The 144,179-nt window shown below is 36.8% G+C and overlaps 1 protein-coding gene across 2 annotated transcripts; it reads right to left on the bottom strand.

The window, feature by feature from the left end:
- Positions 1 to 61,815: 61,815 nt before the first annotated feature.
- Positions 61,816 to 119,498, bottom strand: LOC102682847 (solute carrier family 23 member 2). Of its 2 annotated transcripts, XM_015352758.2 has the most exons (13): positions 119,395 to 119,498; positions 117,382 to 117,454; positions 106,302 to 106,454; positions 105,208 to 105,365; positions 104,630 to 104,792; positions 99,913 to 100,094; positions 98,721 to 98,838; positions 97,392 to 97,548; positions 93,925 to 94,178; positions 84,709 to 84,873; positions 78,575 to 78,683; positions 67,275 to 67,370; positions 61,816 to 62,230 (listed from the first exon to the last, which is right to left on the bottom strand). In XM_015352758.2, the coding sequence occupies exons 2-13, from the start codon at positions 117,451 to 117,453 to the stop codon at positions 62,043 to 62,045; spliced, it is 1,815 nt and encodes a 604-aa protein (XP_015208244.1). In that variant the 5' UTR covers position 117,454; positions 119,395 to 119,498; the 3' UTR covers positions 61,816 to 62,042. The 2 variants fall into 2 exon arrangements, with proteins under 2 accessions (XP_015208244.1, XP_015208243.1); XM_015352757.2 differs by lacking the exon at positions 119,395 to 119,498 and having other exon boundaries at positions 117,382 to 117,565.
- Between the last annotated feature and the right edge of the window lie 24,681 nt (positions 119,499 to 144,179).

Raw genomic sequence — 144,179 nt, 5'->3', positions numbered from 1 at the left:
CCCGATTGGCAAAGACCAGGTCAGTTGAGGAAAATAATTGTGGTTGATAACAGAAGAACTATCAGAGCTGTGAAGACAAACTCTAAAACTGTTTCTGAAATCACCAACAACTTCCACAGTGCAGCAGTAAAGGTATCACAATCTACTGCTTGCTGGAATTATAAAGGCTACACCACAAGATGCAAACCTCTGATCAGCACCAAAAATAGAAAGACCAGATTACAATTTGCTAAAAAGTACAGAGATGAGCCATTAGAGTTCTGGAACAAAGTGTTATGAACAGGTGAGACAAAGATCAACCTCTGCCAAAGTGATGGCAAAGTGAAAGTGTAGAGAAAGGAACAAACTGCAGGTGATCCAGAGCACCACTGCATCTGTATAACATGGTGGGGGTAGTTTTATGGGCTGGGCATGCATGCCTTCCTCTCGAATGGCTCACTCATCTTTGTTGATGATGTATCTAATGTCTGTAGGAGCACAAAAAGTGTCCAGAAACATCATGTCTGCCTGCATACAAGAAAATGTCTGCAGACTCATCAGCTGGCACTTCCTCATGTTGCAATACAGTGACCCAAAACACACTGCCAAGCAGTTCATCAGAGGAAAAACGTGTAAGGTCTTAGACTGATTTAAATCCAATAGAGCATACATTTCCATTGCTGAAAAGGAGACTGAAGTCAGAACCCCCCCAACCCCCCCCCCCCCCCCCGAAAAACAACTGAAAATAGCTACAGCAAAGCATCTCAAAAGTACAAGAAGTCTGGTGATGTCAATGTGTCTCAGGCTTGATACAATTATTGCATGGAAAGTTTTGGCAACCAAATATTATGTTTTATACTACTTTAATTTACTTTAAGTTAATTTGTCCAAATGCTTATGCTCATGTAAAATGGAGGGTTTGAATACACAATGTGGTATTTTTTAAAACATGAAAGCATATACACACAGGAAACTCAAAAATAGAAGGTGACATTCTTTACATTTGCCTTATGTCACAATGGCCTAAAGCTGAAGGCCAAAGCAGGTCCATTTTATAAAAGAATGGCTCTGCCATAAAGCACTCACGTGAAATAAGCACAGTTTATTTACAGTGCTCCCAGTCCCACACACAGGAACCACCCCCCCACCAAGGAATAAACATAGTCCTTCAAATAAAGACAAATCCTCCTTCTCCTCTGATTTTAGTCACAACTACCTGACTCAACAACTAACTGATTATTTGGCCAAAGAGCCAGCTTATATAGTATGTAGGTTCCTCCCCAGCTTGGAACAAACCATTTCTCCTTTACATAATCATAATTTCACAAATTATACATCCATAATTCATTCTATTTCTTACATAAGATCATCATCAAATATATCTTAATAACACACAGTTCACATTTTCCTTCAATAAACATCAACATAAACAATAAAATGTTCCCCTCTTCACAAGCATGTGGTTTTAACCATCTCCATAAATACACCTTTAGAAGAGGGGTTAGGCTTAGCCTCCTGAGGCCACCATAGGCTGACCCATCCTGGAAGTCATGAATACCAAACAAACATTGAGCATCATTCACTTCAAGCGTGCTCTCCTTTCATGTCACAATACTTACTCATACCCATATGTAAGTATGTTTTATGTATGTGAATGTATTTGAAATGAAGAATTAGCAGTTACTAGTCAAGCCCAGAGTGTACACCCTCAGGATCTTATTTAGCAACTGCTCAACAGAGGGTGTATGAATAGTGGATTTCTTGTGCTACCTGTACCTCATGATGGGCTCTTCTGTCACACCTTATATTCATCTTTTTATCTCAAATCTTAATTGCTTGACCATAGTGCAGAAGTACCAAATTTGACTTCACTGTCCCAATATTTATGGAGGGCACTGTATCAAAATATATTCCTGTTCATGATCTGTAATTATGTTAGTCCATAATTTATTGTAGTTCAGCATTCTCCCCCACCTCCACCCCCCCCGATTTCGATACTATTTTCTTTACTGTTTCCCCCTTTCCACACATACTCACATTATTACCCCTTCTAGTCATTAAAAAGGGGAAGGTACACATTTTAGTTTACCACATGGGATGTTAGAAGCTATTTCTCCCTCTCAGTGACTAGCACACACCTATTAATGATTAAATGTACTTATCCCAGTGAGTATGCAGTCTGGATGATTGGTTTTACTTTGAGCAGAAATTGTATCATATGTTTCTGAGGTGTTGAAAATTAATAGAATCTGAAAACAAAGTTCCCCCTTGATATTTTCTCTCATCTAATATATACTGAAGAATAAACTGAAACACAAGAGAATTAATGGCTGAAAACTGAAAATATGCTTATCCTATTATTCAATAAGGGCATTAAAGGGAACCCATTTTTCTAATTGGTGCCCAAGAAAACAGGTGAAGAATGATAATTTGTATTCCAGTTAATGAAGATTTCCACTGCAGGTCTTTCCCTAATTTCCCTATGTTAAACTATGTACTATTGCAAAAATAACAGAACTGTTCTAGGACTTTCAGATTAACATAACCTACTTTTGTAATGTCTATAAATTGTAATTGACAAAAGGTTCAAACAAAATGATTGTCATGTTGGGCACCAGTTGTAAATATTCACAGTGACCAATTTACTATCCATAGTGAGAGCTAGAATGAAAAACCAAGTTTCCACATTACAAAACACCTGGCTTCCCTGTAATCACTTAAATACAGTATCTCAGATGTTTTTTTCATTTTTGGTATTAAATGGGTTTTCTTTCAGGGGAATTGTCTGCTAAATTCCCCAGTAAGTGATTAACTTACACTTGAGGAAATTCCCTTAGTTCCTTTTGTACCAATGCCAAAATCTGACAAGAGGCATGACCCATTTCACTAGGTGCTTGTAACATTCTATCTGGCAGGTGTGACCTATTTCAATAGGTGCTTCTAACTTTTTATTGTCATAAAAAGTTATTACAGTTGTTGTAACAGAAAGAATAAGGTTCTGGATCCCAAGATGAAGTAAAACAGATGAGTTTATTGCATGCAAGGAACAATAAAGCCGAAGTCTTGGTTCCCGCAAGAAACAACAAAACCGAAGTATTGTCCGATGTGCCAGTACAAACTTTTAGGTTATATAGTCCTTCCTTGCTGCTTTCGACATCATTCGGTGTTATGGTAAGGGGGGGGGGAGGGGTCATGGTATTTGGCCAGTTAAGAGCCCCTGGCCAAATGGTCAGTTTAAGATTATGCCCCCAGGGGGTTCCTTGTTTGCATCTGGAATCCTTATCAGTTAACCAACTTTCCTGCCATAAACCCCTGTTGCTTAGAAGTCTAATTTTCAGGCAGAACTGACTCAAGTTATTAACCCTTTTTACATCTTGTCTCTTACTTCACAGTTATGTATGTACTAAAAGTACAATTTAGTTAATCCCTAAAAAAGCAGAATAAATTCCTAATTGAGATGTTTAACCACAGTAAAAAAATATTGGTTAACCAAGCATTTACTGTTATGACTGTTGTCCTGCGGTGTTCCTCATTGCATTCTCACGAGGGCTTGTGCTTTTCCAGGGCTTGCTTGCTTTGGCAGTATCTCCTTCTGGTGTTCCATCTTAAGTAGTAATTAATGGGATGCCAGACCCATGAGTCCTTCTGTTCCTGGGGGCTTGGTAGTGGGAATCTTCTCAACATGGTCATGTGAGTGACACCCCAAGAGCTGAAGCTTCCCAATCCCAGATGATGGGCTGTGCATCCTGGGTTCTGTTCTTCCAGGCTGTATACAATCAACCCTCCTCCTCCATTGAATCAGCCTGTGCTTCTAAAGCTTACTATGCCTGTGCTTCACTTTCAGCTTCAAGTCTTTGCTTCACCCTGTGCAGCAGCTTCAGTTTCAAATCCTTGCTTGCCCTGTGCCACAGCATCAGGTTCAACTCTTCACTCTACCCTGTGCCATAGCTTCAGCTTCTACTGTTTATTCGCCCTGTGCCACAGTTTCAGCCTCAAGTTTCAGTTCCTGTTCCAGTCTGCACTTTGCCTCGTCCTGCACTGCAGTTCCAGTTCCAGAGTGCACCCTGCTATGCATTCCAGTCTGCATGGTGGGTCCTGGCCTCCGCCCTGGAACCCTGAACTCTTTTCCACCGGCATCCTTTTCCCCTGCGTTTCCAACTTGCTTCTGGAGGCATATTTCGCTGTCCAGGACCCAAGCAGCAATCCTTCCCTCAGCCTAGAAGCCCTGTTCATGTTCTGTAGAGTCCCTGCACTTTAGTCTTTTCTCTGACTGCCCTTATTCCTTCTACCTTCCTGGCTTCTCTTCGAGTTTTCTCCAGACCTTTAGGACTCTTTTTAGCCTGAGCTCCCTGAGGATTCATGTGTTCCTGGGCTCTGACTAGGACTGTTCCATGCTGCTGTGCTTAACCAGTGCTCCTGAAATTGAGTGTTATAAAGACAGATTTCTTTGTCATCTGTGTCTTGCAGATGTCTCCCCTGATTGATCCAAAGGGTGTCTGGCTCAAATTGCTCCTCTTGATGTGAGAATCCAGGGAGACTGAACAGTGCACAATAGTGCATGCCTGGCCTGGACTCAGAGGTGACCCCCCATTAGGGAGTGCACCTTAAATCACCAGGCCTGGGCCCACTGACTGGACCACCAACTGGGGGTTTCCTGCTTCACCACTATTTGGTGAAACCTCTCCTCTCAGATATGAGGCCTTTGGGGAGAAGTACAGTCGTGATCTCTGGAGTCTCTTTTTCTGTTCAGTGCTTCAGACTTCAAGTTTGCTGACCTTTATCCCTGGTTTATCAAGAGGGCTGCCCTCCAAGACCCATACGGTAACCTTTTTTGGGAAGCTCGCCAGTCAGGTCCATCCCTAAGCTGAGACTCCTACTAAAGCTCACCTGGTACCCAATACTGTTAACACCTGGTGTTTCCGTCGGAGTGAGAATCTTAGGATACCAAGCTGACGGCGCACACCTGGCCTGGTCCCAGAGGAGTCCTCCCCACCATGCACCTTGAACCACTGGTCTGGGCCTTCTGACTGGATCACTGCTTTCCTGTCACACGTCTACATAATAAGACTTCTCCTCTTGGAGAAGTTCTTGGGGAGAAGCACAGCTGTGATCGCTAGTGTCTCTTCCTTTGTCCATTGCATTGACCTCTGAGCTTACCGACCTGCATCCCTGGCTACTCACACTGTGCCAGGCCAGCCTTTCCCTGCTTTTGACATGTCCCATCCTGTTTTCTTTCCTTGTTGACTGGACTCGCTGTTCCTCTGGCCAGTTTTTGTATTTTGTTGTTCTCCTTTTTCCTGTTTTCTTGTTTTGTTTTTTCCTGTTTTTTAATTTTCTCTTTTCCATTACTGACTGGCCTGGGCAAATTAAGCCCTGCCACCCAGTAATCAAACAATCTATTATCACATCCCTTCACTTCACTTATTCTAAAAATACATCTCCAAACTAGTGTTTGATGGTTCCAAAGTACAGAAATAAAATAAGACATCAAGGTGTCTATAATAATGTTAAGATTACTTAGCCAGAATCTTGTTTTCATTACTGATCAGATCAAGATTCTCTTACATGGATGAAGCTTTGAGGAAGAGGTTGATGGATAATGTCCTTCTTATCTTTCTCCTTCTTTGTGTCTTCAGTTTTCTGAGCTCTCTATTATTGAAGTATATTCTTCAGTTTAGTGGTCCTAATGATTCAGAATGAAGTCAATTAACCTGAATAAATTATCACAAAGATTTTTGAATATCTGATCCCTTGTTTCCTAAGCGATATTCTGCTTGGCAAACAACTTCAAACAATGTTTTTTTTAAACTTTCTGAATATTTTGGGTCTTCTTTGGAAAACAAATGTAGCTCAACTTTGCTACCACCCTGGTTATAACAATTATATTCAAAGGAAAAGATCTACACAATAACTAAAAGTAGTTTGATAGTTTCTGAATCCCTCTTAAAAGTACTCATTCCATTCCTCTGTAGTGTATGACGGTATGAAGGGTGCTCATTAAGTGAAGCATTAGATTGGGTTTGCATCAGATGTAACAATTTACACTTAGATTTAAATGTTTCATTTTTTTCTTGTCAAACCACAAATCCTTTTGCCACCTTTGCAGTGTCATTAAGCTGCTTTGTTGCAAACACCAATGCGTGATTTTAATTTTTTTTCAATTCCATAGAAGCCTGCTTTGTGGAGCGATCCGGATAATATTGACTATGGACATTTTATCCCACTTCGTCCCCTCAATACCAAATACAGTAACTCGTTCAAAGTTGCCTTTAGTCTCATGATAGCATCCTTACCCAGTTTCCTCCCTAATCGACTGCTTTAGAGTGGCAGTCTGATCCATGTAGTGCCTGGATGCCTTCTATTTCTTAATCATCTTTACCACGAACAAAAATATATTAAGAGTCTTTAAAATATTTTTTTTTACTCTTCACTTAAACTGTGATTTTATGCAACTTTATCCAAGAAAGGTCAGTGTTCTTCATGGTTAAATCTTTTTTGAAACACATTACTTGCCTGACGGACATTACAGAAAGAAGTGTACTTATTCTGAAGTCAGATAGACTACTGTTATTGCACAGCAACAAAGGCCACTAAAGCATTTATATTGTGGCTCCTAATGGTAAATCCTTGAACCCCAAATTTTTGAATTTTCATATCAAAAGGGATTATGCAGTCAGCACTTTTCCTTTTTTCATATTATCTATTTCTTTTTGTTACTTTTTGTTTTGAACATGTGGAGTAGGTTGTGTACAGTATATTAATTATTAGGTGTCATGACTATGGGATATAAAATGTGTAGAAACTGAAAGGATCTGATTTATTTTGTAAGACACTGTATATGATATACAATTTGTTTAGTTTTTTTCTCCTAACATTTAGTGAGTTGTTTGTATGTGTTTTTTTTTCATTATTCAAGAGGATTTGCATGAAGAAGCTCAGAATGAAAACAGACATTCCAGGCCTCCCATAGGAACCTAATCCAACTGAGAAGAAAGGCAAAAAGAAAAGAATATCTCAGATTATGCCTAAATACAGTACATCTGTATTGGGGTGAAGTGCATTTTATTTGGTCATCTAGCAATTTTCTTAAGTAATTTTCCATTCGACAAATATCGTATACCAGTAGCATGGAAGTGGGAACTTTATTACACCGATTATAAATATTTACATGCATATAACATTTAATGTTGCATTGTTTGCGAAACAAGGTGTCTTTGAAACCTTAAGATCCAGAAAACCCAGACTGCTAAACCCGTAATCTGAAATTCTATGTTATGCCTAAACAGGCCAATAAAGTTAGTCCAGTATTCTGTTATGATCACTGCCAGCCCCTGGGGCAACACTGCAGATGTTACAGACCCAAGAGCACGGGCACAACAGTCTAGGAGGAATGGGTCACTCACAGTACTTTGGTCATAGAAGGGGGGCTGGGACAGCATTGCTCCAGCCTGAGTGTGAGCTGACCAGGAACGGGGAGCAGGGGCCACCAGGGTGTTACTCTTCTATCTCTATCCAGGAGTGAATTCCTCCAGCCAGTATCCCAGAAAAAAAGTGGCTGCCTGCACCCTGGGCAACCCCAGCATCCTGATAGACAAGATGACTGCAGTGCGGGGAATGCTGGGGCGGGAGGCAATGAGCCCCCTAGGGTCCAGAGCTGTGCTGAGTCTAAAGCTCCACAGAGCAGAAGAAGGAAGAATCTGATCTTCCAAGGCAGGGCAGGAAACTCCAAACCAGGGTAGTCGTCGGAGCGCTCCAGGTGACAAGCTGATACATGGTGCACACCCTTAAGGTGGGGTCTCCTCCAAAGACCAGGTCACAAGTGTGCTGTCAGCAAGGTCTCCCAGCACACAGTACTCCAAGGACGTGCATAGAAGTAGATGGGACCTATATCACAAGTGCCATCTGCACAGGGCCAGCAGAGTCTTTTGCTTAGTTTCTGTGTTCCTGAATATAATTTGACCTCCGGTCCCCTCTGAGCCACTGGAATCTCTGGGCAGTACAGCCAAGGATAAAAGCTGCCAGATGGAGTCCAAGGAAACTGGAAACCAGGAACAGGAAGGGCTTCCCTGTGAAGCTGGCATAGTGACTCAATGTAAAGAGTAACATCAATGCTGGATTGCCGAAGAGAGACTGAAAAGGGTTTAAATAGCCTCGGAGCACCTGCTGCAATGAAAGCCCTCACTAAAGTCAGGTGCTCTGCATTACCGTCTCCACGGTGATCAAGGCAGAATAAAGGCGTAGCCACCAGCCACTGAGCTGCGACACATCCCAATGGAGAATGGCAAGGGTGTGTATAGGCACACCCTGCTGTAGAACTGTAGGGTGAGTGTAATAATACCATTATACAGTACAAAAAACACTGAGGAGGATCCTGGGTCTGGGTAGTACAGTCAGTGAAAACACCCAGAGTCCTGAATAAATGATTGAGCTTGCTCTGTTGAAGCAGGTGAACCTACTGTTTCACAGAACAATGTGAAAAATAGTTAAGCTTAGCTATCTATTATCAGAAAGCTATTGAATCCATGTAAAAGTCATGACGATCCAGAGCCTATCTTTGAAGAACAGGGTACAAGATGGTACTGCATCCTGGATAGTACAGTAGTCCATTGCAGGACACGCAAGCATACAGAAACAATTTAGACTCTGATTAAACCAGACAGCTTCTTTGCTGATTGAGAAGTAGCACCAAGGAAACACAACACAAATTTAACTACATAATATAAATAGTTTGCTGTAAACATGTCATGAAGGTAAGTGACACAGAATGGATTGACGATTTTTTTCTCACTTAGGTATCACTTTTCGAATAGAGGAACCAGAATCAGAGGAACCAGAATCTCTGAACTCTTTTAACAGTTCTCATTCCTTCACTGTTAGTTCAATGCTTGAGTCTGTAGTCATATTTTCAAGGTTAACACATTTCACCATAATATATAAATGTATTCCTTTTGGTGTTATTAGATAATTGTATATGCTGAAGCAGGCGTATAGGGTCACTGTAAGTACTGTTGTTTTTAAACTGACTCCTTCAACTCAGTCAACAACAAAAAAATAAAGTAAATGTAAATGTGGTTGGTAGAACAAAGACACAAGCAAAAACTTTAAAGAGATGATGAGCTATATACATCATTTGAAACTCACAATATAAAATCATAAAACATAAAAATAAATATCTACAAAAAAACAATATGGCATTTCATGTTTAACTGCCCCTCAGCAAATGACATTGAAATGTACAATATCATATTATTTGGAAGTTGGTTCTGTATTTCAAGTTTAACTGATATGGATTGCAGTGGAAGAGCAGAGGAAATAGAATTTGGCAAACATTGTTATTTACTTAACTTTACTGTGTTGATCCCAGAGTGGTATGCAGAATCAGTACATTGCAGGAAGGAAGCTCTACCCTTAGTGGTATTGATGCTAAAACTGATAATCTAAGAATCTGAAAGAAACAATTATAACAGTGTCCTGAGGCATGCAGCCAGGATGGATATGTCTTCCACAAACAAGCTCACAATATAGAGACTAATCTAAAGGATACAGACAGATAACCTAAATCACACCTTTCATTAAAGAACACAATAGCCCTGAAAACCTACAGTCTAAATTGCTAACTATTGAGCATCAATAGAAACTTTTCACGATATGTATGCATTCTTAAAAAAAAAAATATAATCATTATTGATGTTTTTGTGTCACTTTATTTATTCTTTCAATACTGGCCATGATAGTTTGACTGTTGCATGACCCCTAAATCACCTCATTAGTGAGAAAGATGATCATGCAGAGGTGATGTACAGTAACATGTGGAATGTCATGCTTTATGAAAAATAAGAAAAAAACACAGAAAAGAACCAATATGCCATGTCTATGAAGAGTAGAAAAATGTCATGCTATTAACATCCTGGAGAATTAACTAAAACATCTATGGTGGACAAACCAGCAGTGAAGTCAAATCATTTTTAGCAATGAATCAAGATTAATTTTACAGACAGTGAGTGTGAAACAAGTTTGAACCCTGAAAAGAGAACAATGCACCACGTCTTCTGGACATCATCCCAATTGATGGGGAGAGTCAAGTCTGACAGTCTGGCCAGGAGTGTATAGTTGCCAGAGATCACCATTTCTAGTTATTGGTAGGAACCTGAGTGGGACTACATTCATCAAGTTTCACTAACAACCTTTACTTATTTACATAACAGCCTACTAATTCATTCTGATATTAACACAATCCAGCATGGCAACAAACATTCTCAAGCTGTTCATGTAACAACGGCTTTATTGAGAGATGAAAACATGACAATTATATTTGTACATTTTGTGCCTTTTTCTCCAGAGTTGATCCCCACTGAACCTTTTGGGAATGAACCAGTGTCACATGTGGCAACTTTTTACAGGCTCTACAACAGCAATATACTGGAATTCAACAAGACAGAAGCTGTAATCTGGCACAGAGCATGTCTCTCAGATGCACAGAATTGTTTCTATTAGTGGTCACTCACTATGACATTTACAGCAGAATGGTGTTGATTAACCGTGTTGATGATAAATGATGATTGTTACCACTTTGTTTACTTAGCAAGTGATTTATAGGAGGTTTTTTTTTCTCATGAAGTAAAGTGAAGGTTTTGAAGGTTTGTTAGGTGAATCCAGAGTTCAAATATATCATGATGTAGTCATGAATGACCTTCTTTTTTTTCCATTTGGACAGCACTTCATTAACTTTGTGGAACAAGGACAGGCAGGGTAGTATGGATCCTGTGCAGGACTCAGGAGAGAGAGAAAATACCAATCCAAATCGCTAGGCAAAATGTAATCTGGGAAACAAGCAGGTCAGATAACAAAAGAGGCTCCAGGAAAGCAACAATTTGAAAAGCAAGGCTGTATTGTAAACGAGGGGAGAGCTAGAAGGTCAGATACTGAATATAAACTAGAAGTAAATAATGTGCACTTGGGAGCTCGAAGGGAATCCACAATAGGGAGCGGGGAAGTGAGGAAAGAGGGGAACTGAAATAGTGACAGGAGTGAACGGTGATAGGTACATTACTTGCGGTGTATTTGTTAAACACAGTGCACGGGGAATGTGAGATGGGTCAGAGACACGTGTGGAATACATAACACTTTGGATGTGTGTGTACAGTATCCTGCAATTTTGTAACAGAGTTGATGGTATCTGTTATGTAAGAAGGTCAGAAACTGTTCTCACTAGTGGCATCACTATGTGGTACAGGAATACTACCATGCATGACAGAGATGCACTACAAAGGGTTGTGACAATGGCACAGAAGACTATAGGTTGTGATTTACCATCAATTGGTGAGATCCCAACCAGCCTGGTCACAAACTGTTCTCCCCTCCTTCCCTCTGGCAACCGGTACCGCACAGTTAAAACAAGGACCACTAGACTCAAGAACAGCTTCTATTCCACTGCAGTATGCATCCAACAGCTTACTGGAGTGCCTTAATACACATCAGCACTACGCACTTTTTACATAGTCTACCATTTTTTCCTTTCGACTCACTACTATATATTAATTTTTCCACAACATAATTATTGTTTTTGTTGTCTGTATTGTGTGGTGTTGCCTTTTGCACTGTGTACTGTATGTCCCGAGAAATCAGTGTGATTAAGAATTCCAATATATATGTGTGCATATGGCAATAAACTGCTCTATAACTCTCTCTGCTCTACTAACTGATGCATGCAGCTCTTTGTACAAGTCTAATATTTTAAAAATAGATAAAAAATAATATTAGATGTGAATATAATTAGTGATCAAAGAATCATGTTTTCAATATGAAATATGAAATGTGATACACTGTCAAAATGATTGACATGTGTTGACAAATTAGCATGATGTGCATCCGTAAAGACAGCTGTTCTGCCACTCTTCTTGAACAGCTGCTGTCAGAAAAAGCTGGAAGTAGCAAAACCTCAATCTTATTTTACTTAATTCATGCAATTATAGGCAGCAGTGTGAAGCAGTACTTAGGGGTGTGAACTCGTAATAGGAAGTTCACTCTGAACATGCTGAGCTGTTTTACCCTTAAACAAGATACTTTATTCAGGATTTTTTTATAAAAGAGTACTTATTTAAGTAGCTTGAAATAAAAGAATCAGATAAATAAATTATTATATATTCTTACATAAAGCTAGTACAAATGAAGTGAAAAAGAAAGCACTAATGGAAACTTGCTTGCAAACTGGTTGAGTCCTAACAGATTTAATAGGCCTGGCTTGCAGGTTGTGATGATAGAGATTACTTTAGCACTGTGTAGTTTAACAAGAAATAAATCAATCATGGACTCCAGAACTATGTCAATGTATAACCGAGTAGTGAAGTTGCTCAAGCAGCAACAAATAGGATTTTTTAAAGGTGATTCCTCTTCACTTTATCACTCTACTGACCCACCTCAACTTTGGTAAAACATTCACCACGTTGTCTTCTGTCAACAAAATAAAAAAAGACCAAATGAAACTCATTGGTGAATAAAACACTATACCACTGTAACAAAGAGGCCCCACAGCACTTGGTGAGTCTGTTATGGGCCCATCTGTACAGAATTTTCTATTCACCCTATTCACATAGTCACCTCTACAAATGTCCTTCTCTGGTTTTGCCTTGAAGATACATCAGATGCCATGTGTTGCCAGCAAACCAGGCTCCAGTTAGGCAGCCCCTGCCACTATCCTTATACATGGTGGGGGTCCTTCCATTTGTACTTTGCGGCCTCTGGTTTTTAAGAACAGCACACTGGCAAAGCCAGAAGCTAAATAATCATGCCCCCCACCATTCCTACAGTAGATCAAGACTAGAGTATAGTCGTGTTTCTTGCTGTCTTGTTACACGTCTATGGGCGGCCCTTCTAGCTTATTAACCTCCATTCAGACATCCATTAACTCACTCTTATTTCTCACACTCTTTTTTTATTCTTCACTCATTCTTCGGTATGACCAGGCAGGACCCACAACAGTCCGGCTGACCACTAAGGAACTCACTCTACACTTGACCTACAGTCGACTGGACCCCATTATAGTATCCCATTACCGTGGTCTTGCCAGTAGCAGGTTTCTCTCAGAATGACTCCTAACTCTCACATATTACATGGTCTTCTCCACCTGCTGTCTTCCTGGACACTACTCACTTTTACATAAACATATCTAGAGCATGCCTCTTCTCTGGTCACACCCAGGCTTCTGCAGCCCACAGCAAGTCTGCTGTTTAGCATCACTGGCAGCCTCCTAGCCTCTAATGCTCATGAGGCTGCTTTTTCACCTCTAAAAGCCTCATCAGATGGCATGGAATTCATTCCAGCCACATTGCACACTCCTCCTTGGCTTTTCCAGCTGACATCCACATTGCCTCCACTGCAGAACTGAATTCTCCACGGAGAATTCCACTTCTTTAAGAACAGCAGTTTTTTTTCTCTCTCTGTGGTTAGGTAGGCTATATAAATCAGACTGCTCGCTGCTAGCACTCTTTTTTGCCACCTACAATGTTCTCTGGCCCACATAACACAGCAACTTCATCTATTAATTGTTAGCATAACCTCTGAGTGCCTCTGAGCATTTTCATGCAGCCAGTAAGCTTGTCATTCTGCTGATACACAGCATCTTATTAGCATTTATTGTATTATAGCCACTGCACTTTGAATACAGTATCATGAAAGACTCAATGGCTTCCAGCATATGGCCTGCCTCACAGATTTCCATGCTTTCTCTGGGCTAGTCTGCTGTTTATTAAAGTATAGCATCTCATTTTCTTTTTGTTTTTCATTTTCTGGGCAACGACTCCCACAGACAAACTGCTTTTTATCACATGTCTTAATAACTATTTAATTAAATAATTTGGCAATTTTAATACTCAAATACCAAACACTGAGCACCTGGGATTTTTTTAAATCAAATTACATAAATTCAGCCTTGTGTTTCAATATTCCAAAGAACTGTATCAAACAATTAACAATCTTCTGTTCACTCTTTAAAATGTAATAAACATTAGGTAATGAAATATTAAACTGTAGAGTTTTTAGTAAATAAATGTTTAGTCATATCAACAGGGATTCTTACAGATGCAAAATCTGTTTGAACTGTGAAGACTGAAGCAAATTCTTGCTCACGAAGTCCATCATATACAATGATTTTTGCTAATCAAATTACATTCAAGAAATATCCATGCTCTGGTTTGGCTTTGATCCCAGGTTCATAAATCTCTGTGATTAAAAAATGAAACATTGTATTTTACAATGCTAATGAAACAAATGAAACATTGTATTTCACCTTCTTGGTCTTTACATTTCTTCTTAAATACGTTTCAATTAAAAATATTTTTGTTTATTATTTGTTAATACACCATGCCTAAAGTTGCATAAGTTGATAAGATAAAGTTATCTTGAAGCTAAAACTAATGCTGAAGTACTTCAGTACCACTATACTGCATCTCTTTTAATGAACTTCAGTTTTTGGCAGTTAATTTTTCATATACCAAAATGTTTTACATTTGTTGCAGATAATGATATTTAGAGTTATAGTGTAGATTTTGTCATAGAATTTTTTACACCTGAATCTGTCTGTTGAGAATTTGCACTTCACTTTTTAATCTAAACATTTTCCAAAAACACAATGAAGGGTAGAGAACAAAACACCCAAAAGAGGCTGACAGATTACAGACTCTAATAGAGTATAACCCCACATTCCTTCCTTAGTTTTTTTGAAGATGTAAGCTACAGTATGTCTACTCCTTGTGACACATTATATTGCCAAAGAAAGTTCAGTATAATTGCTTGAGGGAACTGTTTTCAGAACCTTTAACTTTAGTGTCAGAACTGACACTTTGAAATGTGATTTTGCATTTCAGATACTCATTACCTTTTCATAATAGTTTTAAAATTATGAGGTATGTTTCTAAACCTATTATTTGCTCTTATTGGAACACTTACATTCCTTGAGTGAAAATGTTTTCATTCTCTTTCAAAGAAGTGCTACTCTAACTGGTTGTCGATAAGCATTCGGCTCAAATCCCTCTGAAAGGTAGCTTTGCTGGAAACTGAAAGTTCATTTTTGGTGAAAAAGTAATATACTTGGAAAACTGATCCATTTACTTAGAAATAATTTAAGGATCTACTAAGATTGATTTTCATTGGGTTAGACACCCTGTTGGCAAAATAAGATATAATCATCAATCTGATTTCTAATATTAATGGTCACAATATGAAAAATGGCCAAATCAAAACTTTTAAGAAAATAAATCTGTTACACTTTATTTCTATATGTACTTTAAGTGGATTTTAAAGATTTGTAACATTTTGGATAATTTGTACTTTGATTTAAAATCACCATTCCCTACAAAATTAAGCTGTCAATAGTCATTCCACATTAGCAGAATTCTAACCCCATGTCTAAATTTTGCTTATGTTAATAGCACTGCACCAACAACTAAATACAGTAGTTTTAATAAGTGTAGTTTAATGTTAATTAAACAAACAAACATGACCCTTTATTGTCAGAACATTGAAAAAGCAGCTATGGAAAATATTTCTTTTAATTTCTTTTATGTGGCTCCTTAATGAAAAACTAGAAAATGAGAAATGAGTTATAGTAGTGTCCAGAAAATGTATATTCATGTATTAAATGTATGATTATGTATATTTAAACCTCAGATGTATGAATGCAAATTCATTATTTCTGTACTAAAAAACAGTTTATATTTATATTTTTAAATAGAATAATTTAAATTACTGACTGAAATTAAACAAATGTATACTCCAATAACATCCAAGTACACAGTAAAGGAAAGCACAGCAATTTCCTATTTATCTCCTATTTATTTATCTATAAATGTTATTCTGTGTTTCCTGTATAGTATTGGCAAACAAAACTTAAAACTCACTAGGTCTTGCTATGGAGAAGAGATCTCACATAAGTAACTTCAGAAGAGCCACGTTGTTTGTATATTGTAACTGTCTCTGGTGTATCACTGATGGAAAAACAATGAATGTTGAATATGACATTTTACACAGTCTCAAAGGTTTCTAGACATATAATGTTATTAAAACAAACACAATCCGCAAGTACAATCCACCCACAAGAACTTGGCATTTTATTTTGAATGTCTCTTTCTGAAATTAATAGACATTATACTGTCAAATCAGTAAACTGTCATCAAGCATTGGATTTGAGATTTTTATGCAATGTATGGGCTATGTTTTTGTTCTTGAATCATTTGATATAATGTCATGTTTTTATTTTTGCTAATGTTCAGCTTTATTGAAAAATGTAATCCTCACTATATTTATATTTGATAGTTTGGTTTATCCTAATTAAGGATAAATTAAGTTTCAGATTACTATTATTAGTAGTATTAGTATAATCTGTGGCATTTTATCATTGCAATGTAATGCGAAATGGTCATGCTTTAGGATAAACCACAAAATCTTTAATCACTCAAGGGTATTCAAGCTACAACAAGTGCAAGCTCATTCCTTTGTTATCATTTTTATTTTTTACAAGCTTCATACAAATATGACAAAATTTGCAATGAAATTAAACACTGACCATGTCCATAGAATAATAGATTCACATTAATAGTACACAATGCCCCTAAATGTTAATTTGTAAGACAAAAAAACAGGAGATTTACTAAATATTTAACTAATTTGTATTTTAAAGATTAAAAAAAACATTTTAATCTCTTTACAGTTTGTTTACATTCTCAGCAACATGACTGGTCACCTACAGAACATAAATCTTTTTTTCGTACAATCAACGATTCTGTTTATGAGTTTTTTTTTAAACTTTAAAAAACTACCATTTAAAGATTTCACCACAAATAACCATGAAAAATGACACTGTAAAGGTCATGATCGGTCACACGTAAAAGCCTATATCATGAGGATTTATTGCACGGTCTCATGAGACAAATACCAGTTTTGCAGTTTTTTTTTCTTGAAAAGCAGTGAACCCATTATAAATGTATTCCACATCTATGTTGAATTACTCAATAATCTTTATCTTTTATTCACTAAGCAAAAAGAACACTAACACTCACCCCAGGAAAAGGAGATAAGAATCTCATAGATGTAAAACTTCACCTGAAGGTTTGTCAAAGAATCAAAGAAACTACGATGTAATTATGACTGCACTCAGTGGCTTTTTTCTGAATGTAAACTTATTTCTTACGCAATATTTGGTTATTCTTCTGGTGTGGACATAAATTTAACACAGCAGCTTATCAGGTTGCAAAAATGAAGCAACATTGATTAGAAAAGCGATAAAAATGAAATAAAAAAATCTATTTAATTTCAGTTCCATGAGTTTCAAATGATATTTCAAATCTGATTAACCATAAACCTGATTAAATTATAACCATAATATTTAAGTAAACACCAGAAAAATAAAAACCTTGTCTGTTTAACATTATTTTGCCACAATTATCTTCCAACCTCAATTTTTGTTTCATTTTACAGAGTTCCTTTAACCTAATCTTCATTACATAATCAGGGTTAATGCATGAATCCAGGTTCATCAGGACAGTTGAAGTCTAGTTTCCTTAACCTACATTCCAAAGCTTACAGGAAATGATTGTCTGTCTCATCTATTTAAGCAAGACAGGATTACATGTAGCAGAATAAAGCTCCTTGTGAATGTCTGGCAGTGAAAGGAGATTCACCCTTGTTACAGTATATGTTTTTTATCACTTTTTATCTCAGTGATAGAATTCCATGTCTTGACCGTTGGTGAAGATTCTCACTTTTGTGCACTCAACTTAGAGATATTATTACCAGATAATAATATCTAACCAGAACTCTTAGCAACTAAAATATATATATATATCTATTTTTTTTCAATTTATAGTATGACAGAAATAGGAAAGCACACTGTAGTATGACTGAAAACCTATTTTTTTCCATTGACAGTAGAGTAAATGGAAAATATCTGGCTTTGAAAAATCTTATTGCACCTGTGAAACCACAAAAACCAACAATGTATTTATGAAATTAGATTCCACCCCTTTATCAAACAAAAAATCATTCTAGTCTCTATACACTATATACCACCCTATACTTGACATTTCAAAGTTTCTTTGACTTCATCCCTTCTTCTTCAGCAGGTCTCATCATGCCAAAAAGCTTCAAATATGACTTGCCTTCCCCACTTGCTTTATTATTCAGCGTTTTGTTATCCTAGCACTGTTTAAAGCTGCTGACAGAGAAACCTTATGCTAGCCAAACCCTCCTTCACCTGTCCATGCATTTCTGTCTTTCCTGGTGCCAAGGTGCCAGGTGATTTCAAGCATTCCACCTTGATACTGTGGTAGTGCTAACAAAATAGTACACCATTATTTGGGTCTGACAGAACAAAGGCCTCTTAATTATTAACGATTATTACAATTTTGTTCGAGACAGAAAAAAGTTCCATCCATCCATTTTCTAACCATTTCATCCAATACAAAGTCACAGGGGGGCCAGGGCCTATCCCAGCAGAAACGGGTGCAAAGCAGTATACACCCTGGACAGGATACTAGTCCATTGCATGGCATACACTTACACAAACATGTACACACTCACACCAGGACTAATTTTCCCAGAAGCCAATTAAACTAATTAAACTACCAGTGTCTTTGGACTATGGGAGGAAACCAGAGCACCTAGTGGAAACCCAAACACAGGGAGAACATATTAACACATCATACAGTACATCATACAGTCAGTTATTTGTTTAAATGCATACATATAAAATATTATCAATATATATAACAAAGATGACATGTCCTTTTATTTTCAGATTTTGTGTGGTGCACTAAATTGTCTGAGATCTTTTTGATGCATAAATAATTTGTCCTGTTTCTTCAGAAAACAGGTAAGCAAAACTATAGAAATAAATTGATGTACTGTATGCATGGCAGAAAGTAAGCAAGCTTCAATTGAGCATATTTCTCATTACCATGAGAATTGATACCGGCAAAAAACCCAGTATCCCATTATTTGAAACCAGTCAATTGCAAACAGGAAGCAATTAACTAGGCTTTTGATTTCCTATGACTACTTCAGCTTTGGCTAGCATTTATATATATGTTTCTTTACTCTGTCCTTCTTTGTCCTATTTAGACTTGATACTCTATGACAGCAAGAGTGGACTTGGACAGTATTTGTAGACATCAGAGCCTGATATCTGAAAAATTGTGTCACATTTAGCTCTCTCTTTGCATAAATACTTTGTAATTTCAAGTTTAAGATATGTCCCCTCGTCACTCTTCACATTTTTCTCTGTCAATTGGTTTTTAGACATGCTTGACATCTTCCTTTCACCTCTTATTGCCTTTCCTATACCATTAGTCTTTTATCTGATTTTTGTTGTGCCGCAGTCACCTGCAGTGCACTGCTGCAGTAGGTTTGACAGGCTGAAATCCAAGCGCAATGCTTCAGGCTTCTCTGCGGAATTCCAAGAAGAGCCGTGAGACAGGGTATGCAGGTGAACCCTGATGCAGGGCTGCAAGCAGATGACCTCCTGGAGCAGTGCTGCCCAGAAAGCAATCAGACAGACGACATGAATGGGACTGCATTGGATGCAGACAGACAGATCACAGGAATGTGGCTGCCCAGGAAGCAGGCAGACAAGCTGGCAGGAACAGGGCTGCCCGGGCTGCAGGCAGACAGGATGAGCTATCTGAGGCAGACTTTACATCACAGGTTATACATACTGTGTAAATGGGGGACAATATAGAGACACCAGTAAAGCTTGAGAAAATGTCTCTGGACAATAAGAGAGAACCTGAGTGCTCAGAAAATAAACATGCAGACCAGAAAAAATAAATTTCTGGGAGTCCAAGGCCAAACACCTGCTTATTTTTAATCAGACAGAAAAATTGGGTTGTAAGGTGAGAGCTGTACTTGTTTTATGTGACATGGAAAAACTTCTGCTCACAAGCAGCACTGCTTAATGCCATCATAAGGGAAAACAGGAGTAATAGTGGTTGGAATAAGCTTTGGAATATGTGTTTTCATTGAGTGTGGTATGTTATTTGTTCTCTTTTGTGTCTGCTTCCCTCTACACTTAAGGTCTTCCTGTCGCCATAGCACAAACAATAAAGTGTTTTTTGTGGAAGTGTGTTGAGTTTGACTACATTCTTGTCAAATATTACACAGTCAGAGGAGACATGTTAGGTGGGTGGAGGTGTTGAGACAGTGGGTACAGGGTCTGAAACAGAGGGACTGAGAAGAAGTAAAGGAGAGTGGTCCACAAGTAGTCCCCAGGTTGTTTACATCTGTATTCCCCTGTGATCACAGGCTAGAAAGTGTATGTAAAAACCCCCAGCCAGTGGATTTCTAGTGTTTGTGCTCACCCCTATCCTGTTTCTTGTTGCAGACAGCAAGGGTAAGGAAGGTCTACTACTGTATTATTTGGGACTGTCGGGATGGAGGAGGATGCTTGTGAGACAACCAAAGTTCTCCACAGAGTTTATTTTTCTTTCTTTGCTGAGACAGATGGAAATGTGCCTGGATAGCTGCACTGATCTCATTTAATGCTTGTGGAGGATTTTTTTGTTTTTGTTTTGCAATGGGTAGATGCTGCATGTAGGACTAATCCTTTGGAGATTTTTCTTCTTCTTTTTCCTCTGATTTCCTGGGGCAAGGCTGTTAATTGTTTATTTCTGAATGCGTACAGTGATAGCTTGTTCTGGTTGCAAAACCAATTAGACTAGAAACTGGAATTTTGTACCTCACTTGTGCTGGACTGTCTGTGCACTAGTGGTTATGGAGGATCTGACAGGTTATGCAGCAGCTGTTAAACTGCTAGATGGTGTAGTTGTCTACAGTAGTTACGGCAAATACTGTGATCATTTCGTCTCAAACTATTATGTAGAAAACCAGGATTCACAAACGTGTTGGGTATATCTTAAGATACAAAATCTTACCAACAAGTGAAGTAAAAAAAAAACATCTTTAAAGTTATGCATTTGTGTATTTTTGAAACCTTCGGAGTATGCGTTAAAACTGCATACCTGTAATGTGAATCTTTACACTGTATTGTTTTCTCTATGTACTGTATACAGTGCCTTGCGAAAGTATTCGGCCCCCTTGAACTTTTCAACCTTTTGCCACATTTCAGGCTTCAAACATAAAGATATAAATTTTTTATTTTATGTGAAGAATCACCAACAAGTGGGACACAATTGTGAAGTGGAACGAAATCTATTGGATTTTTGAAACTTTTTTAACTAATAAAAAAATGAAAAGTGGGGCGTGCAAAATTATTCGGCCCCCTTGCGTTAATACTTTGTAGAGCCACCTTTTGCTGCGATTACAGCTGCAAGTCGCTTGGGGTATGTCTCTATCAGTTTTGCACATCGAGAGACTGAAATTCTTGCCCATTCTTCCTTGCAAAACAGCTCAAGCTCAGTGAGGTTGGATGGAGAGCGTTTGTGAACAGCAGTTTTCAGCTCTTTCCACAGATTCTCGATTGGATTCAGGTCTGGACTTTGACTTGGCCATTCAAACACCTGGATACGTTTATTTGTGAACCATTCCTTTGTAGATTTTGCTGTATGTTTGGGATCATTGTCTTGTTGGAAGATAAATCTCCGTCCCAGTTTCAGGTCTTTTGCAGACTCCAACAGGTTTTCATCCAGAATGGTCCTGTATTTGGCTGCATCCATCTTCCCCTCAATTTTAACCATCTTCCCTGTCCCTGCTGAAGAAAAGCAGGCCCAAACCATGATGCTGCCACCACCATGTTTGACAGTGGGGATGGTGTGTTGAGGGTGATGAGCTGTGTTGCTTTTACGCCAAACATATTGTTTTGCATTGTGGCCAAAAAGTTCGATTTTGGTTTCATCTGACCAGAGCACCTTCTTTCACATGTTTGGGGTGTCTCCCAGGTGGCTTGTGGCAAACTTTAGACGAGACTTTTTATGGATATCTTTGAGAAATGGCTTTCTTCTTGCCACTCTTCCATAAAGGCCAGATTTGTGCAGTGTAAGACTGATTGTTGTCCTATGGACAGACTCTCCCACCTCAGCTGTAGTTCTCTGCAGTTCATCCAGAGTGATCATGGGCCTCTTGGCTGCATCTCTGATCAGTCTTCTCCTTGTCTGAGCTGAAAGTTTAGAGGGACGGCCAGGTCTTGGTAGATTTGCAGTGGTCTGATACTCCTTCCATTTCAAGATGATCGCTTGCACAGTGCTCCTTGGGATGTTTGAAGCTTGGGAAATCTTTTTGTATCCAAATCCGGCTTTAAACTTCTCCACAACAGTATTACGGACCTGCCTGGTGTGTTCCTTGGTCTTCATGATGCTCTCTGCGCTTTCAACAGAACCTTGAGACTATCACAGAGCAGGTGCATTTATACAGAGACTTGATTACACACAGGTGGATTCTATTTATCACCATCAGTCATTTAGGACAACATTGGATCATTCAGAGATCCTCGCTGAACTTCTGGAGTGAGTTTGCTGCACTGAAAGTAAAGGGGCCGAATAATTTTGCACACCCCACTTTTCATTTTTTTATTAGTTAAAAAAGTTTCAAAAATCCAATAGATTTCGTTCCACTTCACAATTGTGTCCCACTTGTTGGTGATTCTTCACATAAAATAAAAAAATTATATCTTTATGTTTGAAGCCTGAAATGTGGCAAAAGGTTGAAAAGTTCAAGGGGGCCGAATACTTTTGCAAGGCACTGTACATCCTGTGGTGTAACATTGTGAATGCCACCTGTGATTGCTCACATGCTACATGCTGTGCTGCTCACCATAGAGCTAAACTAGGGGCCCCAGATGTTAAAAGTCATTCTAGTTAATCAAAATTGTGCATCCAATTTTTGAGACTTCTAGTCTTGCCAAGTTTTGTGCTCTAGCCATTTTTTACATTTCCGTAAAATTAAAAGCGATTTCTTAACTCAAAAACTACCAAACAGATTTTCAAGAAGCTGTGAGAAAAAAAAAACTCATTTACAAGTAGACAGAGAATTCTGAATACTATCCAGGTCCATTCTCAAAAAGCTAAGATTTTAAGTAGATTATTTATCCCATCTACAAGGCATCCATCATTGCCCAATTAAAACTTTCACATACCCCTTTAGTTTAATCACCCACTGAAAATCTGGTTTAGCTCTTAATTACTACTGTACCACCTGATTTATTAAACTCTTGCAGTTGTCTTTTTTTATACCAATTTGCCGCATTACACATGGACATAAATACACACTTAGTGCAGAAACAGAAGGCTGGGGAGGGAAATAACAGCAATAAAATACATGTTTTTGTTTTAGGTTTTGTTGCTAAAAAGAACTATTCCGTTGATGTAACACAAAGAGGAATAAAAAAATATTTAAATAAATCCTTTACTATAAATATTACAAATGTATAATAATAAATGTAAAAAACATGGCAAATAAATCAAAGCACCTCTATATTACAGTATGCTAGTATTTTTTTCTCAAATTAAAATGTTTTACAATAAACATCTTCAAAACAGAGAATGAGTATTTTATAAGGGTATCATGGTGGTACGTTGATGAGCATCTCTGCCTCGCAGTACTGAGGTCCTGGGTTCTGGACCTGGGGTGCTACCTATGTAGAGTTTTAATGTTCTCTCCATGTTCGTGAGGGTTTCCTCCAGGTGCTCCGATTTCCTCCAACAGTCCAAAGATATACTGGTTTGTTGATAGGCTTCTGGGAAAATTGACTCTGGTGTGTGCTTGTTTGTGTCTATGTCTGTGCGTCTGCTCTGTGATGGACTGGCATCCTGTCCAGGGGGTATTCTGCTTTCCACCTGCTGCTTTCCAGGATACCTCCCACACAAACCATAATTAGATAAAACAGAAAAGGGATGGATGGATTTCTTTAGGAAACAACTGGGAGAACAAAGAAAATATAGCAGATATTAAGTTGATCGATTGTATGCAATGGTTTGAGTTTCAAAATACATTCAGAAATATAAGGGTTTATCTGAGAGCCTGTAGCAATGTGGTGAAATGTGTGATCCTGGATACAGAGTTACAGCAATGTTACTCCACCCACTCTACCTACAGTACTGTACCTTGATTCCAAAAACATTGCTATTTTCAACCTTTTAATTATTGTTTCTATCTCATACTAAGGTGTCAGTAGATCATTATTATCTAAACAATCACAACACCACAGCCATCAGCATTCAAAATAAAGGGCATAACAAACAAGAAGGAATCTGATACACACTAAACAGTGACTTGTTCAGTAATGTACATTGTGTGAAATAGTTCTAGATAAAACAAAATTCTACTAGTTTTTGTTAAGATGTTTGTAACTTTGCTTTGAAAACATAACGTAACTCATGTTATGTCACAATTTTGCACCAACTGCAAATATATGTCTACTTTTTTTTTGCATTTGTAAAGACTTTAAGAGTTCTCGTAATACCAAATATTCTTACTTTATTTCCTCTGGTTATCACAGAAAAGACAAAAGGAATCAAACAGTCACCAGTGCTCAGTGAGAAAATGTCATAATTGCTCATAGTTAAATCATGCATGACAAAACAAATTCTCCTAAACCCATATCAATATCCATTTTCATTTTTCTAAAGACATTTGGGATAAGTATATTTTGTTCTGTTGCACCTGTCTGTCTATCAAACCTAAGACTAAAAGACTTGACTTGAGCCTTGATTTTTATTTTTACTGTACAATTACAAATGCCAGCTTAAGATCTGCCAGAGGTCAAATTAAACAACAGTTTTCTGCAGTGAATTTGAACTGTCATGTGCAAAACAAGCTTTATCAGTACATAGATAAATAAGAAAAATGTTTCATAATTAGGATACCAAGGAACTTTACAATATTTGAAAAGCTGGGTGAATGCTTGTTCAATGTGGAGGAGACTTCTTAGGTGGGAACAATTTTCATACTAGCATTTCCTCACCATCATCCTCAGAACAAAAGCTTGAAAGAAGATGACAATCTGGTGCGAGGGGGCTCAGGAAGTCAAACTTAGATGTATTGTGTATATTCTCCAAAAGGAACAATATATTGTGACTTTTTTTAGATTCTGTTTGTTAACATCCTGTATTACCCTGTATGTCTTTCAAGAACTACTGATGATTATACAGTACGTTGATTTTCTGTGAGTTTGACAAAATATCAACACTAAAATATATCTGCCTCTTGAACTAATAAAGTAGTTTGCTACTGAATCACTTATTCTGTGTAATATAAGAGAACAAGTGTTATGAAGACAAAAATTAATGGTTTACTGGAAAGCTATGATTGCATGGTCCATTTTCAAATTACCTTTTACACTTGACAAAAATATGCTGTCAATCCACTCATAGGTTTACTTGTTAACCTGAATCTTATCCTAGAACTAACTTGCCACTGTTCAAATATATATTTTAAAGTAAATACCAAGAGAGCAGCCTTAACAGCATGTGAAATTAAAAAAAAAGATATACTGCAGGAAAAAAAGTACATTGAAGTAAAAGGGTGGCTAAAAAAAAGAAATTAGAATGGCTAAGAGGTAGAAAAGAGTAAAAGGGGTACAAAGATCATGCACAATATTTATTTTTCTAGTTTTATATTAGCAAAAAATACATCTTAAAGAGACACACAATAAAAAATGCCATATGTTTGAGTTCGCTAAATAAAATTCACTATATAAAAATAAAAATATACTGAACAACAGAAGTTTATTAAAGTTGTAGGAGGAGTAAGATTGCTAGTGGCCCCAATATTAATTAAATCATACTCAGGAGAAGCAGTCAGATGTTTCTCTCATTTTAAATGCATCCATTCCGTCCAAGCAGAATCTCTTTCAACCGACAAAGTGACTTCATATTTCTGAAATAAGTCAGTGAGAATCGGCTTGCCAAAATGTGGATGTGTTTGTTTCCTCTGGCAATGTTGAAGGATCACAAATCAGAAAAAGACTATGAATCCAGAGACTCAAATCTGAATACTTAAGTATCACCTTTAGTGCTGTAGTGCTGTCAGCATGTCCAGGAATCTACTGATCCTCTGCTCTGTACCTGATATCTTTGCCGCTTGTCACATTTAAGCAAAGATGTAAACAATTCAACCACTCCCAGAAGCTCCTCTTTATGTTCTCAAATATTGCATTTTTGATTCTGTAGTATTAGAGTTCTGTGCTGTTCAAAGTTACAAAACTTGTCCGTTTTGGTTGCTAATAGCTAATCAATCTAAGGATCTCATACAGACATCAGTGTCTACAATATGGTAGGGTACCCTCAAACCCTTGTCACTGACACCAAAAAATAAAGGGTGCTTTTCAAAATAACCAGATTTTTCAAACAACAGGGTAATTTTCAGTACTAATCACTGGTAATGTAAAAAAACATATTCTGGCTATCTTAAAAAGAGATAGAAACCTGCATTTTTAAGTTGATATTTTCTCATCAGAGCTATAGCTTTTTGGATTAAGAATTATATTTTGTGTGAAACAAAATTTTATTTTTCTTTTAGCAGCAAAATAACATTTATACCTTGAATATACAATGAATGGCAGTGACAAACAAATTACTGAATGAATTATTAGAAATTTGCTATGAACTACCAAACAAGCTAGATTCTCCAAATGGCTGCCTCTCACTTGTAACCTTCTGATGTGCTCTGTTCAATGTACAGATTTAAGATAAAGTTAAAGTCAAGGAGTGGTATTTGCAAGTAAACAGGATTTTAAAGTATATTACAGATAGAATGCATAAAGTGGTACCTGGTGAATGTAAATTGTTTAAAGGAAGAAATATGCAGAATGCTCTTTAAAGTAGGTGCGTTTCACCACTGATAAGTAATGTCTTGTGATGCTTCCTCATCCCCTGTGGCTAGATGTGTCAACACTGTAAGATATACTTTCACTATGTGGAACTCACCCTTTGGGAATAGTAGAGAAGATACAGATTTTTGGAACAAAATATGTTGTTGAGCTGTATACACTACATTTCTCTAGGTTGCAGTTTATTTTGTTTGTATTGTGTTGTGAATGGCTTTGATAATTTTTTTTTCCCCAACAAGGTATTTTTAAGAAGTATTAATGTGACTCACCCAAGTGACTCACCAAGTAAAGGCACTAGCTCCAAGCACAGGTTGGGCTCTATGATTCAGACACTGCAAGTTTGAGCCTGGGTCATGTCACTAGTAGTTGACTCCCACCAGGATTTCCCCAGGCGACAACACATAACTGCCTGAGAGGTAGGGTTGGGATTAGCTAGCCAGGGTTTTCTCAGCTTCTGTCAAAGCAATGACCTCTGAGATTTCCACAGAATGCACAATAGAACAGGCACAATCCAAAAGACATAATCCAGGGGCTTGGTCAATTAGGGAGGCAATGAGTCTGGTAACTAGGGAAATCCAAAAGACAATCCAAAGACAAAATCTAAAAGGCATGGTCAAAAGGCAGGAACAAAGATTTGGTACCAGGAGATCAATCAAAAGGCTTAGAGAAACACACACAAAAAAAATTCTACTGGAGACTTCTCAATAGTGAGCATGGGTTGTTGTGTGAGGGAACTTTTAATACTGAAGGAAAAGGTATGTGGTTGGATAATTGGTCTGGGAGTGAGAATTTGAGGAATCTGGTGCATGTGGGAATGTGATGGGTTCAATTAGGAATGAGATTATGAAACAGTGGGAACGCAAGGGCATTTGTGAGGGCATGACACCAAGCACTTGTAGGCTTGCAGCTACCCTAGTGAATGATACACCATTCCTTCATTCAGAGCTGAACCTCTTGTGAGTCATTGGTTGCATGCAACTGTATATCACTGTATATCATGATAACACAATTATTATTGAATGAAATAGATTAGTATTTAATCCAAGATAACATGAGAGAGATATGGATGATGTAACGGTCACTGTTCTCTGAAAATATTGCGACAACAAATTCAAAGGTGTTATTTTTGCTTTACTGTCATGCAATTTATATCTGGGATCAAGAGATTAATATGAATAAGCACAGTATAATGCTCTTTTTATTCTAGCGTAATTCCATGCATTTGATCATATTAAAATAAAAACATGCTTTGTGTTCAACCCAAGTGGCCATAAGAAGTGGGACATATTCACTAAGTAAATCGTAGAATGTAAAATTCAGTATTTGGCATTTTGGTTGACATATAGTAGGAGTTTTTGTCATATACTTATCCATTACGGGGCAAGATAGCATAGTTTGTAAATCTCTGGACTCATGACAGATAGATTGTTGGTTCAGATACCTGTTGCAGACATTGCTGTTGTAACTTGAACAAGGTACCTTACCATGATTGCTCCAGTCCATCCAGCTATATAAAATGGGACCTCTCTTTGCTGGGGGTACAGTAGGTTCTGTGATGAACAGGCACCCCATCCAGTTTGGGAGTGTTGTGTTTTCTGTTCTCTTGCCCCCTTCTCTCTCCAAACCAGCATTCTGTCTCTTCACAGTGATCTGTTCTGAGACCAGGCTTTCTAACCACCTCCTATTCCTTTAATCCTGGAGAATTAACATGCATCTGGCAATTAAAGTCTTAATAAACTCATAATTAGAAAATTACCACTTATAAACACATGTTTAAGGAAAGAAATTGTATCAATCAGCTGCAGGTTAACCTCAGCACATTGAAGCAGGATGACTAAGTGTATGAGCTATGGCTTTGTTTTAGGCTTGAACAGCATTGCTTTGATGGACAACAACCTGTTAATATGGACAAGGTTCAGTAATCATGATTCTGAGAAATGGTGCTTGAGTTGTTTTGTAATACCTGGGAACCATAAGACCATTTTAGAGCTACACAGGTCAACTTAGTGACCCATATAACAGCAATACTGACTTTGATAATAAGGTGTATTCTATTTCCAATAAAAACACTGAGATAAGATGCAAAAATGTTTACGCACAACCAAAATAATGCAGACAAGGCATCAGACAAGGAGGCACATACAGTATGACTCAGTTTGCTAGCCACTTATCTTTGCAATACGCTGCACTCTATCAATAAGAGTATAAAGATGCTGTCTAAAAGACTAACACACAGTGAAATTTCTTGTGAAATTGTCACGGCCACACATAATCAAACAAGCCTCATTTAATTCCCGAAGGTTAGGAGCTCCAGTGGGATACCCAATACTGAACACCGAGGTGATGGGAAAGTGCCCTTAAGTACTCTGGTGTGGTGGTGATTAACTAATGAGTCTGCATTTGCAGGAATTAGAGGAGGCTTGGGTCTGATTATGCATGGCTGTGATAGAAATAGAGATTTAACATCATTATGACATAAAGCAAAGGTAAACCATATACTGTATGAATTAGGCATAAAGCCAAATATTGGACCACACTGCCAGAATTAAGAAAGACAAATGTCCATAGTGTCCTTATGTGTTTGAGTTTATGCATGAATTTAAGCCAAAACAATGTTAGCACAACATAAAAAGAAACCTTACATTAGCATGAAAAATCAGAGTATTTATAACATTTGCTGAACCACCATAATACAAAACTTCATTACTTCATCCCTGCAACATTGTAAAGTATGTTTAGTTAATCCTCAAGTGTAAATATTTAATAAAGTGATTACATTTTATAAAATGATAAGCACCACTTTCTCAACTTATTAATTAGTTATTAGTAATTCTTTGAAACGATAAACAAAACCCTCAGAGCTAATCTGAATTTCTGTTTTTTTCTGGCTTTTCTAAAAGCTACTTCTACTGTTCCTAAGACAATCACATGGAAAAATAAAATTTCCTGCACCACCAAAATCTCCAACAGATGTCCAGAATTAGGACATAAGAAAGATTACAAGCTATAAGAGGCCAATTAATCTATCTTGCTTATCTGGTTGCTAGTAGTTAATTGTGATCTCACCAAGCCATTTTATATAAAAACACAAGTCATGCCATGGTAAGACTGTAAGACTTTGTCAATCATTTTTCAAGATTTATTTTTTGTTCAAGTTTAAAAAGATTTAGTTATTTTAGCAATGTTTTTGTGGTACATTTCTTTGAACCCAGTAATTGCACAGTTATAGATGGATTCTAAAATAGCAATTCTTTTTGTATTGAGGTGGCCATAACCAAACCCAATATTATAAATGAGGTTTTACTAGTGTAGTGTATAACTTTAATGTAACAGATTTAATTAATGTAAATTCTGAGCTACATATTTCAGTATTCCATTTGCCCTTTACTGATATTTTATTAAATAGTTTTCATAGAAATTGTAATTTCAGTGTTTTCCCACTTTAATTTTTCATATTCTCTAACCATATCTATCCATTTCCTTATTACTGTGTGAAAGTGGTGTGTGGCTGATAAGACCCTGGCTCTGTAGAGGAAGAGTGGCAGAGGGTCTCTAGCTGATTGCTGTCTCGTATTGTGTGAAGATTTGAGAATAGGAGTAGAGTAGCGGCTAGAGGGACCTGGCTCCATATGTGAAGTCCAGAGTGGTAGAGGGACTATCTAGCTGCTGGACTCGGTTAGTGATCTACTGTAAGTGTGATGTGTGTGAGATAATCTGTTTGTGTTCTGATGCTCTACTTTTGTGAGTAAAGGGCTAGGGATGTGTCAGGGGCAAGACAAGTGGAGGAGGGGAGCAACAGACCTCAGTCATGACTTCAGTGTCAAGGGTGACGTTAAGAGTACTGTACCTGGTTGGACCCTATGTGGTGCTGGGACTGTAGGCAGCTACTGTTTGGTGTCCAATCCCAAGGGCGAAAGGCATAGTCAAGGTAGGAAAGCTAGGTCAGGTATCACAAGAGTCAGGTTGAGAGTATCCAAATCCAAAACGCGTGACAAGACAAAATCGAAGCCGGAGAAAAAACAAGGTTGGGTAGCCAGAAATCAGGTTGATAATAGTAAAAGCGCACAAGAGAAAGCCAAAGGTAATTCTCAATAGTGAGCTGGAACTGAGTGGAGTGAGAGTGTATAAATAGGGAAGAGTGTGAGAAATGACAATTGATTAATTAGTGCATGCAGGAATGCGGTTCGTGACATTCAGAGGATGTCATAGACATTAGGAAGAAAACATGTGGAAGGAATACACAATGGGTTACAGTATGTCCTGCTGTCCTGCTGCTGAGAGCTGTGTAACTTGGTGTACAGGTCTCTGAACCTGAGACACCATGAACAAAATACTCAGATGCTCAGATGGAGCAAAAGAGAAGGTAATACGGAGGCTTCCCTAGTAGTATACCGGTCGCCTTTAATCCTATAGTTGTCCAGATGAGGGGGAGATGGAACGACACCATTACTCTCGGAGAAGAGTACATAGTACCGAAAGTAAGTGCAGAAACTTAAACTGTCAGGCTGTGGTGGCTCTGTGGCTAAGGATCTGTGCCTCTGGCTGGAAGGTTGCTGGTTCTTATCCCACTGCCAACTCTTATCCTACTCTGCTGGGCCCCTGAGAAAGGCCCTTAACTCCAACTGCTCCAGGGGCACCATATAAATGGCTGAGCCTGTGCTATGACCCCAAGCTTCTCTCCCTGTCTGTGTGTTTTTAATGGAGAGAAAGTTGGGGTATGTGAAAAAAGACAAATTCCTAATACAAGAAATTGGATATGGCCAATAAAGTGATCTGATCTTTATAAAAAAAAAGCATGTCTGTTGACATAGGCCTGCTTGGATATGTGCCCCTACTGTGTATCACCTTGTGTAGAATCACAATCTGAAAGTGACATGTAGTTATACTGAACACAATTTATTACAATATCACATTGCTTAAAGAAGAAGAAATACACTTGGTATTCATTATGTTTACAGATTCATTTTCCTGAAATCCATCATGGAGACCCTTATTTGTACAGGTACTGTGCTTTAAAGACATACTGTACCTAAAAAAAATCCTCCTACAGAAAAGTGTATGCAGCTGTTAGCAATAGTTGAATTATACAGAACCAACATTAGTAATTTTGATGCTGACATGTTGTTCACAAAAGACCTCAAAGATGTCAGGAGTCTATTCCAGTAGTCTACAATGTGATTAATTAAATAGGAATGAGGAAAAAGCAGACTTCTGAAAACATCTACTGTAAGTGAAATGTAATCCCCTTTTTTGTTACTTTCAAAAGAAATCCTGAGAAACTTCCTGGTATTTGATGAAATCTGAATACAGATATTTACATTTACATTTTTGAACCTATGTCATCAAAGAATATGTTTGGTCATGAGACATGGGAAACAGGAAACTAATTTGAATGATTACACGTCTAATGATTTATGTAGTTTCATTTTATTTGCATAATAAGTGCTGAAAAGGCCAGAGAAAAAAACAACTATTTTTTAACATCTTAAAATGTTCTCTCCCAGTTAGTGCAAGCATTTTCAGAGTAGGAAGAGAGTCTCTTTCATTTCAGTACTTCCAGATTTAAAGAAAGTGAGATTAACTCTAGAATATTACGTAGTATTTAGAAAGCAGGTTTATCTCTTGTTGGCTTATGTAGCCATTATGTAGGACTTTGAATACTTGGAAGCAGGCTGTGTTTTTTTCTGGTTGGTCAAGGTGTAACTTGTATGTTTTATGTTGTATGTCGTGTTGTTTAGTTTGGGTTATTTTGATAAAAAGTGTTGTTTCACTATTTAGTGAATTTGTTTACTGATTCAATACTTCTGAATAAAATATTTTGTAGCCTAGATTATATTGTGTTTTTTTGAGTAAATGTCTATTTTCAAAGCCTGCTACCCTTGCCCATTATGTAAAGTTTTCCTGAACGCCTAAAATATGGTTAATAATCAATTATAACTGAATTGATATGAAATGTGAAATAACCCCTCTTATTAATGTTAATTGTTTTAAAACAGTTATGTCCGTTATTAATGATTTTTTTTCCAATGTGCTCTCTAGGACTGATATCCTAATGATATCCCATTAGTGCTTTCCTGAGCTAATTATACTGTATGCATATTGTACTAACAAGAATGTCTTTAAAAACAATGATAATATTGTGGAGACATGATGTTGTCACCACATGACAATTCCAAATGAGATACTTTATGTCACAATACTGTATAACAATAATATAATTATTTTTTTAATAATATACTGTACAGTATACAGAATTATTAGCAATTATGGATAAAAGGTAATTAGAAAACAACTAATTTTGTTTTCGATTTTGATTATAACATATTGTACATATTATATTAAAAACAAAAAAAAAAAGAGAACAGATTAATAAAGTTTTGAGTAGTGATTTGAATGACTTTGTTGCATAGCTGTATTGGAGCTGATACAAATCTGCACTATATAAGATCAATATATTTAAATTGTTAATATTGCAATTTGCCCTTGAGGTACAGTAGACACCACTAAAAACCTATTAATATAATTTTAATGATCATTTGCAAAACAGTGATGTAATTAATGGAATCTAGATGAAGGTGGTCTCCAAAAAATGGAGTAATCAGTAATCAGTAATCAGTACTATACTGTAGTTGATGTGCTGTAAGTTACTGAATGGATATCTGTGATTCTTTAACATACTGTATATGGCTGTCAGGAAATGTAGTTTTTTATCCATGTATTTGTCAGGATACATTTGCAAAGCGGCTGGTTAGGACCCTACTGTATACGAAGCTGTGGTAGATTAATCCCGGAAAAGTTCCATAAAGTTCCAAAAGTAATCAAATCTTAAAAAAGTAAAGCAATGCTGTAGTTAAGGGATTGAGCAAGGGTTTCGAGAGCCAAAATATGATTAGGTTTAAAGTGTTCTTTCCCTAAAAGGTAAAGCAAGGGTTGAGCTCGGAAGAGGGAACCTCAATAGTCAGCGGAGACTGAGTGCAGTAAGAGGGTATAAATAAGGAAGAGCATGTGGAATGATAATTGTTTAATTAGTTTGTGGATGTTTATGGTGAGAGGTGCTCGTGGGTATGCGGTGATGTTTAAGTGCTTGTGTGCAGTTCGTGACAGTATTTGGCTCATGTTGTAGAACTAAAAACTATACTGTATGCTGTGAAGGAGACACTTCCTGTTCTGTTTTCAATAAACTTATACCATGTCAAATAATTAATGACATTCTATTCCCAACACTTATTTCCAAGGAGGAATAAATATGGGTGTGGGTAAGTGTTTATTTAGACTGTAAGTACATCCTTGCAAAAATGTTTGTTTGCCATGTTACATTTTTATAACAAAGCTTGGCTATGTATTTTATGTTATACTTTCAAGAAATATGATTATTGAACTAAGAAACAGATGGAATGAAACTACAGAAGCATCTTACACAACCTAATTGCTACCTATAGGACTTCTTTGAGCAGTGAAGGGTTGAATTCAGCATGCTGAACAGAACCGTAGTATACTGCAGTGTACTTTCTTTCGGCATGAAGTCTGATGCACATTCTAGATGGCTGCATCTACTGTATAATTACTGGTTCTTAAGATACTACTATTTTATAAACATTTAATACTGTGCCAATTTGTCTGACAACCACAAGCAACTGCGGAAATTTAAGGATTCACTGCACCGTCTAGCAGTTTTACAAAGTAGTGCATTAGATTATTTAAAAAAAATAACACCAAGATGCGCTGCTATCTGGGATACCATGGCACCTACAGCACATTCTAGATGGCTGCATCTGAAAATTTAGATTCAAGGCAATCAAGCTATAATCCATTATTTAATTATATTGAAATAGTTTGATCTGTGGCCATGAATTTGTATTCAAACAAAATGTCCTTCATTCCAGGAAAGATTGTAATTGTCAAAGTTCATCATATAGGAGTAACAACAAGCACATTATTTATGTTCTTTATCCATTTCCAATAAGATCAGTATTTGAGTATGTGAAGATTTATTCAAACCTCTTGGCAATTCATGTTAAACTATTACTTGAAACTGTTCCAACCCCCATCAAGGATGCGATTTCAGCAGCAAAGAAAATGTAAATGAAAACAAGACAGACAACCATGAAAAACACCAGTGACAGATTTAAGGAAATGGGTGAAAAGGAGTGTCTACTTTGTTCTGGTTCATTTCAGTTCAGAGAATTCCAGAAAACATTTTGATTTGGGTGGATAAGACATCTACAAAGCTTTGTGTCCCGGTCCTTATGATGTGGAGATACTTTTTGCAGGTATTTTAATGAGCCTTTTTATTCTTGAGGTATCTCAGTTATTATAAAGGTGTGTTGTTTCTTTATACTGTATGTGACTTTGGTGTGATTAACTTTTACAATCACATATTAGGTCTTGCATGCAGGCATCTCAGCTTCTAATCAGTTAATCAGAATTAAGTTACATTGCTCCACATAGCAATGTTAAGCTTTACAGCAGCAGTTTGTAGCTTAAATATTGCCTTAATTAGTTAAAAGGTGCAATAAATCTCCCCAGGTACATTCCTCCAATATCCGTATTCGAACTCTCTTAGTTTAATTTTTTTCCCAGGCAGAAAACATTTGTGTAACAAGCAGTGGGTAATTTTTATAGCCTGCACATATTGAGAGTAGAAGTAACCATTTTTTTTCAGACAAAAAGATTTTCTGTAACAAACTGAGTAATGGTTACATCCTACTTAAAGTGAGAATAAAAGGTTTAATTAATGAATATAGAGGTAGACTACAATAGAGGTGCATATTATTATATGGTGATAATACGCATATCACATTATCACCAGAAAAGTTAGATATAATATAATATTTAAAAAATGAAGTAAATTATAAAAGAGACAAAAAGTAAAGTATAATAATAATAATAATAATAATAATAATAATAATAATAATAATAATAATAATAATAATAATAATAATAATAATAATAATAATAGGAAATTTAGCCAGGATCCCGGGGTAACACCCTTGTTCTTTTCTTTGTATTATTATTATTAGTAGTAGTAGTAGTTGAATCATCAATGTTCTTCATAATTTCCTCTTTATATTCCAGGAGTACCTTAAACTTTTCAAAGCTCACATTTCACTGTTTTTTGTCATAGAACCTTTGGCTGTCTTAATTTCTGTGGAAGCTAAACAAACTATTCTAGATGACAGACCAAAAAAAACGGATAGCAAGTCAAGTTCTGCACCAAAAAAATGATTGTTTGACTAGGGAAGGTGCTGACTAACATATTTGAAAGTAATCCCCCATTCTTATTCACCTATAAAAAACTATTGAGTAACTCACACAACAAACATAAATCATATAATCTCTAAATGATTGTCATCACATATCACATACAGTACGTATTGCTCAAATCAAACATCACCTTTTGTTTCTGATGGAAAACAGTTTTGAAGGTAAATTAGGAATCTGGAAATCAGGGAAATGTTTTGTTCTTGTGACATACAATGTTTTTAAAGAGAGTATAAGCAAACCTTGTTCATATTTTACTTTTGAGCAAGAAAAATAAATCATGTTTTCTAAGTATAATCTTAAAACAAACAAGCATAGAATTTACTCCCTTTCAATATTGCTTTCTTTAATATTACCTTTCTTCAAGGTGATATCATTACCTTAGGAACCTTAGTGACAGTAACAGTGAATATAATCCAGTGATATATTATGAACTATGAGAACCAAACACACCTCATTTGTGACCGGCAATTCACCATTGCCATCCCACAAACAAACACCAGGCTGACAGATTTTTTTTTTAGTATTGATGGCATTGTTTTATAGTGAACTGTATATAAATATATCACATATTTTATGTTTTAAAATGAATGGAATATTCATGGTTCATGGAATTCATGGAATATTCATGGTGAAAAACATGGTTTTATAATGTAAAAGTACCACATTAGAAAATATCCAAAAATACTTAAAAAATGATGTGAAACTTGAGAATAATGTGAAAATAATGTGAAATTTAGTCCCCAGTTCTTGGAGACTTAATTTGTAACATAAACATGCCACAATACATTTGGTGCCAACCAGTGAGTATGCAGCAGTTTTACAGAGAGGTAAAAATTGACTACAAAAGTTCAAAAATGTTATCTAGAAAAAAATATACACATACACACTTTCATGACAACTGTGTTGAGTAAGCAAAGATTTTAGATAAAACACATTGGTTTACATACAAATTATTTTTGTAGGACCCAACTTTCTAATTTAATATGAGACTGTCTTATTCCAAATTATGTTTTATAAAAGTTTGCTTTTTGTTTTTATACTACAACATAAAAGTAATCACTGAACCACATGTTATACAAAGACCACTAGCAATTCATTAAAGGTTAATCTAATTGTTAACCTTAGTAAGATTTGGTCAACTTTGATGATTTTGCGATACGCTCCTCGATTCAGAAAATTAGCAAAGCTGTATTATCAACATAATTTATAATCTACAAACTATTTAAAAAACAGTGCATGTGTGTTCTGTAGCACCATGTTTCATCTTCTTGCACTCACAAAATATATATATATAAATATGTATATAAATATAAATATGTATATATATATATCTATGCTGTTCCCTAATAATCACTCTTGTTCCTCTCTGCCTTACATTTAACTATACAGTATTCAACTGCTGTACACAGTAAAATACAGTATGAACTGTACATGGAACAGGTTTAAGCTAATCCTTAATGTGTTCAAAGACTATTGTATTAATATAATATGAATACCAAGCTATATAAAAACACGCTTTTATATACAGTACAGTGTATTGCTTTAGTATTCACTTTCTTCCCATGATATCTCATTTTGTTGAATTATACTTTATACATTTTTTTATTTGTACTGAACAAATTAAATACATTCATACATTCATATTCATTCGTATAAGAATGTTTTAGTATGCTAATTGTTGCTAATCCGAACATAATGAATTTGTACCTTGTAATTCGTTATAATAAGGAGATTTCACTTATCCGAACTTTGAATTTCAAAAGTGACTGACAGGCGCAATGCATTGTGGTTAAGGAAGCTATGAGGCAGCAGTCTTTTGTTTAGGATCACAGCGAAAGCTTGTGTTCTCATTTTCAAAGTGCTTTTTTGGTGGTTTGTTTGGTGGTTGCTGTTTATTATGGGATCTTAAGGAAGGGAAAAAGATTCTTTAGCGTAATAGTCAACAATAGTATGCACTTCGTTCTAGCTGATTACTTTCAGCCGATGATACCATTGTTTTACAGCTATGGTTAGCTATTAGAGTAGAACTAAGTTGTTCACTATACTTGCTATAATGGTCTGTATGGTATTTTATGTTCAGGGTGATATTTGAGTGAACTTGTCTTTGGTTCGGAACAGGGTGGAATTTTCCCCATAAGAAATAATGGAATTTTTATTTCCGATTTAAGATCTCTGGCCTTGCAAACAGATTTTCAGGAACGAATTAGGTTCAAATACCAGAGTATGAGTGTATTCTTGTATAAATTGAAATTTGAATGCTTAATAACAGAGATGGCAATGGTGATCTCTGTAAGGTCAATGGCAACATTGAATGATCTACAGCATTCAATGTATGTGATAGAAGAAAAGTAATTTTGTGAAACTAGGAATTTAGATTTGCCATATCAAATTGTTAAATATTTATGCAAAAGACATATTTTATATTTTATTGTCATTTGACTTCTTTCATCCATACAAGTGTTCAATTTGAGGATTCAAGATTTGATTTAAAACATACATTTTAAAAACGATTATTTGATTCTTCCTGCATTCTGTTTGTTATGCACGTCACAGGAGATGGTGGCATCCTGTGACAAAAAGGTAAATGACTAAACCAAAGCTGACATTTAATGGAGCTTAAAAACAAAACTTCAACAGAAGGCCAATCCCAAATCTCACCCATGTCTGCTATATATAAGTATAAGAGTTCTAATCAAGGTTTTCTATAGATCAAGGGTTTCTGTACAGTCTTTCTAATTTTTGCACATTGCACATTCATTTGCAATCCATTTACTCATCAATAATTACTACCCTTCTTTGTCCCATGTTACTCCTCATCTTTTATTGCATTCAGTTCTGCTACTTCCCCCCTACTCATCCACCAATTTGTCTAACATTCAGTCTCATTTGTGTTTCTTTGTGTTTCTGAAACCAGCCATGAATGTACAACCAGATATCTTCCTTCAATTCCCCAGCCAGTCAGCTCAGCCAAGACATCACCCCAGCATACTGTAGATCCACTGTCATGATTCCCCAGCCTTCTTCTAGCTCTTCTCAGACCAACCGCATGAGTGAATGAATATGGCTCATATTGTAAGTGTTCTCCCCTTATTTGTCATGTCACATTTTCTCCTCTCATAGCTGCTGACATTGCCACTATATAGCAGCCATCATTGTTTGGGTACCTTCTACTTGATCCTGATGATCTGCTCACAGGTTCAGTAGTTGCCTGCCCCATCTCTTGGCTAGCAGCACACCCTACAGCCAGACATACAGTACCAGTTCGCTCACAAATCCAACAAGCAGCCACCCAAGCATAGAGACCATGTCTCTGCTATTAGCCACCTGTGTCATAGATGTGCCAAATCTCAAGCTCAGCCACCAGGGTCACATTTCACAAACAATTCTCCTACTACATCCCACCAGATGCAATGTCTTTAGTGTTTTTGTCCCTTTCCCTACCATACATTATTAATTAAACTCTAAATACATGATTATTTCTACATCAGATTAAAATAATTTAAACAAAATTCTGCTTTGGCATTATGTGGTCTTTTCTGCTTCTTGGTCCTGATACCATTGTCTTTATAATCAACCCAAGAAGGTAATCCAATAAACCAATCTATATGTTCTCAAACCTAAATCTTATAACAGAAGTGGTTCAATAATTCATTGCTAACCTTTCAAGTCCTTTACGACATTTATTATATCTATTATATCACATTTAACATAATTTAAATATAAAACACTACATTTTACAGGTGCGCTATTGAGAGTGTGCTCACATGTGGGGTTACAGTGTGGTTTGGCAGCAGCTCGTTGTCTGACTGAAAGGCATTACAGGGGTTAATCAGGTTGGCCCAGTCAATTATTGGAATACAACTTCCCTCTATTGTGGACTTGTTATCTCAGGAAGGCTGGAGGTATTGCTAAGGATAACAATCATTCTGATTTTTCACTTTTCTCCCCCCTTCTCTATGGTAAGCATTAAAGGAGCAAACATAAAGGCACAAACCTGCAGATTCAGAGACCACACTAATTATTCCCACAAGCTGTCATATTACTGAATTGTTGCTGCTGCTGTTCTTTGTCTATGTTTTAGTGTTTCATTAATGTCTTTGTATTGGAATATACATGCAAATAAGCACTGCATTGCACTTGTGCATATGACACATAAACTGAACTGAACTGATAATTCACATTATTTAAAAAATGTCAGTAATAACCTATTTTGCATTGTATGTGAAACAAAAAACTAATCCATCCAACTGCAGATAACATACTTAAAAGGAAGTAATCCAGCTTGCACAGGTTTGCAGCTTGGATGTTTTTTCTTATGTTATTAAATTTAATCTTTTTGCTCACAGAATATTTCTAAACTAAATTAATAATTGTGTCATCTGTCTTTTTATGTTGTGTATTGTGCTGTTTGAAATGTAGTTATGTATGTTTTTAATTTGGAATAAAATAACAACGTTTGAGCCCATTTCAGAGGCAGAAACATAGAAATGCTCATTTGATAGACCTAACAGTAGGGGGATTTGATATTTGACTTGGTTCCATCTCCACAGTGCCTGAATCAACAGTGTCTTGCTGATAGTCTGACAAACCTGTGCTCAGCAAGCTGGATAATTATGGATTACTGGACAACTAAATCCACCCCCCACCCCACCCCCCATCAGTGCTCAGTAATGTCCTTTTAACATATTACTGCTGTCCGCTGATAAAGAAAGTTCAGTTAGCTCAGTGTAAAGCTGCCGTAAAATTGATTCTTGCCAAGAAGCTTAAGTGGTTTCAATTGCTCTACTTTTGAATAGTTTGTTTAATCAACAGACACTAGCCCAATGTCAGTCTTTGACATCCAACTCAAATGCATTTTAAGGTTTGATGAACTGAAAGAATTCCTTCTGTTCACTACCTCAAAAAATCAAATCAAATCTAAGTTTATTTATCAAATGCACAACAATGCAGCGTGCAGCAGTAGTTGCTGGCAATGAAATGTCTTTTCTGCGAGCTCACAAAAATCACAAGAATCACAGAAATCACAAAAATCGCCAAAACACAAAAATCACAAAATTGAAGTTATGAAAATAAGGTTACATACTGTAATAATAGATGTAATAGAAACGGAATAAAACTCAATATGAGTAGAGCTGCTATGTGTCCATGGTGTATGCAATATATACACGTAGTGCGGTTATGCTGAATACAGTGAAAACTGTGTTTCCATGTAGCAATTACAGGTGATTTGCTAAAGGAGCTGCAGGTTGGCTATTTAGCAGTCTTATTGCCTGGAGGTAGAAGCTGTTCCATAGTCTGTTGGACTTGGACCGAATCCTTTGATACTGTTTACAGGACGGTAGGAGGGAAAACAGTTTGTGACTGGGATGACTGGGGTCCTTGAGAATGGACCTGGCCTTCTTCAGACATCTAGCTGAGTAGATCTCCTGGATGTTTGGTAGCTCATAGCCGGTAATAAGCTGCGCTGACTTCACCACCCTCTGCAGTACTTTGCGATCCCGGGCGGAGCAGTTCCCATACCAGGCAGTGATGCAACCAGTCAGGATGCTCTCAATAATAATAATAATAATAATAATAATAATAATTGCTTACACTTATATAGCGCTTTTTCTGGACACTCCACTCAAAGCGCTTTACAGGTAATGGGGACTCCCCTCCACCACCAATGTGCAGCATCCACCTGGATGATGCGACGGCAGCCATAGTGCACCAGAACGCTCACCACACATCAGCTATCAGTGGGGAGGAGAGCAGAGTAATGAAGCCAATTCACAGAGGGGGATTGTTAGGAGGCCATGATTGATAACAGCCGATGGGGAAATTTGGCCAGGATGCCGGGGTTACACCCCTACTCTTTTCGATAAACACCCTGGGATTTTTAATGACCACAGAGAGTCAGGACCTCGGTTTTACATCTCATCCGAAGGACGGCGCCTGTTTACAGTATAGTGTCCCCGTCACTACACTGGGGCATTAGGACCCACATGAGCCGCAGGGTGAGCGCCCCCTGCTGGCCCCACTAACGCCTCTTCCAGCAGCAACCTTAGTTTTTCCCAGGAGGTCTCCCATCCAGGTACTGACCAGGCTCACACCTGCTTAGCTTCTGTGGGTTGCCAGTTGTGAGTTGCAGGGTGATATGGCTGCTGAATAGAGCACCTTTAGATGTTGGCCTGGATATGTGATGGCATGCCAAACCTCTTTAGCCTACAGAGAAAAGAATAGGCGCTGCCGTGCTGTTTTGACCACGGTGTTGGTGTGGTGGGTCCAGGTTAAGTCCTCTGAGATGATAACTCCCAGGAACTTAAAACTGCTGTCCCTCTCCACTGCAGTCCCACTGATGTAGATAGGTGTGTGATCTCCTCCCTGGTGTTTTCTATAGTTTTCTATTCTACCTGCATTTCAATCAGTTCTTTATACATTAATTTGTTTATTCAGTTAGTTCTAGAAGCTGCATACAGTACATGCAAACGTGTTCTGTCCCATCAAAGAGCAACAATATTGAAAGTTTTTGGTCACTCATAGTACATTTCTTGTTAATATTTAATAATAAATTAATTTTAAACAGTGGTTTTTGTGTGTTATTGACGCAATTAAAAAATCTAAATTTATGCATCAGATCCTAGAATGGCCATAACTGCCCTACAGTGTAAGTGTTATTTAAAGAATTGTTGGTTAGTTAATCTTTATATCATTTTCACTGAGGCATGTTCTGGAGCTTTTTGGCTAAAACCCATTTTAACTGATCTTTGATCTTTTCCAAGTCCATAATTGTAACTCTATCAGTTTGCTTTGATATGAGATCTTGTTCCATTTATGTCCAGTGTCTAAAGCTCAAGCTAATTAGATATTATAATTCAAAAACTCTACAAATGTGACATACCTAAGTATTTTATGTAATTCAGAGTTAAGACTGAAGGTTAGAAATCAAATTACTATTGTTTGGGTCCTACTTTTAATGATATTGTCAGGCTAAAAATACTTTAAAACAACTTAGTGACTTAACCTTAGTTCCAGTGATATATTTAACTAAGGTTTCAATAAGATTAATGTATTAGAATCTGTTAAGTCCTGTCTTAATAGTCTTCCTCTGAATCTACTTTATACTTCACCTATGGCTTTAAATAACTACTCACTAAGGTTACAAAAAGTAGACTAAACTATAAGAGAAGGTCTTAATGTAAACCATTCTGTTGTATATTTGATTTCATTTTAAGATATATTTTGAGACTCAATTCTGAGTCTTATTCTGCCTTCATAGACAAAATCATATGACATAATTGTTGTTAATGTTGGCTAAACTGCAGCTTTGTATGTAGATATTTTTATTTAATATGATATTAATATGGGAATATTAATATATATATAGTTAAAAGTAATGCGTACTGTGTATACATTAGCAGTACACTTTAGTATACTCAAGTCACAACTAGATACTTTAATATGTAATATAGACTAACAAAAATAAGAAGCCAAAAAAGTAAAATATTGTTTTTTTCTCTTTCTTCCTTGTTGAAGAAACAGAATGTACTGTACAGACCTACAGCCAATAAGGGTGTAAAACCAACAAGGGGATATCGTATATTCAGAATTATCTGAACAAGAGAATGAGTTAAAGAAAAATGAAGTCTGTGATTGTTTAGTATGTTAATACAGAAGCACCCAGAGTATACATAGTACCTACCTAAATACACTGTGTGAGTGTCCTGTGACACAGCACCTCTGATTGTGACAAATGTGCTTCTTCTCAACGATGACTCCCACGTTCTTATCAGTCTTTGATAATGAATGATAATGCATGATTAACTGTAGCTAAGAAAATCTTTTCTTCAGGATGGATGCACAGAAATAGTTCTAGCGTGTGATAATTTCATTAATTTGCAGAAATTGTTCCATAAACAAGTTATATTTTTTAGTGCAAAATGAATGTATGAAAATACATTTCTTGTATTTTGTGGGTTTTTTTTTTCAAAATTTCAAAAAGCCTCTGGAGGCCAGCTTAAGGATAATTTAAAAAGAAAATAAATGCAGGTTGGTGACATGGAGACACTGGAATCCCGATGAGAGGCTGAAAGAAACAGACAGACCACATCAATTCTAAAAAACCTATGTCAGTATGCTTACAGTGTTGGATTTAGAATAGTGCGTGTCAGTGGATGTCACATAATTTCTGTTTACTTAACTAATTAGACATAAAAGCATTAGCAACAACGATGAGTCACTATACAAAGATGAGGTGGAGCAACTAGTGGACTGGTGTACAAATAACAACTTGTCTCTTAACGTAGATAAACCAAAAGAGATGAATATTGACATCAGGAGGGCCTGCGCTGATCATTGTACTGTACATCAATGGCTCCCCTGTGGAGACAGATAGAAGCACCAAGTTTTTTGGTGTACGTATTACAAATGACTTCACTTGGTCCCTCAATACCACCTCCCTAGTCAAGAAAGCACAGCAGTGTCTCCATTTTCTTCGGCAACTGAGGAGGGCAAACATTCTCTCCCCCATTCTTACCACTTTCTACAGAGGTATCATTGAGAGTATTTTGACCAGCTGTATCACTGTTTGGTTTGGGAATTGCAACACCTTAGACCAAGACCCTGCAATAAATTGTGAAAACAGCTGAAAACATTATTGGAGCATCCCCCCTTCAATTCACGTCATCTATCACAAACGCTGTATGCACAAGGCCTCCGGCATAGAAGATGACCCCTTCCATAAATTCTTTGCCTTCCTACCATCTGGAACTGGAAAAGATATCGCAGTGTACGGGCCAGCTCCACCACAATCTGTAACAGCTTTTTCCTACACGCTGTCAGGCTTCTCAACACCCTGGCACCTTTTTGCACGCACTCTAATTCCAGAAACAGGGTTTAAATTCCCCCAGTGTTAGTGTATATCGTATGATGTATTTTTTCTACTATTCTGTAAATTTGTATCCTACAATGTCTATGTCAGTGTCTTGACTGTAATTCCACCGTGGACCAGGAAGAACGATATTTCGTTCCAATGTATACTTATATATGGCTGGAATGACAAATAAACTTGAATTTGAACTTGAAAAAAATGCTGCATGAGAGAATTGGTGTCACAAAGAAATGCCAAAGGGTAAATAGAAGGGTGCTGATTCATAGCACTCCCAACTGTCACCATGAGATTTAGGAATAAAGACAGAGCATATTTGTTGTGACTATGAAGATAATTTATTCTGCTTTTTAAAGAAACAAGATATTGTAAGTTGGGGGAAATTAAAAATCTGTTTCTGTTTAAAATACAAAGGATTTTGAAATCTTATCTGCATTTAGCACTCTATACTGTACATTGCTGCAATTTACAAACAAGGTTTTCCAAGTATTGTACCAACAGGAAGGGTGGTATCATGATAACGAAAGGCCAAAATCAAAAAGTTTTCAATAATTAATATGACAGTATTCACAGTAACTTGGAAGTCATCTGTAATCAGAAATGGGTCATGTGTTGTCCATACCATAAATACATTTCAGGGAAGAGTAGGGGCACAACAGTTGGTTGAGACCCACCATGGTGCAACCCAGGGGTGGTACATCAAGAGGGGCTAGCAGTACCTCAGGACAATTTGGCTACAGCTTGATCCAGCTAGGTATGGTATGAGTAGTGAGTTGATCTCATTAATCACTGGAATAAATGTGCTATTAGGGTGGTAGCTGCACAAAGTTTGGAAATGGCTGGCACTCTTGACCCAACTGTTCAAACCCCATAAATCTCACCTTTCTGCACCAGGAAGGAATTATTGTCCAAAGTGCACCACAGCCCCCTGCACCAGGAGAGGATATAGAATTGCCAAAAGTACCCAGGCCAGGGAAGAGGAGAAAGAAGGGTCATAAAAACAATGCAGGGAAGTGACTGTCTCCACATGGCCCAAACGTGGTGCTGAAAGACCCCAGAAATAGGGAATGATAACATACAGTATGTCTTGTGAATCTTTGGTAGTGATCTTCCCTTGTCACAGGGGCCGAAGGCAAAAGATGTAGTACTCTGGCCTGAACCTCCAGAGATGGAGGAAGACAGCCTATTGTTGCCACCCTGTCCAAAACCCCAGAAGTAGAGACAGATAAAAGGTTTCAGGATCAGACCTCACATCCCCAGACATAATAAGGAGGGTTTGCGAAATCTTTGGTGTCTATTCTAACATCCTCAGCACAAATGGTTGGAGAGGAAGGCTATTAGTTGTGCAAATAATAATAATAATAATAATAATAATAATAATAATAATAATAATAATAATAATAATGTTTCTTTATTAGCCCTATACAATTTCTTGCATTAGGAATTCATCTTTTCGCATACCCCAGCTTTTCTCCATGGAGACACAGACAGGGAGTAGCTTGGGGTCAGAGCACAGGGTCTGCCATTGTACGGTGCCTCTGGAGCAGTTAGGGTTAAGGGCCTTGCTCGGGGGCCCAAAAGAGTAGGATTCCTCTGCCGGCCACAGGATTTGAACCGGCAACCTTCCAGTCAGAGGTGCATATCCTTAGCCATGAGGCTCATGATTTTATGAGGCTTTTTAAGATGTAATGTATAATAATACATTAGACAAATTTATTTGGAAATATATTTCTTATATGGAAAAGAAGCATAATGAAATATTAGGTGCCTATAAACCTAAAAATAGTTTCCCCAACTGAAAAACCTAGGAGTATGGCTTAAAATGCTTTTACCTCAAGCCTTTCATCAAATAACTCACCTTTGCCTGAGGATGTTTTTTTAAGATAGTTTTTTTGCAAGAATTCTGTTCACTAAGAAACTGTTGCCTCTCTTTTTATAAGCAGGTTCTGCTAGTTTTGCAAAGTAGTTTATTTAAGAGTCTAGAAACTATCACTGCACACAATGTGGATAATTTTGAAGGTACACATTTTTGGTAATCTTTCTTCTACACTTATTATTATTCCCTTATTACATGTTTAATTTTTTTTATTTACGATACTTACATAATTTTATTGGATATTTACTGTATTTTTAAATGTTTACCTTTTCCTGAAAGGAAAGGGCAGATTTAAATTGCTGTGATACAATGATAAAAAAATGCCGTTGTAGTTAGTCTAAATAAAACGTGACATTTTATTTTAAAGTGTAAATATTTTTTCTTATCTACACAACTACAGAAAATGTTTTCATAAGAAATGCATTTAGCCACAAAACACTTTAAAATTCTTGAAGCTAAAAAATGTACTGATATGCAGTAAATAGTAAGACATAAAATGTTTTAAATAGTTTTAAAAGGTATTCATATGGTAGTAGAAGGGTGCATTGAGAGAAAGTCAGCTGTTAATGGAGAAGAAAGGTAGAATAAAGTAATTAGCACTCAGAGGGTGTAATTCACGTGAGCTCTCAGGATAAGCTCTATGTAGCTACTCCACTGGGATAATTAAGGGGCTAATAAGAACAGCCACAGAGTTCTCTTTAGTAATGGCTTGGCTTAACTTCTAGACCTGTAGGACTCAGTGAAATGCTTAAGAAAATGCAGTCACATGTGCTAGACAGATAAGATGCATTGTTACTAGAAAGGGGATTGTTGTTAACTACCTAAAACATTAATAAAGGTGAGGGAAGTAGGCTGTCCTGCCTATTGTCCAAGGGTTGGTGGTTCAGTTGCTATCCTGAAATTACAACCACATAATTCTGTTAGTATTAGTTCTATGCCAGTTATACAGTATTTCTCAGGTACACTACTACATTTACACAAACCACAAAATCAAACTAGTCAAATTAAATTTTTTTTTAGTTTCTGCATATGTAGTGTCATATAAAATGACAGAGTCCTGATGTTGGTGAAAGAATAGTCGTTAATTACGCTTGCAAGCAGGAGAGTAGCTTACCAAAGCCAGTCTCCCCGAACGGTTATAAAGTTAGTCTTTTTATACAGTGTAACAAACAAAGTATTAGCACATACATCATATGACTTGCTAACTGTCGACTCAGTCCTTTCCGTTCTTATGCTGGTCTAACAGAAAAGACCTCCTTATATGGCAATTTGCCAGAACTCAGCATTCACAAAACAGGATGTTACAAGTTCCACATAGACGTTATGTGAAGTCAAGAAGGGATTGCAGCTGGAAAGCGTTTCCTGCTGACAGGCAAAGCATTTGCAGCTTGACATTTCGGAGATAAATTGTAAAAAGGATTTATTCTAGATTCTTCACTCCCTCCTTAGAACATATTGTATCGACACCAATAATGTTCTAAACAATGAGATTCTTGTTCTCGTCATGATTATATTGATAATATAACAATAAGTTAGTTACTTTGGTACACACAGCTTTAAGACAGTGAATACATGAAATAAAAATGATTAATAGTATTAGGGCATGAAGATATATTGTACCAGTGATCCTTCCCAGGCTCCGAATACAGACTGCTGTGGAAGCCCAACAGACACAGAAACTGTAACAACATAATTATTTCTGTTCACTGAGTCTCTGGTGTAGTGGCTCGGTGACAATGAGACGCGTAGATCCAGCGATCTTATCCTGTCACTCGGATGGCAGAGTTGATATGGTCCCTCCTCAGCGGGGTTGCAACATCTTCTGGGAAGGGTGGGCAGGGTATCTTCTTTACCCACACCAACTTGCCAGATACCAGGTCGTGTCTTCCCTCTGCTGGAGGTCCCCAAGTGTCTAACACCTATTCACCAGCCCCAATTAACAACCTACAATACTACAATAGAGAATTAGATAGCAAATTCAACTGTCCATAAGCCAAATTTGGCCCTCAAGGAAGTTTTGTTGGTTGGCCTTGATGATATTAAACAGGCTAACAGTTCTGTTTGATCCAGGCTACACAGGACCGCAGGCAGAGCATCTACCCACGGTGTTCCTTCAGTCTGATGTTTGGTTGATCATTCAGAGTTCTGTTCCTTCGTTCCACTGTTCCTGTAGACTGAGGGTAATGGGGCAATGAAGGTCCCATCTCACCCCGAACAACACAGTCACAGCCCGATGCACCTTCCCTGTGAAATGTGTCCCTTTTTCATAATACAAGCAGCAGGGCAGTCCCCACTGCACCCCCCACACAAGTGTTTGGCAATCACAGAGGTAGTGGCCTGAACCCACTGGAAAAAAAGATCCACCATCATTATAAGAGCCCAGGTTTCCCTTTACATAACAGCAAGCTACAATAGCCAATTTGCCAGTACACACAAGGTCCCTCAGGAGCAGGCCTTTTGAGCTGTAGCACCTGTACCTTTGACAAGCATCACATCGAGATACCACATTGGTGGCTACTGCTCAAACCAGGTCCCCACCCCCACCGTTTTGGGAAAACCAGCACACCATTTGACTCACACCTGGGACTCCGACAGAATGCATTTGTCAGGCTACAAAGGGCATTAGGCTGTGAGGGCATGCAGGGCATCTGGTGTGCTGGCAGCATCACACGCCATCATCATGCAGCAGCTCCACTTTCTTTTCTAACCAAGTCCATTTATCTGTTTTAGAGGTCTCAGCCTGAATGTCCTGTAGCTGCCCCCTTTTCAACAACAGAGGTTTCACAGGCGTCTCAGACTCCTGTTCTCCCAGGGCTGCTCTCCTGGCAGTTGCATTTGCAAAGATTTTCCCCCGAGTTCCTGGAAACATTTCTTTATTATGTCACTTACACTTTACCACAGCTACTTCAGTCGGCAGCTGCAAAGCTTCTAACAATTCAGAGATACAATACAGATGATCCGTCTGAGGGAATCCAGCCCAGGGCCAGTGTCTGCAAGAAAAGCTTGGTTCAAATAATTAAAAATGGTTTCTGCTTCAGGGGTCAAGGCAATTTTGTCTTTAGACTGTACTACCCTTCTTAAGCCAGTTCATCACCAGGTGAACTTGTTCTGAAAAGGAATTCACCCGGGCTTTATTATGTTGTTGGTTATATACCTTTTTTCCATCAGAAGATCTAATATTTGGAGTAGCCCAGCCTTATGGATTCACTCACCAGGTAAAACAATTACAATACCCCAGAGCTTTATTGAAGGAGTTCACATAAATGCTATCCCATACAGTAATTCCTTATAAATGCTGCAGGCCATCCCAGCCCAATAGGTCTGGTGTGTCCCCCACCCACATCTGTAATTGACACTGTACATCTTTTCCCAAGCTTATTGTGACAGCTTGTATCTCCATTAAACACAACCCTTGCCCCCCTACTCCTGTAGTCTCCTGCCACCTCTTAAAAAACTTTATATCACATCTTTTTGCTGTTTTAGTCAATAAACATGACAACTGTGCTCCTGTGTTCCCCAATAGGGGAACCTGGACACCATTCACTGTACACTGTAAGATTATTATTTTTTTATTTAAATCCTGAGATAAATTTAGGGAGCCAACAAAGGGGTTTCTTATCTTTTAAATCCATTATTTCACACAAGGCTCTTGTTTCAGCTTCTGATATGTTCTTTAACTGTGAAATCAATTCTATTTCTTACTTTTTTCCAAAAATGCCCTATTTATTTTACAGTAACTGCACACCACCTTATTAGTAGTTTTATCTTGGGGTTTTGTCCCCTTTTTCCCAAAGAGCTAGTTAACATACCTCCCATCTGGATATACCCAATCAGGATATTGATCCCAGTCCTCATTATTTCTTTGAAGGGGTCTTATATCTGGGTATAATTTTGATGTCGCACTATAATTGCGACAAACTGACGGCTCCTTTTTCTCCTCCTTGAGAGTCTTTTTACCTCACATTTGCAGCACTCGCACTTTTGCATACATGCTTCACAAGTTATTAAATAAAATCTGTCTCCACTCTCCGTATTATCAGGAAAGCAAAGTTGTACATTCTTGGAAACATCAGGTTTTAACCCACTCTGGTAAATTTGTTTTATTACTGTGGAAGTGTCTTCATTCACTTCCTTTTCATTGGCTAACCCCGAGTATACTATCCATAAAGTTATAACCCTTTCTGTAAAATCTCATCCTCAGTTTCCTTCTGCTGACATGCTGTTACTTTTCTCCAATCTGTTTTTGGTAGGTAATGCTCTTTCAAAAATCTTTGCTTTTTGCTTTTTCTGCATATTTAACTTTGTTTCATTTCAGTTAGTTATTTGTTAAACTTCTGCCTTTGCACCTGATTCTATTTGACTGTTTCATCCTGGTTCTATCCATGTTCCATTAGACAGACCATATTTCATTTTCAGCTTTTCTTCGACATCTTTTAACTTTCTTTTCTCTGATACCCAGTCTGAAACCTCCGTTAACTTATCTCTACACCAACTCATCTTAGACCTTTATTAAGATGACTATCGCATAACAGAGCCACTCTGGCTCTTAGTTTACCACACGAAACAGGCAGAACGCTATCCCAGACAATTCCTCAACCCCGAGTCGCAAACAACTATGCAAACCACTGAAGTCATGGCTTTACTGTGCAGCCCCATACTGCACGGGCAGAACACTATCCCAGCAATTCCTCTATCTCAACCCGATAGGCAAAACTCACTCAAACCATTGAGTATTTACCGCGTGTCCCTAGTGCACTCTACTAAACGACTCTTTTCTCACAACCCCAGACCTTTTGTTCTTTACTGTCCATCCCAAATGTCTTCCCTGCTGCTTTAGAGACCTCGCACCATATCCATATATCTATTTCTGTAACACAACATGGTGTTTGTACTCCATGATTATGTGGTGAATTATAGCTGACATCATATACTTTGCATGCAAAAGCCAAGTTGCACCGCATGTCTCAGTGCTTTAGCATGTCTGGGCATGTTTTATCCCTAAACTGATACTTGGCATTATCATGGACAGATGGCATACTTGAGGGGTTCATGATAAATCATGATAAATCAGAACAGTGTGATTTGTTTTGCATTTGAATAGTCTTGTTATCTTTTTTTATTAAAACACCCTTTTTTTACTAAGAGACCCTTGTTGGCATATATTTTTTTAGTGAACAAGCATTCACATGTGTAGACATTTAACAGTTTATTTTGGTAAAGGGTTAGTTTGAATCAAGATAAAAAAAAACATAAAATGGGCTCATTGGTTTAAAAAGTATGGTATTATCTGAGAATTTAGCTTGTATAATGGAAAATCATTCTAGGCAAAAATAATATTTTAACATCTCTTGAAATGACTGTTTCTGGATTTTCTTATTGTTTCTTTGCATTTGTTGGATGTAAGCAGTGTTAAAACTTAATAAATAAATCATATTTATATATTTTGAAGTCTTTTGGACTAGCCTTCGAATGGAATGTTTAAGTGGGTAAGTAATTAGAGCAAGACTTGGCTTTAATCTGCTTGTCTATAGAAACAGCCTTGCCATGATGGTGAAGCTTTTGCAAATCCCCATTAGGTGGGCACAGTGGAGAGAGGAGGAAAGGTTTTTGTAAGATGTTCACTGCATACTTTTATACTTTGTCAGTCATAGTCAAGGTTTAGTTATTGCTCTTGAATTTTAATATATAAACTCCATTTAAAACAAATGTTTACAAAAAAGAATTTAGCAAAACTAGTAGGAAAAGGCACAAATTACCATTGTAAGATTTTTGTAAATATTTATTAGAAAAGACACATTTACAATTTAAGAAAAACAGATTATTGTGTGGTACATATAATGTAGCACTAAATTGTTGTACTGTCCAATTATACACCCGTGATTATTTCCCAATTATAATTGTGTATTTTACTGTGGGCTACAGTATTATTTCCCACTGTTTTATTAGTATTTACTGTGGTTTTATAATTGTATGCACAGCTGTACCCAGGATCTTTATACGCTTTGCATTAGGATATTGATGCATCTCCTTTAAGGTTCTGACTTCGGCCAAGTGCAATCTTACTGGAAGCTGCACATTATTGCTTAGTATTTGTGCCAACTACTGTAGTTAATCTCATGTTATTTCTTATGTCTTATCTTGCCACTTTCTTCGGCTGGCACATAATGCTATTTTCATTTAATATTACAGTAAACAGTCTAAAGCAATCAGTTATCTTGTTTTCATCACTATTTTAATTAAAATTGTTAAACTATAACCAGGCGGATGCACTCTACCAGTTACAGAAGTAACATAGTCGCCCTCTGAAATCTAGGCAGTACAAAACTCTGCCACAGCACATCTTGTGTTGCAGTGGAATTCTCTGCTGAATGTGCGTGGCACCGTGTAGCTTTGGGATAGCTACAGTAGCTACCATGATTGAATACTGGCAGGGTTCTGCTGTATATAACTGCTGTCATGTAGAATTATTCTGTGGTGGAGAAACTGGTCTTTTGGCATGGCAGTTTTCTACTGTTTAGCAAGGGGTGCCGTGTATTTTAGAATTCAACCCTGGCAGGGGCAGGAAGAGCTGCACATATTACATGACTGTATTTTGATATTGACCTCCTTACCTTAACTGCCTACAGGTATTTAAGAAAGAAGTACAGAACTTTCTTTCCTTACACTGATTAATTGAGACACTTTCTCTTACTATTACTCTCATTTTACTATTACTCTCATTTTACTATTACTCACCATCTTACTATTACTGTCTAAGCCATATAGTATGTCTAAGTGTCATGAGGCTATGTCTGTTTTTAATCCACACACATGGACCCCTTTCTGAAGATCTAGATACACTGTTAAAAGCTATACTTGTGACAAAACAAAATTCTTCAGAAATAAAACAATTTTTATTTTCATGCTAACCAGTCTCCTTATTTCTTTTTTATATATACTTATATGATCAAGTTTCCAAACTGAAAAACATTCTGCTAATGGCTTATAATGTTACATTATGATGCTACAATTCAAGGACCTACAATTAACTTAATTTTAAAGTATTTTCACAGGATGCATGTGTCAGGCTGGGAGATTCAGAGTAGAGCAGAGAGGCTGCAACAGGAGAAAAAATACAGTGCTCACAAGATAGTAAAGAAATGAAAATATGTGATGTTGCTAGTAAGGTTACCAGCACAAATAGAAAAGGAAATTAATGTTTTATTTCAGGATGGGATATGTTGCAATCCCCTGGGAATTCTGGGACTATTCCATGATCCTGAGAACAGCTTTGGCAAAAACAAAGAGGTGCTGTTGGGTTTGAGCTGATATAAGGGTAAAAACATAAAGTATATCAGGTGCCAAACATGTACTGTACATGGTTAGACACCAGTACAATTAAATAGAACTATACACATAGGATGTACAGTACAGTGGCCAGAACCTGTTTACCACAATCAAAGGTTTTTCAAATGATTGGGATTTGGAAAAGAAGGTCAAATTTAAGTGGCTTGTTCAGGAGAATTTATTATTCTCTGGTCTAACAACAAATAATTCTTTAGAAGTATTTTTTGTCAGGTCAATGCGTTGCTTTCTTCATAATTTGCTGCAAACGTTTTGCACCATGGGAAATCAGGATAACTACAAATCCCCCCCCCCCACTCTTCCTTTTTTACTAAATTGTATAGCAGCAAATGATACTTAAACTTTAAGATAAAACACACAAGGCAGATCCAATTAATATAATGAAGTAGTTCAAGTAGGTAGCTGCGTCTGCATGTGTAGGCTGCAAAGTAACAAGTAAAGGTTTATTCCATGCTGAAAAGAGAAGAAAAGAAACAGAAAACTTTTTGGCTGTGGAGCCTTCTACCGGTGTGACTTCTTTGAACTTCATCCACAGCCAAACCATTGTATTCCTTTTCTTCTGTTATCAGCATAGAATAAACCTTTACTTGTTCCAATTAATATAATGTTTTCAATGAATTACAATTTCAGTTGTCATTTTTTCTTTAAATTTAAAAGGAAAGTATGCTCAACAGAAAATACATTGCACTTGAACTAGGGAATAACTATTAATGTGCTTAATATTCTAAAATATTTGTGTATTTTAATTAATATTAATATTTTCTATATTAATCAATATTATCGGATTAATATTTTTAAAGTGTAGATTCAGTGTGCAAACATTTAAGTTATAGGAACTTTAAATTACATCTGTGGGTATCACAGTCATGAGTAATGTTTTTATGTAAGGGTATAGAAGCTTTTTTACCATGAAATTAAAATTAAATTATTTTCCATTCAGAGGCAAGTACTGTATAAGAGAGTGATGCTTATTAAATTTACAGCTGCAATGCAAAGTGTTTGTCTTCAGAAAAACAAAATTGAGTTTGAGTCTCTCCTGAGGGTAGACAGCTGCAGACAGAGAGATTTATACAGCAAGCAGTATTGAGAGGACTGCCAGAAGAGAGGACATATACAGTACCTGTGTCTATATTTAACAGATGTTTTATAGAATCAGAAACGTAATATTGTGCTTTAAACTCAAAGGATATGGATATGGGGCAGCATGTCACATTCCTGAGAATCTTTTTGAAAGTATATGGTCTTTCAAATGTGTTTTTACCAATTTTCACTACATAATGTTACACCAGGGCAGGCGGCGGCTTGCAGCCTTTGTTTGCACTGGGAGACAACATCATTCTCACAAGGGATCACCAGCTCTCCTGTGGAGCTGAGGACTTGAGCTGGGCGCCTCTCGGTCTGGCCCTCCCCCAACCAAGCAGGTACTGTACCCAATTGCCCAATCATCAATCTACTATTCATTCCCAAGAAGCCACTCTTGAAGTGCTCCGAGATTGAATCCTATTAGAAGATCAGCTCCCTGCGCATCAGTTTGACCACAGACAGTGTTCCTGACACTTCACCTACGAGTGCCTGCTTCTCCTCCAGTACCTGATGAGGGCGCCTGTACCTTGAAGCACTACCAGACATTCCAAGTGGCTTTTTATAGCCTGCCTTTTAAGAAGTTTTCTTCCTTTTGCAGGACTCAGCCTTTGCTCCCCTTTGCCAATTTGTATTTTAGTTGATTATGTGCACCTGCCCTCTGTTTGTCCCTCATTATTAAAGCCTAGCGCTCTCAATATTCCTGGCTCAGCATTGGAAGATGGATGCCTGGAAGCCAGCTTTATCACGGCGTCCTGACTATCTGAGTCTGGGGCTCGGAGCATCTGGCCTCGTTATCCTGTTTTTATCTTCCTGGTTCCTTGTTCCCATTCCGGATCCCGTTCTGGATTTTAACCTTGTCTGTCTTGGATGGATCACATGGTTCCTGGATTTTGGACTGCACCCCAGATTTCCCGTTTTGAACTTCCCTGGACTTGTTGCTTTCGCCACGCCCCCCGAGCACCGGATCACCTTAGTCACGCCTCCCTATCTCTCAACCCGTCGTATCCTGTTGATCCTTTCCCTGATGCTCTTCTCCACTTACTTCTGGATTACATCGTATGCATAGGGTCCTGAACTACACTTTGTGGGAGCCTGGACTGGCTCCTGTTACAAGCCTCCCCTTTAATTCACCAAAAACACCTGAAGACCCATGAGGTCAAGCACTTTGGGTCTAGCCACTAACCCCCCACATCTGCCTGCATCTGCCATGAGACTTGCCATGTTGTAACACAACAAGTGTATAAATAGCAAATGGGAAACGCAGGTATAATTGCTTTTCCAATCATGAGAACACTATTTTCCCACTAATAATATCATTATGCATGCGAGAAGTGTTTGAGTGTTTGATTATATTTTTCACCACTATATAAGAAAATATAAGAAGGCTAAGAACAAAAATATGAATCCTGATTATGGGGAGGAGAATATGGTTTAATCTTTTGAGTATTAATGGATGAAGACATTCATAGAGGTACAGACCAATGTTAGTGTTAGATCCCAGTGTGTGTTCTGTGTGTGTTTTTTTCTGCTGACCCTTGATTGTTCTCCCTTCCCCATTGGCTCACCATTACACCACACTTTCAGTATGACGTCATCATCAATTAGCTCTCAGCCAATTATATCTTATTCAGCATATAACATGGAGGTTTTCATTAAGGAGAGGCCTTTCGTTTGACTTCGGTCCCATTTGGTTTTGATTATCGCATCGCATCGCATCGCATCGCATCGCATCGCATCGCATCGCATCGCATCGCATCGCATCGCATCGCATCGCATCGCATCGCTTCTGGTTATTGCTTCGTTGGTTTGTTTTGTTTTGCTTTGTGTGTGTGTGTGTGTATATTTTTGTATAGCTTCGGCTTTGTTGTTTTGTTGGTTTTCTGTTAGTTTCTTTGTACTTTCGTTTGTTTGTGTGTTTATCCTGGTTTTGCCATAACCATGCCCTAACATGTAATATGTTCAACCTTTGTGTTCTTTTTTACCCAGTTCCTGTTGATTACTCTTGTTCTCCCTTATTTATATTCCTGGTTCACTTGTGTTTTTGTGTGAACTTCTGTGTATAAGGTTAGTTTAGGTTGTTGGGTACACTTTACACACTTAGTTGATTTTGTATTAGTACATTAGTTTAGTATGGGTGAGTGCCATTTGTCTAAGGTGTTGAAGATGCCAAAGACTGTGTGTTTCTGGTTTTCTTTTGTAGCCAGGTTAGCTTTCCTTCACCTTCCTAGCCAGCTCCATTTTGTTTATTTTCTCTTCTTTGGCACCACTCTAGTTCCTTACCCTTATCACGCTTCCTAGTCCCTCACCAAAACCCACCTGCTTCCAAAATAATTATCTTAAATGTTACATCCCTTTACCCTTAAACACTTGGGGTCATAACAGTTAGTGATTATTTAGGATCTATGAAATCTAGAACTGCACTGAAAGCCCTTAAGATTGAATACACATTTTTGTGTTAGGGTACTCACCCACTAGGTAATAATACAAACTGTACTATTATGAGAAGAAAGCTTCAGTTTATGTAGTTTCTGATACAGGAATGCTGAATGTTCAGTTAAAATGTGACGGATTCAAAATCTATACAAATCTGGTGCAATGTTGAGGGTGATACTTTTCATACTATTTTTATAATACACTTATAATTATAGTTATGAAGCAGAAGTAATTTTATGTTCAATTAGTCCTGTAAGCACAAGCGAGGCTTTACTTTGCTAATGCTGAATATTTATAACTGTTTCAAGGGACAAATATAGTATGATATGCAAAACTAAGTGATTACTCATGATCAGTTCATTATATAATAGTGCTGACTACTGACTTATTTTGTGTAGAATGCAGGTAGACTAGTGCCCCCACATGTACTGGATACTGGGAAGTTTGTTTCTAGATGACTGGGAATACCCTGATCTTTGGATTGAGATTGAATGTAAACACTGTAGATGAAAGTATGTGCAGCATCCATTTCTTTTAAGACTGTATTCTGAGGCTTTGCTGTTGTGGGTTTGTGACTGTGTTCCTCAGTCTAGCTGCCCTTTTGCGCTGTGTGTTTGGTATCCCTGGAAGGAACCCTCTTCTGAAAGCATGTGGGGCTGTGTGGATGCATGTGGCATTTGTCTCTGAATGGTGCCAGTTCATGGTTTGAGAATGCTGAAGTCTTTGCCCCTTCAATAAAGGGAAATTGAATCTATTATGTTGGTCAGCTATTTGATCGATCCCACAATTCCTTGAAAGGATTAAAACTGAAACACAACATTAAAATTGATATATACTGTATATTCTAATATATAGTCTGAAATAGACAAATGCTGCATATCATCTGCTGAAACAGTAGCAGTGACAAGCCAGATCATTCAAAAAGACTTTTGTGGTTGTATTAAATGTACTGTAAAACCTACTTTTGTGCTCTTTCCCTTAATACTACAGCTTCTCACCAAAACTGTCATTCCAAACAGCCTAGAGATACAGTAACAGCATTCCAAAAAGCTTGCATCTAAAATGTTTGCTGCCCCACATCACATATGTAAAAATTGCATTATATTTAAATCTATATTTATTCCGCAGCTGTTTTTCTGTAACTCAGTATTGCATTTAGGAAACTATAATTATGAACATTTGTTTCAGTTTATAGAAAAACAAATACAGTAAAAAAATATTTTAGCCAGGAATCATAATCTTTACCGGCATAATTACAAGGGAGATGCAAACATCATGAACTTTTTTTTATGTTCTGTCTACGCTAAACACTAAGTACTAAGTAGATCAATTTAGTCTGTAAGTTAATTAAATAAATTTGTAAAAGAAAGGATATGTTCATGGTAGGAGTCTCATTGACGTAAACTTTAAAATCTGTGCAAATCTATTACAAAATGCGATTGTCAACTGAAATTACAAACACGTAAAAAAACCTTGATGTAGCCAGATGTGATGCAATTTGAGTTTTTAGCTGTCTGGAATTTAAAAAAATCACTAATTTCAGTAACAAGTATTTGGTAATTAATTCAAATTTGGTAATTAATTTCTCCTGTAATTCATTCCCAATTCCCAAAATGTGATTACATAACTGCCTATAACATCTGTGGAAATGTCTTTTTATTTATTTTATCTGGTTAGCACAACCATAACAAATACACCACAAGGAAGAAAAAAATCAAAAGAACGGTACACAAAAAAACAAGGGAAATTGATTAGGTTCACAAGAAATCAAGTGTTGATCAAGCTTCAAATAGCAGTTAAAGTTATTGTCACATTTTCTTTGCCCTAAAAACACAAAAAAAGTGTTCAATTGCAAGATTAAATGGAGGTTAAAAAATTACCAGTTCAGTTACATATTCCGTTTTTACTCATGTGTAATGAACACATTATGAGCTCCAGGGTCATGTTTTATGTGTCACATGTGGCCTTTGGCATAACTGATGGCAGTGTCAGATAAACTGTTTCAGATGTTCTTCTTTCCCACAACAGTAGTCTTGAAACTCTTCAAAAGGATTTCTAAAATACCAATAGCTGCATATTAAGACACTCAGACACTTTTTTTAGATGCTATCATATACATTAATGAAGGTTCTATTATAATGTATATCCAGAAAAATGTACTTGAAAGTTATTTATACAATCTTTAAAAAGTACTGAGCTTTTTATTTGCTCCCTTACTTGTCCAATTTTAATTTGTTGTGTGTCTGCATGCTTAAAATAATGGGAATAAATTGAAAAGTGCCTTAAAAAGGATATACTTAACAATAATTAGTACACTTAAGAACTACATAAACTGTATGTCTGGAAAGCATACTGAAATATTTAAATTAATATTTGTTTGGCTTAAATAAACGTTTGTAAATTGGAAGGAAAATGTAACCGCGTATATTTACAAGCTAATTTAATTAATAAAGCTAAATGATTCTTAATTTAATTATTATTTAATTAGTTGATTGATGCAACTTAAAAAGTCATATTTTTTCAAGATCTAAACAATATAGATAGTTTTTCAAGGTGTTAACTGAAATTAATACAGTACAGTTGATAAACTAATGAAGTTCAGACAGACAAAATACACATTTGAACCAAAACCCTTAAGCAACTGGTTTCTTATAGCTCAATACTACCAGCATTGGAATAAAGGCTGTTTTAAAAGGAAAAGACCTAGCAAACAATTACAACATGATAAAAGAGTCCAAAACTTGATATACAAAGAATGAAGAGGATGATTTTAAAAGTACAGGGTACAAAATGTTCAGGAGACATCATGATTTTGTACAATTGGGTCCTTTGACTTGACTATATAACACTTGAAATACCTGATTCATACCGAGGTCAGTCAGGGATCTATAATAATATTGTCACGGCAGAGAAATAGACTGGAGAAGCATTAAGAAAGAAATATTTTTTTAGCTGAAAAACTAGGACATCTCTTTTGTCTGTTTATGTGTTACGTTTAATGAGAGAACCTGCAGGCCATGTCTTGTTAATATCTCTAGTGCAGAGCAGGGTATACTGCTTCATGCTAGTACCACACTACTAAGCCCTGGACTTCACTACAGCGCTACTCTACAACATGAAATAATGAGGGAATGAGACAAAGACTAGAGAAAATTTGCTGTTGGACCAGCAGAGAATGCAGAATCACACTTCAAAAATATACTATTAGAGTTGGGATGGTAAACAGAATAGACATAAACATTATCCCTATTGTAATGCTTCTGTTTGCAGTCTTGAAGAAATTCATACAAATTGTTCCATGAATGCACAAATCTGACAAACTCCTGGTTTTGATTTCCATTCACTTACCTGCTTAAATAAAGGTTTAAAAAACATGAATATTTTGTATGTGTGATGAACAGAGTATGTGAAAATATACACTGAGTGGCCACTTTATTAGGTACCCCTGCTTATTAGTGAGTTGATCCCACTTTTGCCTTCAGAGCAACTTGAAATTATTGGGGGCATGGACTCAACAAGGTGTTGAAAGTGCAACACAGGGATACTGACCCATGTTGACTCCAGTGTGCCCCACAGTTTTTGCAAATTAGCTGGTGGTGGATCTCTACTCCAAATAGCCTGTTTTGTTTCATCCCACAGATGCTGAATGGGATTAAGATCTGGTGACAGGGGAGACCACTCCATTAAGCTAACTTCATACATAGTCAAGTTCCTGGAACCATTCCAGGACTTTTCCAGCCTTGTGGCATGGAGTACTATCCTGGTGAAAAAGTCAATTTGCTGATGAGTACACTGCTGCCATGAAGACATGCATCTGATCAGCAGTGTACCTAATAAATTGGCCGCTCAGTGTATTTAACGAACATTAAAACTGGATACACCACTTTTTGGATTTTGTTATATTTCTTTTATGATACATGTTTTATATTAGTTTATTTAATTATTCTATATTATATTGATATTTTGTATTAATTCTTTCTTCTTTGCTCGCTCTTTATGGATATTATTTGTAAACTTCCAGCAGATGTTTTAAATGTTCACACCCAAAACCTTCAAAAAACCTAGAAAAAACTGAGTTCAATTTCACACACTTTCTGGACTGCATTGTTCTTAAAACAAAGTTCCCTTCTCTGAAAAGTGAGTCTAGTTAAAAACATTTGTTTTTTTAAGTTAAAAAATATAAAAGTGGACTGCATTTATGAATGGTTTCTTTATTGTTGTTTAATAATTTGATGCAGTTTAGACAACAATTTGGTACTGCATATACTGTACAAATATAATTGCAATCCCCACAAATACATTTTCTTTGAAGCTGAATGTTCCTCATCTTTTTTATATAATTAGTAGAACACAGACTTTGCTAAGTTGAAGCATCAAGTTACAGTTGTGACAGACACTAATGAATAGACTGATATAAAGTGAAAGGTATTCTAATTTCTTGTCCTTTGTTCAGCAGTCCTATATGTTTGAAGGAAGGGGATATGCAGGGCACACTTTAGCTTGTGGAGGCATTCATTGCAGAATGGAATGTCATAGCAAGATAGGTCTTTTCTACCTCCTCCACTGTTCTGGTATATTTGTTCACGCCAAGCTTTAATCCCTCTTTCCTTTTCTGTGCCTGAAATACATTTTAAATGAAAAACAGATGATGAGGCATTATCCAATTTACAGATGAAGCTTCAATACCATGTTTAAATACATAATGGTTTAATTAAATGTAATTATATCACCTAAGAGCTTTATTTTTGTTCACAAGTATTAATATCAAAGGTAGCTTCCAGTGCGGATTCAGTATTTCATGTGCTTCAAAATTCAATCCAAATAACATGTAGCATCTCTCTCCTTCAGCAAGTGGAATGAAGGTTCCAAAGGTCTTTTCCCCTATTCTGTGTAATACTTTTAACCAGGGCCTGAAAATCCATCTTTAAGTGCACAATCACAGGCTTAGAAATGCAGATGAACATCTGTCTGTGAGGGACAGTTCTTTTTTACTCATTGGATCCTGAAGTTGATGAAGCTCTTGAAGTTAAAAATCATTATTGAACAGTTTTATTATGTACAGATTTGTGTATCCTAGTAACAGTTACTTTGACATAATTCCAGAGAGACGGGAAAAGTGGAGCTATAGAACTACAGTATATATATAAAAAAAATATTTGGTTTAAGGAAAAAATATCTTTATTTATACAGGTCTGTTTTATTAAGAATTGTTTTAAAGGTATGTTTGGAGTATGCTGTAGATTACCAATTGCATATATTGATTGTATTTCAACTATGAATAAGAATTAATGTGTGAAAGGAGCAAAAGTTGATATGGGACATTTCAACTTTCCCAAAAAAGACACGAAAGACCTACAGGAATATCAGAAGCAGAAAGTAAAATGGCAAACATTGTTAATGATAACTTTCTTGGCTAGATTATCAGAGCACCTAAAATAGGAAATTGTCTTGTCTTTTCAATCAAGAAAGAGTAAAACAAACAGTAATGAGAAGATCAACAGGAAGCTATGTTCAGATTTAGTGCAAATCAAATGATTACAATTTTCAGAAAAAAGACTTTGAAGAAATGAGACATAGTTTAAAAGAACTAAAATGAGAAGCATAGACATGAAATCTGTAGAAAATGGATGGCAGCAATTTAACAAATTCTGTGTATAGAACAAAATGTAGAACAGAGAGTTAATTAATGCTAAAAACAGTCAAAAAGGAAAAACATAAGTTAAAATGAAAAAAAAACTTTCTAAGATATTTAAAAAAACATCAGGTTTAAGTTTAAGAAAAAGAGTATAAGGAACTGCAAGCATAGGTAGAAAGAATAAAACTTGAACTTAGGAATATTACACTAGGAGCTAAAATAAATTACTTATTGCAGTCCAACAACAGTCATCCCATGAAGAATGAAGTACGTTATTCAAGACAAAAATGGGAAAGAAAAAAGAAATGCCTTATGTACAAAATTGATATTTCACTCAGGTGTTCTCTAAGGAAAGAGTCAATAATATGCAAACAGGCAAAAGAAGAAATTGTTGTACACTTGTTTTTTTCCCAAATGGAGTTGAAGTGTCATCATTTGGTCATTGAGGCCCTTTGGAAACTTAGCGAGTTTTGGAACAATGTGGGAATGCAAAAGTATTAGTCTAGAAAAGGCAGAAGTTGTTAAGATTCAAGAAGAACTAAAGATTAATAAATTCCTAGATTTGGTCATTTACAAATTACACTCAAGGAAATAAAAAATTCTGAAGCCACTGACAAAACATTGTCATCAGTGTCTTAAATCATCAGTGATACTTAGGAACTGGAGACTTTTTAAAGTAATATATACATAAAAAGTGTGAGAAAACTTACTCAAGTACTCAAAGAACAATATGTCTGACTTCTATTGGTCATACATTTATGGACAAAAATTTAACTAAACTTGAGGTTCTATATATGGAAATAATATCCTAGGAAATATTCAACATGGATTCAGGAAAAGTAGGCCTTACCTGACTTACTTGTTAGAGTTCTTTGAACAAGCAACAACAGTAATGGACACACACGAAACATATGATGTAATATTTATAGATTTTTTGTACAGATCGTACATGGTAAGCATTCATGGAAATGTTTTTGAGAATTGTTTTTTTAAACAGAAAACAATGCATACAGGTAATTGAGGAGTACTCAAATTGGGGTACAGATTGGAGCCACAAAAATCTGTACTATAGTAGGACTGCTAATGTATTTAATTTATATCAGTGATCTACTGTATATTCTGGTATAGGGTAGTTAAAATTAGTAAAGTTTTTGGATGATACCAAATTAGAGGGATTATAAAACATTGCAGAAGTGTAGACAGAAAATGAACTTCAAAAGATTTTGAAACAATTCAGATTGAACAAACACCTGGGAGGTGACATTTAACGCAGACAGGGTTTAATGAGGGCTTAGTTTTGCATGTTTTTGCATGGTTTTGCATGTAGGCAGCAAAAACAAACAATAAATACAAAATGGGGAACACTGAGATCTTAAAAGAAAATATCTTGTATATATATTCTAAAGATTATAAAGGGACATTATAGAATATTCAAAATCCTCCAAGGCACTGAAATAGTCAACCCAGCAGACTTTTCATAGAATGAAACAGGGGACAACAAAACTGAAACTATCCAGAAGATTATTTAAATCCAATTAAAAGAAGAACTTCTTTAGCCAAAAGTGTTTGGGAGTATGGAACAATCTACACAGCCATGTTAGTATCCTGGCCTCTGTAAAAAAAAAAAACAGATGATGAACAGATGGACAATATTATCATATTATATTATATATTATACTGCTACCAACCAAAGGGGCCAAGGAACCAACAGCTTTCTCTCATTTGTGGCCTTTCTTGTCTTCTTATACATATGTTATCTTCCATTTTCTGTTTTTTTACAAATGGTTCTGGTGACTTTGCTTAATCTTCTCCTTTTTCCTTTGTGATGGAATGCCAAAATAAATCTGATTATAAAGCATTTTTAAAACTGGCACACACAACAAGTCAAGTTCATGGGTGACAGTAGCGTTTTCCCTTTATTTTACTTCCTTCCTTTATTCATAGAACTGAGACAAAAGGCAATTCCCAGCAGCTACGTTTCTTGGAACTCGTTTACCAAAAGTTGTAAACATTTTATCAAATATTAACATGCATTTTGTTTTATACTTCCTGGACAAAAAAAGAGTCATTACAAAAAAGTCTATTGCAAAAATTGGAAAGAAACTGAAAATAAATTTCTGGAGCTTGTTTTACACAGATGATATACTGTAATTCTTTAGTATCTTAATTGTTTAGTACGAATTTTAGAGCTTTGATGTTATTCTATAAATATTTTTCAAGTGCAGAAGTAATATCATTCATTAAAATTTATGAAATACCGGTAATACTTAACATGCGCTAATCACTATGTTTATAGGCTTGCAAAATGGAAAAGAGGCAGTATGTTATTCAAGTCTAAATCCTTATTATAATATAATTAATATAAAGAGCATTTTTTAAATATAATAATTAGGAATAATTGAATTTATAAAATCTTTTTATCACAAAAAGTTTTACATATACGAGAGGGCTCACTTCAACCACTGAAATGCAGTGAATAAAAAGGGTGATGTGTAGCACCCATTATGTGCCAGCAGGCACACTGCAGAGAATATCAGACAAGAAGGGAATTGCTTCACCAGTTGTGCTACTGGAGATACACAATAAGACCAAATTGTATTTATTGCTAAACTCCTATGTTATATTATCACTGGTCACCATACTTGGGTGTTAATTTGGAAATTCTGGACCGGGGAACAGTGTCACCTACTGGTCCACCAATATCATTTACAGCAGCAAACGTGACAAGATCAAGCTAGAAGGTGGTGTCTGTAGTATGTGTTGAATATCACTTGCAGTCATGAAGAAAAAATATAAAACAGTGCAAAAAGACTGGGGGTCTTATTTTGTTATTTTTGTGTTTCCCTTACTGTATATAAAAGAGCAGCATTTATCTTAGACCATGCTTCAAAAGATCCCTCACATGTCACCCTGCCCATGGGTGTGCCACACTTGACTATAGCATTACGAAGACGTTCTATCCTTAGCTTCCCTAAACACATTTTGCCAGAACTCACTTAAACTACTAGGTATATTACAATAAATTAAAAAACCCTTCAGTTCATAGCCTGAATTAAAAATAATTTAATTTATATTTTCATTTATTAAATTAGATATTTTAATATACTGTAGGCTGTGAAAGGGGCATAATTTTTTAATTGAATGGACTGTGGGTTTTGGTATTATTGCAAAAAAAATGTTTTTCTTTTTGCTGTATATATCTTTGCTAATATCTATTTTTTACATTACTTCTGCTGATCTCTGTGCATGTGCTCTTTGAGTTGTACCTTGCTTACTTCTCTCTGTTTGTCTTGGCAAAACCCAGAGACACATAAAATACAGGTGATTGTAGGGTTATTACACAACCATAATTTACTGTAATTGAACCCAGGTGATGAAGTAGAAGGATTCTTTGCAGACAAGAGAGAGAATAGAGGAAGAAACAACACAGGTGTCCAAACCGAATCGACAGGCGGGTTCATGGTCAAGAGCAAAGGTAAGTTCCAAAAGCCGAATGTGGTCGTACAAAAGAGGTTCTCAAAAAGGAGCAAGGTAGGAGCTTTCTAGGAGAGAAATCAATACCGAGCAGCGAGTAGCGAGTTTCAAGGGTTTAAATAGAGCTGAGTGCAGAATGGTACAGCAGGTGGTGATAGCTTAACATGTACTGTACAGTACATTGGCGTTTGTTGTCATTATTCCATTGCTGGAACTGGTTAGCTTGTTTGTGGGTTGATCTCTGATGACTGGCGGTCGTGATGTTTACTGTGATTCACACAACAAACAAACTTTTGTACAACATTATTTTATATCTTACTTTACATTAAATTTGATTAATTATTTTATACCTAAGTTCATAAAACTAACTAATATATATAACAATTACAGTATACGGTATAATGAACACAATGTATACACATACATGTCATTTGTTGTTATTGGTTAAATATGAAAAATGTATTGTTAAATATTTTAATTACAAAGGTTTACCTCAGGCCACATCTAAATTATTCAAGCCCAAACTTTTAAATGAAAAAATATTGAACTTTACCTGGTATGGTATTATCCAAAATAAATCCAAAGAATCCACCAATAAACATATGTGTTGTGAAGAGAACCATTATAACTTGGTCAAGTTCTTCAATTCCTGAAAAAGAAAGTAGAAACAACTTAATATTGTTCACAGGAATCCTGGGTTTCAGTCAAAACTATTTATGAGTGATCTTCAAATTCAAAGAAAAAAGTAAAAAGAAGTGAATAGATAATGTGAAAGAATGGAACAGTTGCAATTGCTTAATCATTTAAACCCTTTGCTGTAGCAAATGTTAACACAACATACTGTAGGTGCACAAAATTACCTTAATGGTCCACACCTTCAGATGAGTGTGCATGAATAGTAGTTTTTAGGGTTTATATGATAAAGATTCAACAATGAAGTCCTAGGAGCTTTCAAAACATCTCTCGCTGAAAAGCACAGATCAAGAAAAGAGAATAACACATTTCAAAGAAGCAAAATAACTTTTTGAATGTGGTGAAGTTGATCATTAAGAAGTGAAAGGCACCCACACAGTCACTAAATCCTCCAAAATGAGCAGCCAAACAAGGAGGAAACTGAGAAAAGTGGCCAGTGGCAACTTTGAAACAGTTACAGAGTTCAGTGGAAGAGGCAGGAGAAAATGTTCATGGGTCAACAATATCTCAAAAAAGGGACGGAACAGAAAAATAAACATCTCAAATCCTGCATGGGGTTTGAACAAAACACCTAAATAATATTGCCGCAAAAGGCTTTGTGGTCTGACAAAACAAAATAGTTTTTTTTTGTCTAAATGCTATCTTAGTGTTACATCTGATGCAAACCCATCATAGTACATTATTCAGTCGACACCATTTCTACTCTAAAAAAGAGTTGAAGCCTAATGAGAATACTTGAACATTACTGTCCATGAGCAAACACCAAGCAAACTAAGAGCCTGAAAAAATTGTGTCAATAAGAATGAGCATACAATGCACCAAGCCTGCTAGAGGTGTTTTAATCAAATATTGAGTTCTCAGGTGTCAATATTTATGCAATCAACATATTACATTTTTTCTCTTTAGTTTAAATATAACTTATTTTACCAATAGAAGACTTCAGTTTGAGCATTTAGGGTTTTCATTAAATATTATTATATTATTATTGTATATACTGTATACAGAGGCAATGTTTGAAGACAATATTTTTGAAAAACTGCATAACCTACCATGATTAAAATTCATTTAAACATTTACATTTATAGTATCTTCATTTGAAAGCATTCATAAATAGAAAAATATGCTTAATGAAATCAGTGAAACCAACTGTAATTAATTTAATTAAAAAAAATCAAATGTCAAGTTTATTGTAAATTGTAAACAGAATCATATGAAAATCAAGAAATGGGTTTAATTTCTGAAGGAGCTATGACATTCTGTTTATTTTACACAAGATATTTAAACAAGTGAATGATTAAATTTGAGACAAAGGGTAATATGTGTGAACTCAACAAACAAAGAAGCAAGAGATGCACAAGAAAACATTTTATATATGTTAACAGGAGATTACTACTACCACACGATTAGAAAGGAGATTATGGTTTAAGTAATCTCAACCTCAGGAAACCAGACAATTCCCATCAATGGCGGATAAGCTTTACAGGGCAGAAGCAAGATGACCTCAGACTTACTAAGGATAAGCTGTTTTCAATGCATAATCCCAATGCATTTCTTTTAATTTGTTTTTCCAAATTGGAAGATATGAACAACTGTTTACACTGTGTTTACATCACAGTAAAATATATATATATACTGTATATTTTTTATACAGGTACATTCTGTATAGCAATGTGTGACTTTGTACAGATTTATGACTATCCATTTGTAAATCTTGAAATATGATTTTATTGTGTACTGATGGCATTACATTGGCTAATATGCTAATTAAACACCATTTTTGTTTAAGACATTAAAATAACATTCATTACAACCTAAAATTGATTATAAACAAGAAGCCGTTTGGCCTGTTTAGCTCATTTAATAGTATGTAGCTTATTGATCCAAGGATCTTGTGAAGCATTTTTTCTTTTATAAACCCAATATGCATCAACAGCTGGCCATACTCCCACAACCCTTTGTGTTGAGAAATGCCTCCTGTTCTTATATTAAAGTACATTTTCTAGTAGTTTCCTATTGTGTCCATTGCTATATTTTCCATTCTTTATTCAGAAGAAATTCACTGTTCTAAAACATAAATTATTATTACCATATAAATAATAATATAGGAACAAGTAATAGGTTTATTCCATGCTGAAAAAAAGAAGAAAGAGAACACAACGTTTCGGCCGTGGAGCCTTCTTCACGTGAAGAAGGCTCCACGGCCGAAACGTTGTGTTCTCTTTCTTCTTTTTTTCAGCATGGAATAAACCTATTACTTGTTCCTTTGCTGCCTACGCATGCTGACGCAGCTACCCACCTAAATAATAATATTACAACACTTTCTTTGCAAAACTATTTTAAATCCTTGGAAACAAGCCTTAGAACAAACCATATTTGGTGATATTTATTAGGGAACTGGCTGCACAAAGCAACTAAGCAACTGCAAAAAGAAATAGAGCAAAAATGCATTGCTGAAGACATGGTGTGTCACAGAAGGATTCAGCTTTCTCAGACACTCTCAGCACCCTTTTAACAGCAATGGCTTTCTGTACTGGAGCAATGGATTACACCTGAATGAGAAGGGTAAAAATCAGTTTAGGGGTAGAATCAAGAGAATTTTGAAGAAATTGGTAATCTGGACTGGAAAGGTATGATAATCTGAAGAGAAAAACACAAGGAAGGTAAATATGGAGTAGGTGCCAAGTGTATGTGCAATACTTATATAATAATAAACTATAGTAGACTCACATTTCCTGCCAAATATTGTTATGCAAATGTATGTATTTGGAGATAAAAAAAAAGAAAAATGAAACAAAGCAGAAATGGCCATTTCAATCTTGCACAGCACACACCTGAGCTACACTTTGGGAAATAGTTACAGGGAACTAGTCCTATAGCACACCGGTGCTTTCTTTATTAGTTCTTTCTTTTTGGAGTAGCTTCACCCTCAATGTGGCTCGTAAACCAAAAACTAGTTTGGAGGGAAAAGAAACAAGAATGAAGTTGACAACTCTCAAACCATCTGGTTAGATAGAATAGAGATGAGCACGCTTATCATAATTGTCTTTATTATACTAATCTGCACACTCCTTTCATATTCATCATCACTAGGAGATTATAATGAGTGTTCCCTACATTTTATTATTATTCGTTCTTAAGCTATTTTATATACTGTACAGTACTGTATTTCATAATACTTCTAACTACACACATACATATATTACACTAACGATTGAGTTTACTTGTTTAAGGGAGGGGAATAGGAGGGTCTAAAGGGGCGTTCTTTCAATTGTAGATGTGATTTTGAGAACATACGTGCTACAGTATGTCAGGAATCCAACCACCGAGTAAAACACAAGTCTACTAAACATAATGTTTTAAAACACCTTTGAAAGCAACCATCCTAGAGAGTTTTAAAACATCTTATATGCATGTATGACTGTAAAAAAAATAAAAATGACAAATGTGAAAAGCCCAAAATCCAGAAGTTTAAACAATCACAAAAACAAAAGATTTAGTCTTTTCTAGCATAAACAGCATCAACTAAAGGCCCTGCCACTCAGTGTAGAGAGAAAGTAGGAAAACATAGTCAAACAAAATTAACTAAGTGAGGTTCACATGGAGGGGAATAAATACATAGCATAACAGCTTTATATTAAACATCAGTGCCATGTAAGATCATTAATAGTAAGCAGAGATACAAATCCAAGTCTTAAGACACAAAAATAGTTTCAACTGAAAAGGGTAAAAAAATTGAATCAGTTGCAACTCAGAGCTTACATAATGAAAAAAGACAGAGGATCATCAGGGATTTTATGTTGAAATACATTACTCTGGTTAATCATAATAAAGAATATACATACAACACACAGAAATAAAGCATAAGACGAGATAGTAGACCGAAAGAGAGACCAGAAAGGTGGGACACAGAGAACAGACAGGGAAATAGGGAACAGAATTATGCTAGCTGAGAGGACCTTTATCTGATCAGTCTTGGAGACCAGTTTCTGATTAAGTTAATGTTTTTAGCACAAAGGGTTAGATACCATTTTACTTTTATAGAACAATTGTAGGAAGAGAGATTTAGCACATATTCTTTTAAATTAGGATGCATGGTATTTCTCTTGCTGGTCTGTTTGGGCATTAAAAGGGATGTCAAGTTACAAGGTTAGCATTTTGAACTTTCTGGTCTTAAGAACATACAGATGCAACCAATCAAAATGCTCATCAAAACCTGTTGCTTTAGTAAGATAGGTGCACTATGGCCTGTTATGATTCAGAATGCTGAATCATATTGCCCAATGAATATTTGCTGCTCTAAGAAGATTGATAGGTGGCACCTGTGGTGTGTTAGATACAAATGGTTTAAATATAAGATATTAATTGTAAGATTATGGTAGTTACTCAGAATATTATTGCTCTGAATACTGGCATGCGAAAGGGGCATGTAAAAAAATTAAGCTGATTCACTGCAAACTACACACCTTTGCCAACATTTCATTTGTATTAACATTTTCTCACATTTTAGTTAAGAAGTTTATCATACTTGTGTAAAAAATCATTACTCTCTATTAAATCTGTAATATTTGAACACCATAACTAGAGTGAATGAAAAACAGAAGACATAATTAACCAGTAATATTATAAAACAAAAAATACTTAATCACAAAAAAAAATTAAGTTAAATAAAACAAAGCAGACGAGAGTACATTTCTTGGCAACTTTGTAATAATATGGATATAGTAATAATATTACTTAAGAATATTTGTTAAGTAATAATATGGATAGAAATCCTAAAAAATCTTTCCTCTTATAACACAAACATACAAAATAGGTATACAAAATTTTATAACACAAAATAGGTGTTGAAGTGAAGTAAAAATCTAAAAAATGAGCAGTGAGATTTCTATACTTCTGTTGTTAGGATAATGGAACAGGTGAATGGAGTTTGTACACATTGGAGTTTTGTTAGTAGTACAGATTAAAATGAATGAAATTTTATTTGTGTAGCAAATATATCTACTTTTATCACGGTTGGCTGCTGAGACTACTTCAGAATTATGGCCCTTTCCCCTTTTGTTTATTCTTTTTTTTTTTTGTTATAAAAGAAAAGAGAAAAACATAATGCTAGTAAGTGTTCTGACTTGTTCTGGCCGCACCAGTACCATGAGAAACCACCTCAAGGAAAGTGGCGGTTTAAAATGTGTATTCTGTAAAACAATGAAGTTGAGGTTTGTACATGACTTGTTTACAACCTATAAAAGTTCATTTAATTTCATTGCTCCTTGTGTGTCTTTTGTATTTGATCAATATGATCCTGATCTTTTTATGCTCATTTTATTAATGATTCAGACATAAAAATAGAATTAAGCAACTTTTCACATGTAACAAAATACAAAAAGATTAAATATTGACATTGCAAACTCCTTATACAGTGCATATGTTATATACTGTATAAAGAACTCCTGTATTTGTATTTCTTTTCCATTTTAAACACCTTTTCTCAACAATGTCTAATTAATATTCAAAGTCTTTAGGTACTGTAATTGTCTCTGTGAGGTACCTTTCGTATTTTGAGACCTTTCATATTTGAACACTTGGGCTTAATGGCTTTTGCCTGTTTGCAGTTTGTTCCAGCACTGCAATTGTGACAGAAATAAATAAACACATTTGTTTTTGATGATAGTTCCAGTGTGTTTACCCCAAAACCAAAGTCTTCATAAAACAAATGGCTGTTGTGATTTCACTAGATATTGTGTTTATCTAACTCTATCTATTTCTTCAACTCCTTATATGTTTTCCCTCTATATCTGGTTTAGCTCCCTCCCATAATGTTAGAGGTATGTTGGAGCAGCTGAATCTCAAGAGTGTCCTCTAGAGCCACTAGAGGGCATCTTAGGGATGCTCAAGAGCAGGGGTTTCAACATGCAGCCATCTGTTCAGCCCACAAGGCAATTGCAGTCAGAGCCGTGAGGAAGGATTCAATTTATGTTTTGTCTGAGCCTGCATAACTCGCACACGATGCGGGTGCCCTTGGCAATGTTACCGTAACAGTTTTGCATACACAGCACTCCCTGTGGTTCACAATGTCTATCGCAGTGCCCTTATAATGTCAAGGATGTATTTAAACAGTCTATGCATGATATGTCTATGCATGATAACAGTGGAAAAAATGACAAGTTGAGACCTGTGTACTTTCTCTGAAACTTTACTTTTTTTTTACTTTACTTTAGATTTTTAACCATAATAATAATGGCCTATAATTATGTGATTCAATCAAAGAAAAGTAATATGTGGTTAAGGAGAAGTTTCTTTGTAGAAATGAATGGAAAGTCATTGTGCTTGGCTTGTACAAGTAAGACTAACGAGCAATAGCAATAATTGTAGAATTGCAACAATTTTGCTATTGTTATATTGCTGATATCTAGGAAATGAAAAGTACCTCACGTTTTCAATGTTACTTTATGTCATGTAATGTCCCTTGAACTTTGCCTTTTGCCAATCCTGTTTTGCACATAAAAACACAAGCTCTGCTATTTATGAAATAAGGCATGCTTCTTCACACTTACAGTATCAGCACATGCAATGTTGGCCTTATCAGTCTCTTAAACAGAGTTTACAGGTGATAACTAACACTAATCACTCATCTCAGAGCCTGTACAACTTGCTTTTCAGACCTTCAGCAACTGATATACAGTTTATCAGCACATTCCCCCAGTTGACAAAGGTAATGGGTTTCTAAATTAGCTGTCAAAGGTATTAACATGTAATATAAGGGAAAATGAAATCCCATTACTTCATAAATATAAGCTCAAACCCCTTTTGCAAAGTATAGAAAATTGCTCAGTATTACTTATTGTCATCTTAACAGTAATGATCTTTCAAAATAAGAACACTATTGCATGTTTATGATAAAGAACCCGTTATTTTTCGTACAGTGGTCAACAAGACAAAATATATAAAATTTGTGTTTAGTATGTTTAGCACACCAAGGTTGAAGGTAAATTAAATGTCTTTCAACCACTCACTTTTTGAAGTTCCATATCTTTCTATGTTTTTACTATCATGGGACATGCTTTCTTACTTTCTTTGCTTTTAACACACCTGGAAAGTACTGGAAGTACTTCCCAATAGGTGCTGAATACAGTAAGCACATTAATCTCATGCTCTTTCACACTTTTCATTTTTCACTGTTAAAACCCATAAGTATTTTAATTTTTTTATTTTCATAATTATTGATATTATAGTATTAAAGGCTATGTCAAAACTTAAAAGTCACCCCAACTGTGTGGTCTCCATTTACTTAGGAAAATCCAGGATTGTCCTCTGTCTCCCCTCCTTTTTGCATTTGCATTTGAGCCTTTGGCACTATTGTTACACAATATGCAATAGATTCATGTTATGGATCATGGGGACATGGAGTAGAAGGTATCTTTATATACAGATGACCTCTTGTTGTAGGTATCAAGACCATCTGTTTTCATCCCTAATATTTTATTTTCAAATAGTTTGTTTCAGGGTATAAACTGAATCTGCACAAAACTGAGCTACAACCTATTAATAATAATAATAATAATAATCATAATAATCATAATAATAATAATAATAATAATAATAATAATAATAATAATAATAATTGCTTACACTTATATAGCACTCTTCTGGACACTCCACTCAAAGCGCTTTACAGGTAATAGGGACTCCCCTCCCCCACCACCAATGTGCAGCCCCACCTAGATGATGCGATGGCAGCCATAGTTCACTTGAACGCTAACCACACACCAGGTATTAGTGGGGAGGAGAGCAGAGTAATGAAGCTAATTCATAGATTAATTAGATTAATTAATTAATGCAGCTGCTGATGAGTTACATCGCTCAATGTTCCCATTCAAGGCTGTAAGAGTGGGGAATACTTGCCTAGGTATAGGTAGGTGTGTATATATACAGTACAATTATTCAAGAATCTTTTCTTCATAAAACTTTTTTTAGTAGATCAGATAAAAAAGCCACCTAGTCAAATCTTCTCCTTTCAGGTTAATATAAAGATTAATATACAGTACCTCCCAGATTTTTTATGTTTTTCTGGGTATTCCCATCTTCCTAAACGTGTTTTGACAACTGTTGATTCACATACTGTATATCCTCGTTCATATGGAATAACAAGACTGTAAATGCAAATCTTTTCTAGAGAGACTTAAACTGATAGGGGCGTGGTATTGTCCAATTTTCAGTTCTTTTATTGAGCTGCATAACCGCTGTATTAAGTACTGGTTAATACCATTTACAACATTCAAGGTAAAAGTGGTACAATATTGAGGCAAGCGCATGTACAGTAATCATCCTTTACTGCTGACACTGATCTGCACACCCCTTCCTCTCGCAGTCACTCAGTACATCTTTAACCCTGTAGGTTGCTGCTACTACTACTAATACTTGGACCCAGTTTAGAAGAATTTTGGTTTCTGATCATTTTCCATCACTTCCCTTAATTTCAATGGATCACACTTTTCTACCATCCTTGTTAGATTTTGCCTTCCACACTTGGCATACTGTATCAGGGGTCTGAGATGCCTGAAGGACCTGTTTGTTGACACATGTTTCCGTTCATTGAATCAGCTCTCTTTCAAATTCAATATCCTTTACGGGTACAGATCCACCCGCATTGCTTACAGTCTTGTTTGGCATCCTCCTGACTGGCACTTCATGGCAAAACATCATTCTGAAATGCTGGCTAGCACTTCTCTGTTGGCTCAATGTCTCATTTTAAGGAGCTGGAAAAGGACTACTCCCCTCTTGCATGCACACTGGATCAGAGACATACTGTAATACACTTTATTAAGCTGGAAAAAAGTAGACTTGCATTGAAGGGTTCCACCAAGAGTTTTTACCGTTTGGAGATATTTTCTTATTTACAGTACATGAATGAGCTAGCTCTTTCAGATTCTGAAGATGTATCCTAAGTATCACAACTGTAAGCAGCTGAGTGTTTTGTTTCTTTCATATTTGTGATTATGATTTTCTTATGCTTATTTAATTTTTAGTGTGTTTTTTCGTTGATTATTTATATTAATTACTGCTTCATATTTGTTTTTGGTTTTAATTTTTTAGTTTGATTGCCCACATATTTACTACTGTGCCTTTCTCCATATTTTCATAGGGTGTAGAGGGGAGGGAGTTCTAGAGTAAGTAATTTAGGGGAATGATAACTTAGACATTTTGTTAAGCTGATTGTATTATTACTCTTGCAAAACGTAGTAAAAACACGTTTTATAGTAGTATAAAGACTAGGTATATCATTTATTATATATTTATTATTATATTACATTTATTTCATTTATTTACTGTATTTTATTTTATAAAGTTGTGTACTGCAATCACAACTTTTACATTTTGAAATAATCCAGGCTAATACTATAAAAAAAACATACTCAAAAAGTAATAACTACATTTTATTAAAATATCAAAAACAAAAATCAGTACAGATAAATAATACTATATAATGACTGTGCCTATTTATTGTATTATTGTATTGCATTGTGTTATGGCCTCCTTGAAGTACATTAATATCAAATCTGGCATTTCATGGCAAATGTTTTAGATACCCCTGCTCTAGAGAGAGGATAACTGTAAACATTCCTACAAGGTTTTAAGAGAGTAAAGTGAAGAAGCTGGTTCACATTACATTTTTCAATATGCATTATACAGTAAGTACAGAAAGTTTAGTCTTTTGATGAGATCAGACCAGTCTTATCTCATGGTGAGACCAGTCTTGCAGACTTGCATTAATAAACTTTCCCCAATTTTGAGTTGACATCTTATTTGCTATAATTACACTCTTTAAGGGTGGTTCCTTAGTTCCTATAAACCAGGGGTGGGGAACGTCCGGAAATCATTTGGTCTGGCCCTGCCAAGGCAACCGCAAGCGTAGAGCCTGGCAATAATTCAATAACGATAATTATCGCAATATAATTTTCCTCGATATAATTTTAACAAAAGTTTGATAAATGTTCATGCTTTACACATGATAAGCGTAAATTGTGAATAAAACTTTCCATTGCTCTTTATCTGTTGTTGACTCTGAGGAATTCTTGTATGATTTTCATTTCCCACTATTAATGTATTTCTGTAGCTGGGGTCCGCTGATTTGCTCTATCATAAATGTTTCAGCATACTAGCTGCACGCAGTGTAGATATACAGTACCTAGGCAATGAAATACAACTTCTAGCATTGCATTGTTTGACACAAAAGGTGATGTGAGTGCAGATATGATGTAGATGTGATTGGAGTTCTTAAAATAAGGATTTAAAAGGTGATTACATTTATGAATTAAATTCTCAATCAACGTGTTAGTGTTGGTAAGATACTGAACTTTCAGTGCATTCGACTCAACTAACGCTCAATTACTATTTGCAAGATCAAAATTCCTTTCTTTTAAAACAAATATAAACTCCATTTGAACTAGATTTGCTCATTTACCATCCAGGATAATTAACAGAAGTAATATAATGGCAGCAATATATTGGTGTCATTATGGGTGGTCTGATGGCAAGTAATGAAAACTAACATTTAAAGTAAGGGAAAACTCCATAGGACTTTCTCTCTCTCTTGCCTATTCAAAATTATTTTCTGTTAAATTCTGCATACTTTAAATTATAGTTTTGATTGCATTTTCTTTTCTAGCATATTTGCATTCTTAACTTAGGCCATGTGGAGAAGATGCAGTATCTTGAGTGGGTGGGAGTGGTCAAATTTTCTAACTGCTTTATCAAATATAGGGTCATGGAGGAACTGGAACCTATCCCAGCAAGCAAAAGGCACAAGACAGGATCTGCCTTGGACAGGATGCAAGTCCACCACAGGGCCCATACACAGACACAAACATGCACACATTCAAGATGAGGCACAATTTTTTCTACCTATCCATATGGCTTTAGAGTGTGGGAGGAAACCGGTGCAACTAGAGGAAACCCATGTGAACATGGAGTAAACATCCAAAATTCCAGTAAGATAACATCCTAGGAATTGAGCCCTGGGACCCAGCACTGCAAGCCTGCAGTATTAACCTATGTGCCTTTGTGCTGCCCTCATTATAATATCTTTTTTTAAATGTTTAGCCATTTGTTTATGCTGTAATATCTTCTTTCCAAATACACAAATAATTCATGTTGAAAGAGAAGTACCTGTGTCAATGATTTCTGGATTTGAATTAAACCATGTCGGAAGAACTAGACCACTAAAGGTTGAAAATCCCAGGATCAGAAGATTTCTTGAAGAATTCAAGTCCACGTACTAAAAAGAACATAGAAAAAATAAAGTTACATGTGTAATTAAACTGATAGCTTTCTATACACTACAGTACACTCCCTGCTCTCCTAGAGCTGAAAATATCAGTGCATATTATTTATGAATATTCCGTTGCTGATATTTTAAACAAGAAGGAAATTATAAATAATTAAACAGTAACAAATTAGGAATATTAATAAAATTAATTCCAATTACTTACAATATTTTGTTTGGCGAATCATAGCTAAAAACTCTTTGGGGCAGCATACATTTAAACATTTTTGAAAATGTGTTATTGCAAATTTGTAGACTGCAGAGGCCATTGTCAAAACATTCTTTGTCATTTTATCACAGCTATTGTTGTTACCAGGCCCAGTGTTTCTCTGGGAAACTGGGAGCATTCTCACAGGGTCTCATGGTTTTCCATGCGCTCTACACCGTGGCCAGATCCCCTTTCAGGCCTGTCCTCTGTTAATCAGAGACCTAATTATTCCATTAAGACTTTCCCTATTTAATCCAGGAGTGCCTGTGAAGCAGAACTCCATGATTGTGTTATTTAGCAGCACTTTCACCCAGAGCGGTCTCATCTCTCTTGGAACCCCAGCTCCTCTTCTGAACGGCCTCACTCAACCTTGAGGAGGTTCATTTGTCCAAAATCTCAACACTCACCTCAGACTGCCTCTGCGTAGCTGCTGAATCGGCTTGTTCTGAGAGCAGTCTGACCCTGCCTGGAACCCCGGCATTCTCTCCAAGCAGTCTCACTCTCACCACTGTTTGGCTTCTGTTCAGAGCAGCTTCACCTGCCTGAGCCCAGCCAACGCTATTTAGCTTTCACCCAGAGCATCATGTCTGTCTGGAATCCCAAGGCTCAACTTTGACTGTCTGAACTCAGCCGCTGTTATTTGGCTTCAATCCAGAGCAGGGTGTCCTTCTGGATTCCCAGCACTCAGTTCGGAATACCTGAACAGCCACATCTGCCTGGAATTCCAACATTAATCTCTAACATCCTCAGCCCAACCAACTGTTGGCCTGCACTCCAAAAAGTCAAATCCTGATTGGAACACCAGCGCTCTCTCGGATCTGCCTCATACTTGCAGCTATTAGGACAACATTATTTGCCCAGAATCCACATTATTATTCCTGGGCAGCATTGTTTGCCCAGAATTTCAGTGCTCACCTCAGACTGGCCACTATTCAACCTCTACTTTCATCCACTTTATTCCTCAGCCACCTCATAGCTTTATTGTTCCTGGGTTCCAGTTCTCTTGGGCTACACCTGGAAACTCTGCCCATGGCTATGCTGGCTAGGGCTTCTCCAAGCTGCTGAGTGTGAACCTTTTCGCTCCCAGACTCCAGTAGATGACTCCCTCAGTCTGACAGTGCACACTGACCTGGTCTCTGGACTAGACCTACCAATGAGTGTGTGCCTCCATCAGCCCAGCAAAAGATGCACCTTGAGGATGATCACCCCGACTGGGAGTATGTCACCCAACTTCAGAACCAGACTCCTCAGTCATGTTTAGCTCATTGGAATGATGTGCATCTTCAGATCTGGATGGCTCACCCCTTTTACAGCTGCCTTTCCCTCGGAGCACTGCATCTGTGGACTCATCCCTCAGCCTGGTCTCAAGCGCATGTGCAGTAAATCTGCTCAGTCCGGTTCAAGGCACACATTTGAAATATCGTCCCAATGTTGAGCACCTGGTCCTTCAGTTCCAAAACAGGCTTCCAATCTTTGTACTGGCCCAATGTGGTTTCCAAAGTGCCGATGTACAGATACTCATTTCCTCAATTATTCACTTACTCAATCACTCACTAATCACTTTCCCTAAGATGTTCTGGAATACTCGATTCCCTCTCTGTCGGGCCTTTTAAGGAACTCTCTGATCCTTTACACTTTTCGGACTAAGCACTGCCCCGGTTGCACACTTGGCATAACACAATGTATAATATAAACATAATACTATTGCAGGCTTTACTTGTCAACCTTAGATATTATAACATTATGAAATCTTTAATAGTTTGTATAAACCATCTAGCCTTCAAAAACCATGTATATTTGTCTTATGTTTTTGAAATGTAGCCACGATAACAATGAATGACTTGAAGTCTGAATCTCTGATATACAATAATCAAACTGCTCTCTTCCAATAAAAAAGTGTTTTTTTGACGTAATGCAACTATAACCATTCAATTAACTTTACAAGTGTTTCACTGTGTTAGCCAGCAGTGATACAGATAAATGTCATATATGTCATATTTTTAAGGGTTTTGTAATCCCATACTAAAATCAAAATAAATTGTAATCACTATTCTTTAGCTATTACACTACTTAACTGGCTTCATGCTTGTTATTGCTTAAGAATGTAAAACAGACATTATTTTTGTTTTGCTCATTGTATGTTTGTAGCGGCGAGACTTATTAATAAGGCAGAATTAAGTGTTTCTGAGCTTTCCCAAATTAGGTCTCATCTCTCTGTTCATCTTTGTGGTGCAGCCACAGAGAAACTATTCATGCAGGCTGATTTAAGGTTTCCTTTGATAAGGTTTCCTAGGACAGCTCCCAAAGGGTGATGCACTTAGGTAAGCCTGGTTATCATGATCAATGGTTATCCATTGGCGCCTATCTGTCTAGGGAGTGCCAGATGGACATCTGGACTGCATTCCTAAGCGTCAGGAGTAAGTGACTCATATCTCACCTTGATCAACCAATCAGGGACCGGTAGGGCCGAGTAACCCACGTGGGACTCTGATGCCCATGGAATTTTCAGCCAATCAACGAGCTGAAGTTCCTCCAGGTAAAAACAGGCAACACAGAGAGCCTGAGAGATTCGAAATTCAAGATTCAGTGAGATTCAGGAGAATTCTGTGGACTTTTCTAAAGGGAATTCAAAGGAGAATTCCAGGGCAGGACGGCCCAGGAGCAGAAGGCTCTCAAGGGCAGGACATTCTCGCAGCGCGCCTCCTGACCATCCTGAGACTCAGCCCGGACAACCATGGAATGGCCAGTGTGTACGAGTGCCAGAACTTTCCTTTGTTCTAAGAGTCGAGAGCGGAGGTTATCAGAGAGTAACCAGAAGATCCACCCGAGATTAGCACCAGCAGCAAGCCTCGTGAACAGGTCAGAACTGTGGACAGCTGAATCACTATTCAGAACTAGCTCATCATCAGGAACGAACCGGTCCTCTTCCTGACTTGCTGGGACCCACAGTCATCTTTTCTCCTGTGCACAAACTGTGCTAGTTAAAGCCAACACTAACTAGCCAGTCAGTGAGCATCAGCAGCGCACCGTCGCAAGCCGCACAGCACAGCCTGGCACCAAGCCAGAGAGCGCGGATTGGACAGCAACAGCCTGCAACTGTTTCTTTGTGCCCGCAGGAGATCTGAATCCCCAGAGATTGGATGAGTATTCAACTTCAATGCATTACAGCTCGAGAATTCAATTGTTATCCCAACCAGTTGATATCAATTTCATTCTTAAGAATTATGTACTTGTTTTGAGTATCTAATGTAGAAGTTATAACCAAGTTCATTTACGAAACGGTCTTAATGAATGATATACTGAACATATGTCCTCTTGATATATGTAACTCTTTGTAACTGACTGAATATATATCTTTTGTATTCTGATAACCCTCTCGATAAGATCTGTTAGGTTTATATGCATATTCTATGTATTAATAAATGTATCCTCGTGTATTAGTAGCTGTGTGTGTGCGTTGTTTGAGTTATGTCGCATGGTTGGATTCTAAAGCCATCAAAAGAATCAATTTTGTGATTTACTGCTACAATTAATTATTGTCCCAGTAAATGCCCAAACCCTACAGAACTGGTGCCTTCAGAGAGCACACTACATTACATTTCGGCTATGGCAACGTTACATGTTCTACACTTCTATTTGTAAGGTCAATTAATAATTGCAAGGATGAGAGTAACACCATTTAACAGTCTGGTAACAGTTGTGTTTTAGCTTCTAAGCAGGGAAACATTAAAGTAATTAAATGAAAAGGTCATATGGGGAATCTTCTCTGCCTTTTGGCTAGAGGAACCTTTTCAGTGTCAAACTGTGTGTTATACTGCTACTATTTGCTAGTGAGTCTTATGATCTAGTCCATATCACAAGAGAACGTAGGTAGCCTGCAGTGATGTTTCTAAAGAGAGTAGTATGACAATGTCTTTCCTGATGAATGAAACCAAATGCAACCAAATATGAAATACAATAAAATTTGACATCTGGTGACACTATCAATGACTCATTGTGACTCATGTTGTCCAAACCACAACTAAACAATTTAGCAATGTCAGTTATAACATTCATCATCTCAACCACCCAGGCAAAAAAAAAAAAATTGTCTAGGCTGTATCCTAACAAAATACCATTTTAAGAATGACACAGTAGTCAGGAATTGGCATAAAACGTAGTTATAATGTGAAACCAAATATTTGCCTTGAGCATTTTGCGTTTGTGCAGTTTTATGTTTTTTTCTTTCATTTCTGACCATAGCAGTCATTGTTTTTTAGGGGTACTTGCCAGAATTTGCCATGGGAAAGTATTTTGTCTGCTACTTTCTACATTATTGCAGTTACTTTTGTCCTTTGGAAAGTTAGATGGATGCAGCAGTCCCAGCTTTTCTTCTACTCTGTCTTTTGCATTATATAATAATGTATAAAACAAATGTGCATGGTAGAGTGTAGAAGAATGCATATCAGAGCTGATTCAGTTTTTACCCCTAGTTATGTTTAAGTACAAGAAGTGCAGGCTTAATGTAATAAAATTAAATAATACCTCCTTTTAATATTTGACTATTTGACTCTCAAAAGAAATTAGTAATTAGTAATTACAATTAGTAATTGTCAATCACCCCCCATCTTGCTGCTAAGCTCCTTGTATCAATCAGAACTCCAGGGATACAAATTTTGCAGACTTTCCCCCTAAAAAGAGATTTGGCAAGTCATTCACTGTTTCTCAAACTGTGGACTTCACAAAGTCCATAGACAAGTTAATACTGAATAGAGGTCAGGCTCAGCTCTTAGGGCTATCAAACCACCAGCTCACAGGTAGAGAAGCATTCACTTACTAATTCCAATTTACCCAATTCTGTCAGTGTCTTGTATTGATAAAGTCAAGGTACAGATCAGGTGGGTTGTCTGCATTCTTGTACTTAACCTGTGTTTCAAGAACGCACCTTTATTGTTTGAGCTCACATCTATTCAAATGAAATGTAAAGCTATTTATTTAAGTTTCTTATCATTCATATTTATAAATACAGTATACTGTATATATACGTACACAATTATATTAATATTATAATAATTATATGTATAAGTACACAAATGTAAGAACAAACATTGAACAGTTTATGAAAGAGCCTATTCCACAAAAAGTAGTATGTGATATTTTGTAATTGTCATATTTCCCATGACTCCCTGTTTTCTTGTAATGTAAGAGCTGGTGGAATAGGTTACATGTATATTAAAACTATGCATTCTCGTTAGGATAACATAAAAATAGCAGTAATCATGGAATTTATTACAGTTTGAACATATTGTTTTCTGTTCTCAAAATACCATAACTCACGTATCTCATTTTTATTATTTTTTAATTGCTCATTATCAGTGTTCCTCATTTTTGGTGTTTATTGTTTGGTGTTATGTTATTTTTTAACATTCATGTTGTCTTTATACTCCACATACATCTCTATTTTGCTGATGAAAATCTAGTCATCCATTTCCTAACTGCTTTATCCAATGCAGAGTCATTGGGGAGCTGGAGCCTATTGCAGGGCACATATAGCCGCAAACATGCGCACACTCACACTAAGGCAATTTTGTTTCTTGTAGACAATTTACCTACAGAACCAGTATGTTTTTGGACTGTGGGAGGAAACCCACTTGACCACAGGAAGAACATACTGTACCAGCCCCAGATACCAGATAGCACCCCAGTAATCAATCCCAGGATCCCAGATACATCGTAATACATCTTTCACACACTGGAGGGAAAATAATGAATTGCTTCATTGCCCCTTACCTGAAGGTTAGAGATCCCCACCGCTGCAATCATTCCAAACATAACCAGAAACATTCCTCCTATGACTGGATTTGGAATGGTAATAAATATAGCACCAAACTTTCCAAAGAGTCCCAGCAGAATCATTAAAACACCTGCTGACTGAAGGACCATTCTACTGCCAACCTGACAGAAAAGTAGAGGAGGAAGAGATTTGATTTCTGAAAATTAATAATTTTCTTAATACCATGTCTTGCAAAAATTCTCATATCATCAATATTATCACATATAGCAAATCTTTATGTTTGTTAAATATAGTTTATAACACTCATTCACACAACCAATATGACAACATTAAATAGCATTATATATATATATTTATATCGATTAATTTTATTCATAGCCTTGTAACCTTGCTCAGTTGGAATTTGGAATTTGGACAATTCCAAACGTTAAGGTTATGGAGTGGCCTGGTGTATGAAAATGTTTTCCTTGTATTTTGTGAAGTTCCACGAAGTGGGATCTGTTCTGTATGAGTCCGAGTCATTCATTTTATCAGCGTAATTAAATATTCATTGATATCTTTATAATATATTATAAATTTCAGACAATTTTAAATGTACACTCTATGAAAATACACATATGCACAAGAGTCAAAAGTGCGTAAAGCTTAAGTAAGTAATGTACTCGACAAAAAAAATAAAGTTTATTTCCTTTTACACTCGTTTACAAATTGATGGCAAAACTATGATCTAGTAAGTTGAATAGTCAAACTAATGTTGTTGTACATACTGTATTCAAGATTTCTTGAATTGATAAGATATGGCTGCAGGTGCCGCAGAAATTAATGCAGTTAACTTGTTACCACATGTGTACTTGGCCTTTCACAAGGAAATTAGACATTAAATGATGCAAATGATTGAAAAAATTTGAAAGTGTCTTCTACGAACACGCAACTGAACCATTTCTGTCTCTGTCACTATAAAGCCATTGAAATAAAACACCAACACATAGCTGCACAAATGTCCTACACAAAGGTCATTTTTAACTTCAGGAAACTCTCCAGGAAACTGTTTCTCTTGGATCTCTGTTATTCATAAAGTTCATGGGAGAACAGGAGTGGCATATCTGGGAGCTTGTAGTTAGGATAAATTCCAATTCAAAGTGTATAATTATGCATCTGACATGTCTAAACTCTCCTTCAAAGTGATAAATTTCCTACTGCAATGTGACTGCCACATTCCACCCAGAGGTGCTTGTATTTAGAAGCACAATTCCTGGCTCAGCAGCTACTGTACAGTAAACTTCATTGTTAGGACAGGTGAAACATAAGTGATTATTGTGTTTTAGTTAGAACAAGAGCCAGTATTTTTCATCAGCATTTTTGTCATAAAGCAACTCATCTAGCTGTAGACAACATTTTATATAGTAACGAATATTAGTCTCTGTACAAATTATTCCATATGCATCAAATATTACTCTGTCTGCATTTAATCATCATCAAGATCATCATCAGCAGCAACATCATCATTATCATATTTAACTCAATTTAAATTTAAACACCATTTAAAAGGGAACTGCAGTTTCAATTTTTCAGACAGGTTATAAAATCTCGGTAATAAAATAAATGAATTGAAGGAAACACAAATTTTACACATACCAAACTAAGCACAAAATCTTGAACTTTGTGAAAGTACTGTACGGACACCATGTTGTTGCAAACTGCTGGTCTTGCCATTGGCGAGAGCAAAAGTTGGTGAGAATTGTGATGTTCCCTGCTCAGAGTAGTGCCTAATGTAATGTGATATACTGTATGAATGAATTGTGTTTTGAAATGCACTCATCAATGCCGATTCTTTCTTCTCCTGTAATATAAAAATTAAGTTGCACTTCCCCTTTAAGGTACTTTACAATAAAGCTAATGTTACAGGTTATTGAGAGTCATCTAGCTGCTGTCAACATTTGCAGTTCTGGGTTTTAAAGGAAGTAGAAACAATGAATGGAGGCGGAGGTGTTTGCTGAGCTGTTGGGGGTCTGAGATAAATTTATTGAAAGGATTCATCTAGTTAACCTTAGTTAATAAATTTTTTGGTAAATCACAGGAGAAACACACGATAAAAGACAGGTAGGCGGAAACTGTCAAAGGAACACACACACAGAGAAGATAGGAACAGGGAGAGGAACAGAAGTTTTGTATTTCGTTGGACAGGAAGTAGGCCTTTGAGATTATTGTACTGTAAGTAGCATTATGTTATGTGCATGTAATATTGTGTGCCATCTAGTTATTGTTATTGTTAATAAATATTAATTTATTCCAGTTTGCCTTATTTATTACTTTTTAGAGCTGTGACAGAGAATTGTAAAGACATTTTTATTTAATTAACCTATTACATTTATTATAATTATTTATTTTAATGATTGATAATTATTGAATATCCCAATCAATATTCTTTATTATGGTGTATTATGCTACACGAAGAGAATACTATAGAGACAGGTGTACATAAATCGTTATAGTAGATTAAAAGATAGTATGTAAAAGAGAATAGTGATATAAGATTTTAAAAGTGCTGACTGAATAGCAAGATCTAATATGTGCTGAGGAACAGAACAGAAAACCCAGTGTCCCAAGATTCAGAGCCTCATTTGGAGAGTTAAAAGACTGTCAGCAATCAGAGTGCAAATGGCATATAGATTTACAGAGTTAAGAGTTCCCTAAAATAGTCAGAACACAAACCATTCAAGCCCTTCAAGTCAGTAGCAGGATTTTGAATATTATTTGAAGATATATTCTCATAAATTTTAATTTTAGTTAAGATCTGAGCTGTTGAGTTTTGAACATGCTGCAACTTGTTAAAAATATGTCTCAATACACAAGAAAACACTACACTTCAACACTCAAATATGCTGACTGATTCTGAAAAAGAGAATCTGGAAAAGAGAAACACATGCATTAGTTTTTATGCAATGCTGCAGATGAGAAAAGACACCCTTTAGCATGGCTAACGTGAGCTTTAAATGCAATGCTCTCATCAAATTGTATCAAAATGCCTGAATTGAACTGATTTCAAGACCGTCAATTATACAGCACAAAGAATGCAGTATAGCCAAACGTCTATGTGCATGGTTGGTATCTTTGTAAATTTGGTAAATTTGTTACATCCGCTTTTTTAACTACTGTATCTAAGCATTGTGACAAGGAAAATAGTGCTTGATCAATAATGGACATCATGCAAACATAAAATGTGTTTCATTAGCATAGAAATCAAAGCCAATAACAATCTTATGAATCTTACTCAAGAATATTTTTCCTTCCTGCCATAGTTAAGAATACATACAAGAGGACAGTTTCTAAATCAAAGTTACTGACAGCACCCTTGGCTACATTCTCATCTACTGCTGGAATGGATGACTGACTTGGGACACTAACCATCTGTTACAGGATCAAGTCCCTGTCCTTGCAACTTACAGTACAAGTTTTGAACTGCAGTGAGTTCCTGACCTGTGTACCTCTTGACTGCACCTAGAATGGCCTCTGATTTAAACATTACACATCTGACACACTCTGGCTGTTTGCTCCTTTTCTTTGTCCTGAGCTGGGACTTTGGAGACTCAAAGAGCAACAAGTTATTTTATAACTCTTAAATCCTGGCATGTGCCCATTTGTGTGTGCCCTGCGATTGAGTGGTGCCCTGCCCAGGGTGTATTCTGCCTTGTGCCCATTGCTTGTCGACATAGATCCAACTAAAAATTGTAAGAATTGGTTTTGTCACTGCCATTGAAATGTTAGAATAAAAAGTTTAAGAAAAACTTTTCTTAAAAGCAGGTGCTTGATATAAGGCTGATGTTAGTGATCCAGAACCACCAAGCCAGACAACTGGTAGGAAGTGGGGATTGTCTTCTTCTTGAAAATTCATTATGAACTAAATTTCAGTGGATACACACCGACCTAAGAAACTCAGCTATAAAAATAGACTTTATCGATTTTTTTTTGTTTAAACCTAATTTGTTTGAGGAATGTCCCTTATCCATTGGCATATGAATGAAGAAGTCAGGAAAGAAAACACAGGCCAAGCATATACCCATGTAGAAGAAATATTATAGTTGCAATGCAAATGTCAATTGAAATGGGATAAAATGGTCAATAGTTCTGGTGGTTTGTATATGATATACAAACAAAATATAAATATGATAAGACATATGTGGCCAAGAGGACAAAAATCAAGAGTAGGCTAATGTATACCTTCAAAATTAAATCATTTTATAGCAGCTAGCTGTAAAATATATAACATTTGCCATAAGCCATATGGTTTGAGGTATGATGCCTGGTGGTATGTAAAAGGAAGTTGAAACCCCCCAAATCTTTCCAAACTGATACTCCACATCAGCAAATGCATAAATAAAGATAACAATCACATTAAAAATGGAATTTGGCATTAGAACCTGAAAGTTAAAATAAATAGCCTTTAGCTGCTGAATAAGATAAGTATTTACATTAACCCAAAAACAGTGGGGGCAAAATAACAACACACTGTAATTAACTACTGTTCATAATCATAACTTTTTTTATAACTTGCTTATTTAATCATCCAATCCTGGCTATATTGATGATGTTGTGCGAACCACAGTGAGTGAAATATGTGTGTCCTTGCACATGTAATAAACTACTAAGGTTAAAATAAGCAACTTTAAGATCTTTAAAACCTGTTTCCATGTGACAATGATAGCCCTCTGAAGTCCGTGTTGCCCTGGAATTTCCTCTAGGGCCACTGTACATTTTTCATTTTGAGGAGTTTCCAATGAGCCTTCAAAGTGGCAGCACTTATAAGAAAGGAGTAATTAGAAAATTCCTCTGCCAAGAAGCCAGATTTCAACAGTACCTGAGGTGGTCCTCAGGTACTGTAAAAGGTTAAATTCAACTATGTTGTATATATCTATGACTGATCAGAGAAAGAATGTAGGAGGTATGTGAGACCCAGATAGACAGCAGCTCAAGCATTCCTGGCTGTCAATAATTGGCCAGAGAAGGTCTAAGGGGTCAGGCCAGTGAAGCTGGAAGTTTACAGTGAAAGTTAAGGCGGAGATCACACCCTAATCTAGCTCCACTTCCACCTGAGTATAAATATAACCCTTGCTATAGTAATTCTCTTAAGAGCATTATGTCCAGTACTCTCCACTTCACTGGTTGGCTTGGAAATATCACTAATGCTTTGACTGAACCTTTTAAATTCCCTTTTTTTCATCTGACTAAATAATAGAATCATAGATACGAGCAATCAATTTAGTCAGAGAAATGTATTATCATTATGTGACATAAAGTTGTTACTGTGCAACAGTAAGGAATTCATTGGGTAAAACATAAAAAGGAATAATGTTATGTGCCAAGGATTTATGAGCCTGAGGTTCTAAACATTCTATCTTCTTTTTTACCATTAGTGATAAGACAATTTTCACTTCAAAATGTACAAATTGGAGTTATTACAATAATGGTTCAAACAAAGTGTTCTGTAATGTTTTTTTAGTGGTTTGGTGATTAACATTTAGTTATCTATAAAAGTAGATTAACTTTTATTAAATGCACATTTGTTTTCAGCCAGCATCAATAACTAATCTTAAGTAAACATATGTTCTCAGAGAACAAGCAGGGCTGCTCAGAGGAAGTCCTCACATACATATTTGGATACTGAACATTTTTTAAAATGTCACAGATTATTATGACCTAGTTATAATTTATTTTATTTCTTCAGTGGTTGTACTGTATGATCAGTTTGTAGTGTATGCATTGAGGACCCAGCAGATATGGAATTAAATATAAATTATTGGTATGATAACCTATCAATATTCATTTATCAGTTTATTTAAATAGAATAAAAGTACAAAATACAATTTTATTTATGAGCACTATTCAAGACGTGCAAATCTTTGTGCAGTTGCTCATGGGTAATATGTATAACAGATGTTCAAAGAAAGAGAAAAAGGCATACACATACTGTAGCTAACTGGCTTATATACAGTATGTCTGTAAGAGAGATTTCCCAGTTTCACAGTCTCTTAGAGGTTTAACAGTGAGTTCTACAGATGTGCTGCACAAAACACGACTCTATTACCCAACATGTGGATCGTGTTCTTGACAGAGTAAAAGACCTGAATCAGCAGATATCAGATATGCTGTATTAAAAATCAGACAGTACTCATACAATAGGTACTTAGGATGAGCTGCAGCTAGACCATTCAGTGATGCAATAAGGAGGACCTCAGATTTTACTATAAATATCACAGGAGCCAGGTACAGTTTAAAGAGGACAGTGGTCATGTACTGATGTAGAAGATGGCTGGAGTACTTCAAAAATCTGTTAAATGTAGAAAATGAGAGGGAGAACCTAATGGAGACAGATGTGTGGACCAATCCAAGAAATTTCAGTAAAGAGATGAAAGTGGGCAAAGCAACTGGACCATCAGGAATAGCAGCAGAACACTTTAAGAACCTCGATGAAAAGGGGATTCAGTGGCTGACGAAATTGCTAAACAATATTGCAAAGGAAGAGAGAATTCCAGAAGAATGGACAAAAAGCAGTATGGTTACCATCTACAAGGAGAAAGGAGACCCAATGGAGTGTAAAAACTATAGAGGAATAAACCTTCTGGAGCATGGATTGAAAATCCTGGAAAAAATTCTGGACAAGAGACTCAGGAAGATAGTCAGGATCCACAACTCACAATTTGGATTCTCAGCAGGGAAAAGCACAACAGATGTCATTTTTGTGATGAGACAGTTACAGGAGAAGACACTAGAGAAAGGGAAAAAGCTGTATGTGGCCTTTCTGAACTTGGAGAAGGCATATGACCATGTGCCCAGAGAGGTGGTGTATTGGTGCTTGAGGAAGAAAGGAGTACCAGAAAGCATGGTGAAGTTAGTTCAAGCAACCTATAGAGATGCAACTACGAAGGTGGGCACACAACGGGGAGAAACAAAAGAGTTTGAAATCACAGTTGGAGTACACCAAGGATCAGCACTAAGTCCTTTCCTTTTTATAAACATTATTTACACACTGACAGAGGAGGTAAGAACAGAAGTGCCTTGGGAACTCATCTTTGCTGATGATGTGGCACTGATGGCAGATTCAGAAGTAGAACTACAGGAGAAAGTGTTCAAATGGCAGAGGAGTCTGGACAAGGGTGGACTGAAAATGAATGCAGAAAAATCTGAAATAATGGTAATGGAGAGAAGAGGAGATACTATGACCAATGTTGAGGAGACAAATGGAGGAAAACTGAAACAGGTTGATGGCTTTAAATACCTTGGATCAAAACTGGTAAAGGGAGGAGAAACACTGGAGGCAGTAAAACAAAGAGTGAAAGCTGGATGGAACAAGTGGAGAGAAATAACTGGAATAATCTGTGACAGGAAAATTCCTAGAAAGTTAAAATGCAAATGTACAAGGCTGTGATTAGACTTGTACTACTATATGGAGCTGAATGCTTGGCAGTTGGAAAGAGGGAAGAGAACTTGATGAGAAGAACTGAAATGAGGATGTTGAGATGGATTCTGCAGATTTCAATGAAGGATAAGATCAGAAATGAAGAAATCCGTAGACGATGTAGGGTGGTGGATGTAGTTGAGAAGATGCGAGAGGCGAGGTTATGGTAGTATGGGCATATCATGAGGAGGGACGTTGAGGAAGTAACAAAGAGGGTAATGGAATTTGAGGTGGAAGGTAACAGGGGAAGAGGAAGGCCTAGAAAGATGGATAGATTGTGTGAGAAAAGATATGGAGGTATGTGAAGTGAGTGAGGAAGATGTGCTCGACAGAGACAAGTGGAGAAAAGTAACCAAAGCAGCTGACCCCAGGACAGTCTGGAACTAAGGCTGTGAAAAAGAAGAAGAAGTAGCCTATTTACTTATTTTTTTTTATTTTAACAGTGAAATAAATTTTTAGTTATTATTCTTTTCAATTTATTTCTTGAAATAATGCACATATGAACCATGGAATGTTAACCACATGGAAGAAAGTTACCCTTGTGATGTTCTTAATATTTGTTTCAGTAAGGTCAAAAGTAACACTAAGTATTCTAACTTCCATTACAAGAACATTGAAGTCACCAATATTGAAATATAAGAAATATATAAGAATATAAGAAATAGTGGGAGCTTATGAACATCCATAACTTTTAGGACAACATCACATTTATCAGTGATCTCATGATGGCTTTCCATGTGCTCCAGTATGATACCTATTGACAGTGTAAAAAGCTGCATTTAAATCAATAAGGAGAAGAATATTGATTGACTGTAACAAGGTACAGTACAGGTAGGGAGTATGGATCCTGTGCAGGACTCAGTAGAGAGAGAGAATACCAATCCAAATCGCTAGGCAAAACGTTATCCAGGAAACAAGCAAGTAGGTCAGATAACGGTAGAGACTACTAAAGAGCCATAATATGAAACGCAAGGCTAAATCGTAAATGAGGGGCAAGCTAGAAGGTCAGATACCAAATAGAAAGTAGAAGCAAATAACACGCACTTGGGAGCTCGAAGAGAATACATAATAGTGAGCGGAGAAGTGAGGAAAGAGAGGAACTGAAATAGTGACAGCAGTGAATGGTGATACGTAGGTACATTACTTGCGGTGTGAGCGTTTGTTAAACACAGTGTGCATGGAAATGTGAGAAGGGTCAGAGACGCGTGTGGAATGGGTAACATTGACTTAGAGTCAGAAATAGCAGATCATTCATTGCCCTGTAAGTCTTGTTTCAATACTGTGTCTCTATCAAATTCAAAAATCAAAGATTTTCCTCATGTCTGGCTCCATGTCTGTCAATGGCAATTTGAGTGATTTGCACAGAGGTTGGTGAATGAGATCAGTTTTGTGGAGTGCAGGTGCGAGGGTTCACAGTGCTGGTTCAATATCTTGTTGAAGTTCTTCTTGACGTTTCAACAAGAAGAAAAACTTCATGTTGAAAAAAATGTAACTATTCAGTGCTCTGAGGACATCTGAGCAACCAGTGCAAGGTATTACATATAATGAATCTAATGGCTATTTATATTATATAATGGAGTCTCTATGCCCAATGATAAACAATTAAAAAGAACTTAGCAGAATTCTTAAAACTAGTTCCCTTTTGTTTAATCCTTTTTCAATAGGTTCTCTTGTGATTCTAAACATTATTACAGGATGTGACATAAAAGTATAGGTAACCATTTATTAATAAAATCCAGAAATCAATCTGGCAACGTACCTTTGTTATTCCAAGGGCAGCAATGTTTTGGCTGTATGACGTGGTTGCATTTCCAGTTCCCCAGATGGCTGCTAAAATACATCCTATCCCTTCAATTGCTATTCCCCGGTTGATAGCGTGAGTGGGTGGTGGGGGAGCCCCTGACAGACGTGCACATGCATAATAATCCCCAATGGACTCAATGGAGGAAGCGAGAACTCCAGCCATCATTCCAAGCACAGAAGCCAGGGTCACAGTGGGAACACCCCATTGACCTGGAGAGAAAAAGTATAGTACTTTTAAAAAGACATTTCATCAATCAATTGAAAATGTTATTGCCAGCTCAGAATCTCTGTCACCATTTTAAGATCCCACAGCTATAATTGAGGATAATATTGTCACCGGGAATCTGGATTTTTTCTATTCTAGTTTACAATGAAAATGTGCACCATTTACACATTCAACACTTATGCATTTAGCATTTCTAATCACAATATTAAACTTAGTATTAATAATAAAGTTATTAATAAGAACAATACTGAGTATTAAAATAACATTAACATTGCTGCAACAAACTCACAATGTTATGTTAAAGAAAATGGAAAAACAAGTTTTTGTAGTAGATATTTGTGTAGGTGTAGTTTGCACTGACTTGTTTGAACAAGCAATAAACTAATTCATCCAATTTATCATGGATAAACAATTCATCCATGGGGGAGCAGAAGCCTATCCCTGCATGAAACAGGCACAATGCAATATACCGTATACCCTGGATGGTGAACCAGTCCTTCACAGGGCACACACTCACACCAGGGGCAATTTTCCCAGAAACCAATTAAGCTACCAGTGTGTCTTTGGACTATGGGAGGAAACTGGAACACCCAGAGGAAACCCAAGTCAACATGGGGAGAATATACAAACTCCACACAGGTAGCATAAGAAATCTATAATTGAAACAGGGGCCTCAGAGCTTCCCAGCAGTAATGTTTACCACTGTGCCTCTGTGTTGTCAAGACGAAACATAGTACATTCTACAGATCAGCTTTTTGTATTAACCAGGATTATCAACAAGGGGTGTACACTGAAAGACAGAGGTTAATAGCATGTGTGGCGATTAAAGTATATTTCTTTTGATAGTATATAAAATTTAAACAAAAAAGACAAGAAATCTTACTACTGTTAACTAGAGTTCCCTGATCCCCAGTTTGTTTACAACCCAGCAAGTAAAAGAAAGAAAACAGTTATAAGGGAAAATTTGAAAAATAGCTATCTATAATTGTATGGACAGTTTAGGAATTGTCTGCAATTCATGCTTATTAACTGAGCTATGTGGGTAGAGAACTGCTCTGAAACGTGCCAGCAACCAACTGCAAAAATGCACTTTTCCACTCTGCTGTTACATTCTTCAGTATGCATAGTACCTCAGCCATACAGAAGAGTGAGAATATCATGCTTTGTGGAGCAGTTAAAGAATTTAGGAACATGGATATTTCCCAGTTTTGAGAAGTACTGTATGGTGCCAGGATTTTCAGATATGGCGGAAGTTGCCACAGGATTCTTAAAGTAGCAGTCAAGAGAATGGAGTTATTTTGTTATATAGTTTTTTAATATGCTTACTTTTTTAAAGAGCATGGTATTTTAATATACAGTATTAACACATTTCCATATTCGCTGCAGATGCTTAGATGATTGCATTAGCTCTGTGACCACTTCAAGGTTTTTAAATATTTACACCTTAATTATTTATTTTTTGTTAGAACCATCAAATTTGGACAAGTTTTAATTGTGTATTTTTCATTCCTCAGCTCGCAGCTACCATCCACGGGACCACACACAGGGACGAATGAGGAAATGTAAGACGACTCTTCTATCAATCCCACATTCAAGGCGTTCCAATTATTTAATGTTTGACATTTATGTCAAGATCATTATGCTCTACTGCAAATAGGATAACATATCTTCATCTTTTTTAAAGATTTAACTATAAAAATTATATTCAGTTCTTAGTATACACTGATAAATTCACTGACCCCCCCCCCCTCCCAGATATCTTCAGATTCTTTCCATTATCTACTGAAAAATGTTAACTAATTTTTAATTAATTCATTAATTTAGTATCTAAATATTAAATAGGAATGACAAACAAATAAATCACCAAGCCTAGGAAATTATATTAAGCAAATTAACCTTATTAAAATACCAATAATGCGGTGAATAAAAATTACTCAAATCAGTGGTTGTAGGGAGGGTAAGTGTGGTGAACTCGCACCATGTGTTTAATTTTAAATCAGTTAAAGCTGTCTGCATCGTCAGCCTTTGCTGGATCTATACGCAGAGAGAGGGGTTAGATGAGACTATTGACATTTGGAATGAAAGGGGAATTCCCAGCAAGATTTCATCTGGGCAAATACCATTAACAGGGGAAAACAATTCACCTTATTGCAACTTGTCAGGGAAACTATTTAATAGGTTTGAGACTCCTTGCAACAGATGTGTGAAACCAGAAAAAAAAGCATATTACAAAAGTGATGAAATAGTTATTTGTCTCATCTAGCTTTATATGTTGCCAGCAGCTGAATTATCAAATAATCTCATCCAGTCGTCTATTAACTGGAAGCAGACAATGTAACGATCAGTACTTTCCGGACCCTATGTGGACGACACAATCCAAAGAAGTGGGGAAACACTGGGAAAACGTCATGCAGGAATACGGGGCTGAAAACAGGGGGGCGTGTCCAAAGTGTGCTGGTGCACGGGGGAGGTGTGGCCGAGGCAAACAATCCAAAAGCGTAATCCTTAGAGGGTATCCAAAAACACAAGAGTAAGTCCAGCCAGGAGATCCATCAAAACAAGGAATTAAAAACCATGAACCGGGTTGGAACCGGCGGAGTAGGAGCAGGAACAGAGGATAAAACATTAACGGGACCAGGCGCTTCCAGGTCCCGGACTCGCAGGATGAGCGTCATCGCCTGGCTTTTAAGGTGGGCTGGGAATAGGGATCAGGTGCACAGAATTAAGTCTAAAGTGATAGGGCTGGAGCACCCTTAAGGAGGGGGGACTATAATCGTGACAGACAAGTACTGTTTTATCAAATTCTTTCCACAGTTCAGGAATTTTAAAATATTATTTAACTGTTAAGACAGATATAATAACTTTACTTACAAAGAATAAATATATATCCTATGTAAATAAAATAAATATTTACCTCATGTCGAGTTCTGAGAATCCCTGATTTATTTATTAAATTGTTTTTATTCAACTGAGCTGTTTCCTTATGGATTATAAAGCCTTATAATTTCAGCATGTGCCATAAAGAACTATATCATATATTAGATATCTGAAAATAAGTTTCTTTCTATTCTGGATTTACGGTTACTGTTCCCTGTGTTCTGCATATGAGTTTATGAAAACTCTGAATCAGCTTCCATATCCTGTCAAAACAGGCTTGATGTGATGATAGTGTTCAGTGGAACTATGATGAAACTTACCTGGATAAGGAACATGAAACCATGGAGCACTTCTAACAGCATCGAGATTGATATCAGTCCGTGCAGTGTAGCCATAGTCACCAAGCTTTGAGGGCAGTGCATCAAAGTATGTCAGTAGAAAACAAATAACCCACGACCCACACATTCCAAACAAAACCTGTATTACAGAAATACAGAAGTACCATCAGAACAAATTAAACAACTTGAAATTTCTAAAAAGCAAATGCATCTTATTACATTTTTTGTGTACTGCTATCAGTTTGCTAGATATATCTAACATCAGACACATTTTGTAGGAACACCAAATGCAACACTTTCCCAAAAGCTTGGAGACTGTGACCCAGTGTAGCAGGATAATATTAAAACATTCTGATAAATAAGAAGGCACTGTTGTATTTAAAGGACAGTATAGTTGCCCAGTGGTTAGCACTGCTGTATTGCTGCACTGGTGCCTTAGGTTCAATTTGTGTAGAGCGTGTATGTTCTCCCTGTGTTTGTATGAGTTTCTGGCAGGTGCTCTGGTTTCCTCCCACAGTCCAAAGACATGCTAGTAGGTTAACTGGATTCTGGTAAAATTGTTTCTGGTGTGACAGCATGTGTCTGCCCTATGAAGGACACAGTTTCAATCCAGGGTGTACAGTATTTTCTCTTCATTTCTGAGAAAATGTGGTGTTTAATGTTTGAGCATTCAACATTAGAAAGCAAAATCAATCCCATATCACATTCAATTACTGACAATGAATATGGTGTCCAAAAGTGGGTACTAAGGCATTTAGCCTCTTTGTAGGCTGCATGGAAAACTCTGGCTATGGTGGATATTTGTCTAAGTTGATTATTGACATGGTCTGCATTGAAGTGTCTCTTTTAGATTTCTACTTGATATAGCTAAAGGTGCATGGGTTTGATCATTTTTCCAAAGTGCCCCTAACTGTTTTTTTAACATCTAAAACAGAGGAGGTCACAGTAGATGTCATCCATTCTTAAGCCAATTTCATGCCCTACATTTTTCCAGCCACTGGGAGACTAGAATTGACAGCTGGTATTCCTGAGCTCTAGAGAGCATAACCACAAAGCACAGTGTCCATGTCTTTTCTCATTGACAACTAGGGCTAATCTACTGTATATACTGTAACTGAAGGAGTGCAACCCTCCAAGACCTCAAGTGAATATCATTGGCCTATAGGGAGCTAACTCTTGTAATAAAGCTGGGTCCGTTAATAAACATGACATTTGAGATGCAAAATTAACTGAGCTTTCCACATGACATGTCAGTTTTTTGTTAAAAAGCCACTAAATTCAACTGGCAGATAAAGTGGTAAAAACACTCACTGAAAAAAGCTTGAAAAGAGGGTATCGGATAATTTTCCATTTCCTCTCTGTGTAGGCAAATATGGGGACGTTCACATTACTTAGATACTGAGAAAAAAGGAGAATGAGGCTCACAGTCCTGTTTAGATGACAAAATAGTTTTTAGTATACAGATCAAAGATAAATGGCTTTATGATGGTTCTTAGTTTGATTTATGTTTAATTAAACAATTTAAATGACAACAAGGAAAAATGGATTAATGAGGATTCCTGTGAAATCATCAGAATGAAACTGAGAACAGTGCTGTAATTTGATTTATTGTGCTGTTTATGTAGAATTATGGTAAATATGTTTTCAAGTATCTTTAAAACCTTAAGAAAACTTTTAAGTCATTGTATATTTCTAAACAGTTAATTTAAACAAACTACACTTGTACTATAGCACATTCTAGTTAGAGTAAGGGTTTAAATAGTTTATCATTATTACCATAATATTAATTAAAAGGATATGTACATTATCTTAACACTGATGAGGCTTATACAGTATGCCTGAAAGTTATATTTTTTAAAAATATATTGAGCAAAAATGTTCAAAACAAAATATTGGGAAACAGCCTTTTTTACAAAAGGTATGAGTTGTTTTTATCATGTACAGAGTACTTAGAAAACGTTTTGAAAATGGTTACGTTTTGTCTTTGTAGGAGGTCCACACAGAAATGTAGCTCAGGGGATTAAAACCAAACATTATGGTCAATAAAAATAAAGAACAAAATCTTAAAAAATGTTCATTATGTATAATTGTGAACTGGAAATTGCTTATAACCACTGCAAGTTCCACTACTTTTAGGCTCAAAGGTGATGAGTTTGGCCTCCAGAGGTTCTTGATTCTCTGAAAAAGCTACAAAGTGTTTTACCCGGAATACAGATGTAATAGTTTGAAATTAAAAGGCTTGCAAGAAAAACTGTATATGCTGCATATGACAAATATCAATTTACTTGAACGCAAGCCACTGTCACCTCATTTTTAGAGGAGTAAAATCTCTGTATTATCAAGGTTATGAATTAGAAAAGAGCATATTTAATATAATTCCCAGTTGTAGATTCAATTTCACAGATGTCAGGAGATTGCCAAGGATAGGACAACATATAGTTTATACTTAAAAGTAAAAAAAACAAAGAAAAAAAAATATGTGAAATAACAGATTGATACTTACAAGGCAGCAATTCCCCAATGGCCCCCAGATTTCTTCCCAGCCTCAATGAAAAGTGAAAGTCCAATGAGGTTTATGGTTGGTGCAATAGCTAGAGGACCAATAAACCTAACAAGAAACCCAATGAGGCCTGACACTCCCAGCAAGACCTGGAGCAAGGAAACTATAAGAATAGCTCCTTGAATCTGTAAAAGGCAAAATTTTCCCTTAAAGATTTACTGGCATCTGGTGAAAAGCAAGTGTAAACAAGGGCAAACATATCTCATTTCAAGCAGCACATTCATCTGCATTATTTTTATAAAAATTATAAATGAATTAAATAATTTATCATCATTATTGGATGACTAATGAATCAAGCTAATATAAATGCAATAGCCAAATGTATCAAAACCGTTGATGAGCTGTAATTAAAAGTTATTTCAGCATGAAATGTACACTCACTTTCTGTTTTTTTGAGAAACAAATTAACTAAATACTTGTAAGACTTTCAATATACAGTATATAAAAAGAACATCTGCAACAAACAGTTTATACAGTGCCTTGCGAAAGTATTCGGCCCCCTTGAACTTTTCAACCTTTTGCCACATTTCAGGCTTCAAACATAAAGATATAAATTTTTTATTTTATGTGAAGAATCACCAACAAGTGGGACACAATTGTGAAGTGGAACGAAATCTATTGGATTTTTGAAACTTTTTTAACTAATAAAAAAATGAAAAGTGGGGCATGCAAAATTATTCGGCCCCCTTGCGTTAATACTTTGTAGAGCCACCTTTTGCTGCGATTACAGCTGCAAGTCGCTTGGGGTATGTCTCTATCAGTTTTGCACATCGAGAGACTGAAATTCTTGCCCATTCTTCCTTGCAAAACAGCTCGAGCTCAGTGAGGTTGGATGGAGAGCGTTTGTGAACAGCAGTGTTCAGCTCTTTCCACAGATTCTCGATTGGATTCAGGTCTGGACTTTGACTTGGCCATTCAAACACCTGGATATGTTTATTTGTGAACCATTCCTTTGTAGATTTTGCTGTATGTTTGGGATCATTGTCTTGTTGGAAGATAAATCTCCGTCCCAGTTTCAGGTCTTTTGCAGACTCCAACAGGTTTTCATCCAGAATGGTCCTGTATTTGGCTGCATCCATCTTCCCCTCAATTTTAACCATCTTCCCTGTCCCTGCTGAAGAAAAGCAGGCCCAAACCATGATGCTGCCACCACCATGTTTGACAGTGGGGATGGTGTGTTGAGGGTGATGAGCTGTGTTGCTTTTACGCCAAACATATCGTTTTGCATTGTGGCCAAAAAGTTCGATTTTGGTTTCATCTGACCAGAGCACCTTCTTCCACATGTTTGGGGTGTCTCCCAGGTGGCTTGTGGCAAACTTTAGACGAGACTTTTTATGGATATCTTTGAGAAATGGCTTTCTTCTTGCCACTCTTCCATAAAGGCCAGATTTGTGCAGTGTAAGACTGATTGTTGTCCTATGGACAGACTCTCCCACCTCAGCTGTAGTTCTCTGCAGTTCATCCAGAGTGATCATGGGCCTCTTGGCTGCATCTCTGATCAGTCTTCTACTTGTCTGAGCTGAAAGTTTAGAGGGACGGCCAGGTCTTGGTAGATTTGCAGTGGTCTGATACTCCTTCCATTTCAAGATGATCGCTTGCACAGTGCTCCTTGGGATGTTTGAAGCTTGGGAAATCTTTTTGTATCCAAATCCGGCTTTAAACTTCTCCACAACAGTATTACGGACCTGCCTGGTGTGTTCCTTGGTCTTCATGATGCTCTCTGCGCTTTCAACAGAACCTTGAGACTATCACAGAGCAGGTGCATTTATACAGAGACTTGATTACACACAGGTGGATTCTATTTATCACCATCAGTCATTTAGGACAACATTGGATCATTCAGAGATCCTCGCTGAACTTCTGGAGTGAGTTTGCTGCACTGAAAGTAAAGGGGCCGAATAATTTTGCACGCCCCACTTTTCATTTTTTTATTAGTTAAAAAAGTTTCAAAAATCCAATAGATTTCGTTCCACTTCACAATTGTGTCCCACTTGTTGGTGATTCTTCACATAAAATAAAAATTTTATATCTTTATGTTTGAAGCCTGAAATGTGGCAAAAGGTTGAAAAGTTCAAGGGGGCCGAATACTTTCGCAAGGCACTGTATCTAAATGTATGGTGTTGAAATGCATTCGCACCCCAACAATAAGTATTTTGTGAAGCTTGCATTGGCTTTATTTGAGAAGGTGCTGTCAGTAGCCTCTTATATGTTCTTAAAATGCCAATGAGGATATTTGACCACCACTGAATGCAGAATGTTAGCAGACTGAAATACCTAAACAAAGTACTGTACATGCTTTTTCACCTCATACTATAAATATTCTATGAGAAAATACGCCCATCAAGAGAGCACTGACTTTATGCTCTGTTAATGACCACCTGGTGGTCATTGTGACACTCTATTTTGACACTCTATTTTAATAAAACATTCAGGTGAACTTTATAATTCCTTCGTTGTAACAAGGACTCTAGGACCCAAAGATGTAAGCCACCCTTAAAACATTATAAATCCATTCTTTATTCTTTTAGAATGTATTCTTTGTCAACATTACTGTACCTTCACTTTTCTTTTCTTATCATGCTCCTGTTGAGACTGTCCAAAACCTCAATTTGTGTTTTATTTAATAATACTCTATACCATTTCATTTGGGAGTACATTAGTTGCTTTTAGATGAATTTATGTCGCTTACTACTATATTCCCTTGGAACCTTGCCACATACCACATAATTATTAACTCAGCTTCAAAAGTCAGTAAGATCCGTTGCCTGATCACCACCATCAGGGACAGAGGACTGAGCATTTTGTACATTACCAGTACTGCTCACTAGCCGGGTCAGATCATGATTTCAGTGAAGTGGATCATTCTCCAGATTTGAAAATGACAGTGTTTTCATGGTGAAATTTGCTAAAGAAGGGTTGTAGAGAAATTTCCTATGAAAAGTCTCAATTAAGTTGTGTGTCAGATGGGATCTTGTCTCTTATGAAATTATCGGCCATTAGAAAAAACAAAAAGTACAACATTTTCTTTATGAATCTGCTTCTGGATCTAATACCTGATTGAGGCAAAGGCCCTAAGGAACATAAAATGAAATTTTGCTCCCACAGAAAAAAAAGATAAATAATGTAAGGCTTTGTGTTTTCTGTCCTCCCAAGCACATCAGTTTCATACCATCATAAGTAGGACCCGGAGATCCAGAAACCAGTCAGCAGGCAGCAGTTCTTGTTGGCGCAAATAGGGTCCTTCAATAATACCAATAACATGGAGGGTAACACTAAGGCTGCAACCATTGGGTCAATGGACAGGAAGCCAGTGAGATTTGCTGCTTCTACTCCTTACTTAACTGTTTGACACAAGAGCACCAATTCAGTCTTTCAGCTATGAAAGGCACCCAGTAGGAGTGCACTCAATAAGACTGCTGCTCCATCCTGAAGATGGGAAATTGGTTACAGTTTTCTTCATGGCCGGCCAGCCCCACTCTGAAAGGCACCATCATGCAAGGAGCACCAAGGCTCAGTATCCTCCGGTCTTTCACCTCCCAACCTTCCCTATGTCATCTACCATAGAAGCATCATCCAGGGCAGAGGGAACAGAACCAGTCATGAATATCATGTCCAGGGCAGAGACTCATATGACTCCTGAGAGGGAACTTCCCTCTCAGTTGCCGCAGAAGCCTGCCCACCTGTGAAATAAGACTCCTCCAGTATCCAGACAGTGGATCCATAACGTTGTGAAAGTATCAGATGCCTAAAAACATTATAGGATTACATTTTATCTGGATATGTTAAATTCCCATATGATTTAATATGACTTAATTCCCAAAAGTAAAAAAATCTTGATGTACAGGACACCTGAAAATATTTTTGCTAAATTAACATTGAGTTACAGTTTATGAAACCTTGGATTATTTTAATGCAGGCTTTATTTAAAACCCTGAGCAGTGGATGCAATTTGGAATACTTCTTAATCACAAATCCTAATCTTCAAGAACCCCTCTTACACCTTGTTTTCCTGTTTAAACATGTTTGAGGAGTGTCCAGATATGGTTATGTTTTGGAAACATTTTATCTTTGACCATTTTATCTCTGTATTTCCTGTTAGAATCAATTGACCTTGACCTGTCTTGACATCATTCGCATGGAATTATCATCTACTTAGTCTGTGGGAGGGAAGATACACAGTGGAGGCTTAAAGTGCTGCTGCTGCCTTATTAAATAGTGCTTATATTGAACCTGCAAAATGTTTTTACCACCAATAGTAAAAGTACCACCAATGTCTGAAGGAAAGGAGAGTAGAAGGAAAGTGGAGTTGTTGCTTTTTTAAAATAATTTCTTCTGCTTTGAGAAGTAAGAACTATAATTAGAAGTATAATTAGGAATAATTGTGGAAGCTACTCTATATTGAAACAACAGAAAACCAAAGATACTTCCAGGCAATACTGACAAACATTGCAGCTCTATAGTAAAAATAAGAAAACCACATGTAACTATTTAAATATAAAATGTCAATATAATCAGTAATAAGTAATTGTAGCAAGCATCTTTTCCAAAACTCTGATATGATTTATTAACAGAAAATGTAACTCATGAAGGATAATCACCGAATATGAATCCAAGAAATGCAATTTATATAACACACAACCAAATGAGGAAAGAAATTCACCTCACGCAGGCGGGATTTCCATATTTCATCTCCGTGTATCTGTGAAGCATTTGTTTTGTTCACGAACCCTTCATTCATATCAGGACATCTCCATTTGGGCAAAGCAAGAATTGCCAAGGTAGGAGTAACAAAACTAAATGTTCCTCCTTGAAGAATAGGCAATCTATATAATGCAAATTTACAAAATACAGATATACAAATCAGCTTTAATCTTGTACTGTGAATCTAAGGTCAGTCAGGCTGCACCAAAAGTGAACACAATGACTGTAATCTGTATAAACTTACTTGCCAAACTGATGGCATACCTGATTGTTATCAGCAGTGACTCTTTTATTTTATTTTTATTTTTGATTGTGGACTGTATTTAATAATACAAGATAGTTTTGGGAAATCAAATTCCCTATATTTTTTAAAAATATCAACACTTCTGAAACTCCAAGTGCATTTAGATATTTTTAAAGCCGTTATAAAAAAACTTAAGCCAGTAAAATGATTTTCTTTTATGGTAGTATCTATTATTAATTTATTAAGTTTAACATGCAGAAGAAGAATAGTACAACAAAATAAACATGTAATACCTGGTTCCAAAGGTCGTCTGAAGCAGCGTGCTCAAACCAGAAACAAAGAATATGGTACTGATGAGTTGGCTTTTAGCTGCATTATTATCTCCAATGCACATAGGTTCAGCCAGAATGAGTGGAATAGCAATTATGCCACCAAATGCTAGGATATAATGCTGTGAAAAAAATAGAACATAACTTGTTAGATTTCTTTGAACAAGCAACACCAGTAATAGATGCATAAAGGCAATGTGATATGGTGTATTTAGATTTTTAGAATGCCTTTGATAAAGTTCCTCATAAAAGATGAATTCTCAAATTGCAGAAAGTAGGTATTCGAGGGAAATGAGTGTGTTTAGATTGAGAATTGTTTGAAATATAAAAAAGAAAGTAGACAGTAGATAAGGGGTGAATACTCAAACTTATATACTTCTTTAGCCAAAAGGGAGATGGGGAGATGGGAATATAGAACAAATTTCCAAGTGTGCTTTTGAAATTGATAACCTGGTTTCATTCAAGAAGCAGCTGGATGAGATCTATGGATCAATTAGCTACTACAGCATCTACCAATCAGTCTAAATGGACCGAATGGCCTTCTCTATTTTGTAACCCTTCTTTCATTCTTCCATCACCTTGACAAAGTCATGACAAAAAACACTAAAAGCACCACCACTGCTCATCAGATCAGGGATTGTCTGTGACGGTAGTTGGCAGAGCCAATGTAACAACTATCTTTAAGAATCTTTTATCTGGAAAGGAACACATTAAAAGAAATTGTGGGACCAGTAGCCATGGGCATCAGTCGTTTGGTTTATTAGATATATGGTTGATTAGATATACGTCCAAAGATATACTGGTAGGTAAATTGGCTTATGGGAAAACTGGCCATGGTGTGAGTGTTTTATATCACTGTGTTTGTGTCTATGTGCCTTGCGGCATCCTGTCCAGGGTGTATCTTACCATAACTACTTTTTGGAGTAACAAAGAAAACAGTCTTGTTTCTAATATATGAAGTCAAAAAATATATTATATAACCTACAGTATATAATAACACTCAACAATATATAAACATGAATTCAATATAATGTATATGAAATAAAATTATATAGTACCTGGAAACCAAGCAAAGCACAAAGGTACCATGGTGGCCTATCATTTATGGTGTATATAAGATCCACAGTTGGTTGGTTTTCAAATGTTTCTTCATTTTCTGTGCTGGTTTCACCAATCACAATCGTCTCTGGCTGGAAATTTTGGTCTGCACTCTGTAAAAGCAAAACATTAGAATGAGTTCTGCAGCATTGTAGCATATATCTATAATATATCTTAGAATATGTAATACTCACGCAGCACATCTTCCATGTGACATCTCTGTGTACAAAGTTAAGGATAAGGATGTATCTTTCCATGATCTCTTCATAGCATATAGGTCTAAAGATTGTGATTGCTTCATTTCTTGGAGTGTTTTATGATTTTTATGTGTTTTGTTTGGTCATCTTTTAACTTAGAATTTGCTCAAATTGCTTAGATCCTGACCTGTTTTGATCAAGTTTGGATCCACTTCCTTGTACAGTATCTTCTTTCTTTAGATGTCTCAAACATGTTAACTTGAAAATATGCAAGAAACAATGTTTATCATCTGAACCTTTTTATGTTTTTTTTTTCAGTTTTTCTTATTACAAATCCAGTTGGAACTGATGTATGAAAGGGAATGTATATGGACTGTGATTCCAGTACATTCACAACTCTTTTATGTAATATGCAATAATGCAATATGGAACAACAGGGTAATTATACAGTATATATACTCGAGAATTTATACTTAAAATATACATAAGTATGGCGCCTCAATCGCCAGCCACGGTGTGCTGCTCTTACGTGTTTTGATTGTTTTTGTGTGTTCAAGTTGTATGTGGAGAATCAAACAGAATAATCGTTACAAGAAAAGAACTTATCAGCATCAGTGATTCCATTCCGCATAATGTAAGTTTTAATTTGTTCCCTTCATTTGACATTTTTGATATTTTAATCAAGGGGTCTAAAGTTCTGTCCCAAGTTCCATGACTCAGGAAGTGGGGCAAGCGAGGGGGTATGCTTTTGTTGGAGAGGTAAGCGAATGCCTCTCCTCGGGATCATCCTCAGAAAACCACTGCTCTCTGAAAAACAAGCTGGACAAATTTAGGCTCCTGATCAAGACAAAAAAGGATTTCCACCTTTCATTTGTTTTCTGTTTTTTCGGAGACATGGCTCAATGAGCTGATCCCGGACAGTGCGTTGCAGGTGTCAGGTTTCCAATTCTGTAGAGCGGACTGGGAATCAGAGTTACTAGGGAAATCTAGAGGAGGGGGAATTTTCTTCTATATAAATGAAGGCTAGTGTAAGGATGTAACAGTGTTACTAATATTGTGCTCTTGCGATCTGGAATCACTTATTATTAATAATAATATTTAATCACTTATTATTTTATTCCCCTGGTGAATTTGTCTCTTTTATTCTGATAGGCGTATATATTCCTCCACAAGTTTGTGTGCGTGAGGAGCAGCAAAAACTGGCAGATCAGACAATCAGGATGGAATGAATACATCAGGATTCTCTTCTTATAATATTGGGGGACCTTAACAAAGCAAACCTGACTCAGGAACTCCTTAAATATAGACAGCACATTACGTGCACTACCAGGAATAAGAGTACAGTTAGATCATAGCTACAGTACACAACAATAAAAGACTCATACTGCTCCATTCCACATGCAACTCTGGGACATTCCGATCATGTGGTGGCTGTTTTTATACCGTTATATAAACAAAAACTAAAATTTGCTAAACCTACTGCTATTAATGTTAAGGAATGGACCAGTGGAGCCATAGTAGAGCTACAGAGTTGTTTAGAATGTATAGACTGGGACATTTTTAAAAATGCAGCATACCGTATATCGGTTTTTGTGAGAACAGTTGTACCCCCACTGTAGAAACCAAAAGATTTGAGCCAGAAGCGTTTGTTCATCAAAGCCAGGCTTTATTGTATGCATACAAGGAACCACAATAAGGACCATAGTAGTTATAGTAGTAATAGTAGCTCAAAGGGGATAGGGCTCTACACAGCTTATATATACTTTTCTCTACACCCTCCCCCTCCTGTCTTTGAGGCAGCTTTCTCAAGAAACTCCAGGACTAAGAAAGCACTTAAAACATTCCTTTCTTATAAGGTGTTTAGTATAAACATTCCCCATAAGGGATTTTAGTACAGAAGATGGGAGTTCAGTACAGGGAGGGAGAAGCATCTGTCCTAAGGCAAGCATGAAGGTTAGATGTTTAGCATGTGAATTCAGTAGGAGTTCACAGCTCCTACAACTATATGGGTACTGAGTAAAATACAGATCCTGCTAGCAGGCTCCATGACCACAAAGACTTGATTTAGATATAATAATGACAAGCCCTGGTCTACATCGGAACTTAGGCAGCTTTGGCGGGAAAAAGAGGAAGCTTATAGAAGTGGGGATAAAAATCTATACAACGTAGCTAAATACAAACTGGAAAAGGGAATCAGAGCTGCCAAACAGAGGTTCTCTGAAAGGCTGGAAAACCAGTTTTCAGCCAATAACCCATCTAAAGTGTGGAAAAGCCTGCAAGACATTACCAACTACAAGAGCAGGAAACCCCCACACACACAGTCTGCAGATGACCCCCAATTACCAAACAGGCTCAACGAGTTCTATTGTAGATTTGAAAGACAGAATAGCTGTCTGAGTATTTCAACCTTTACATACAAACTCCAAAAATTAGCCTCATATATTTACCCAGTATCCCACTCCAAGAGCCCCCCCTCCCGCACTGGAGCAAGGAACAAGACGTAATTAAACTTAAAAAAAAAACAGAAAACCAGGAAGGCTCCTGGCCCATTAGGCTTCTGCTTCATTAAAGTGCCGATCAACTAGCACCACTTTTTACAGTGCTGCCTTTTAAAGTTCCACTATTGTACCTATTCTGAAGAAGTACCAGATTAAGGATCTACTGTATATGATTACAGATTGGTTGCACTGGCATTTGTATTCATGAAAACCTTTGAAAGGCTCCTGCTAGCCCACATTAAAAGCACAGATTGCCTGCTTGACCCCTTGCAGTTTGCTTATAGAGCCAATAGATCTGTGGATGATGCAGTTAATATGGGCTTGCACTACTTACTTCAACATCTGGACCACCCAAAGAGCTATGCCAGGATTTAATTGGTGGATTTCAGCTCTGCCTTTAACACTATTATTCCAGAGTTCCTACAGGCTTAACTGTCCTGGCTGACCATGCCAGAGCCATCCGTCAGTGAATTACAAATTTCCTGACAGACAGAAAACAGCTTTTGAGGCTGGGTAAGTATATGTCAAACACAAAAACCCTCTGTATAGGAGCATCACAGGGTTGTATACTCTATCCTCTGCTTTTTTCCCTATATATCAATGACTGCACCTCAAATACCTCCTCTGTGAAGCTCCTCAAGTTTGCAGATGATATGCACTTCTCTTCACCTCTCTCAACTTCACACCATCTGGGTTTTGTTCTCCCATGCATCTGTTGCCAATTTTCTTCTCTCTCTCACACCTGAAGAAAGCTTCACAGCTGAAATGTCGTGTTTATTTTCTTATGTTTTCAGCATGGAATTATCCTTTACTTGTTTCTTTGCAGTTTACACATGCTGACGCAGTTACCTACTGCACTTGAACTATTTCAAAATATTAGTCTGCTTCTGGAACATTGACAATTCTCAGAGGTAGTTTATTGTTGAAGTACACCTGTTTTGTAACACTTTATGTTCTTTCTTCATAGAGATTGGACAAAAGGTTGTGTTTGCTTGAGACAATAGCCTATGAAAAATTCCTGAAAAGGGAACTGGAATCCCAATTTCACAGTCCAGTCATTAATCTTGGTAACAAAATAAATTAATTGATATTATCGAAACATTTTGCAAATTTCAAATTAAGTGCAAAACCATTAACTTTTTGACTGTATAGTACTGTATAGTTGCCATGTTGTTGCAAACAGATGAGAAGAATCTTGTCTTGCCACAGGCGAGAGCAAGAATTTGTGTGAATTGTGATGTGTGCTCACCTTTCCTGCTCACTTGTTGCTGTAAGCAAATAATAAACATGGTCTCTTAATACACTATCCTAATACAATAATAAACATAAGTACTTTTTTTAAACTCAGATGTGTGCCTTAAACAATTGCTCAATTTATTTTGCTGTTCCGAACATAATGTGTGCACACATAACATAAAATCAGCAAAAATATGGTATGATATGGCCAGCAGCCATATCACTCTGCAACTCACAACAGGCAACCCACTGAAGCTAAGCAGGTGTGCACCTGGTCAGTACTTGGATGAGAGACCTCCTGGGAATAACTAAGAATGCTGCTGGAAGAGGTGTTAGTGGGGCCAGCAGGGGGCACTCACCCTGTGGTCCATGTGGGTCCTAATGCCCCAGTATAGTGACGGTGACACTATACTGTAAACAGGTGCCATCTTTCAGATGAGACGTAAAACCGAGGTCCTGACTCTCTGTGGTCATTAAAAATCCCAGGGCGTTTCTCGAAAAGAGTAGGGGTTTAACCCCAGTGTCCTGGCCAAATTTCCCATTGGGTCTTACCAATCATGGCCTCCTAATAATCCCTATTTATCGATTGGCTTCATTACTCTGCTCTCCTCCCCACTGATAGCTGATGTGTGGTGAGCGTTCTGGCACACTATGGCTCCTGTCGCATCAACCAGGTGGATGCTGCACATTGGTGGTGGTGGAGGGGAGTCCCTGTTACCTGTAAAGTGATTTGAGTGGACTGTCCAGAAAAGCGCTATATAAGTGTAAGCTATTATTATTATCATTATTATTAAAAGTCAAACTGTTTCCTTTTCTGAAAGATAGCTAAGAGATGGGTAATAAACATGGAAACTGATGTTGACTGTATTGACAAGTTTCAGTGTGATGTACGATTAAATAAGTACAGGTTGTGCAGCAGATATTTCACCCCAGAAATGTTTGAACATAATCTGCATGCTGAGGTAACATGTAAGTATTTGTCAGCAAAACCTTTTTGAAATGTAATTTAGTATAGTGTTATAAATTTAGTATAACACAACCACCAATGTAAATGACAGAGCGCTTTTGCAAAGCTGAAAGTAAATGTGTATGTTAATTGGTTGGCAGGTTGCTCTTTTTTTGCAATACTAAGATAAAGTTTCTAAAACCACGTCACCTCCTATGTGTTAGTTCCATGATAATATCTAAAATAAATTTAGTAGCGAAATTCAGTTGGTCCAAAGCATTTTTTACGATGTAATAAGGATGCTTTTGCATCACCAGATGTTTTGTTGCCTCGTTCAATGACAATGACAATGATGGCAATATGGCACTATGCATAATGAGGTTTTACACATTAACATGTACTTGGTAGTTTTATTAGGGTTTGAAATGCACTTATCATTACCAATTCATTATAATGCCAAAATGTAAAAATAGCATTTCAGTTCCCCTTTAAGTATTCTGGGTTCTGGTGACATTTGACATTGCTGAATGTCTATCACTGTGTACAATACCTGTAAACAAACTGTCCTGTAACCTCCATTTTGGAAGAAATAAATGGAGACTAAGTATTTTATTTGCTGGGTTGTATGTGTCTTACTTGAACTTCTAGTACAATGAAGGTAAAGTGCCAAAGGCCTTGCACACCACCTAGACACTAAACAGACAGATACTGTACCAACTAAAAATGCAAATGGGTTGCATTTTTCAAATGTAAACTGAAAGAATTGAAAAAAACAAACAACTAATGCAGTTCAACACAAGTATTGAATCTTACAATTATGCTTTACAGGCATATTACCTTGTTAGTTTTAGAGTGGCTAAAAAACTAATGTCACACACAGTTGCAGAAAAGTTATGTTTATCAGTTGTGAAAGACAAAATAAGTTGCATGATTGGAGAAAAGCAAGCTAAAAAGTTGGATATGATCCCCCTTTTTGAGACTACTGCATTATAGCACATCACAGTAGGATGATTAAAAACACTCTTTCCTAATTAGCTAATTGCATCAAAAAAGTTAGTTTTACACACTGAAAATAGAAGAATGTTGCAAATTGTTTGGTTTACGCTTGTTACGTACTTGCAGTTACAGTGTGCAAAGATTTTGTTTTTGTTTTGTTGGCCCTTTTCCAACCCTTAAACAAGGGGAACATATTTTTAATTGAATTCCCATTTTCACAAAAGCCAATGGAATTGGCCAGAAATTCTATGTGGCAATTTGTACTGACAGGGCTGTCAGGGTGACGCCATCACAGTGTTCAGCATGCAAAACAAAAGTTGAAACTATGACCAACAAAATTGTGAAACTGTGTCCAACAAAATTTCCTCCAGTGCTTTTCAACACTGGCAGAATTCACTGCAACAAAAAAGGAATCTTAAATAGGCACATGAAATGCCTAATGGAATATCGCAGTTACCTCAGACAGCAGCTGCTAGCCTTTTGCTAACCTTGATTCCAAAACGCAGGCCCACACATTGCATTAGTAGGTAAGATATTATTTTTATTATTATTAATTGAGGTGGTAGTATAAGTAGTAGTTATGGGTGATACCTGTTCCAACAGAATAGTTGTACAGTAGTTGTAATTGCTGCCAAATATGCTTCCAGCAAGGACTAATTCAGGAAGGTGTGTTATGAGTTATGAAATTTCAGTTTTGCATTTTTAATGTATAGTGTTTTTCCTAATAAAAATATTTAAATGTGAAGTATGACATACAAGAGGGAAAAAATCGTAATAAGAATGCACAGAACTCTGAAGTACGGAAACAACAAAATGCAAAAAACGTCCAGAGGGGATGGTGGTTAAATTAATTATGTAGATAAACATTTCACAGGGAGTCTTCTAAGAATCCATAAAGCGGTTATTACATGAGTAGCATGACAAAACGTTGTTATGATAAAATGTGGTCACATCAGGATGAATTCAAAAGAATGGCAGCAAGTAAGATCAAAGACTTGATCAAACCAGTAATGTTGAGTCAGGCAGTCATCAATTACTACTGTACAGGTGAAGTTCTGCGACAGCTAGACACACTTGTTCAGACCAACACAGTCCTCCCAATCAACACAACAATTAGCATATCATTCTATACCATCAATTTCCCTTTGGGATCAATAAAGTCTTATCTATCTATAGATTAACACCACACCATCAGGTTGGAACACAAAACCTGCTCCATCCCTAGAGTTGAATTTGGCTTCACTGCTAAGTCTACCTCTGGTGACTCAGTCTCCAAACTCATCATTTAGGACTTACACAATACCCAAAGTCACTCAAGTGTATTATGATTAATCATACATTATCAATTAATTATGATGACAGAAATAGACACTGCAAATTATACCGATTTTTGACAGTATTACAGTATTTTTGACAGTGCTATTGTTCAGTACAGTATATATTCCTTTTGTAACAATTCAGTTGTTTTTTTCAGATACATTGTTAGCAGTATACAATACCAAAAAAATAAAGAAAATGTCAAAAACTGAAACAAGTTATACTGTTTATCCTGGTCACTATCTAAACAAAAACTCTCTGAAATTTAAAATTTAGAAATGCAAAAGTGTTCAATATTAAAGTGAAAAATACAGAAGAACTGTACAACAGTTTAGCAGGTAAGTCTTTGGACGGTTTGCAGGTTCAGATACCTGCTACAGACACTGGTCTTGTACCCATGGGTGAGATGCTTTACCCCAGTTGTGTCAGCCCACTCAGGTTTTAATTTCAGCATGTTATGGATTTTGTCATAACTGTGTCAGCCTTTCATGATGGTTCCATTAGTGGCAAAATGAATGATTCGATCATTTATAAATGTGCCTTTTTATACTAAATTAAGAACCAGTGTATAATCTGTGTTGGACTGGCATCCTGTCCTGAGTGTAGCACTGCCTTAAACCACCTTATGTACAGTACCTGTGAGGTTCTCATCTTATGTAGCAGGTGGTTACTGAAAATGGATGAATGAATGTGAACATATTATCGGAATATTTTGACTATTGCTACCATAACATAATCTAAATTCCTAATTGAACCAGCAGTTTGTGTTTGGTCACATGTAAAATAATTCTCACTGCAATTAAATGTTTTAAAACAGTTATGCATCAGCTCCTGTGTGTTTTTAAAGGTGCCCAATCAGACATGCAAGTGATGCTGTTTTGCAGAATATTAATGGCTCATAGTCTAGAGGCAAAACCTAAATTTCACATGAATAAATTAAAATGGAATTCAGCTGGGAAGTGTAACAAATATTTTTTCATTTTGATTCTTTTGGATTCAAATTCATTTGAAAGATCTGTTGATCTGTTGAAACTGTACCACTGTTTTGTGAATCAATGCTGCCATCTACTGTCTTGTTCTACATGATTAGATAGAATGAACCTGATATTTCCAGAGCAAAATGCAAATGTACCTGATTTGATTTTAAAGATTGATTCTTAAGTCTGTTTCTGAACACAATTTATGCTGTGTTGTAAGTTTGAGAAAAAAAATCTCAGTTTTGTAACTATCTTTTATCATTTTCATACTTAAGGATTTTGAAATAGAATTAAATAACACTGTATGTTCAAACCCACCAAAGCATGCAAGAAAGATTTTTTTCTGATTAATGTATTATGCAGAAACTGTTTATATGATTAAGATTTGTATGACACACTGTGGTTTTAATGCCAGGACCTACTGATGGTGAATCACTTTTTATTTTATTATTTTTGTTTTGTACTTGGTGTGGAAGATTGCATAAACTGCTTTACAATTGTAGGTTTCATCTTTATTTTTTTCCACTGAATAACTATTACATTGTGATGAACTTTGTAAACAACAGCTACAAGACTGTGCCTAACACAACATACATGAAGGCCTGCTGGATAAAGAACCTTAATTATGTGTATTTTAAGCAACTCAATAGTTACTTTTTTGTGATTATTGGTGTCATTCTTTATTGGTTCTTTACAAATATCTACTTTTAACACTTATTATTCCATCCCTGAATATCCATCATTGGATAAAGGTTTAGAAAATGGTTGGTCTTATTAGTAAAAAAATATACTGTACGTGCCAGATACATGCAAAAATCAGGGATCCTGATCCAGGGATATTGATCCTGGAGAGCTCCAATCCAGTGAATTTTTATAGATCACACTAAACCTCCTGTTTCCGTTAAATGTGGCCAACTCCAGTCCTTGAGAGCTGGAGGATTTTTTCACTTGTTTACCAAATGATTTAACAAAATACCTGTTTATATAATTACAATTAAATTGTTTTCTTTAGTTTCTTTTCAATATATATTTCAAAAAGTGAATATATTGGTTTGTTTGAATAGTGTTTCAACAAAACACCAAGCTCAAGTCATGTGATTTAAGAAAAATACCAGGTATTAAATAAATGTCAGTGTCTTGTATTTCAATTAAGTTTAAATTTCCCAAATGAACCCATTAAGAGTATAAATAGCCACTCAAAAAGATGTTTGTAATTAAGACAAAAACAGTGAAAGATACAATAATGGCCCACTTGAGTAATGATGATTGCTTAGTTGCTATCGGCTACATTTAAGGTGGCCTGTCTTTGAGAGCTAATAAGAGAACAAGGTATTCCGTTGCAACAGTCTGCAGACTAGGAAACTGGCTCTGTTAGTGACTTACTGATACAAAGAATAGTGAAAAGGTTAGGTGACTTGTGGAAGTACAAACAATTGAAGTGAAATGTAGAAGGAAAAGGACCCTGCAGGCTTCCAAAAGAAAGGAAACAATGAGAAACAGCTAGTTTCCTGGAGGAAATCTGAAACATATGGTAGGATCAGAGCACTTAAGGCATGAAAACTATAGTGACCTGCTGGCAGTGTTGGCATAAGAGTGGAGTGTGTGTCAGCAGTTGCCACACTTCGTTTCTGAGATCCGACGAAATCGGGCTAAATAACACTTTAGTCTGATTTTAGTAAGAATCTCTTTTAGTACGAGTAGGCTTGTTAACCCTGGCATCCTTGTTTAATTCTGCAGGGTTTTCATAATATGACCTACCTCATTTCTCCTGTATTTCAACTTCTGAGAAATTTCTAACTCTGCTCAACAAATGCAAGACATTATTGATATTTCTTGCATTATTGACATTTTGTAACTGTACTGAACATCTACAGTATATACACTAAAACCTTTCATGATGTTTTGATCTGTAGTTTTGCTCACATTCTCTAATTTTATTTTTGATGTCTAAATTATCTGATTAAGTTCATTAAGTCTTTAAGTTCATATGACAGAATGATAGTGATAGTATGATAAGAATGAATTGCTAACTCCTTACCATTCTCAAGTGGAATCTTTCTCATTCTGCACAGTTAACACAAGTAACATTAGATATGGACTTTAAGATTTATATATAACTACTGTTAGTATACATAATAACTGTTAAGAATGCATAACATTTTTAATTTCCTCTTCAAATATAAGCATGTTAATAACTGACACAAGAGAGTTAATTGGAGTTTTTAAAATGTTGGTTAAAATATTACCACATTGCATGTTTTTTATTAGAATGATCACATTCCATAGTCATTTTCAAAATTTTCAAAATCCTAAAGGCTTTAACAGTCCATTCCATTCATTTACTTGGTGGATGCTAGTCTTAAATAACAAATGGGTCACACAAAAATAATGGATATCGTACAAAGTTCTCATACGAATCTTGTGACACTTCCTTTTAAACTGATTGCATGGTGTCAAAATTAGTTTACTATGCCTTTTAATTTCATAGATGTTATGCAGTTTCTAAACATTTACAAATTTAACATACATAAATAGCACATCTTTCTAATTTATTAAACATAAACACTACTTTGTTTTCATGAACTTATGAAATTTCTGAATAGCTAAAACTTAGCTTATCGTTAGTTAGGAATTCATTTGACATTTTTTTAATATCTCTACAATATCAAAACAAATGTAACTGGAATCATTGCCAGTTTGACATGCAGGGTTAGTGTGTCAAAAAAAAGTCAAAAGTCCACCTTTAGTATTGTGTTGTGCAAAAATAAAGATTGATTGCACCCAAGAAATATTGCAAAATCAACCATCCACTCAAATATAGTGTAAATGCAATCTAAAAAATAACACAGATTATATAAAAATATTAAACATACCTCAAATGCTGTGTTAATCATGCCAATATTTCTCATTACAATTTCCTCTCCTTGGATTTGTGGTGAATGCATCCTTTAAATATATAAGAAACAGTATTTAATTTCGAGATCTACAGTAAATACAGTACTAGCCTAGGAATCACTTTTAACGTTCTAGCTCACAACCACAACAGGGTCCAGTAGGTTCCAACATGAACTTTGGATTTAACTGAAGGCACTTCTTGTCATCAAGAGTTACTTATTACTGCTGGCAGCTGTTTCTGGAGTAATTGTGTGTGCCTTTTGTTTTGTTGTTTTCTTCTGTTTAGCATCATGTGTCTCAACAATCTTTTTCTCCCTGGAGCAGACGTCAAGTGATCACCATTCAGCAAATAATAACAAAGACTGATGTGAGGTGTTTAATTTGGTGCTTAAGAATTATCCAGGCATTATAGCTGTAGACTCACATGGTAAATATTAAAGCTGAATAAATAAGAATGCACAGAAAGTCACTCATTCATTCATGTATTCATTTTAATAGTATCTTAATCCTGTTATGAACTTACAAAATTCCTGAATTTTAATTAGGAATTACATGCAGTACAGTATTTTGTTTCTCATTCACTTGAATAACAGAACCAAGACAACAACAGAACAAAATTTACTTCTCTTAAATAAATATTTCTGCCTTCTACTATAATTTAATATTTTGACAAGTATTCAAAACACTCTTAAGCAGGACGTGAATGAGCTGCTTTTCATATTACATGATTTTGCCAGGGAAGATTAAAACATTTAGTACTGAGGAACATATAAATTCATTATTGGAGGCATAATTGGATTGTTCAATCCAACAGAAGCTGTGAGTAATAACTCAATTTAACTTAGATACACAGTTACAGTATATTTTACAGTGGTTTACTATTATAAATGGGGGCTAAGAAAATGGTGAAAATGAGAATTTGACTGAGAAGTTTAGTCAATTAGTAAAACAAATGTTTGTAACTTCCAACTTGAAAGTGCTTTTTCCAGAATATGCCCGAGTAGTAGGTATAATTAGAGGCATTTGAATTCTTTGTTCTCTGGCACAGCTTTGTCGAGAGAAGCAATAATCCAGGCACGCTTGGTTAAACAAATATTTATTATAATGACATGACACCAACTACTAAACAAACAACAAAACATAAAACACACACATTACTCTATGTACATTATTTATAAACTAGGCATTTCAGAGGCCTAACATTCTGGTCACCCAGAAAACTCCAGACTGTTACTCAGCATTAAACTTTTAATTCCTACAGCAGACACCTATAAGATAACCTGCCTTCTAACTAAATACAGTGCAACCTGCAGTTAAATGTCCCTCACAGCACCACAGATGCCACAAAATAAATAGGAGTCTATATCCTTATCCATAAAAATGCAGCCTAAGCAGGAAATGTTACATCCCACATCCCTCCTCTAGAGAGCGCTCCTACACTTTTCTGTCATGATTAGGTTCCATAATTTCCCAGTGTGTCTCGTTTGTGTTCTGGTTTAAAAGCCTAGTGTCTTCGACTCAGCATCTGGAAGACGGACACCCGGAAGCCCGCCTACTAGGGGGTTCAGGACTGACCCAACGTTCTGACCATCTGGGTCTGGGGCTCGGAGTTCCTGGCCTCATTATCCTTTTAACCTCCATGTTCCTGATCATGTTCCCCCTTCCCGGAGATTTTAATTGTCTGCGTTTTGGATGGACCTCCCGGTTTTGGATTATCGACTGCGCCCTGGTTTCCCTCTTTGGACTGTGTTGGATGTGTTTGCCTGTGCCATGCCCCCCTGTCTGTCATCCTGTCCTATTCCTCTGATGTCCTACTCCACTCACTTTCAGATTATACCGTCTGCATAGGGTCCTAAACAACACATTTAGGAGTCAAAACCAGCTCCTTAACAGAAAAGACATTTCTAACTGAGGTATTTTTTACCCAAGAAACCCAAATTTCCCAAAAACACAGAATACCACGCTCTCTATATCAAGGTTCAAACACTTACTGTAGCTCCAGTCAGGTTTGGTTTGGAAGATCGTGAAGTTGGGGTTCTTCCTGGAACAAACTTCAAGTCCCAACTATTCCAGACTTGTCTCTCCTCTCTCTTCTCTACTTCTTTTTTCTTCTCCTTTGTGATCCTTGTGCAATCTAATATTGTGTTCTTCTGTACTGCTCTTTGACAATTATTAACCCACAAAGTACCTAGGTGTACTAAGGTAAACTTTAAAATTGTTTCTGCTCAAGGGAGCCCCCAGATATCGACAAAATTCCTCTCTGCTTTGAAGCTAAGAAGTGTTTACTTTTCCAAGTGTCACAACCATTATCTAAAATCTAAGAGACATTTCATAGTCACCTACAGTAAAGCTGTAACAATACTAATGAATATTAATGAATGTATATGTGAAACAAACCATCTTTATAGGAGAAACCTTCATTGTGTTGCAATAGGATGTGTAATAATTACTGTAATTAACATATTTGGGATATTTTATTCAGGTGTAGAAAATCCATTAACAAAATTAGCTCAAACAAATCATTTAGACCCAATAAGCAAATTGGGACTGTTGGGTACACAGTAAATGAAAGTGTTCTTGGGATAATTATAGAAAATTATCCTCTTTGCAAAATAATCTCTACACCAGCTGTTTAATCTATATATATTTTTTTGGATATTTTACATACTAAATACAAATATTTATTAGCTGCTCAAATTTTTGTGTATTTAATTTTCAGAAGGTAACAATATGTTCTAGGAAAATGGGGAAATACAGAACAGAAGGCAACATGGACAACATACAACTTAAAAAAGACTGTTGTGATGTCACCCATACTATTTGAACAAAATGTTACATACACTATGTCTTAGCAGTTAATAGCTATCTAATGTTATGCTGAATCCACTAGATGGCGTTGCCTCTTAGAGAGCAGTGTCTCTTAGTTCCTGTCAGTTAATTACAGCATTCTGAGCATGTGCAGTAGGGACTAGGATCAGTGTGTTACGTTTGGAAAAAACTGCAAGTGCTGCAGAGAAAGTTGTATTACTTTGTTGTTTTCATATTTACACCCTAAATGAGGTCTCAAACCAAAAGTATTAATGAGTATAAAGGAGTATCGTAGGGGATTAAGACAAGATGAGTAAGATAAATATTGGATTTTTGCAGATTTTAACCGAGTGGACTGAGGCAGTAGCCAGTTTCTAGACATCTACTCGGGTAAGAAAATCTGTTCACTGTTTCCAAACCAACAAAACAGATCAGATACCATACTTACCTGGAAATAAAGAATATATGTGTGTCCTGTGCTGGTTAATATTTGCCAGGTTACACAATTGTGGTACCAGAAGTAGGGTTTCCTATAGTCTGGTGGTTTTGATAGTAATCTGACTCTTAGAGTAAGGCAGCGAAGTGAATACAATATGGTAGTGGGTGAAGACAGATGTCCAAGGAGTCTGATAACGGACAGAGAAGACTGGTTCCAGAGACTCAGTGACCAATGTACCGGGCCCCAGACTACACCAACAACCAGAGTGGAAGATGTCTCCTTACCTCTTCAGACTCATCCGCTGAACCGTGGTATTCAAAAGCTATGTAAAGTTTGGATATTTGCACAGAGACTGTGCTTGTGAACAGTTCCCAAAATGTCAGATGACGAGAGGGATGATAGTGCAACAGTTGATGGTCTTGTAGTTATGAGGAATGATGATGGTGACAACCTTCATTAATTGAGGTCTCAAGTAGAAGAACTAGCTAGAAAACATGACCAAGCCATGGCCACTATTGCTCCACTAGGTCCTGAACCAAAAACGTTCACATGTGTATTTACCCAGAGAAGGTAATGTGCAGCCTTTTAGTGCTGATATAACTATAAATGGTCACTCTTGATGAGTTGACTGTAGAAGATGAATAAGTAATCAGAGCCATAGAACAGACCCCTGCCGATCAGTATGACCTTTTGTTATAATTGTTGAAGGGTTCAGCCTTAGAGGAAGTATGTTTACGTACGGGTGGCAAATCTAGACAGACCAATGATATATTCAGTTAGCTCAGACATGCTTTCATAGAGAAGTGCAGTGTTTCCCAACTATTACAAGCCTTCTATGGCTGTAAGAAAAGGGAGGGGGAAGATCTTCATGATTACTCTCGCATGCTCAGTGCTGTGTTAAAGGTATCACCTAATGCAGTGTTGGATGAGAAGTGAGCTACTGTATCTGAGATCAGTTCAACCAACAAAACAGATCAGATACCATACTTACCTGGAAATAAAGCACCCCAAATATATATTTGTGTCCTGTGCTGGTTATTCTTTTCCAGGCTACACATACTGTATGAAGTGAGAGAGGGAAAGCATTAAAATAATTGTTCTGTCCCTGACAAGCTCTACAAGTACTGAAGCCTTGACCATCCACCATTAGCTCTATTGAGTTGGTCATACTTTATAATCCAGATGTGAGACTCCAGGCTCCCAAAGAAACGTAGGCAAGGGAATCACAAAACAGTAGGTTAGAAGGTTAAAAACTACAGATATCTCTATCTACACCCCTGAAGAACAAAAAAAAAAACACACACTTTGGAAAAAAATCTCGCCATACAGACACTGGTGTATTTATTTCTGAAATCATGCATATCACTATTCTTGTACAATGACAGGGACTATTCAACTAATTGTGTGGTTTAAGATTAATTTAAGCACCTAAATTAAGAGTTGCCACAGCAATAGATTTGAATACATATTCATTCATGAAATTTCAATTTTTCTTTCATATTAAATATTGCTTAATTCCTTGTTTTTGCGGTAAATGTGTGTAATAGGATGCTTACAGTAAATAACAACTTTTGATTGCTACTTCAAAGTGTGAAAACTGCAAGAATCTGAACACTTTTGCAAGAAAGTGGATATGTATTTAATTTTTGTCAATTTATAAGATTATGAAGCTGGCATTTCTGAATATAAGAAAAGTTACAAATGAGATGTGTTTTTTTAACCTTTTTGGCCCATTGAGAAATTCGTAGCTTATTGATCTAATCACATCCAGCTATTTGTTTTGCAAAAATATTTTATGTGGTGAATATTGTTTATCTTTTTGCTTTTTTCAAATACAGGTTTGCATTTATATAATACTAAATGCAAAAACTAATGCAACAGATTCATGCACTCAAACTCAAAACACCAAAAAGCAAGAGATGTATTTGAAGTCAGTACCTGAGAGTTCAATATAGACAAAGAGACTTTTAGAGCATGAGCTAGGCTGGTTAATGGAACTGCCACTATAGCGATTTGTTCAATGTACTGTATGCACGTTATGCTGGTAAATGGTTATTTTTCTTTTCAGCTGACAGAAAATGTACATAATAAATTAATAAACTTATACCTGAATACTTTTATTCCTAACAAACTGAAGGAATGCTTGGGACACTTGAGAAACCAAAATGATAGTTTTAATATCAATACAATCAAAGATTGTACAGCTCCCAGGTGAAAATCTACCTGTATATATTTTAAATTTTATAATTAAAAAATAAAAATAGACATAGTGGCTTTAAAATTAGTATTTAAAAACAAATATTGTAAATATTGTATATGTAAAAAAAACTCAATTGTGATTTTACTTTAATGGCATCTTTAAATTCCCTTCCTTTTCTGAACATCCTGGAGATTGGTCTGGTTGGTCTGGAGAGTCATTCATGATATTACTTTATTAATATTATTGTAATATTTAACATATGGTAATATATCAAATTAAATGAAATGTGAATATAGATTACATATTAATTTATTATTAGATAAAGTCATAAAGTATACATATAATTTACTATTTTATTTATAGAGAAGGAGTCCTTATTTGTTCAAAATAAAACTTATGCCCTGATCAGGAATCAAACCTTGGAGCTTCCTTGTGATAGGCGAGCACTTTACTACTGTACCAAAATGTCACTCTGATTGGCAAGCAACATTAAAATGAGCCTTTAATTTTCCATTACCAAAATAAAGGCAGCAAAATTTAATTAACATGTCAAAACTTTACTACAATAACTACAAATGAATTAGATAAAGTATTCAATGCAGATGTTTATGACTAAAGTCAAATAGGCTACCACTAACAGCTATATAAATATATTCTATTTATCCATATCTGAATATCATTAATGATGTTCAGAAACTTATTTTTATTTTCAGCGAACAAAATGTCCCTTTAGTTACATGATTACATGCCTGAGTTTAATTCTTGGACCCTGCCGATCCCCTTTGGAATATTCTTTCTCCAATATTATGGTTTAAATTAATCTTATGTTTTCACTAACATCGATCACAACACAAGTGCCACCTACTGTATCAATCATCTTTGGTCAGTGAATCACACAGCTGAACTACAACGCACTGTGCCTGAACACGTCTAATGCAGTAATGAGTATTTCCATGTGTTCTGAGGGGCTGCATCTGTATGCCAGACCTAAACATGGAATCAGTAATCATAAAGACTTTGAAGTGAATGTCTGTTACAGGTTTAACACATGACAGCATGCTTATATTATATGTGAGTGCATTGCCTGTTTGTTAAAGAAGAGTCAGGATTACTATAATACAGTAGTTAGAAATTCACAGTGATGTTGAAAGGGCTATTTAGCAGGTTGCAAAATACAGTACTTGTAGTACTATACAATAAATACAGTTCTTTAATATTCGAAATGGAGGTAAAAACAGAGAGGGACTTTAAGAGCTGTAGCTGACGAATTGGATGTGTATCCACCCAGTTCTTTGTCAACTTTTACTTGTGACAAAACATAAGAAAAGATTTGTTTTTCGGCCATCATATGGTTAGGGATCAGAACTTTCAGCAATAAAAGTATAAACCTGCTTTAATGCACAAGGGCATATCTTTTTTTGTGTGTCTTGTATTTACTGGACAAATATAAATGATACAGTAAATAACAGTTTCCCTGGAGTGGAAGAGTGTTCCATCTATCACTAACTGACCTGTGGGTACTGGAAGAGAAGAATCAATATCTTTTTGGTTCCATCTTGCAAGCAAATATGTTGGGAATGTAACACCTGCAGTGAGTTCTTGCGGCTCATATTTTGTGCTTTCATAAAACATGAAAGTCATGTTAAATAATTTTGTGATTATTGTCTAATTATTAGTAATAATAATTAATCATCTAATATATACAGTCGATGTTCATAAATCCTGCATTGCACTCTCACAAAAGTAAGATATTCCCATGTTTTTGGTTGATCTCTGTCTCATTATTTAATGCTACATTTATTTTCTCTGTATGGTTTCATCTCGGTGCACTTCTGGAAAAAAAACAGAACAATATGAAAACATTGCAATCTAATGGAAATTTTAATTGTGAACTAAGAAAAAGTGTCAACTAACAAATTATTATGTGAAGAACTGGAATTTTTCAGATGTTCGTTCTTCTTTTACATCAGATTGGGTTTCTCTAGATGTCAATTAACTAATGATAAGCTCCAGGGTAGCATAAAAACCAGAAGACCCTAAAGTACAGATTGAAGAAAATTGGTTTGTGAGACAGATTAAAAACCGTTCTGGAAACATAGCCCTTCAGCAAACACCTTGACGTACAGCACACTATTATTCTAGCAGGCTCCCATTTAAGATGAAACAAATATTTCTGAGGCACTTCTAGCTGGAGCTCACACTGCCTGACATTTGGCAAAAAGGAAATATGCAATTTTCTTTTATATGGAATCTTCTGTTGTGTTATTTGTTACAAGCCTCTGTAATTGGATCCTGGACTTCTTGACGGAACGTCTGCAGGTGGTGAAGTTGGCCACAAAAGCTACAGTACAAACGAATGAGGGTAAAGAATTTCTTAACAGGACCTTCCAAAATTTTCTCAAACGTGAGAATATTGAACATTTTGTTACGGCCAGCGATCTGAAGGCTAGCGTGGTCGAGAGGTTTAACAGAACTATTAAAACAAAAATGTGGAGGTACCTGACACACAAAAACACCTTTCAATATATCGACGTCCTTTCAGATCTTATTTAAGCTTATAACCATTGTTACCACACGACTATTAAATGAACCCTGGCTTCTGTTACTTCCGACAACTCCGTTGAGGTGTGGAAAACGGTCTATGATGAACACTTTAAGAGAAAACCGTCAAAGTTTTCATTCAATGTGGGTGATTGCGTGCGGCTGTCCAAAATAAAGGGAGTGGTTGAGAAAAGATATGAACAGACATTCACAGATTTAATTTACATTGTCAAAGAGCGGACCCCGACTCTGAGACCCTATTACAAACTGCAGGACTACGCAAGCGACGACATTAAGGGCTCCTTCTATGCAGAAGAGCTACAGAAGATAAACCCCGCTGTTGAGAACGTCTACCGCATCCAAAAGATTTTAGCAGCCAGGGGTCATGGCAAAAACAAATAGTTTTTGGTAAAGTGGCGCGGCTGGAGCGATAAATTCAATAGTTGGGTAAAGGCTTCCGAGGTCCGAGACATATAGAGGAGGTGAAAAACGCTGAAACCCCAATGGTTTCTATGTGACGCTGGCCAGTAATTCATCCTCAAAGATGTTTCCAAAGAACACCAACGCGTGCTTCACAGAGCATCTGGCAAAGGCGATTGACCTGGACGGGGGCTGGGAAGTGGGCCTGGTCAAGCTGCACTATCTGCATACGCTAAACACTTTTGATGAAGACAAAGTTTTTCTGTTCGTCAGCGATGAGCTCAAGACTATATGGACATGTACCTTACCAAGAGGGTACTACAGCAACATCGAGCAGCTCTTGCATGAAATGAAACGGGCTGCTGAAAAATCCAAGTTAACGGCTGTAAGTCTTAAATACAACCCCATTAGCCGGTCGGAAAGGATTGTTAGTGATAAACGGTTTCTTATATAGGTGCATAACCGCCTAGCGAGGATGTTGGGTTTCAAATCGGGTGTCGGAAGTGTAAAATCACCGCACCCCGTCGATATGACTGGCGGATTTAATTCATGTACAGATGCAGCCATTCAAAATGCGCGGTAAAAACCCGCGGTACAGTAACCTACCCGCAGGGCACCGGAGGACACCGTGGTAAGTGATTGGCTGGCCAAAATGACCGACAGGGGCACTCGTGGTGCATTGGTTGGTAGTGAAAAGATTTAATCATTTAATGTCTTTACTGTGCACATTTTAATCCGCTTAGTTTTGAATATTTATATGGAATTTTACCACTAAAGGGAAATTTTAGTAGCTGAGCATAAAAAGAAGAGGAGCATAACGCATCTGAAGGTCATAAACGATATTAATTTAGGAACATAAACATTACTGTATGTACATAAACTGTACTGTGTATAGCTGGTCTTGATAGTTTAAAGAAAAAATACACACCAGTCTTCCATTTCTCCCTAAACATTTTAAGCATGAAAGTTTTATGAAACGGTACCCAAATATGTGATTGCTGTATAGAATGAATTTTAATTTTTAAAAATTATTTAACACGAAAATTAAGCTGTTTGCATCTTCAGCCTGAGAACAGTCACCCGTTGCTACCCAACGCAGAAACACAGCCACTAACTAGCAAAGAGAGGACATTAGCTAGCCAATATGATAAAGAAATAAATGATTAATAGTTGGGTAAAAAGTTTGTTTATTTCTTTTGCACATTTATTTGAACATTTCCATTGATTGTACAAGCACTTGGAAACTGTCCAATCCCTAGTTCATCTGGCATTTTCTTTTACGCTGCGGGCATTCTCCTGGTCTGTGTCTTCTAGGATATAATACCAGCGAACTCTTGTTTTTATGTCCACTATAACAGACAATCTCCTTTGCTTTTAACCGAGCGTTTAATAATTTCCTAAAATGAAAATTATTTACTTTATTTCCCTCACGGGATCAATAAAAGTATCTATCATCTTTCTAAACTATGGGACAGAATTCTGGGGTCTCCCCATACCAGAGATTATGGTAGGGCTTCAGAATGGTGTTTGGCTGACACCATCTGACACCCCTCTGATTGGAGAAAAAAGATGTGCTGGTTTGCTATACATACAGTACTGTACCAGGAAGAGGATTTCTTTCTGTTCGAAACGTGTATTTTAAAAGTTTAAGAAGTAAAAACCTTACAGCGTACACAGATTTCGTTATCTTTGTCTTATGCATAATAATGTTCACCGCTCTGTCTAGCAAATTAATAATAAACTTTATTTTATATAGCGTTTTAAACAAATAAGTAATTACATTGCTCATAAACCTAATCACTTGCTTTTTCTTTTTATTTAGGCTCAGATTTCAACTATAGATCGTATTATTAATAACCATAATAACAACCAACCAACAAAAACAACCATATAAACATAATACCAACCAAAAACATAGATAACGACCACAATACAAAATCAAATATATCAAACCATTATACTCTCGCAAATTCCTCCAATTATCATAATCCCGCCCCTTATGCAAACCCAAACCCTCCTCCCATCCCAGTTTATCCTCTTTATCATCCTCAAAATCCACTTCTATTTTCAACTTAAAGCATTACTGCTTACTGGGTTTTTGAGGGGGGGCGGAGGTGTCTTTTGCTTGAAATCTCGCCTGCTTCTACTTCACGAGTACAACCCCCTCTCTGCCGGAGTGCTGGCTGTGACGAATTAAACCGGTTTCACAGGTATTTTCAAAGTAGGAAGTACAGTGTTAAGTGGTAGCTAGGCTCCTCAATAGAATCGCTTTAACATGCTAATGCGTTGGTTTAACAGTCCGGGAGTGGCAAGCTTCCAATGTCAACTCGACTCGATTGGAAGACAATGAACGTATTTTAGCCCTAAATGAATTAATAGCAAACATGCTTTACGTAAAATACATTTTTCCAAGAAAGTTTATAATAATACGATCTATAGTTGAAATCTGAGCCTAAATATAAAGGAAAAGCATTTTCAGAGAGCAATCACGCTGTGTTTATGTAGAAAAAGCGATTAGGTTTATGAGCAATCTAATTACCTATTCGCTTAAAACGCTATATAAAATAAAGTTTATTTAGAGATGAATGATCAGTGTCGCAGTTTAAATAATTTTCGTAGGAGGGCTTGGACAGATTCCAAGTGCATTTTTGCAATTTACGTTGCAATTTAGAGCTTTCTGGCAAGAGGAGACACCCAAATTATAATGCAACATGCCACTGTTTGTGCATGAACAAAGTTATACTGCAATTTTCCTTAGATACGCGATTAAAAAAAAATGTTTTGGGAATCCCCGGCGGAACACACTCCATAAGAATCAGCGCTTTTATACAGTATATCGCTTTTAAACACATATATTTAAACACGTGTTTACGATTTAAATCAAAACGCGATTCAAATCAATATAAATGTTTATTTTGTAACGCATAGGTGACTATTCATTGTTATTTAAAAGACTTAAATTCGATCATGTTGTGATATTTAGAAATATAAATTTGTTTGGTGCGAGTGAGGTTTTATTTAATCTCTGACCAAGGGAAACGTTTTATTTTTTCAAAGAAATGTTTGTTAAAAAATAAAGTCATAGTTCCATGGGATTCAATCACAGACCATGTGACATGGGAGTCAGGAAACTAACACACAGCGCCACCAGATTTGACAACGCTATAAAAACGCTATAAAATAATGTGACTAGGCACAGAACAAGTTTACAGCACAGTACAATAATAAATGCTGACAATGACTTTAGAAGCATAAATTACCTTACACTCAATTTAAACACAAGCTGTCTTTAGCCCTCTAAGCTGGTTCATACAAAAATGTAGAGATCCAGGCTCAGAACACACAGCTTCATTAGCGAATACATATGCAGGACAACTAGAGAAGACATTTTACAGAGGATGGATTTTTAGAAACATCCCATCAGTGACATCACTAAAGTCAACTCCTAGGTACTGTAACTGTCGTGTGGATAGTTTCACAAGAATCAGACAAAGGTTTAAGCATCGCTTGTTCTAGATAAAACTGCAAAAAAACAAAACAACAACCCATAATGTACTTCTTTGCGGCTCTGTTTACCCAAATCATATATTCACAACGTGAAATCTAGAAAATAATATTACGTAACCAAAATCCACAATATGGAAACAGAACCTGTGTAATTGTTGATAGATGATGTACTCGTAACATTTTTACAAGACGAACTACAAGATTTAAAAAATGACTTGTATGTACTTGATATCTCTAATCAATCCACAGCCACATTGTCAAAAGCAGAGTCCCAGCACAACTAAAACGCATACCGTTTCGCGCTTCTTATTAGTTGCTCAAAAGTAATTTGACCGTATGAAATGCATAATATAAACCTAGAAACATATACGTGAGCAGTATTTACGCACTGTAGTATCGGTGTTAAGACATACCTCTCAAATACTGTAAATCAAGTTAAAAATATCTCAAGACCGATTCTGGTCATAAAGAAACTATGTTTCGTGTATGTTTTCTTTAAAGTACCGAGACCAGCCATATACTGTATGTTTATGTTCCAAAATTAATATCGTTTATGGCCTTCACACGCATTGCAGTATTCTTTTTATGCTCAGCTACTAAGATTTCCCTTCAGTGGTAAAATTAGATATTGTAACGCCCTCGCCTGGTGGTGAGGAGGAAGCGCCCCTAGGCGCTCGTAGTACCGCTGGGCATGCTGGGAGTGGTAGCCGGGAAGAGTCTGAGGGTCAGCACGATGACCAGCGGCTGACCCTACCTGTGTAAATAATGTCCTAGTAATTCTAGTGCCCTGTGTAGTCCTGTAAAAGTAGAGTGTGTTGTTAGGTAATTACCACCCTAAATGTGTGTACGTGTTCGTCAGTCTCCTCATGTGTGTGTAGATCCTGTGATTGGTTTTGGTGTGGTTGTTAAATAAAGTCAGTGCTTGGTTAATCGCGTCTCTTTAATTCTGAAAAAGAACCTGCAAACGCTACAATATGAATATTCAATACTTAAATGGGCACAGTTAAGACATTAAATATACATATACATACTCAAAATCAAAAGAATCGATTCTCAAAAATTACTGTACTTTGCATGATTGGAAACAAATGCGTGATTGCGAAATGCTGTGGTGTTACTTTTACAAAGACGGTCAATGAAAAAAAGAATGTTGACTAGGGCAATACTTTGAGTTTACACTTACAGCTTGTCCAAGGTCATTCATTATTAATACTATTAGTAATATCTTCGTTAAAGACTGATGGCCACAGCTCAAACATGAGAGGTTGAGCTTTATTAGCTCCACCTTGCGGAAATTCCGGATACTATTATTTTGCTTGTCGTATTATAGGAGAATTTACGGTAACTCGCGGTATTTACCGGTATCTTGCGGTAGACTGCGTACAGCGTACCGCAAAATAATGCGGTATCGCCCGCGCATTTTGAATGGCTGCATCTGTATATATACACCGATTTCATAGAACACCAGTTAATAGGCGACGTCTACGCACTGCTTTTGTGTTGTGTGCCCTTCAGAGGCGTGGATGAATTTGTCACAGTATTGTACGACAAACCCCATTACGTGCCGGTGAGCATCGATCATTTTAACAACATCACTATTGAAATAAAGACGGATCAAAACGAACATGTGTCATTTGCATTTGGAAAGGTCATCGTCAAGCTGCATTTCAGACCTGTGAAAGCGACAAACATCTAAAAGGATGACGGTCATCAAGAGCTACGGGGATCCTTCTTTGTATACGCACTACTACAAACAACAGGCTGGTTATGGATTACCAGGATTTTCAGGGCTACTGGTTCAGTACAGCGTGGGTATCGGGGGTATTTTCAGAACGCTATTTAGAAAAGCCGTGCCTTTTCTGAAACGCGGGTTTGAAATAGCTAAGCCGCATATGGCATCGGCGGCTAAAAACATCCCCAAAGACGTCGGCGGCAACGTTAAAAGTGCTGTCATATCTAAGGTGGCTCCACATCAGCAGTAAGGTTCGTGTCTAGCATACTTCCGCAGGGGTGTCAAGAGAAAAAGACAGACGTCATCATCTCACCGTCGGGGGCCAGCCCAGACAGTCAACTCATAAAAGCTTCAGGTTGACCAAGAAGGGCGTGACACACAGCAATCAACGAAACACGTAACGAGACATATTTTAAATATGGCTTTTGTTTACGGCGGGTCGGCAGAATGCGCCAAGTCACAGCGTCTATAGCCTGTACATACGAGGCTATTCTGTCGAAATTAACAAAATGAAATTCATCATGGTGCTCTGTTGCTCTAAAATTATTATAAGACCTGTTATAACTACGTATACGCTCCAGGAAAACTAAGGGGTCTCTATTAGCCCCTGCACTGCCACCAACGTGATTCAGATCGTTCAGCACAACCAGTTCTTGGTTTTCAAAGTTACCGACATCCTGTTCTGCTACAGCACCCTCGGGCATTAATTATTTTCTACCACTGCATTCTCATAGCATGGTTCGGGCGGCCCTTGGGAAATCTGATGCCTCTCTCTGAATCTTTTACAACGCAACAAACATGCTTTTGCCAGTTTAATTATTTTATTTATGTACAAACACTTGATGTTGGCAAGCAGTCGGTCTTTTAAACACTTTTTAGACCACATGTTTAGTCATTTATCCCGGTGGGTCTTCTCCAATGCACTATGAAATAGCATTATCAGTTAACGAAATCCAGAGGTTAGATCGGCATCCTTTTTAGAAAATAAGTCTAAGAGGCTAGCGGAGTAAACCTGGATCGGTTTTGGAAACACTGAATGTACACTTGCTAAAGCGGCTCTTAGATTCTCTAAGCCCCGCTTTTTATCCACCTCATTAGTGCCCACCTTTGATACTAACTGTGCAATATACCGCACTGAGTCTCCCACATCACCAAGCACCAAGTCTCTAATTGCGTTATTATTTCGCTCCAAAGGCTTGACACATTTGGTTTTTGGCAGAGTATTAACAGCAGTCTTCGATGCAGTCACCACCTAAGGGTCCGACGTTTCCGCCACATTTGTTTCGCCATTTGTCGATACAGCTGCTGTGTGAATAAATAAAAGACTTTTTAATACCACGCCAATGGTCCATATCTCAAAATCAGAAAACTACACTGTGATAAGAATAAAAGACTTTTCAACACAACAATCAATGAAATCTAAACAGTCAAAATCAGAAAACTATGATAACTATGATAACAATGCCACACATGTGGCACATCCTTACACAAAGGGCTGCGGGTGAATGGAACAAGTTACCCGGACATGTTGTTACACCGGTTTCCTTTAAGACTGTGATGACACTACTAGGTCAAGCGGCATAGTTAACGGCATATAGACCCCTGGCACAGACCAGTCGCTTTTAACTTTAAAAGCTAAGCAGTTTTAAAATAAGGCTTTTTAACACTCCCAAACAGAAAACTACACGAACTAGGATCTTTCAGCGAATTAACATTCTAACAAAAGAAGTAACGTTTGCCGTAAGTGGATCATAACACATCTTGACCACGCTTAAATTATATTAACCTTTGATTGTTGATTTCAGACGTTTTGAGCTCGTTGATCCCCTTAACGTGTTGGCTCGGCGTCGTAGTTTATTTTTTGAAGGTTCGGGTTCTGCACAGAGAGGGAAAATACCATTAGTGAAAGAACTCAACACCGCAAATTACCAAAAAATAGAAAAACGGTGGGGATTTTTATTATAGACACGTTTAAATGAGCATGCTAAAAGAATGTTTTATATAATACCAACCTCTTCTCCCAGGCGATCTGATAATATGCTCCGCACCCTCTGGTATGACGTGAACATCTGCATGTGTATCCACAAGGTTTTGCGGTGGTATTGTAAACCCCAAACGAGGTTTTTTAAACATGTAGCGACTTGTCCCTTCGCCTGCATCTGTGGAATAGACACATGCGTGTATTGGTGTGGAGAAAGTACCCCTGCGTCTTTAAGACTCACATGGTCGTAAAGCGTTATTCAAAACATTGTCGTAATTACTCACCAGTGTTGGGTTGCGCCGTAACTGGTCTTTTTACAGCTGTGGTTTTCGGGGCTAATGGAAATGAATGGATACACACAGTCACGACCACATTACGGAACAACTCCCTGGTAATTCCATTATAATTATTCAATATTGCCTAGTATACAAATATTATACAATGTTTTGCAACTATAGCTAACATGAGACATGCACCGTGACGTCTTATTCTCACAATAAGACAGATATACATACTGCTGAAATTCATCTATCAAATCGAACAGTGTTCAGTCTGTAAATAGACTATCTTCAGACTGTTGTAATTGATCGGCGTGATCCATTCTGACGAGTTAGGCAATAACGCGAAACTGTAAGAATTGGAATCCAGCCAAAACTTCGCCTGTTACACCGCTGGTACTTATATCCCAAACCGATAAACATTCTCCAAGAAACACACTGTCACGCCCTCTGCAGCCAGGGGGCGCTCCTTCTCTGTCCTGTCCCTAGTTTCCTGTCCTTCTGTCTGCTGTCCTTCCTGTCCCTCTCTTTCCCTTGGGCTATATATTTCCGGGTCTTGCACTCTGTCCTCGCTCAGCATTGTTGTTCGGATGTCCTGAGACCCGCCTATCACCAGGGCGCCCCACGTCCGCTCCCTGAGGGCATAGGTTTCTATACGGCATTCCTGAACTCTTTGCACTAATGAGCCCGGGCCTTTTTCCCGTCTCGCCGCTACGCATATGGGTCTTTTTCCGCTCTCCTGCTCCCCACGGTTAGTCCCTTTGGACATCCGTGACACACACATGGCCCTCCATAAAACCATTAATCTTAGGTATCATTGGGGGTGCACGTACTGGTCTGTAGAAATTATTTTAAGAAACATTTTAGAAGATGATTTAGACCGTTTTAATGTTAAAATCTATATTATTTTAAGACATACAACGGTGTCTAAATTTCATAGCGGTTAAAATGTGGTGAAAATGTGCCTCAGTGTCTGTGTTTGATTCACCAACAGACCGCTAAGAATATTATTAAGCAAAATGTTTTTTATTAACATTAACGCTATAAGAAAATGTATCTATTCTTTATAGCGACGTGTTCACAAACCAAGCTTGACATTTTGAGGTTTTATTTTTTCGCGATGCAATGTTAAGCAACACAGCCAATTGAAAAATGTCTTGTGTTATGTAGGCGTGGTTACCATTGGCGCATATTCTTAAACGCTCCGGCTTGACAGGGTTGTAGCGCGTTCCCTGGAGCTGTCAGACACTGCCCGTTGTTGGGAGCTGCGAAGATGGCTTCTTTGTGTGGAGAAACATCGGGGTCCACTGCACTACAAAGTGAAGAGGTAGGCGACTAAAATATTTTTTCTGATTGTGTAATTGTTGTATCGGCGTATATCATTTTAATACTTGGTCTTCTTTTTAGCAAAACCCGACCCCTCCCTCTGCGCCATGTGACAGCGGCGGGCGTGTGAGTTCAGATGGGGTACCAGATATTGAAGAACTGCCGGGTGCTAGCAATGATACCTTGCTACAAATGGTAAATATTAACGAAATACCTTATCTAAAAAGTGCGTTAAATGCTCGATATTTTAGGTACAAAGCATGTCTATTTTGTTAAGCCTTCTTTTTCTTTTTCCTTTATTAGAATAAAGAGGAGGTCGACGGGTCAATCTTCAGACTACCAGCACAACTGAATGTTTTGTGTCTATGCTTGTGTGTTCGGCCAAATGTTAATAAAGCTGATGCCCAACCAGTTTTAGCTAACGATGTCCCCAATGAGCCCGATGTTATGGCCCAGATTGTGAAAGCAGTAGTTTATTGCATCTTCAAACACTGTTTAAAGGGCGTCCTGGTTGATGGCTGCCCGGCCTGTTTGATTGACCATCCAGGTCATCGGGGTCACACATGCCTGTCTGTCGGCTACACAGATGGGTTTGAAGATGTGACGTTTGCCGCTTTAGAAATGTATAAGTCTCTCAGTTTAGCCCGAATTGTATCTGCTGTTCTGTACACCGCCAGGTGTCTGGGTTCGTACACCATTACAAATGACACTGTGCGGGGCATAAAACAGTTGTTGGTAAACATAATTGACGACCACTCCACATACGAGCATGTACATACCATACTTGAACAGCTGGATGAAAAATTAGTAGACGTGACCTTTGATGCGTTGCAAAAGAAACACTAGTCTTATTTTTACAGACGCAAAAAAAAAGATCTACAGTATGTAAAATGTGAATACAGCTTTCACTCTGTTTTACAGACCCGGGTGTGCCATCATCCGAAGAATGAAGAATTTCGAATGTATACATCTGAATTCTTGCTAAGAGTGCTTTACACACTTCTCTCTACAAAGCTTGATATGCAAAACAAAGAGTCGAATGCTAATGTCCTTAAATTTGTTAAAGAGATAGATGTGTATGTCAAGAACTTGAGTAAAATTATTGCAGATCTGATGTTTTCAGAAAAGAAAGAACTCGCAGGACAAACACCATGTGAAATGTGAACTGCTTTATTTCAACAGTGGGTTTTCAAACACAGAAACAGCATGTATTCCAAAATACAGTGTGTATTCCAAAATACAGCGTGTTTTGCATTGAACCTGTGGTAACACCATCCCGCTGATTACACAGGCAAATTTTTTTGCTCTACTACTGGGATCGCCCAGCGTGGTTCGCATGGCTTTAGACATGGGGAGCGGAAGAAGGTTATGAATGCTTTTTCAGATGCGTCAAAGTTTCTCAGCAATGTTGGGGTGGTGGTTACGCGTGCCAAACTAATTTTCCGCCACCAACATTTAATTGTTGAATGCAAACAGGAGCCGGTAACGCATGTGTACTGCAATGTTTCTGTGTTTGAAACCCCCACCGTTGAAATAAAGTGGTTCACATTTCACATACTTGCAAACTGGAGTCTGTAACTTGTGTAAAAAGTGATGCTGCGCTGTTTCTGTGTTTGAAAACCCACTGTTGAAATAAAGCGGTTCACATTTCACATACTTGCAAACAGGAGTCTGTAACTTGTGTAAAAAGTGATGCTGCGCTGTTTCTGTGTTTGAAAACCCACTGTTGAAATAAAGCAGTTCACATTTCACATGGTGTTTGTCCTGCAAGTTCTTTCTGTGACACTTTAAGCAGTCAGTGTGTGTGTGCTTACAACCCTGATGTTTTTGAGACACGGCTTGTGCAGTGTATAAGCAGCCTTGCCGGACAACCACTCAGCCACCCGGCCGCGGCTGGCGCCGCTCACACCCCGGGATCTCGCGGCCCTCACCAGACTCACCTCGCCGCCGTAACTACCCGATTCCCTAGGGTTATAATAGAGTGCACTCATCCCCGCTGCAGACATGGTCCCCTTCCAAACAATACACACTTTCACACGCCTAAAGTGAGGGATGCGCCGCCTTGGGGCTTTGGGACACTGAGGCTCTGGACCGACCTGCCAGGAGGGAAGGCGGGAGTTCCGACCCTTAATGACACACCATTGGCTCCTGAGGGGGCGGGATATGCACACATAACAACATCCCATTGGCTGGAAAAAGGGGGCGTGGTACCTGTCAAAAGTTTGACGAATGGTGTTGCTTTATACTACTATTACTATCTCACAGCTCTGGGGCCCTTTGTTCAGTTCCGGTCCTGGGTAATATCTGTGTGGTTTGTATGTTCTACCAGTGTTTACTTTGATTTCTTCTGGGTGCTTCATTTTCCTCCCACTGTCCAAAGATGTGCTGGCTGTGTAATTGTCTTCTAGGAAAATTGGCCCTGGTGTGAGTGTGTGCATGTTTGTGTGAGATAGACTTGCATCCTGGGAGTATCACTCCTTGTCCTTGTTGCTTGCTGAGATAGACTCCAGCTCCCCCACGACCTTTTACTGGCTAAAGCAGCTAAAAAATGGATGAATGGACAGCACCTTTTTGTCTCCATCACTATACTGTGGCATTAGGACCCACAGAGACAGCAGGGTGAGCACCCCCTGCTGGCCCCACTAACACCTCTTCCAGTAGCAAGCTTAGTTTTTCCCAGGAGGTCTCCCCAGGTACTGCCCAGGCTCCCACCTGCTTAACTTCAGGGGGTTGCCAGTTGTGAGTTTCAGGGTGATTTGGTTGCTGGCGTACACCATACCATATACTCTACCATTGTGTTACATTCTATCCTGAAAACCTCTCATGAAGTTAACATGTTATTTCTGTTAATATTTTCCATGATTTTATCTATTTTGTCTAAGTTTTTTTTTTAAACCTTAGACATGTATTTGATACATTGGTGCATTTCAGGATCAGATTTACAGGTTTTGTCCATTAGATGGCAGCATTAACTAAGTTTTATCAAGAGTCTAGCTCCTGACCTGTACAGCAGACAGTAGTTATTGAACGAGTACATAAATTACTTCATGTTAATTACTACCAGCTTTAATTTACCCAGTGAAGAAAATGACCTTTTTTTGAAAGTATAGTAGCTAACAGCTATCAGACAATGCAATGCTGATATTTTAGTAATGTCAGATCATTTGCTTAGTAGCTGAACACCAGTTCTTTTTTCAGAAATAAGAATATTTTTCAAAGGCAGCCAACATGCAACATTGCTAAAGCATGCCTTTGAAGCTAAAATAGACATTTGCAATGTCAAAATGTGACATCAGGGTTTATTTTATTAGACTTTCATATCTTAAGATTGATAAAGATACATTCTTTTTATATGTTCAGGTGGGTAGCTGCGTCAGCATGCATTGGCTGCAAAGGAACAAGTAATAGGTTTATTCCATGCTGAAAAAAAGAAGAAAGAAAACACAACGATTTGGCCGTGGAGCCTTTGGCAGAGGCTCCACTGCCAAAACGTTGTGAATTATTTTTATATTATTACAAGGATATTCTTATTTATGTTACTTTCATTGAAAGTAATTAAAGTAATTACTTTCAGCTATAAGATTACAAAAATAAGTACTATAGAAATGTTAAAACTCTTCTACAGGACAAACAAGTGTACTGTATGCCTAACCTGATGAAAATGATCTACTAGACATTTAGATATTCTGTAGGATATACAGTGCGTTACAAAAGTATTCACCCCCCTTGGACTTTTTCACATTTTATTGTGTTACAGCATGGAACCATGATGTATTTAACTGAGAATATCTGCCACTCATCAACATGAAATACTATATAATGTCAAAGTGAAAAAAAAATCCAGACATTTTACTAAATTAAAAATAAAAAACAGAAAATAATTGAATGCATAAGTATTCACCCCCTTGCTTTGACGCACCGAAATTACCTCTGAAGTAACAAACTCTCTTCTCAAAGCCACATAACTTGACTGGAGTCCACCTGTGTGCAGTTGAGGTGTTTCACATGTTTCAGAATAAATACACCTGTGTCTGGGAGCTTCCCAACTTAGTGCATTTCCAAGGAAACACTACACCATGAAGACCAAGAAAACATTTCAAGCATATCTGAGACAAGGTTCTTAAAAAATACCAGTCAGGGCAAGGATATAATAAAATTTCCAAGGCACTGAATAAACCTCAAAGCACAGTGGTCCATCATTAAAAAGGTGAGAAAATATGGAAAACAACTGTGAATCAGCCCAAAACTGGCCGTCCTTCATAACTGAGTGTCCAGGCAAGAAGAGCCTTAGTAAGGCCATGACAGAGATGGGAGAAACTCTGCATGTCAAAACAGCAATAGCACACACACTTCATAAATCTCGCTTGTACAGAAGTGTGGTAAGAAGAAAGCCATTTTGAAAAAAACTCATATCACATCTCGGCTGGAGTTTGCCCAAAGGCATGTGAGAGACTCAACAATTTGGAGGAAGATTCGATGGTCTGGTGAGACCAAAATTGAACTTCATGGTTGGCGCATACCTAACAGCACATCACCGTGAGAACACCATCCCTACAGTGAAGCATGGTGGTGGCAGACGATCCCCATCCAACTTGATGGAGCTTGAACACTTTTGCCGAGAAGAATGGGCAAAAATCCCAGTGTCAATGCTAATAGAGACTTATCCAAAGAGACTCACAGCTGTAATTGCTGCCAAAGGTAATTTAATACCAAGTATTAAATCTGGGGGTGAATGCATTTGCATTCAATTATTTTCTGTTTTTAATTTTGAATTTAATTTAGTAAAATGTCTGGATTTTTTTCACTTTGACATTATAGAGTACTTTGTGTTGATGAGTGGCAAAATTCTCAGGTAAATACATCATGGTTTCATGCTGTAACACAATAAAATGTGAAAAAGTCCAAGGGGGGTGAATACTTTTGCAAGGCACTGTAGACCCTATAGTTAATCTGTTAAATTATTCTGTAATCTTTTTATACTTATATATTTTTATATTTTTATATATTATATTTTAATATAAGTGTGGGTTAAATAATTGCACCTGAAATAAAGAATATCAACATATAAATTGGTAATTAAAGCTTTGATAAAAAAACTTTATTGCTGTTTAATGTCTACTAGAGAAAACAGAAAGTGCTTCCAATAAGATTAAAAAATGTTAACTCTATAATATTGAGTCATCTGTTTATGTTAATCTCCTGATATTTGATATATCAACCAATATATATTGATTTTCAGTTCATTATGCCTGCAACCTGCAGCTAATTGACTAATCAGTAATTTTTCCATCACAGGTAAATATTTACTGCAACATTTTACCACATCCTCAGGTTTCATAAATCATTAGAGGAGTGTGGCAGGTCCTCCTTAGCAAATAACATGGCATTGAGGCAACTACACACAAAATCCCCCCTTTAAATACAGTGAAATACAGAACCAGGGCTGAGGTTGGACCATCTCTGACGTTAACACTAACTTGATCTTGATGTTGGCATTCCCATTTCCCCTTAAGCATGAAACTTGTAATCTATTCAACCAGTTCATTATGTTGACATTGGGCACTTCCCAAACAAGTATGATTAACACCCTTGTCACAGCAGCATTTAGTTTACATTTATTATTTCGCCTTACGAGACTAATAAGCCCCTTCCACCATAGGCACTGTCTTACCACAAGGATTCAGCGGTCTATGTCAACAGCAGAACAGACAACCCTTGCTGAATGCTTTTATAGTGGAGTTTTGTATTCAACTGGAGTTGATTCCTTTCATAACCTTGTGCTGATTTGGAAATGTAGCTCTATGTCACTGCAGTAACCCTAGCATGCCCTCTACTGGCCTAAACCAGTAAAAAAAAAACCTCTACAAGTTCCCTCAGAAGGAAAGTTAGATGTGCTGTCAGCTTTGATTGACATGTTCTAATCATTTATAAATCAGTTTCTAACAAGAAAGTGTGAAATTTGTGTATATGTTTCACATGGAACATTCAAATCAGATACGTCTACATAAGCAGAATGTATGTCTCCATTAATAGACCAGAGACATGAAATTTGTATGCATAGACTGATGAATAAAACATTGTATGCAGACCACAAGGAGTTTCGACCAATCAAAATGCAAATGCCACACAATTATGCAACTAATATAATTGCACAGCTGTTCAGAAAAACACTTATGTACAGTATTTCTCATGTATTCTCATTATATAAAATTACTAACAACAATAGTCTACCTATCTGTACATAAAACTAAGTGGTCTATACTAAGTATATTTTTATGTGTCTGTTAACACTTTCATGGCATATGATGCCTGATTGTGTAGTCATTGGAATATGGTGAATTCCTCAGATGATCTTGATTCATTAGTGTCTTCACATTGCAACTTTCTTGGCACCAACATTTCTATAGTCCATTCCCTCTCTACAGTAACTCTCATTGTGGCTCAGTGTCATTGCAAATGGTTTAAATCCATCAGAGCTACAGTACGTGTTTTCGATGCATGCACACATCATTGCTTTATTCTGCAAAAAAAAATCATGAACACACATTTCCTAAAATGCTAATGTAGTGACACTTTATTCATTTTATTCTCAGGAGATAAAAGAAAAGTTCACAAGCAGACAAGAACTCCAATACTTTCTCTGGGCATAACAAAACATTTCATAATATATTCATAAGAAATGAATGGATGAGATCCTACTAAGTAGCAAACAAACTAGATGGCCTTGTGTGCATCAATTCTTATGTTCTTTAGGAAACCTTATGATTAAGTCATACATCTGATATTTTCTCAATGGTATCTGGAGAATTCTTGCATTTGCAGAAATGTCTGAAAACAGCAGTTTATTATTACAGAAATGCCACCTTCTAATAATAACAGAAGTGAGAAGGGAAACTAGAACAGATGGGAAGTGAAAATGATTACATATAACACATGCTTGCTAGTGAGCAGTTACCAATATGAACCTGCAAATGATATGCTTGTGTCAACGCAGTGATTTTCCCATACACACCACACGAATGCTTAATTACACATGCATGTATCTATAAATGGATCTGTGAATGTGAGTCAGGAGGCATTATGCATATTTTACAGCCCTGCTAGCAGACTTTAGTCTCCATTGATGCTAATGTGTGAATGTATTTTTAGATTGCTTCACGATTACCTGAGTGGGTGAGAAGACACATAGCTACCACCAGACAGGTTGATAATTGAAAAAGAACACACCAAGTTTTCTGGCGACTGAGATGTCTCGTCACCAATAGTCTGGTGTCTATTTTTTCGTTTTATATAATCAATCTGAACACTCTCAGAGGAGACACTTTTGGTACAATACAGAAAAAACTGTCATCTTACTGTGCCAGAATGGTGTGGCATTCCCTCAGATCTGTAATGGGAATTTCGTGTTACTGCATTTCTATTCCTTCTTAATAAACTTGGAAAATCACACATGGCTTACTAGATGTGCATTTATTTTGTATCTGTGATTAATCCATCCATCAATTTTGTAGCTCTTTTATACATTATAGGGTTGCAGGGGAACCAGAGCCAATCCCAGCAAGCAATGGGCACAAGGTGGGACACACTCTGCATGGGGTTCCAGTCCATCAAAGCACATCACAAATTACATTTCTACATTTTTAAAGATACTTGAAACTTAACATTCTTAATGGATAACACAGCTCTACAGTGATTAATTCATGATTTGAAACCATTTTATTCCTTCCTCTTACTCTACCCAATAAAAATACTGCTAATTAACTAAGCTTTTTAATTAGACTGCCCTATAAAAAAATGTCTAAACCAAACAGTTAAAACTGTTTTGTTCACAGGAAATTGAGTTCTGTACTCTGAAAAGCTAATGGCTAATTAGCAGCTTTCAGCAAAGGATCTAGTGGTGTTTCATTAAAAGCTCTCCAATGTCCATTTTCAGTGGTTGCATGAGGAGTCAAATAATAGCAGGTGCTATATCTTTCCACTTCTGCAGGATGGAACATCTGAAATTAATTAAATTACATTTTCACATGACGTGGGTCTCTCATTCTTAAACATTACTGTAAGAAGATAAACAGGCTTGCCCCTATGATGCACATAACATTGATAAACAAGATTAATTAATTAATTGCTTATACTTATCTAGCACTTTTCTGGATACTCCACTCAAAGCGCTTTAGAGGTAATGGGGACTCCCCTCCTCCACCACCAATGTGCAGCATCCACCTGGATGATGCGACGGCAGCCATAGTGCGCCAGAACGCTTACCACACATCAGCTATCAGTGGGGAGGAGAGCAGAGTAATGAAGCGAATTCATAGATGGGGATTATTAGGAGGCCATGATTGGTAAGGGCCAATGGGAAATTTGGCCAGGATGCCGGGGTTATACCCCTACTCTTTTCGAGAAACGCCCTGGGATTTTTAATGACCATAGAGAGTCAGGACCTCGGTTTTATGTCTCATCCGACGGACGGTGCCTGTTTACAGTATAGTTTCCCCGTCGCTATACTGGGGCATTAGGACACACATGGACCACAGGGTGAGCACCCCCTGCTGGCCCCACTAACACCTCTTCCAGCAACAACCTTAGTTTTTCCTAGGAGGTCTCCCATCCAGGTACTGACAGACTCACACCTGCTTAGCTTCAGTGGGTTGCCAGTTGTGAGTTGCAGGGTGATATGGCTGCTAGCCATAGATAAGATATAAGTAGTAAAATCAGCCTGAAGATCTCCAGTAGATTGTTTTGGATTTCTGAGCACTTGAGTCTAGCGATATGGCAGGTCAAAGACTGACATCTACCTTTCTTAAGCGTGCATATAAGACTTCCAACATTTGGAATTGCTGCCCGTATGTGTTGCAAAGCTTATTTTCATTAAACAAATTCATTAAAAATATTCAGAATTTCATAGTCCTCTACTGTATGTTCTGTTTTATATTGATGACAGAGTTCCTAATTGTGTGGGTCAGAAACAAAGTCCAGCCTGTCTTTTCAATGTTTCCTGGTGAGAATCAGATCATTATCAGATCGCATAGCTCTGGTACTGTCTTTGTGATGTCAGTTACATGCTGCTTGAATGTGAAACACACACCAGTGGCTTTCTGGAAGGCAGCATGTGGATTATGGAGATTGAGCATGATGGGGGATAATAATAAATGAAAGAAATGGTTTATTTTGGCCTTCAAGTGCATTGCGTTCAAAAGCCAAATCAACAATTTTGTTTTCTTCTGAAAAGTCAAGCATTATTAAAAAATATGTAAGAAATACCTTTTGCAGAAAATAAATATTTGGAAATGTTTAAGTTTGATTTCAATGATAATCTAAACAAATAATATACAATGTTACCAATATGTTATGGCAAATAGTATGCTATAAAATGTTTATTGATGTTAGAAAACAAATCTATATATAATGCCAGTTTTTATTAACATTGATACTCAAGTATATCAAACTATTCTTGAAAAAAAAACAACTTCATAGAAAGCAATTGCAGGATAAAAGTTATGAAATAGATTACATGTCTAGTCTAATTAAGATTTTTCTTCTTGAA

This window comes from Lepisosteus oculatus, chromosome 7 (genome assembly GCF_040954835.1).
Source record: "Lepisosteus oculatus isolate fLepOcu1 chromosome 7, fLepOcu1.hap2, whole genome shotgun sequence".
NCBI lineage: Eukaryota > Metazoa > Chordata > Actinopteri > Semionotiformes > Lepisosteidae > Lepisosteus > Lepisosteus oculatus.
Note: the sequence above shows the minus strand (reverse complement) of the source record. Positions and strands in the feature narration are given on the sequence as shown.

What these genes read in the sequence shown, in the direction of transcription:
- LOC102682847 (XM_015352758.2), bottom strand. Translation starts at nt 117,453, where the DNA reads ATGCATTCACCACAAATCCAAGGAGAGGAAATTGTAATGAGAAATATT. An exon ending in CATTGGGGAATTGCTGCCTT is followed by an intron (nt 98,839 to 99,912) that starts GTAAGTATCAAT and finishes TCATCTAAACAG; the next exon opens with GACTGTGAGCCTCATTCTCC. An exon ending in CTGCCCTTGGAATAACAAAG is followed by an intron (nt 84,874 to 93,924) that starts GTACGTTGCCAG and finishes CTTTTCTGTCAG; the next exon opens with GTTGGCAGTAGAATGGTCCT.